Source organism: Telmatherina bonti (genome assembly GCF_933228915.1).
Source record: "Telmatherina bonti genome assembly, chromosome: 1".
Lineage (NCBI taxonomy): Eukaryota > Metazoa > Chordata > Actinopteri > Atheriniformes > Telmatherinidae > Telmatherina > Telmatherina bonti.
This window is the reverse complement of record NC_136619.1, coordinates 25456173-25600351: the sequence shown is the minus strand read 5'-3', so window position 1 is coordinate 25600351 and position 144179 is coordinate 25456173. Positions and strand designations below refer to the sequence as shown.

The 144179-nt window shown below is 37.7% G+C and overlaps 7 protein-coding genes across 13 annotated transcripts; 2 read left to right on the top strand and 5 right to left on the bottom strand.

Moving 5' to 3' along the window:
- Positions 1 to 30033: 30033 nt before the first annotated feature.
- On the bottom strand, positions 30034 to 65620 carry mical2a (microtubule associated monooxygenase, calponin and LIM domain containing 2a). Of its 4 annotated transcripts, XM_079241732.1 has the most exons (24): positions 65220 to 65620; positions 55418 to 55786; positions 49849 to 50056; positions 49384 to 49500; positions 48079 to 48180; positions 46548 to 46703; positions 45028 to 45128; positions 43644 to 43901; positions 42691 to 42806; positions 42442 to 42568; positions 42275 to 42365; positions 40328 to 40475; positions 38809 to 39008; positions 38376 to 38479; positions 38149 to 38217; positions 37925 to 38059; positions 37454 to 37558; positions 36997 to 37263; positions 34769 to 34876; positions 33659 to 33839; positions 33502 to 33578; positions 33327 to 33417; positions 31441 to 31501; positions 30034 to 31141 (listed from the first exon to the last, which is right to left on the bottom strand). In XM_079241732.1, the coding sequence occupies exons 2-23, from the start codon at positions 55676 to 55678 to the stop codon at positions 31443 to 31445; spliced, it is 3081 nt and encodes a 1026-aa protein (XP_079097858.1). In that variant the 5' UTR covers positions 55679 to 55786; positions 65220 to 65620; the 3' UTR covers positions 30034 to 31141; positions 31441 to 31442. The 4 variants fall into 4 exon arrangements, with proteins under 4 accessions (XP_079097858.1, XP_079097857.1, XP_079097856.1 ...); XM_079241731.1 differs by lacking the exons at positions 30034 to 31141; positions 31441 to 31501 and having other exon boundaries at positions 32455 to 33417; positions 55418 to 55789; XM_079241730.1 differs by lacking the exons at positions 30034 to 31141; positions 31441 to 31501 and having other exon boundaries at positions 32455 to 33417.
- A 1351-nt stretch (positions 65621 to 66971) lies between these two features.
- On the top strand, positions 66972 to 70126 carry dkk3a (dickkopf WNT signaling pathway inhibitor 3a; the record flags this gene model as incomplete). Its single annotated transcript, XM_079263402.1, has 7 exons — positions 66972 to 67154; positions 67331 to 67441; positions 67520 to 67579; positions 68522 to 68614; positions 69570 to 69714; positions 69791 to 69947; positions 70039 to 70126. The coding sequence occupies 7 exons, from the start codon at positions 66972 to 66974 to the stop codon at positions 70124 to 70126; spliced, it is 837 nt and encodes a 278-aa protein (XP_079119528.1).
- A 1713-nt stretch (positions 70127 to 71839) lies between these two features.
- usp47 (ubiquitin specific peptidase 47) lies at positions 71840 to 95225 on the bottom strand. Of its 3 annotated transcripts, none has more exons than XM_079239475.1 (29): positions 95013 to 95225; positions 89496 to 89552; positions 88439 to 88633; positions 86564 to 86680; positions 86288 to 86441; positions 86099 to 86195; positions 85871 to 86016; positions 85647 to 85726; positions 83093 to 83242; positions 82815 to 82910; positions 82567 to 82719; positions 81046 to 81204; positions 80319 to 80450; positions 80069 to 80145; positions 79892 to 79947; positions 79437 to 79549; positions 79206 to 79307; positions 78734 to 78941; positions 78136 to 78251; positions 77869 to 77988; positions 76946 to 77744; positions 76561 to 76736; positions 76375 to 76455; positions 76099 to 76214; positions 75901 to 76019; positions 75641 to 75771; positions 75136 to 75183; positions 74924 to 75054; positions 71840 to 73458 (listed from the first exon to the last, which is right to left on the bottom strand). In XM_079239475.1, the coding sequence occupies exons 1-29, from the start codon at positions 95055 to 95057 to the stop codon at positions 73284 to 73286; spliced, it is 4149 nt and encodes a 1382-aa protein (XP_079095601.1). In that variant the 5' UTR covers positions 95058 to 95225; the 3' UTR covers positions 71840 to 73283. The 3 variants fall into 3 exon arrangements, with proteins under 3 accessions (XP_079095601.1, XP_079095603.1, XP_079095602.1); XM_079239477.1 differs by having other exon boundaries at positions 94978 to 95035; XM_079239476.1 differs by lacking the exon at positions 89496 to 89552.
- A 3222-nt stretch (positions 95226 to 98447) lies between these two features.
- Positions 98448 to 99527, bottom strand: clec3a (C-type lectin domain family 3, member A; the record flags this gene model as incomplete). The annotated part of the gene is made up of 3 exons (XM_079241544.1): positions 98448 to 98881; positions 99241 to 99333; positions 99422 to 99527. The coding sequence occupies 3 exons, from the start codon at positions 99525 to 99527 to the stop codon at positions 98484 to 98486; spliced, it is 597 nt and encodes a 198-aa protein (XP_079097670.1). The 3' UTR covers positions 98448 to 98483.
- Positions 99528 to 104344: 4817 nt separating this feature from the next.
- On the bottom strand, positions 104345 to 117406 carry vat1l (vesicle amine transport 1-like; the record flags this gene model as incomplete). Its single annotated transcript, XM_079241416.1, has 9 exons — positions 104345 to 104443; positions 105462 to 105545; positions 111904 to 112098; positions 112226 to 112281; positions 112769 to 112872; positions 115708 to 115850; positions 116096 to 116311; positions 116504 to 116633; positions 117189 to 117406. 9 exons carry the CDS (start codon positions 117404 to 117406, stop codon positions 104345 to 104347), a joined length of 1245 nt encoding a protein of 414 aa, XP_079097542.1.
- Positions 117407 to 119509: 2103 nt separating this feature from the next.
- On the bottom strand, positions 119510 to 122154 carry bola3 (bolA family member 3). Of its 2 annotated transcripts, none has more exons than XM_079245960.1 (4): positions 122016 to 122154; positions 121786 to 121909; positions 120538 to 120626; positions 119510 to 120067 (listed from the first exon to the last, which is right to left on the bottom strand). In XM_079245960.1, exons 1-4 carry the CDS (start codon positions 122064 to 122066, stop codon positions 120002 to 120004), a joined length of 330 nt encoding a protein of 109 aa, XP_079102086.1. In that variant the 5' UTR covers positions 122067 to 122154; the 3' UTR covers positions 119510 to 120001. The 2 variants fall into 2 exon arrangements, with proteins under 2 accessions (XP_079102086.1, XP_079102087.1); XM_079245961.1 differs by having other exon boundaries at positions 121786 to 121905.
- Positions 122155 to 123263: 1109 nt separating this feature from the next.
- LOC306773463 (polycystin-1-like protein 2) lies at positions 123264 to 143007 on the top strand (the record flags this gene model as incomplete). Its single annotated transcript, XM_079263279.1, has 41 exons — positions 123264 to 123585; positions 124510 to 124668; positions 124756 to 124944; positions 125429 to 125539; positions 125921 to 126068; positions 126154 to 126383; positions 126492 to 126902; positions 126987 to 127114; positions 127215 to 127362; positions 127951 to 128152; positions 128274 to 128385; positions 128475 to 128616; positions 128716 to 128913; positions 129347 to 129489; positions 129593 to 129772; positions 129876 to 130013; positions 130867 to 131013; positions 131093 to 131217; positions 131303 to 131423; positions 133045 to 133173; positions 133251 to 133476; positions 133659 to 133849; positions 133925 to 134155; positions 134360 to 134461; positions 134543 to 134721; positions 134808 to 134954; positions 135047 to 135246; positions 135559 to 135785; positions 135873 to 136089; positions 137383 to 137852; positions 138284 to 138380; positions 138551 to 138691; positions 138780 to 138965; positions 139244 to 139574; positions 139659 to 139792; positions 139860 to 139987; positions 140087 to 140247; positions 142060 to 142270; positions 142407 to 142508; positions 142595 to 142726; positions 142894 to 143007. The coding sequence occupies 41 exons, from the start codon at positions 123264 to 123266 to the stop codon at positions 143005 to 143007; spliced, it is 7410 nt and encodes a 2469-aa protein (XP_079119405.1).
- Positions 143008 to 144179: the final 1172 nt, after the last annotated feature.

Sequence of the window (144179 nt, the reverse complement as noted above, 5' to 3'; positions counted from 1 at the left end):
AGTGCAGTTACCAGGCACAGGTGGACACAATGAGGAGGCGAGGAGCGCACCATCATGTGCAACCACCATGCTAAATATAGTCTTCTAGATACAACATACACTGAAAGACAAGAAGAACTTAAATTTGAAGTCTGTGTAATGTAACTTAAGAAAAAAAAATCCTAATACGACGACGACTACTACTACTACTACTACTACTACTACTACTACTAATAATAATAATAATAATTATTATTATTATTATTATTATTATAATAATAATTCAAAATAGGGCCCGAACTATACTTCGTATAGTTCGTACCCTGATAAAAAACATAATTGGGCTAAAATGTTGCATTAACATGAGCATATTGTTATATATTATGTCCATCATAACTTTGACAGGTTGTCTTCACTCAAATCCTCAGCAGTAGTCAGTGAGCTCCAATCTACATATATCATTTTAACCCAATGCAGCATGTCTGTCAGCTGGATGTGATATTTTATGGAAAACCAGCTTGTAATTGTAAGAAAAGGAAAATAAAATTACATGTTCAAAAAGGTTTCCTCAGATGAGGGAACTACATTAATAGGGGTGGGAAAATCGAATCGAAAAATCAAATATCTGGATTTTTTTTTATTCACAATTTTAAAATCAATTTTTTTGTTAAAAATCTTTTTTTTTTTTTTCAAACAAATAAAAATAATCTATTATGAAATTATTGTCATTTTTCTTGTTTTTACTGATCTTTTTACTTGTCTTCTAGGGCATTATAGCAGCAGAATGATGATCTACTGTGTTGTTTTTTACTAACTGAAGTCAAGAAAAATGACTAGCAAAATAAAGTTTTATGCATTTTTTTGTTTGTTTTTAATCCAAACAAAATCAGCAATATCAAAGAATTGTGAGAATCGCAATTCAAATCAAATCAGCACCCAAAAAATCGAATCGAGACAAAAGTGTATCGTCATAGCCCAAAACATTAATTTAACCAAGTTCCACATTGATTTTCTATAGTCAGTAAGCATTTACGTTGAGGCTGAAAGTTTAAGCGTCAAGAATCAGTACGGGAATTGGCAATGCACAGGACTGATATGCAGCATTGATAATCATATTGGAATGAACAAAAGGTCACATTGCTATTCATCACCTGTTTGATCAAAACAAACACTGTGCACTTGGTGCACCAATATGAAATATTATAATATTATAAAATGATATGATACACCTTACATTAAGTAGTTTATCCTTAGCATAGGTCCATACTGTGCGCATATTGCTAAAAATGATTTTCTGCATGTTACACAACTCCAAATTAAAGGAAGTTGGGGCACTTTAAATTGGATTTAAAGTGCCCCAACTTTTATCTACATTTGTAAACTGTAAATAAAAATGGAATACATTAATTGGTAAATCCTCCTTAATCTATATTCAATTGAATACGCTACAAATACAACATATTTAATGTTCAAACTGATTAACTTTATTGTTACTTTGCAAATATTCACTCGTTTTAATGTGTTGCCAAAAAAAAAGCTGGGACAGGGAAAACAAAAGACTGATTAGGAATGCTGAAAAAATACCTGCCAGGAATGTTCCACATGTGAACAGGTTTATTGGGAGCAGGTGAGTGTCACGATTAGCTATACAAGGAGTAACTCCGAAACGCTTGGTTGTTCACAAGCAAGAATGGGGAGAGGGTCACCACTTTGTTAACAACTGCATGCACAAACAGTCCAACAATTTAAGTACGTTTCTCAATGTACCATTGCAAGGAATTTAGTTATTTCATCATCTTACCATCAAAACATTCAGAGAATCTGAAAAAAATCTCTGCATGTAAGTGGCAAGGCTGAAAAGCAACATTAAATGTCTGTGACCTTTGATTCCTCAGGCAGCACTGCATTGAAAACCAACATCATTACGTAAAGGATATTACCACATGAGCACAGGAACACTTCAGAAAACCATTGTCTGTTACCACAGTTCATCGCTACAAGTTCAAGTTAAAACTATACTGTGCAAAACGAAAGGCAGATATGAACACCCAAAAACACAACGGGCTTCTCTGGGCCTCAGCTCATCTTAGATAGAGTGACACAAAGTGGAAAAGTGTTTTGTTAAAAGCAAAGAGGGCGTAACACAGTGGTAAACATCAGACTGTCGCAGCTTTTCTTAGAGTTTCTTGTCTTTGCAGTGTTTTCAGTTGAATATAGGTTTAAAAGTATTTGCAAATCAGTGGGTACGGTAACATGATGTTTTTTAATTCGAAATTAAATAGTTCAGAATTAACGTATTCTCCTACGAGTTTCCATGAAATTAATAATTCCGAATGAAGGTTTACATTAAACACGTCCTCACTTAATTCCTCTTTAGAGCAGTGGGTTGGAAAGGCTTTTGATTGGACAGAGGGTGCACGTTTACCAGAAATAAACTAAGTTTGCTCCCTGCTTCTTGTCTTTTCAGTCATAACTTGTAAAAACTACATAAAAAGTACCAGTTTCACTGCTTTTTTGCAGCAACTCAGAAGGAGAAAAAAGAAAGACCGCTGAACACAGGAGGCAAAACAACGCGCGTCATCGGGACACAAATTTGCATTAGGAATTAAGTGTTTACACGGTCATTTTTTCATCAATTGAAAGCGGAATTAACTTTTCTTCAGAATTAAACAAGAATTAAAACTCCCATGGAAACGTAGCAACTGTATTCTGTTTTTTATTCACATTTTGCAACTTCATTGGAAGTCATATGATTAGTTCTGATCAGGCAGCTGGCATGTCTCGCTCCGTCACTTTTACTGGCATGTCTGAAAGAAGCTATGAAGATTACTGCAAAATTAAAAGCCATCACTTTAACAGATTGATGAAGCCATTAATGTTACATATCTTCCATGTGAAAATGGCTGAAGAGCACATATGCTATGATAAAATAATAATGAATGAATAAATATAAAACCAGCAACACAAGATGGCGAAACTCAAAATCAACAGCTTTTTGTTGAAAATGTCCAGTTTTGGGACCATTTAATAGACCCAACACAGATAAATAAAGTTTGGACAACGCAGCTCTCCACTGCACTGTCCAGGCTTAGATTCCACATCAACTTACCAGGCACAGCCAGCATGTTAATATTGGTAGCTTACCCTCCACACTGTCTGTGCCTTGACTGAAACCAGGACACCTTCAGGGCAGAAAGGCCCTCCCTGATCTGACTAATCCATGATAACAATACAGCGACCATTAATGAAAGGTCCTGTGGGGATATAGTACAAGTAGTGGAATATGGAATATGGCCCCTGCGAGAATAAATCACCCACATTTGAACAAAAGCCACAAATTATACACAATTTTTATAAATGAAGTGACCATAAGCCTCAGCACCATGGATTTCCTTTCACTATTGAGTAGCTGAGCCCCACTGTTGCCTCTATGGTCAGCTCTGAGAAAGGAAGTCGTTGAAGCCCAGATTTCCTGCTTTCATTGTGGTTAAAAGCTGAAAATGTTTAAAGTGGTTTCAGAAACTGACTCATCAAACGATTCATGAAGTACACATTGCTTTTGTGTGTTACCATGAGGCAACTCATTTATGCATTTTTTTCCCCAAATAAGAATAGGAGGAAAGAAACATTTCCAAACATCTAAAAACTTATGAGGCACTACACATTCTTCCATTGGTATACAATGAGAGTGAGAGAGAGAGAGAGAGAAAGAGCGAGATGAAAAAAGGAGTGTTGCTCCAACTAAGGTGGTTGACAAGGCCAAAGTGCATTCAGTAGCTCGCAGTCATTTTATGGCTGCAGTACTGGAGCAGATTTACTTAGATGACGTCAGTGGCTTTGAGCCAGCTTTTCTTTTTTGGTGGCACTCTCCGCTGGCCTCGGTGGGCTCTGCTCATACTGCTGAGCAGCAGTGCATACTCTAAAATTCCCTTTCTTGACCAGGGTTTACCTCAGGGCACACACTATCTGTAAGCCTGTAGAAGTGTCTCCTCCTACTGCTTGATGTTCTGATGAGATTTCACCAGTAGCACACGTCACATCTGATCACACGATTAATGACTTTGCATCACAATTCACTTACGAACAATAGATCACTTTTTTACAACAAAGAAAAAAGTATGATGCAGTGTCTTTAAAATGCTAAGAAAAGAAAGTCTAAAGAAAAAGAGGCATTGCTTAACTTTCTTTTGTACACCAGTATATGTCTGTGTATGTTCATGCGTCATATGCTATAAAGTCCAAACGCTAAGGACTAAAGGTTTTAACTTTTGAAAACAGGGATATATCCATTATCTAATTTCACAATAAACCACAAAATTAAATGGCAGGACTAATTAATTGTGAAGATTCCTCCATATCGTCACTTCACATAAAAGAGCATATCTGAAGATTAACAGCGGATCAACTCAATTTATAGACAAAAACAGTTATTTGATACATAAAATTGGTCATCCTGCAGCCATCCTCAAAATGTAAGGTTTAGAAACTGCTAGCAATTTCAGCGATATGGATGATAAAGGGGTTTTAAGTAGATTCGGTTCACCACTGACAAGGCATCTGTATGCCCAAAATCAGCTTGTCTTGCTGATAATGCCAAATTCAGGTTTTTAATATTCACACCAGAAACAAACTTTGTTGTTTATGGCTTCATGCAACAGAAAAAGAAAATGTGTTCATTTTACATATTAATAGGTGCATTGATGCTGGCATTTTGACACCCTTAATTAAAACTTTAAGACCTATCGGGAATAGTTGTGTGATTTTATACATTTATACTATTCGGAAATTAATTAACAATTCATCCTCACAATAATTATAATTAAAATCGTAATTATATCTGACAATAAGCCCAAGAAAATCTGTAATCGTGGCATTTCTAGAAGTGAATGACGACTTTGATTCAATAATTTCATGATTCAGATTAAAAAAGACTAATTTAATGTTATAACCCAAAAATCCATCATGACTCTAAACATAAGTCCAATTGCATATAGTTCTCTTCACATTGGGACCTCAGTAGCTGAAAAATAATCTTTTATAATCTTTTTAAATAGAAAAGCTATTTGTAAAAAAAAATTTAAAAAAAGAAAAAAAAACCTACTGAGAAGTTTAATACTCCACTGCTCTCCTAAGAGACTGGAAGGACTGTATTTTCTTAATAAAGTAATTATCAAAACAGTCAGGGAGTATTTCAAGTCACTGGGAAATTTAGCTAATTATGATGACTGGTTGAACGTAGAGTTTATTTCCCTTCTTTTGTGATGAGTCTTGGTTTCATTCAGATTATTAGTGCTGCCTTATTATTCCAGGTAGCTGCAGTTACATCTGCAGAGTATTCCCTGTTATCATGAGTAATTATGGTCCCATTCTGCCATTACTGTATGTAAAGAATAACCAAATTACACAGATATGTGCAGCCTGTGTGCATTATGCCAGGCTTATGAAAACCCCATCACTAACAGGAGAAATCACATTCTAGCCTCACGATACCAAGAGCAATGCTTTGGCAGTTTAAAGAAAAAGCCAAATGTCTGGCCAAACTGTGGCTCTCTTAAGGTTAACAGAAAAAAAGGAGCTTCATTTGGGTCCAAGAAGTAACACAGTCCACTCTGTGTTGCACAAAAGCACATTATTCTGCCCACACTTCAGCACAGATAGACTACACTCTCTGCAGTCCTGCCCTTTGACCTCAACAAGACATAGTGAAGGGAGACAACCTGAACAAAGGGACAATAAATCCTCTTGCATGATCCTATTTCATTTATATCCACCTCCTTCTGTATGATGCAATGTGACCTCCACGATATGTCTTTAATAATAGATTTCTAATCTTAATGTACTGAAAAATGTTGGCCAACAGTCATCAAAGCTGCTCTGCGTCAAATTCTCCCCAACACTCCTCAGATAAAGCTTAATGTGCAATGCTAAGCTGCAGCCAAGACTGAAAACTTAAGAGTTTCAGAGGTGAAGTTCCACTTACTCACTCGCTTTCAATCAAACAAATACAACAAGCTATTCTTGAACAAATGTTATGCAGGCTTTGGTCCAACAGGTCCAATGGTTGCATAACCTTTTTTTTCCCTTTTTCTTTTTTGCAAGCAGATTTAAACTGTGACATGTCTGGGATCCTGCCTGATTGCAGCCACACTGTTTTCCAGGAAATAAAAACAAACTGTTTAAAATTATTTGAATTAAAAAAAATCTGCATCTTTTTCACACATTTTCACCCAAATAGAATCTGCACATTAAATGTTTCATGTCCTACAAGTCACACTAATGCACACTAGCAGTAACCGGCTGCCTTTATATTTATTTTAAAAAGAGGGTGGAGACTGTGATTGCAACTGTAGAAAAAGAACTTGTTGTGATTTAAAGTGATTATCTAAACATTTACATGTTGTTTTGTAGTCATTCGCATCAGGTTATCCCCTCAACCTGACAATGAAATACGACCGAACCCATCTTTTATCAGCTGAAAGTGATAATAATGACAAAAGTCTAAAAGCTTATAGTGAGATTATATTAAATTTTATTTTATTACTCTCACCCAAACTAATCATTTACAAAGAGACCCATCACACTATTTGTCTACATCTTGAAGTCCCATTGGGAAAAGCAAAAACTCAGTTTATTTCAAGTGTCACATAAGTCTCGGTTACATTACTCTCGTGTCACACGGTGCATCATAGTTACCTTGAGGAATGATACTTCTCAGAGCCGAGTCAGGCAGTGAGGTATGCAACTCCTGACCCTTTTTCCCCACATAGTCAGTCCTACTAAAGCTGAATGGAATACTATTTGTGTATAGCCAATGTACAGACTCACTCACATAGACCCAAAAGTAGAACAATTGTAATTGTAATCTTGCAATTTTATGAGACTAATAATGAGAAAATATCAGGTTTATAACCAAAATGTACAGTATTTAGATGTAAAGGTGAAGATCCTTTATGGCTCCAAAGTTATATATTACATGTCAAAGTGGGAAATCAGATCCAACTTTAAACTTAAATTATTTTTACTGCATACAGTGTATAGTGTGTTATTCATAAATCTAATACTTCCTACAAACTTAATAGAAAAGGAAAATATCTTGGAAAGGTTTAGAGATGGTTTATGAAGGTGTTAATATTATATTTGTTTGTGTTTGCGTGTTGATAATTAGCTTTTTCCCTTGTTTGACCTTGTGTATTCTTCTGCTTGGCGAATAAACTTGCAGCACACAGAAACAAAGAGGAGAGAAAAGTGGTACGAAAGGGAAGCCATGGTGTATAAGCTAAACTCTCTGTAGTTTATCTCCATCTCTCCTTAGTGTAAAAAGTATTGCTTTTCCTGCGACTCCACTAAACGTTATGTGAGTGAAACAATAATGAGGTGTAAAACTTTATGGCACTCAGCTTGTCTGAGTTGGGAGGGAGTTCAGTTTTAGCTGAGCAGGCATTTCCCAAAGCAGAGGAAGGAAAAGCAAAACAATGAACAAGCCCCAAATAAAACCTCAATAAACTCCGCTAAGCTACTCCAAATTCAAATAATTCGACATACTGCTTTTAATAGCTCAGTTTAATGAAGTTCAAGTTATTTTCTGAAAGCGCTAAACAGATCAAATCACCATTACTCTTTTAAAACATAACACAACTCACAATGCTTTTTAACTGCATTGCTTTGCTTTGCTTTGTTTGTTTTTGTCAAACCAGCAGTGTTTAGACAAATGGGACGACCAAAAAAACAGAGCTTTAACATCAAACAATCAAAGAGTTTCGCCAAAGCTTTCCCCGCAATTCAGCTGGTTTTCCTCGTTACAGTAAAAACATGGAGAGGGGCTGAGACGAATCACAAGCGTTCAGACACTTACTTACACACAAAACTTCGATGGCGGTTGGAAACACAGCGCCGTTAAACGTGCCGAAGCAACAAGTCTCCCCTCCGACGTCTCTTTCCTCGAGGTGGTCCGAAAAAGCTCCTGCGAAATCTCCAACAACTCCCGGCTGAGGCAACTACGGAGAGGAAAACAGCAACGTTTTCAATCGTCATCTTGTCCAAAAAACTGTAATTCGTGCTGAATGTTTTTTTTTTTTTTTTTTTTTTTTTAGTTGGTCTCGAATCCCACTTCGAGTTCCCCACAGCTTGAACGAGGGAGAAACCGCATCTGAGGCTTTTAAATGGGGGGCGTTCAACCACGCTTGGTTTTTTTTTTTTTTTTAAAATGTGAAAAATGTCAAAGATTTTCGCTGCCGTGTCAAAGCTACGGGCTACAACAGTGTGTTCAAAGTGAGCACCCTGTTGCAACAGCGGCCATCTATCCACGCGAAGGAAACAAACCACCTAACGTTACTTTTTAGAAAAATAAAGAAATATATATATATATCCTAAAGACTTAAATAAGCCACTATTTTTATACAATGTGCAGTTGTAGGATATTTCCAAAAATATCTAAACTAAACCCCCTGAACTGAAGTCTGCAATCAGTTTGAATAGCTGCAACTACAATTGAAACTTACCTCGTTATTGATATCTCATTTACAAATGGCCCCTTTCTTTTGATATTGTCATGTTACTGGGTATTTTGAATACTATGTCAAGTTATTCTGGTGTTTCTGGGCCAGCCAGGAAGGTGTAGGTGAATCGCTTCGCGCACTGACAGAGATGTGAAGAATGCACGGAATGAGAGCAGGAATGAAATGCACGCAGGGAGCGAGTTTGCGCCGGGGCGGAGCGAGAGGTGGCGTCATCCCGAACCCAGCGGCCAGCAGCCAGCCTGGGCGGCAGGAAAGCAGCGGCGCGGCGGGGACCGGCAGGGAGGGAGGAAGGAGGGCACTAAACATCCCGGGAGCTGACGCCTTCAGGGACACAACAAAACTCCGATTTTGCAGTTTCACAGCCCTGTAGTCGCAAAGTCAGGCTAATTATGGCCCAAATCCCTTTTGAAGTGGTTTACTTGTTAACTCATATTCGAGACTGCACAGTCAGATAACAATGTTTCAATAATAAACCAGATTATATTTCATAGATGTTTAGTAAGAATACAGAGCTACACCTTGAAGGTTTAACAGGTGGCATAGGGTGGCAACACAACTGCAGCATTTTCTCCCTCTTGGTTTTGTTAATGCTGTTTTGATTCAACAGTTATAAATACCAGGCTAAATATTTCATGTATACCAAAGTAAATCTATCATCTCAGTTTGTGTTTTTGATGCCGATTTTGTTTATGATGACTTAACTGATATTTGAGTTTCATTTTTAATTGTTTTCTTGATACATACGGTTTTATTCTTCCCGTGCAGAATGTCCCATGCCTAAATTTTAGCAAATAGTGAATTGAACATTATGTATAACTTAAATGTAAAAGAAAACTGTAAATATATATATATATATATATATATATATATATATATATATATATATATATATATATATATATATATATATATATATATATATATAATCAATTGTTTGCTTAGGATGACGCATTCTATGCTTCAATCACTGCTGCACAAACACTTTTACTTCACTGAGGAAAGAAATGAGGAAAGAAAACTTGCTCTGGGCCCAGTTACAAGTTTTCTCAGTGTTTCCTTTAGCTTTATTATGTATATATACACAATAATCAAATCTGCTGGTTTTATTACTTTTACATTCTCAGATTAGACAGACAAATAATATCACCTATGTAGGCCTTTGGTGGGACACTGCAATTTGAATACAATATTTTGATCAAGAACATGTCAGTGTAGATGGAGAACCTCATACAGAAATGCAGCAACATTTGCTTGCACTTGGGCATCAGAGGTTTACCGAGGTAAAACTGAATTTATCATAAATAAGTTTTAAAATTTGATTGACTTTTTGTGTATGGTGAAGCAAAAGGGTGATTTTTTTTTTTGGAAAAAAAAAACAAAACAAAACAAAACAAAAAAACAAAACAACAACAGCGGTTTCAAACAGAAATGATGGGAGAGTTTTCATTTTATAGGGTGCTCCTGCCCAAGCAGGAAACATAGCGTACCACTTCATATGCACAGAGAAACTAAGAGAGAGCTGTTTGCCAGTCATGGTCCAGGAGGTAAAGTAATCTTATGTCATGTTTTTTAGATTTTTTTTTTTATGTTGGTTGTTTGATCATTGGTTTCCTCACTCCACACACTGAGATATCCTTGAGCAAGACACAACTTTATGTACATGCGAAGCCATATTATGTATATATATTGTGATGTACTTATATACATACATTATATGTACTAATACATATATTCATAATGCATACTCACTCTGCCAAACCATGTAATGTGCATAATCATTATCATAGTTCATTTAATATCACAGATCTATAGTGCCTGTGATTAACTGGCAACCTGTCCAGGATGTCTATGGTGTACTCTGTATCTCGCCCAGATGGGATAGGCTCCAGCTTCCCCACGACCCTTAATCAAACTAAACTGTTTGGATGATAAATGAATGAATGAGATATATAAAACCTTATATATGAATTACATTTTAATATAATTTATGATTTTTATTATGATTTTGTATTTTCTTTTATGCTTTTTTTTCTGTAATGCTTTTAATGTTTCATGTAAAGCACTTTGAATTGTCTTGTACATGAAAGACACTAATAAATAAACAAATAAACTTGCCTTGCCTTGCCTTGCCTTGCCTTGCCTTGCCTTGCCTTGCCTTGCCTTGCCTTTAATTTAGTCTCATATTTACTTAATTCTCTTTGCCCAAATATTTTTGTGTGTTTTTGTTTGACATTACCTGCATACTACTGCTTACTGTATACCTATAAAAATGCTATTTCCCCACTAAGGGACTCTTACAGGTTTTTTATTATTATTTTTATTATTATTATTATTATTATTATTATTATTATTATTATTATTATTGTCACGTAAAAAAACTTTGAGCACTGCACTTTGGGCAACAGCACTAGAACAGTCCCAAATACATTTATTCTATTTACCATTTAAATATTCCCCTTGCATCAAACAGCAAAGCAAAGAAACACCATCCTGCTTGATGTACCTACTGTATGGTTGTGGCTTGTGCCCCTTCAGTTTTTGTAATGTCATAACTTCTATATCAGCTAAGTACAGCCCATAAAGGTCCTGCAGTTCTGTTTTCAAAAAGCAAAAAGGAAAGATTGCTGTAATGGTACAGAATACCACAGCAAACAATGTAAATTCACAAATAGTGTGTCATGGTTTCTTTGTCATCTGCAATGTCCCCTGGGACACACACTGCTTTTTTAATCACATCTTTTGTTCATTCCTCACCACTCAGGGATGCAGTATTTCCTACAGGATATAAAATCAGCAGCTGACTTCGCAAGACTGGCCCATTTCAAATGAAAGAAAGGAAGAACCGGGTGGAATAAAAGCCTTGATGTGGACTGGGTGTGTGGAGAAACTTGTGAAGTCAAACAAATTGTTGTTTCTAGCTCTAATCATAGCATACAGAAATGGGCAGAACCTTAATGGTTAAGATACATTCCGACCAATTATTTTTTTGTATTTTCCCTTGATAAATCTATAGGCTATTTTAATGGAAGCTTCTACTTGTAAGACTTCTTGATGCCGATTGACTCTAAAATACAATAAAAACTAATTCAGGTAAGATGCACGCATGTGTAAAGCTACTTCCATACCTGCTGTGTGCACCAAAATATAAACACATTCATCATTGTTCAGTAAAGATTGACTTTGGTCACATTCAAAAGAATGACTTCAAACACTGGTATACAAAAACCACAGGACTACAATCCTGTCTGAACAAGACAGGATTGTAGACTCCATTAGTAACCACTGTTTTGACACCAATCCCTTAAAAGAAAGGTCTGTATGAAGATGGACGGCTGCTTCTCTGAGGACATCCATCAACACCTTTTAAGATCTGTCTGTGCATGTTTAGATGGGAGAGGGAGCGATACGGAAGGTGCACAAGTTGAAAAGGGCATCGTCTTGCCATTCATTCTGCACTGCTCTGTTTTTCCTATTTCCTCCCACTTACTCACCAGTTCAGTTGCTTTATAAAATAAATAGCTCATCAGTCAATAGCATGCCAGTAACATGTGGACATGGTCACAATGTCTTACTGAAGTTCAAACCAAGCATCAGAATAACAAGGGGAGGAGGGATTTAAGTGTCTTTGAATGTGGCAGGCTTGTATGGATCTATCCTGCATGTCTCAATGGTTCACGTTGTTGGTGATGGTGTAATGGTGTGGGGAATGTTTCAAGACACATATACCTATTAAACTGGCTAAAGAGTGCATGTGCAGTGTATTGTAGTGGATTACACAGTCAATTTTATTGAAAGTCTTTTAACCATGAATAAACCTGATATTCTAAACAACTGCAGGCATACTGGTTGCCAACAAGTAGTTTTTCATGTGTAAAACAGTGACTTAATCTTAAAATGATATTTTTCTAGAAGTTACAGTATTGTGTAATGTCAGTAACTAGAACAGGATCCTGACTTTTTTTATGAATACATGAATTTGTCCACACTCAAAATCTTAGAACAGTCGAAAATGTCAGTGTAAACAACAGCAAAACCATCTTCTTAACGTAAGTGTTTTGTGTCCAGAAGAATGCACAAAATAGCTGAAATTGAAGATGTATTTGATAATATTTCATATGAGATTGGGATGACTACCATGTAAGTGACTACAGGATTACCTTTTAACTTCTCTAAATGTTTTATAGTGTGAAGCCTGACAATGAGTTGCTTCGTGGTCGCTATGGTCTTCAGAAAAAAATCCTAAAACTGTTTTTTTCATTACATAAGATATATCATTTACTTTTGTGCAACTGTGTTTAAATACTTAAATACTTAAGATTCCACAGTTCTTAGTAACAAAACAATACACACACAAACACACACACGCACACACACACACACGCACACACACACAAACACACACACATAAATATAAATATATATACATATATATAATTTATTAATGTGTGTGAAGAACTCTCACCAGCATCTCAACTATCTGTGCTACTCTCAATATTCAGACTATTTTTAGCTGATATAAAACAATTTCTAAGCCTCATTCAGAAGCCAGTTCTGGAGCTTTGCTAAACCGGAGATAATAACAGCTTAATCATAAAAAGCATGCTTCAGCGAACAGCAATCAACTGTTTTTAACCCATCAAGCTTTAATTTCTCCTCTGTGGCCCTCCTTCATGTCTCTTGGCTTGATAAGGCTGGTTTGTGTTGTGGCATTGCCTTGATTTGACCCTGCTCTCTTTAACGAGGGGTAATGGTGCAATAGAATTACTCTGGTTTGTTAAATTTTTTCCAGATCTGCCGTGCTGCTGCCACTGTCCAGCTTGGTCTGGTTCAGCCTGGCCTGCAACCTTCTCTAATCAGATAGCTGTGTAAGGCCAGGTGCTTCTGGCTCACTGGGTCGACTGCTCAGCCAGCTTCAATGACTCACATTATTCCGAGAGAGAGTAGTAAAAGCAACTTACTGATTAAATGAAAAGGAGTGGAACCCACGTCTAACCAAGAATGGTCACTGATTATAGAATGCATCTGTGCTTCATTGATTTTGTTTTTATTCATTTAATATACACACATTATAGATCTGCTGTGTTTGCTTACGTAAATATATATATATATATATATATATATATATATATATATATATATATATATATATATATATATATATATATATATATATATATATATATATATATATATGTATATATATACATATATATATATATATACATATACAATATAAACTCTCTCACCCACCCCTCCCATCTCCCCAGGGTAGGGCGGGTGGCTGTTCATCTCTCAAGCTTGGGTTCTCTACCAGAATCCTGGGAGCTTGAGGGTCCTATGCAGTATCTTAGCTTTTCCTAGGACTGCACTTTCCTAGGACTGCACTCCTCTGGACAGAGATGTCTGATGTTACCAGGTATGGAGCGACTTCTCCAGTATTTGGGGACACAGCCTCCAATGCTCCAAACATTATGGGTACCACTGTTGCTTTCACCCTCCAGGCCTGCTCCAGTTCTTCCTTGAGGCCTTGGTACTTCTCCAGTTTCTCATGCTCCTTTTTGCTGATATTTCCATCATTGGGGATGGATACATCAATCACTACTGCTTTCCTCTGCTGCTTATCCATGATCACTATGTCCGGTTGGTTGGCCACCAACATTTTATCTGTCTGGATCTGAAAGTCCCAGAGCATCTTAGCCCTCTCATTCTCCACCACCTTCTGGGGAGTATCCCACTGGGATTTAAGGGTCTCCAGTCTTTATTCTGCACAGATGTTCCTGTACACAAGGGGTGTCCAAGTCCGGCCATGGAGATCTATATGAATATATATATATATATATATATATATATATATATATATATATATATATATATATATATATATATATATATATATATATATATATATATATATATATGGATTGTCTATAACGAACACCATGTTCCAGCATAAGAGTGTCCATATGTACACCTGGCATCAGGATTCCCTGGGCCGCAGTTCAATGATCGACTTTGTAGTCGTATCGTCGGACCTGCGGCCACATGCCTTGGACACTCGGGTGAAGAGGGGGGCGGAGCTGTCAACTGATCACCACCTGGTGGTGAGTTGGCTCAGATGGTGGGGGAGGAAGCCGGTCAGAGCTGGCAGGCCCAAACGTGTTGTGAGGGTCTGCTGGGAACGTCTAGCTGAGTCCCCTGTCAGAGCGAGCTTCAACTCCCACCTTCAGCAGAGCTTCGAACATGTCCCGGGTGAGGCGGGGGACATTGAGTCCGAATGGGCTGTGTTCCGTGCCTCTATTGCTGAGGCGGCCAGCCGGAGCTGTGGCTGCAAGGTCGTTGGTGCCTGTCGTGGCGGTAATCCCAGGACTCGTTGGTGGACACCAGCAGTGAGGGATGCCGTCAAGCTGAAGAAGGAGTCCTATCGGGCCTTCTTGGCCTGTGGGACTCTGGAGGCAGCTGATGGGTACCGGCGGGCTAAGCGGCATGCGGCTTCGGCCGTTGCCGAGGCAAAAACTCGGGCATGGGAGGAGTTCGGCGAGGCCATGGAGAAAGACTTCCGGACGGCTTCGAGGAGATTCTGGTCCACCATCCGGCGGCTCAGGGGGGGAAGCAGTGCTCCATCAATACTGTGTACAGTGGAGATGGGGTGCTGCTGACCTCAACTCGGGACGTTGTGGGTCGGTGGAGGGAATACTTCGAAGACCTCCTCAATCCTACCAACACGTCTTCCCATGAGGGAGCAGAGCTGGTGGACTCAGGGGTGGACTCTCCTATCTCTGGGGCTGAAGTCGCTGAGGTGGTCAAAAAGCTCCTTGGGGGCAAGGCCCCGGGGGTGGATGAGATCCGCCCGGAGTTCCTTAAGGCTCTGGATGCTGTGGGGCTGTCCTGGCTGACACGCCTCTGCAGCATCGCGTGGACATCGGGGGCAGTACCGCTGGATTGGCAGACTGGGGTGGTGGTCCCCCTTTTTAAGAAGGGGGACCGGAGGGTGTGTTCCAATTACAGGGGAATCACACTCCTCAGCCTCCCTGGTAAGGTCTATTCAGGGGTCCTGGAGAGGAGGGTCCGCCGGATAGTCGAATCCCGGATTGAGGAGGAGCAGTGTGGTTTTCGTCCTGGTCGCGGAACAGTGGACCAGCTCTATACCCTCTCTGGGGTCCTGGGGGGGGCATGGGAGTTTGCCCAACCAGTCTACATGTGTTTTGTGGACCTGGAGAAGGCATTCGACCGTGTCCCCCGGGGGCTCCTGTGGGGGGTACTCCGGGAGTATGGGGTACCGGACCCCCTTGTATGAGCTGTCCGGTCCCTGTACGACAGGTGTCAGAGCTTGGTCCGCATTGCCGGTAGTAAGTCGGATTCGTTTCCGGTGAGGGTTGGACTCCGCCAAGGCTGCCCTTTATCACCGATTCTGTTCATAACTTATATGGACAGAATTTCTAGGCGCAGCCGAGGGGTTGAGGGGATCCGACTTGGTGGCCTCAGGATTGGGTCCCTGCTTTTTGCAGATGACGTGGTCCTGTTGGCTTCATCTGGTCGTGATCTCCAGCTCTCGCTTGAGCGATTCGCGGCCGAGTGTGAAGCGGCTGGGATGAGAATCAGCACCTCAAAATCTGAGACCATGGTCCTCAGCCGGAATAGGGTGGATTGCCCTCTCCAGGTCGGGAGTCAGGTCCTGCCTCAAGTGGAGGAGTTTAAATATCTCGGGGTCTTGTTCACGAGTGAGGGAAGGATGGAGCGTGAGATCGACAGACGGATCGGTGCGGCGTCTGAAGTAATGCGGGCTCTGCGCCGGTCTGTCGTGGTGAAGAAGGAGCTGAGCCAGAAGGCGAAGCTCTCGATTTATCAGTCGATCTACGTTCCTACCCTCACCTATGGTCATGAGCTGTGGGTCGTGACCGAAAGAACGAGATCTCGTATACAGGCGGCTGAAATGAGTTTCCTCCGCAGGGTGGCCGGGCTCTCCCTTAGAGATAGGGTGAGGAGCTCAGTCATCCGGGAGGGGCTCAGAGTAGAGCCGCTGCTCCTTCGCATCGAGAGGAACCAGTTGAGGTGGCTCGGGCATCTGGTCAGGATGCCTCCTGGACGCCTCCCTGGTGAGGTGTTCCAGGCACGTCCCTCGGGGAGGAGACCCCGGGGAAGACCCAGGACACGCTGGAGGGATTACATCTCTCGGCTGGCCGGGGAACGCCTCGGGATCCCCCCCGCAGAGTTGGCAAATGTGGCTGGGGAGAGGGAAGTCTGGGCTTCCCTGCTTAGGCTGCTGCCCCCACGACCCGACCCCGGATAAGCGGCAGAAGATGGATGGATGGATGGATGGATATATATACATATATATATATATATATATATATATATATATATATATATATATATATATATATATATATATATATATATATATATATATATATATAATTGACTAAAGTAATAATAAATAAAAATTTTAGGAAAATCATTACATTATTTTCTAATTCTGGTTTAATAGAAATATTTTTTTAAAAAGCAAACAAATATGATAATTTATTACATATTACATCACTCATCAACTAATCCTTTAATGTTTCCGCTACAGTCAGGTGTTTTCTGTTCCTCTCAGTCAGACTTATGCACCTGTTGACAGGTATTTTGTCCCCCTGATCAACAGAAAAGTACTCTAATTTGTCAATGTATGACATTTAGATTTCTGAAATTTTTTTTTATAATTTTATTTGAAAACACATTTTTACTGCTATCTACATCTACATTAAATGTAACACATTTTTAGAATTAAAAACAAAAACTAAGTTAATAAAAAATAATATGTAGTGTTATATCATGTGATCTACATTAGGACTACAAATTTCGATTGGACCATCTTTTTAAATTGGAACTGACAAAAACGGGCTTTGTTTGCAATCTTCCGGCAAATCTCCATGATTATAAATTGAAACTCAAAATGGGTAGAAGTGCAGTAAACATGGCTGGTCATCTGCGGTGAGACAGAGTTGGGAGAAGAGTTTCTATGGTGACACAACATTCTTTCTTTTTTTTTTTTTTGTCTTTTACATGGCAGTGTCCTTTATAATTTAGCTTCTGAATGACTGCTTGAAATGCTTGTGTAACGAACATTTTTTATGTTTAAGAGCAGCCTCACTCCATTGGCCAAATGGAAAAATATTTATCATCCTGACAATCTTGTGAAAAGTGTATGAGGGTGAAAACAGAAGAAAACATGAAGAAAATCCCTGTTCTTCTCTTAGACTGAAGATGCCATGTGTGCAAATAACTTTCATCACAATAGAACCTTTGGGCTGCTGCATGATGAATTAGAAAAAGCAAAACTCACATTTACAGCATTTAAAGTTCTGTTATGGACCTATATTCATCCATATGCACTTACAACTCCATTAAATTAGATTATCTTTCTATTTGGATGAAAATACATCATTTGCTGAATGAATCCCCAATCCCCTCAGGTTACCATGGTTATACACAGCGGTCACAATGAAAGTAAAACACTGCTATATTACCAATTAAAGTTTCAATCAAGAACACAAACCTAATATGGGTCACCATTTTAATGTACAGTAATTAACTGTGAGGATATAATAACAGTATATAAGAAAGACAGTTGAACCGTATTAACTGTAAATGATTACTGAGTTCCATAATAAAACAGATATAACAAAATACAGTTGATTTATTTATGTTACCTGCATTATCAATATACATATCCATATACATATTCATATACATATAGTACCACTGCAAACACAGCCTGTAACAACATCTGCTCCATTCTTGCTATAAACACAGTATCCTAATGCATTCATTGCGATATCTGGAGACATCATCCTCTCTGGAACTTTACTAACTTTCCAACAATTTATCTGCTGCTCCACCAGAGAAAGTAAGATGTTTGGTGCATTGTATGCAAAGGCTATTAGTGCACACAGCACCTCTGCCCTGCCTCTTTTAGGAAGATCAGTGGTGCTTCTGAATTTGTTCTTCTTCTGTCTGGTTCGTCTCACCTCCACCTATAAACCCATCGTTCAGCAGCAGCAAGTTATCACACAGACTATTAAAGCAGTCTGATAAAGCTGAAGATGCTCTGGGAGGCTTTGAAGATGTTTCTAGGCCACAGATTGGAACATTCTCTACAGTGGTCCATCAAGAGGTGGGTATACTCTCAATTTATTGTCCTTAAATACAAATAAAGTAGCCCAGAAAAACGCTGTTTCAGGAAAAGTGTCATGTAAGATTCAATTTAGTCTACTTAAAAAATCCATCAGTATATTTGCTCATTGTCACATAATTTCTGCTCTCTTCAGTTTCAGGGAGGAAGAGTCATGAAATGACTAAACCAGTACTGGCACACAGACAGGTGAGAGACAGGCTCAAAGACGTATATAGACATAGCTTAATTTTGTCTATGTTCAGGCTAAAGTTAATGCAACTGTTGACTGACTGCACCAGTGTAGCAAAGGTAACCTTATCTCAGCTGCTGGGCGATGTAGCTACATGTGTAGTTACGTTTGTAACTGTAAAAGCAGCATCACAGGGGATTTAGAAGTGGGCATACTCAATGCTGACTGAAAAAGCAGTAGGTATACCCTGGACTACACCACTAGTTCTCCATGGACCACGAGGAGAGGACATCATTGCCACAACTGAGTGTGTAACAGATTATATCAGGTTCTGTGTGAACAGCATCGTCCTATCAACGATAAGATGCTTTTCCAGCAACAAACCTTTAATCACTAGTGACCTAAAAAGCTCCTAAACAAAAAAACAAAAGCATTTAGGGAGGCAGACAGGGAGTTATTCAAGACAACTTGAAAACAATTTAAAATCCTGATAATAATTTAGTAGTTGAATCGTAACAACCTGAACCATATAATCAAATGAATCATGTTAGCACACCCCTATTATCAACACTGAAATGTTCATAAAATGAGCTTAAACTATTCCTCATTCAACCTCTGTAAAATACCAAAAGACACAAACTTCCCTGTAGTCTCCTTTGCAGAACTGTCAGATTTAGTATAAAGTGCACATTGAAACAAACAATATTGGTTAAAAACTTCTTTAAACACTAAATGGAGTTGAAAAAGAACATGAATAAGTAGAATAATTTGTGACATGCACATATAAGTATGTCAATGCCTAGTAAATAAAAGAGAAATAATTGAGAAATGTGTTAGTGGATGTAATCATCAGCCCCCTATTTTTATTCAGTTAAAGTCTGCATACCTTATTGTTTCCTGCAAATCTTGATCTCATTGCAAAGGTCCTGCCAGTGAGACAAAGACATTAAAGACAGGTTGCTACATTATCAAGGTTTAAAATGTGATAAAGAACAGATGTACACTCAGACTGTACCTGCTGAACAGATTTGTGATACCATGCAGATGCATGTTTTGTTTTTTAAAGCAGTTTTATGTCCTGTCTCTCATAAATACTTCTGTCATCAATTTTTCTACCATCTGGCATCAGAAAACTGTTGGATCTCAATTATGATAGAAAAACTAAATTAATCAAAACCTCTGGTTTTAGGAAAGGTGTTTTGGTAAAAAGTGTGTGTTTAACATTATTTTAAAATCCAAAAAAATGTGCATCTTCAAATACAGAAGAAGCAGTGATTGTAATGGATAGCAAAGATCCTTTTTTTCAAATTTTGTTTCTTCTGTTCGCGTCTTCAAATCAATAAAAAAAACAACACACATACAAGTTGTCAAAGCACTAAAAGACACTCGTCTCCAGTTTCAGCCCTGCCAAGCGTACCTTTCTGAGGGTGTTTTTCTTAACTGCTCTCTGAACTGCTGTTGTCCTATAAAAATGCCAGACAGGACTATGGTCTTAGTGGTGCTGAGAGGCTTATTTGATATGAATACAGTGGTATATAAAGGCAGATACAGGAGTGTAATTATATGTAATGGCTGGAAATGCTCCTGTTCAAGACATCTTGGTGTATGATGTTTGATTATGGGTGATCATCTTCTGCTTTTTAGTGAAAAAGCACAGCATCCAGGTCCTGAGCTTGACTGATTATAGTGGATCAGAACAATAGGCTATTGAAATGCATTGTCACTATCCCAGCTTAAATGTCAGAGGAGAAGGCTGGCAAGATACCCTGGACTTAATTTTTTTTAGAAGCATTCTCAAACAAAACTAAGACGAAGTGATGAACTTCTTGATGTAAACAAGAAGAAAAACAAGCTTGCGGGGGATTATCTTGCATTACAGAAAGATGTTGTTTCAAAGAATAAAAGCAAAATAGTAAAGTTACATATTATTACGATGTTTCATTTATATCAGAAATTGTATAATTTTCAAGGCGTAAGGATACTTTCACATACCACCAAATGAATTAATCCTAGGCTGCAGGACAAAAGTTTACAAAAACATACAAAAAACCAACACTCATTTTTAACATACATACTATATATTAACATACTAAGTTTTAACATACATACAAATTCTGTCGCATAATTCTTCTCAGCTGCAATTCCTAATAATTTTTATACAGTTTAACAATTATGTAAATATATAGATAAATGTGTGTGAGCAGCCAGTGACAACATGCATTTAGTGATATTTTTTTCTCTGCTTACCTTTCAGAATCACCAAGCTTAATAAAGTGACATTTTAGATTATCTTACTATGCTTATAACAATAGGTAAGATAACCACCGAGAGTCAACAGAATATAAACTCATTGCAGGGAATATTTAATGACCTGATTGTGGACTATTCTTTGAACATCTGTGGCTTATAATGTGAAGTGTACAGAATCCTTGTTGAAGAGTTGTTTTGCTCTTTCTGATCTGGAAGATTTCCAGTCGCCACCAGGTAGACAGCAGGATGCACCTTCTATACATGGAGTTTCAGCTGCTTTCCTCAAGTTACAGATACAGAAATAGAATAAATAATTTAACACAGAAAGGTTCTGTTTGAACTGAGAAACAACTTGCTTTGTAGGTGACCTTTGTAGGTGCATGCTGCCTGACAGCTTATAGTGTATAAAGCTATCTGTGTAAATGGAAATATTCAAGAAATACATATACCTGCTGTTTCTTCTTCTGTTTTTTCTTTCTGCTATATATTCTCTTAAAAAAAGTAAAACCAAACAGTTAAGTAGATTAAAAGGATTATTTTTCCTGTTAATTGTCTGTGTTTATTTGAAGTGTAATACCCTCTGTTGTATTGCTCATAAGTCAATCTGTGTGTTTCAGCTAACCATCTGTTTGAAATAAAGACTTTCAAGAGTCACAAATAAATCAAAAGTGACTTGATCATGCACAGGCTAGAACAAAATGGGACCATATCATGCTATAACATGATAGTTTTATTGTAAAATGAAAATTAAATCACATTATACTGAGATATATTTTATGAAACCGAATGTACTGCATGCAGTTGTTGTTATGACAGAGTTGAACCCTGGGGGTGCTGATGAGAAAAGATACTGGCATATCACTAACAGCCAGGTAACTGGATTAACTGGTAGAAAATCATTGGAAGAAATTGGGTTGTCAGTGAGGAAACTTGCCAAAAGATACTGCTTTAAATAAATTATTCAGACATGAGGAGTAACTAGGGAGAAATCAGGAGAATGCGAAACATTCAGCGCTGTTAGTGAAATCCCGTAATTTAACAATCATTTTAAATGTACTATTACAGATGTACTCCTCATACTACAAAAAGTCTTCAAATCTATTCAGATGTGTGCTGTAGTCATAGTTGTTTCCCTCCTTCAAATATCATTAGCTGCTTAAAATGAATTGAAACATCTTGTGCAAGCACACACATAATGTCCCCTAAAAATCCATTCACACTGTTGAATTTAAAAAAATGAATAACAATTTCATGGAGGAAGGGTACATGTGCCACCCGCTCATTTATTGTTTTCTTTTATAAGTGCATTCTCTCATTTTTCAGTCTGGTGAATCTGCTCTTGCAGAAAACATCTTTACTACAATAAATCAGTGCACATCAGTCAGCTCAAACAGCGCTATTAATCCATCACATTGGAGTGGATTTGCCGTGATGTAGCCAACACTTACTTTTATGTGGGATTTTGAGAGATATTTGTTCTAAGAGGAAAAATAAAATACCCAGAAACAGTGCAGAGCATCAGGTTTGCTACAAGAGTAAAAACTGAATGTTTCCCTTCAACCCTTTACTTTCCCTTTATACTCAGCATGACCTTTAATGTCTTAAATAACAAGATAGATAGATAGATAGATAGATAGATAGATAGATAGATAGATAGATAGATAGATAGATAGATAGATAGATAGATAGATGCATGCAGCACACATTTGATTAAAAAAAAAAAAAAAAGTTAAAAAAAAAAGGTCCAATTAGTTGAGACAAGTGAAAGCATCTCCAGAATGTGGTCTGATTTATTTTATTTCAGTTTTTAATTTCAGTGCAGAAATGTGTCATTTGTTCTAGGAAAAAAACAACTTTACCTCTGTAAATTATTAAACTGCATGTATGTGGAATGCAATTTAAGAAATAATTTTGACATCTTTTATCTAAATTGATTTGTTTCTCATGTTCTGAGCTCATATACCACAAAGGTCACGAAAGCCTTTTTTTTTTTTTTTTTTAATCTAACTGGGTTAACTACAGCTATGTTGTGCATGTCACATGCAATGCAATCATCTTCATGTGTTTTTCAATGTCAAAATATTAGCACATCCCACCTAAATTATTTTCATATGCTGCATTTTTATTTATGGACTGACTGTATAGGCTACATTTGACCAGGTTGGTAGTTTTGTTTGTGCTGTTGTTGTTGATGTATTTCTTGTTGTTTTTATTTTGTTTTGTTTTGTTTTCCTTTCCTTTTTTTACTTTCTGATAGAGAGCAAAAATTTGAAGGTTTTTGCTTGAGTTGAGGGCTGGCATGTTTCTGCTTTGTCACTGCGTGTATGGCACTCAGATTAGAAGATGCCAAAGATTTGTTCAAGGATCTTCATTAGAATTTATTTATTTACACGTGTAGATAATAAGGTGTAAAAAGGTGATATGAGCCATATGTTGTGGAAATGTCATGTTTGTAGCAATGCACTGAAGAGGGAAGAAAACATGTCGAGTAGCCGTGAAACAAAAACATAGCAAATAGTTTGAATTGACTAAAAATGTTGAGTAATACCTATTAATCCTCTATGGCATGGTGTTGCCCTCAGGCAACATACTACTATTTTGGCCCACACACCGCCCCTCTAAATTTTTTAAATCAACACATCACATAAAAAGTCTCATGATAAGTTTGAGACCAATGAAATTTGAGCTGGGTGTGGCTTTGACCTTTTGTCTTGGGGTGAAACAGTCCTTTCTGAGAACACAGTCGACTTGGACACACTGCCAGAAGAAGGTAAGATGAATCTAACTTTTTAACATCTTTAAATTTAAACAACTTTGTATAAATAATTTCTGTGATGTGCATAAATAAGTGAAGAAGCATATTTGATTCATTAAAGATACTTTTTGTCGAAATTTATTTACTAAAATGGCAGTTTTTCATTCGTTGCCTCAGAGCAACATTGTGCAGTTAGACCACTTTTGTGTGAACTATAGTTATAGTGGGATGCATAGTTATCAACATAATCAATTGTTTGCTTTACTGTCTACTATTACTCACAGGAAATGGAAGCACGAATATTTTATGGATATAAAGAACATGGTGAAGATGACTGGACTCCAGAATCAGGTTTGAGGGAGACTTAGGAAATCAGGATTCAGTCAGTAAACTAACATACTTTATGGAATGAACACGTGTCTGTATGTATGTGTGTGCATGCGTGTGTGCATCAGTGGGTGAAGAGAGGTCTATGAAATGAAAAATACTTGATTAATCCCCACAGGGAAATTCAATACACACACACACACACACACACACACACACACACATATATACATATATATATATATATATATATATATATATATATATATATATATATATATATATATATATATATATAAGTATATATATAAATATAGACAACATAGTCTGGAGCGTAAGAAAGGTCGTTCCAGTTCCACAATTGCTGCGGAGTACGAGGAAAAGAGGTGAAGAAGACCCACTACACCTATTCCGGTCCATAATGTGCGTCTGGATGCCACAGCCCACTGGATGGTAATGGATGAGAAAGGGAGATGCAAGGTACCAGGATGCATAGGTACACCTAAAGCCAAGTGCCAAAAATGTGATGGCCACCTCTGTTTCACATCCACCAGCAACTACTTCAAGAAGTTCGATACAGAGTGACACAGACTCTGCTTTGTATAAAAGAGAAACACAGTACCACACAAGAGCACACATACAGAAACATAATCACACACTGCAGATAATCTCTGATGCACTAATTGATAAATCATTTGTGGCAATTTGTTTAAATAAAACTTGTTGCAATTACTGTTGTTGAAATAAAACTTTTTCTAAAGGATTTATTACTTTTTTGTTCTTCATTCCACTAATTAAATAATATAAAAAACCTTGGTGTTTTAGTACCCTCATAGCATGTTGTTGCCCTGAGGCAACAAACCAAAATCTGGTGGGGGGGCGGGGGGGTTCTAAGGACTCCCCCAAGATCCCAAACTAGGGTGGAATTTTTTTTTTCCTCATAAAATAAAAAGTCATGCCATAGAAGGTTAATCAATATGTTATTATCACTCATAGAAATTTGAACATTTCCTCTCATTTTCTGTTTTCTTCACTTTCTAAGGTTAATCAAGTCCCACTGAAATCTCTAAAAAGAGAAAAATAATCTGTACTGCTGGGCAAAATCTCAGCATTTTGCATCAAAAATCCACAATATTAGTGCAGGGAAGTTAACGTGACAATACACAACAAGCACTAAATGAAGCAGATTACAAGTTATGCTGTTTGTCCTCTGGATTTCAGTGATGAGCTCATTTTAATATATATATATATATATATATATATATATATATATATATATATATATATATATATATATATATATATATATATATATATATTTTTTTTTTTTTTTTTTTTTTTTTTTTTTTTTTTTGGTAACATGTTTTTTTGTTTATGTATTTATTTTATTTTTTATCAAGTTTTTGACTTGTATGTTTGGCCTGTTAATTACATATTTGTTCACATGTCAGGACACACATGAATTGATCTAATTCTTCTCTCTATATTTTACCTCATAAGTGTATTGGTATCTATCTCATGACACTATGTGTTAATGGAGTTCAGCAGATTAAAGTGAGAAAAAATGTCAGTTAGATTATATGAAAGTGGAATAAATTACACACAAATCACATTGTAAAGACGAAGAAATAGTGTCTTGTTTGAGGCACAAGGATTTCATTTACCTGATTTTTATTTTTTATTTTTTTTACCAAAACCTAATAGTTAGCTATGTATCCTTCAGGATGCTGAAATTTGATTAGAAATCTAAACCTAATATTTTAGAGAAGTATAAAATATATCAGTGATCTAATACTACTACTACTACTACTACTACTACTACTAATAATAATAATAATAATAATAATAATAATAATAATAGTATTAATAATAATAATAGTATTAATAATAATTTGTCAATGTTGTTTACATTTACTTGCATTCATTTAAGTGTAAAAGTATTCATAATGACAAACTAATACTTCCAGCTTTCCTGATCAGTGTTTATACCTGTGTGACTATAAGATCAGTTTTAGTAAAACCTGTTTATTTGGAGAGTTGTATTAAGTTTTTCGGATGTGCTAAAATCTGTTTGGCCAAAGAGGCCAAAAAGTTCCTCTTTGATGAAGAGGAACTTAAAACATAAGAAGTATTGAATAAATGGTCTCAATATTGACAACTATGTGTTTGTAAAAAATAATCTAAAAAAGAATTTCCTGTTTCTTTCATTAAATGAGGTTAAAGCAGGTTTGATTTTGTTGCATTTTTCAACATGAGTGTGACAGGTTGTTCTGTGATGCTCTGCCATGTTTTTTTTTACAGGTGTTTCAATCATATTTTAACCTGTATTTAAAAGAAATAGTAATATTTTCACAAGAAGTTAACTATACAAGTTCCCATAGATGTATTAGAAATTGGGGGAAAATACACTGAATTGCCGGTTGCTTATTCTAAATTACATCATAAAAAAGATTTTCTGCTCCAAAGCTCAAATCTTTACAATGTTTATTTACTCTGGGAGTCTGGAGCAACTCTTCTGTCTGGAGAATTGTGTCTGACGGTTTAAAAAGATTATTTGCGTGAAAGTGCAAAAATAATGACATTATATTTTTAGACTCATCTTGTCCCACCTTTTCTACTTTTTCATCAACTCTCAAAGCTTCTGTAATTTCAGTGCAATTTCAGGCTCTGATTGCTCTGTTGCTTGAAAGCTAATCATTGGTACTGTATGACTTGTTTTCTGTTCTTCTCTTTATGCATTAAAGGAAAAGTCATTTAATTTAGAAAACAGGAATGAAAAATTCATGAGGGGTCAGTAAACAGGCTGCGCGCTGGAAAGATGGTAAAGTGAAAAGATGTCTGCCTCTGCTGGACTGTGAGGGAAAAACATTACTTATTTCAGTAAATCTCAGGCTAATTTATTTTCATGTTTGCTTGTTTTTACATGAAAAATATGTTCATCTAAAGTCTCTCTAAATGATTTATTTGGATAAAATGTGTGTTATTAAAGCGATTTGTATCCACAGAGCTCTTTCACATACTTTTGTCAGAGCATCACCAAGTAATTACAGGCACTCCTGCTGATCTCAAACATAAATGAGGCTTTTTATCTGGCCTTGCCTGGAAGATTTGTTATTGTCCCGTATTGAGGTATTTTATAATTAAATACTTTAAATTGTTTGTTTGTGAGGTTCAGGTCTTCCTCACATCGTAAATCTGAAGTCACATCATGTAAATGTCTCTGTCTTACGTGAAAAAGAGCAACTCCTCTTAATTTAAATAGTGTTAAAACTAATGGGTTTAAAGGTAAAACAAGTCTCTGCAAAATGAATGTAAGCCAGTATAATGTCCTCTGACATTACTAAAACAGATTCTGTGTAAGGTTTTTATCAATTATTTGTTTACAACACTTACTTTCTAAAATGTAAGCACAGTTATTGCAGCAAATAAATGAATAAATAAATAAATAATTTACAACAAAAATATTGTACTAATACATTGTTTAAATGAATAATGTCATTTTTAAGAACAAATTTATGATGCAGAGTCGAGTGTCCTAATACATTATGAAATGTTTAAAATCTGTTTGGATCCAGAGTTTATTAAACAGCAGACACACTTGTATATGAGAGAGTTGTCCAACAAGACAGCAGCTTTATCAGATATAAACATCCTGATTTTGATAAATGTAAAAGAGGTAAAATAAACATTGAATCTACAAAAGACCACCAGATGTAGATATTAAATGTGAACTTGTTAACATTCCAATTATCTGTCTCATTACATGCTTTTTTCTTGCAGTTCTCAGTAATATAACATCGGTGCTAAATCACATCACCACCGTCAGTCCCAGAAACTAAATAATAATACTCTTCATGTCTAATTATGTCTAATTATGAATTGAGTGATTTTAATGCCCTTTCAATACATGTGGGTTTGATGAAGCAACATTCAAGGAAGGAAACTGTACTTTTTTTTTTTTTCTTTTATTACACATTGTTAAAAACTGTAATTAACTATTGTGAAAACATTCAGACAGGAAATGAAGAGTCTTTAGTCTCAAGTCAAGGACTTTCTTTGGTTCACTTATACACCTACTAATAAATGTCAGGAAGCAGAGGCTCAGCTCTCAGAGCTCTTTGTGCGTTTCTGAACAGGCTAAGAAAAAGATATTCCACTTCTTTATGATATTTATAAACCAGAGTTTATTCCACACACACAAGGTGCAACGGAGAGAGACAGAAGTTAATATCCACTCACAGAAAGATTATTTCTCTGAAACCATCCATGATAAATGAACAATGTGTTTCTTTACTGATGCATCTTGTAACATCATGAATCCATGGACTAAGAAACTTTCACATGTAAAGTAAAACAACCTTAATTATTTTCTGGTTCTTCTGATGACTTGATGAAGATTATATTGTTTGGTTTGTCAAGAGTTAAAAACAATATTAATCCTACTTTTCGAGTTTAGCAATCAGAGTGAAACGGACTTGATCATTTGGATATGTATTCTGACAAAAAGGATCCATTTAAATGTAATATGTAAAGGCTAAAAGTAACACTAAAACATATAAATTTATGTGGAAATTTCTATTATAAGCATATTACTAATTTATATTATAAAGCTGTAATTCTCACTCTTGTTTCAGAAAACATACAGGACAAACTTCTTGCTTGGTATCTCAGTCCATCTTGAGCATTGTGTTGTAGGCTACATACAGATACGAAGCTCAACTTTCAAATTTTACTGAGAAAAAAAATTAAATTATTTTTGTGTTAGATGCACTTTTATTTTAATACTTTGCAAAAAGGCCCATTGTGTCCCAGGAAACAGCTTTTAGGTGCTGACAAGAAATTACATTTCTGTATTTCATTAAAATGATATGACAAAAGAGTCAAGTGAATCAAGTTTTATTTATTCAGCATTTACTTTTGTTCTCTAGCAAACATATCAGGCTAAGACAACTAAAAAAGAGATCTAGCCCACACTAATGCTGCTTTATCTACTCCACTAACCAAGCTTCTCGCTGTTTAAGCATCTTAACAATGGCAGGTTGTTGATTCATCAGTGCTATTAAACTCAATTAACCATGTCATACAAAACAGTTAAAGGGGTTTTAGAGTACGTGGTAATATGAAAGATTTTTTTTAAAAAACAACAACAATATGAAAAACATATTTACCATGTTAGTTATTTCGGATCTCTGGTTCAGTCATCTGTGTTTTTAATACAAAACTAATATACATTTAATCTTTTATAGAACCTTTGAGACAGTTCAGAGATGCATTCAGTGTTATTAAGGCTTGTTTAAGCCGCTATTTTAACAGACTTATTAAAAAGCCAATAATAGGTATTTGTTTGGAAATATTGCTTTCATCAGATCATTATGGTGATGCACTCAAAAAAGTTCAAAGGGCCACTGGTCCTTTCCTTCCATACTGAACAGCTTTGTTATTTCATATGAAACATTTCATAGCTAGAATAAAAATAAATGACTAAATGAAAATAAATTAATAATGACAGTAAGTTTCCAAGATAGGGTATAGATATGTATTTTCTTAGAGGCTGGAAAGGGTTATATGGTCCTGATTATGAGAGCTGCACATTATTGCAGCTAAAGCAACCCGAAGCCCACTTTGTGGTTACCTACTAGTGATTGGAGAGGTGCAACAGAAATGTCAAATGCGTTTTCCCAGCATTTCAGTTCTCTTTGTTTCTCTGAGAACTATAAACTTCAAAACAACAACAGTGAAAAGAGATTGAAAGAAGGAAAAATGTCTCTCAGGGGCATTAATTCTTTTACAACAGGGCAACAAACACTCTACTAACCTGTTTTCATAGGTTTCCTACTGGAAATAAAAACTAAGTCAGGCGTTTGGAAGAAAATATTTAATAAGTTGCATTCCTTTTAGGTGTAATCACCACTGGAAATAAAAGATCACAACTTCTGTGACTAAAATCACATCGTGCCATGTCAGAGAAGCATTAAGCCAATCAGGTTAAAGCTGATTGGTAACTCAGTTGGTTTCCAGCTGGTGCAAACAAAAGGAAAGAGCAGCAGAGCCTGACCTGTCCTGACTGTTGTTCTGCGCCTTACAATGCAAAATATAAAAAAAAGCATGGTTTATTTTAGGACTACCATGTAATAATAATAATAATAATAATGACAATACATTTTTATCATAATCCTTCTTCCGTTAAGAAATTTCACAGTGCTAAAGACTACAAAGCACAAAAAAAAGAAATAAAATGCGAAAAGGAAAGGGAGCATAAAATCAATCTATAAGAGAGAAGTCATGTTGAGTTAAATGAAGGGTATTCCACAAACTAGGAACAACAATACAGAAAGCCTCATTTCCCACAGTGCTCAGCTTTGTCCTGGGAAAGAAGAGGCAGTTTGAGCGAGAGGAGCAGAAGGAGTGTATTGTGGTTTGTGAGATGAGTTGTTCTTGAGGTGTGGAGGGGCGTTTCCATGTAGGCACAGGCGAATAAAGAAGACCTTATATTCAATTTTGAAGGCGATGAGAAGCCAATGATGGATCAGTATTTTCAGACTCATCAAGGTCCCTGCTGCAGAGTGCTGGATGTATTGGAGTCTCTGTAGTTCCAATAGTTGTTTGCTGGACCAACCCTCATTCAGCACCCTTACCCCCTTTCCCCCAACAAGATTTTGCATGCATTGTAGTAATAAGCAACTTCTTACACTAACTAAATACAAAAATAGGAAGAACGGACTATCTTGCCTTTTTGCAACCCGTGAGGAAATGCTGGTGATATCACTGCAGAAATATTTCAGATGAGCCTGATCTACTCGAGCTACTTGCATTTGACAGACGAGGCACAGACCGTTTTAATTCAACTCTCACTTGTTTCACCTTGTTAAATGTAGTCTTCAGATAAATCAGAAAGTGATTTGGGTATCATCATTTGAGAAAGTCTATTCCTTTGGAGCCACAAAAACATTTTCACACCATCCCAACACCTGTAAAGATACAATGATGTGAGCATCACTTTCATATGTGTGGTCATCTTTCTGAGATGCAGACAAACTGTTGAATCTTTTTGCATCTAAGGGACCACTTCATGCATGACGACATAAATTCACACCCTGTAAGTGCAGAGTGGTCACACCATGCAACATCAGCAAATTCACTCCTTAAACAGATAAAGGATCAGTGGCAAACCAAGAAGGCACACGTTAATCATGAGCTTACATAACCAGACACTTTGTATCAGTAATTTATTGATGGCACACAACCATGTGATCATGCAGGCGATCACCTTCAAATAGTCATTTGTCCTAACCATCCGTCTGTCTCACACACTTCATAAAAGGCATCAGCTACGTGAAAAGAAAAGAGAAAACAAGACTTGAAACAGAAAACTTTAAGATATAAATTAAAGCAGCAGAATGCAAACGTTCAAAATATTTATAAGAATAAATGAAAAAAATAAAAGACATTCATGATGACATTGGCATTCTGATTCATTTGCATGACTGTCAAAACAGGTTCTGCAGCTGTAAAATTACATGTCATACATGCCCAGTTGGTGTGCTAAAAAAGTTCTTTGGCATTTTAAAACAGTGAAGTTTTCCCCCTGCATTGCACAATAATCAACAAATTTAATTCATTTTGCTGATTCTGCCATTCAGCATTGAGATTTTATGAAGACAAAGAGTCTCCTAAACACTTTAAATAATGCAAACTTAAAAAAAACAAAAAACAAAATGTAAAGCTAACTCCAAAGTGCTTTATGAGCATCATTAGATTGTCTATCTAAACAGGAAGAAGCCACATGGCTTCCAGTCAAAGAGGTTTGTAGTTGATCTTCCAACAACAACAACATGCTCTGGAAATAAAAAATAAAAAAAAACATTCAAAGATATCACAGCATGCAGGATATGGCAAATATGGTCATTATATTGAGTTGTCTGCAATAGAAAACATGAGTCTGGGTGCATCTTCTTGTAATTTTCTAAGACAACAGTAGATGGCAGCAAAATAAAGCAAAATACTCTACAGTGTACTGGATAGTCCACAGTACCAGAGACTCTGGTTTTCCTGCTGGCAAAAACTCAAACAAATGAAAACAGTTCACATAAGAAAACAGAGTCCATATTAATTAAAGATATAGCAAAACAAAAAAGCTCACATGCCTGTAAAATATCAGCCAGCATGCAACTAAAAACACATGGCAGAAGCACTTATGCACAAACTCGCACGATGATGACTGTTCACAGGAGACCTGACTTTTGGCTGCTGTTGCGTTTGACCGCTACACTAACAAGGCCACTTCTAAAGATAAAGTGCATCAAATTATTCAGTTGCATCCTCATAAAAAAAATAAAATAATCATAACAATAACAATTATTGACTGAAAGACTGAATTTGTGAAACAGTTTGAAAATTGTGTGAATCCTGAAACAATGATCATAAGACAGCTCATCAGACAGACAGCTTATCAGTCTTTAATGCAGTGATGTTGCTCTATTTTGTTACATTTTCACTGTCATTTATTTTAACCTATTTGTTCAGCTCAGTGTAACGTTACTGTGCAGTTTCCTCATTAAACCCACTAAAAAACATTTCAGTGGAGCATCAGCTACATGAAAAAAACTATCCTAGATAATTGCATAGAGTTACCTGCAGAAAGCAGTGAATGCAACAGTCAGTGTCTCTGCTTTGGCATCTAACAAATCCACTTATAGTGTCATTGTAAAAAGTTGCGTAAACATCCAAAAGGTGCTTGCACACATTTATAATAATTAGATGAGAACAATCCAGCCACTGTGCACCTCATCCTAAGATTTAATGGCATCATGGAGTTAAATATTAACAGCTGAGATCTGCTGAGAAACTAAATGAACCTGTGGCTGATGTGCTCCTGCAACCAGAGCAGCGCAGGCTGTAATGAGCTTGGCTCATCCGGCACAGCCTCGGTGTACATCTGCAGCAGTACCTCTTGTAAAACAAACAGCAGTGGTAAACTCATACTCATTAGCTCATACAGTAATGTGTAGTCCAGGGCATTGTCCCTCAGGTGGCCCGTGATGGCCTGCGCTGCACTGCGCACACGGCAGGACAGATACCATGGGGCATTACACACAGCACGAGTCACACTCAAGGGCCAGCTGAGCTGTTTTCTTAAGAACGAACTGCAGGTACCTGCTGCAGGTTGACTCTGCAGCTCTGCTGTATCGCTGGAAGGGGAGCTGTCTTCATCAGCAGCATGTTGCTCCTGAACTCTGTAATGGTTCTAAGAGAGGATGACGTGAATTAGGAATTTAGACATGCTACAGATCATATCATAGTTGGATGTTTAGACATGAGGAGCACTTACTGAGCGCAGAGAGAAACTCCTCCGCACGTTCGACTTGTTGTTTCGTTGATCAAAGTGAAGTTTGCAGTACAGCTTCCCTGTAAGATTACATGTCAGGATTGAATATTTCAGCAAATTTAAACAAACGCTAATCTACAAAAATAATATATGACTCCACCTTCTTCGGAGTGGAAGGCTTGCGATCCCTGTCGAAGAGCAGTGCTGCAGGCTGAACAGCGAAAACACTCCCTGTGGAAGTACAGGCCCTCGGCACAGACCCTCTCCACCATGTAAACACGCTTCTCACATGAGTGACATTTGTCACTTGATTGAGGAAACACCCTTTGTACAGACCCACGCTAAGAAACAGAAATAAAAGAGTGAAATCATTGACAGGACATTTATTTTATTTGTTTATTTATTTATTTATTGTTTTATTTAATTATTGTTTCATTTATTTGTTGTTTTATTTTATACATTTTTAAATAAAACCTCTTGAAGGCATTTCATCTCTTAAAGGCTTTTTCAGTTCTAAATAGGCTGCTGGGGAGTTTTAATCTCTCCTGGAAGTTTCACAACAAAAAATATTGTTCAATCTTGAGACCAAAACATGTCACATGTTTGTCAAGCAGGTAAAGTCACAAGTTTCAATGACTTGCACAATGTACAGAATGGGTGGATGGATCAGTAACACATGGGAGGCTTAAACTCACCAGCAGTCGCTCAGAACAACAGTTTTTGGGATGAGAGGGCTTTTGCAAAGAGGTGCAGTTGCCTTCTAGTTCAGCGCTGTGGTTGTTGGATAGAATATAACAGTGGAGCAGTAGAAGTTGTTTTACAAGAAGCTCTAACATCTGGCTGTGCAGCCAGAGGAGGCTGCTCGGGTGGAGCAGAGAAACCCCAAAGTGCCACCACAAAAACACACACTTCTCTTCTGTGACGGCTGCTGGTGATCAAAAGCACAAGGGGCAAAAACAGAAGCTAAAGCTAAGCTTCCATGCAAAGTATGATGCTTTGGTAGAAATGCTTGAGTTATGATCAAAAAATTAATCATGACAAGAACACAAACCTCAAAAAAAGAAAAACACCCATTATCTCTATACTTCTGGAATATGAACATCTCGCAGGAACAAACATTTTCCATTAAGTAAACCAAATAAGACTAATCAACAAGAGAAAAAAAACAACTTTGTGCAAACACAACATGCTTCAACAGGCAAACAGTCTATAAGGGGGAATGAGTGCACAACACACACGTGAGCTCACAGATCCAAGTTGGGATAGTCACCTTGAACACATCAGCGCTGTCTCCTGAGAACATTTCCCTAAGGTGAACAGCTTTTTCCTTTATACTTTTTGCATGAAACTCTCTAACCTGTTGTGTCTGAGCTTTTCTCTGCAAGATGACAAAAGAAAAGCCATCAGTCTCTCTTCCTCACAACACCGAAGCACATTCACTCACAAACATGTGAAGCTTTCTGTCTGTAGACATAATCAGGAAACCTAATCACCACACCAGCACAGCATAGTTAAATGATCAAAGGCCATTTCTGTTCTACTTTATCACTGAAGTACAGCTGAAAGTGTATTGTCTAGAGAGGAAAACAATTGCTTCCCTGTGTGGAACGTCGGCTGCCTTATTACGTTAATTTCACACTCCACTTGATGTGGTTACTCATATTGCACTGGAACATAAATCTGAGACAGACACCTCTGGATGAGAAATTAAAACCAAAAATCTTGGATTGTTTAAAGTCAGATTAACATGAAAAATATACGGGTCTACAAAATAATGAAGTCAGTAATTTAAATTAAATCCTTAATTTAATCTTGTTATTTAACATTTAGAGGAGTTAACATTTCAGTGCTGCTGACATGTTGAATAATTCAGATAAGATGTTCCAAATTTCATATGCTAAATTACTACATATAAATTTTGAATTCAACTTTGCACACATATACAGTTTTCACACCACAGCAGTCACATGTTGAAACTGTTTTATTATCTTTTCCCACTGCCAGTAATAACGTGTTAACCATCAGTGCCCTGGATGCTACAATGGATTCACAACCCATGCAAAAATAACCACGACCTCCCAGAGACTGGGCTGTAAACCAAGATATTCATGACTTTCTAAGACAATAGCTGTAATTGTTTTTGACTGGACTGCAGACACAGCGGCACAGCGTGGCAGCTGTCTGACAGATGGTTAGGACTGACAGTTTCTTTTCTTTTTTATATCATTTTCAGTCTTGATGAGATGTTATGTAAAACATTTGTGTTTTTATGTAGAAAAAAAGGAAGTTATTCCCATTTTGGTGCACCAAGCGTAGAATCTTTGAGTTTTAGTGAAAACTCACATATGCACTTTACTGTTTTGCATATGTACCCAAATTTGCCGAATCATGTCTGCCAATGCCAAACCGCTAATTTGCTATTTTCTGTTGTTTTTTGTCATTTATTGGACTGAATGACTGAAATCTGTAGAAACAGGAAATACTGGCAATTTAACAATATATTCTTTTCAAAACAGGGACCTAAGGTGCATGTGGAACAACTCTGTACAGTCCCAACAGTTATTCACCTTTCTCATGCTGGCCACCAGTTTAGTCACAGACTGCTGTGGGATGGCATCCCATTCTTCAGCCAGCATTTGGCATAAATCAGCCACTGTGGTTGTGTTGGTCACTCCAGCACAAACATGATGCCCAAGCCGATCGCACAAGACTGCAGGCAACCCATAACCTGTACTACACTCCTAAATTCTGAGAGTCCCTGATGAATACAGAAGATCTGCACGAGGGACACCGAAATGTTTGCTGTGAGTTTGTTCGTATTATTTACACAGAGTGTACCTGTGTTATTCTATTAGCTGTTTATACTAAGGGTGTAACACTCTATCTACATTGACACATCGATCATATGGTCAAGCAACTGACATCGCTCCAAAATGCAAACATTGTTTAAAAATTTCAAATGCATTTTCATTGTGAAAATAGCTGTATTATCATTTGCCCTGTTTGAGACTTTTCTCATTTAAAAAAAAACAAAACAAAACAAAACATTGTTTTTAGGTTAAAAGGGGGGTAACTCTGATGGAAGTCTTGACAGAGGTAATGAGTTTAATATGTTCTTCAATAAGTTCTTTTTTTGCCTTCAGCCCAACAGATCACACACCTATAAACAATGGTGATTATGGTGATTAAATGCATTTAATAATAAGACAATAGGTCATATGTGTCTGCAGTCCAGCCAGTTTGTCCCAACAGGACTAAGATTGTACAATACTTCTGCTGTGTGTTTGTCTCCATTAGTGCCAGATTTGCAGGTCTATTCTTGCCATGAATTAATAATTGGAGACTGACCTCATCTGAATAGACATTAAATAAACCAAAATGTATCAACAGGACATAATGTTAAATTAACACTGATTCTTGGGAAACATCCGGGAAATCAGACCTGCAGCAGAGTTAAAGGTGTGAAAAAACAGAGAAGAAGCAAGAGATGCTGTTCACCTCGGACACGTGTTCGTCCACCTCCCTGAGGCGATGGAGGATTCTTGTCATGAAATGGATTGCTGACTGACGAGAGGAAGGAGAAGCAGGAGGTTCTGGACTCTCAGGCTGAGGTTGGGGCTTCATCTCAACAAATGTTTGATCAACATGTCTGAGCTTCACTACGGTAAAAGGATGCTGAGGTTGAGGCTGGAGGTGGGGTCCGGACAGAGTCTTTGGAGGAAGGTGAACTAACTGTTCAGCTGCTTTTCTGATACTGACTTCAAACTGAAAGGCATGATACACATAATAACTCCTTCTTTTTATTTTACCTACACTGATTAATAAAGTATATTTCAGAAAGCCAGAAAAAACGCACACAAATAACTTTCTATTGATGCGACATGCTTCAGACTGCTGCTGTCTAATTTAAATGTTTTTCTGACTCCTTTGTTCGATTAATGTTACTGCAGGCTACCTGCACCAGAGGAGGTGGTTTAGGTGGGACTGGAGGGCTGGGTTTAACAGGAAGACTGTCAGTCAGGTCAAGAGGAGGGAGCAGCAAGGACCTTTCACAGTCAGACTGAGATTTCACAAAGAAGTGGGGAAAGTGTTAAAAAAAAAAAAAGGAACAAAGACAAAGCAGAAAGGATAAAAGCAGGAAATAACAGACATGAAGACATTTAGCTGGATTAGAGAGTTTTGAAAGCTTCAGAACATTTTTTGATATTGCATCTGACAACAGGGGAAATGTAAAACATACTTATTAACTGTGGAAAAAAGCATGTCTGGTTTAATTTAGGAAAGATATAAAACACATTGTTTGAGAAGACAAATGTACAGCAAGATGCATAAATGCATCTCCCATTGGATTCTAAGCTAAAATGAAATTATTACAAAACACTAGTATAAAATCTGCTGACCAATATGAAACTCATTATGTTTTTACCTGTGTTTTGCGAATGGTGTAGTTTGTTTTGTTTTCAAACTTGGCCTGCAGCTGGGTTGCCATTGAGCGCACTTTATTTTCTTTGGGATCCTGTTCATCTCGCACTGATGAGCCACTACTGGGCAGATTGGTGGCCTGAAGATGGGCAAAACAAAGGAAAAATAATTAAGAATATATTAAAAGACTATTGAAGAGTTGCACTTACACACTGTATATTAACAAACCTCTTCCAAATAGCAGAACTTTCGCCTCCTTTTGTAAAATGTGTCTGTACCGTCTGACTTCTTCTCATCCTGAAAACACAATTACTCACTCATCACTGAAATAAAACCATTTTCACACTGAGATATGGTCAAATGTTTAAATACTTCAGGTATACACTGAATACAGACATCCGAAAGGTTACCTTGTGTTCAGTGGATTAAATTTAAACAGTTGAAGGTGGATTTACCTTTGGCACCCGTTTCCTGGGTAGTGTAAGGTTGAGCACATTATTATTACTTCTGACGTCCTTGGAGGGATAATCTTTATTGTTTTCATCCACTCTTCTTGATTCTGCAGTAAAACACATACCATCCAGAGTTTAAACATTTCCACTGTGTACAACCACAAATGTCTCATAACATTGACATTTGTTCTCTTTTATTCATGAAACTTTCCTTACAAGATCTTATATTACAGGCATTCTGCATTAAGCAGCTGTAGCAGTATGCGCTCAAGGATCGCCAAATAGTGGAGCACAAAGCTCCAGTATATGCAGCTATTCCTTTCTTATCTCTAAAATCGATTTACAGGATCAATTAAAGAAAATTAGAAGACCATAAATAAAGAAGTGAATAGAAAGAGTACACTATCGAGCTTTAGTAACGGAGCAATAAGTATACCTGATGCAGGTAGAGGCGTTCCACGGAAAAGCTCATAAAACTTTGATAAAAAAGTGATAATCCTTGTTTTATCAAGCTCCTCGTTGTCACTCAGCTCCTTCGCAGATGTGAACGGTTTAATCCCAAATTCACGCTCGCTGATGTCAAAAGCCAGCTGCATGTTCGCAGCGTTGTCCTCCTCATTCAGTGAGTCAAAATCTCTGATGGAGGCAGGAAATGAAAGAGGACCCAAGTTAGGTTACAACATGGCGATATACAGTATGGTTACTGTGTTAGCCTGAATGAGAGCATTGTTATTGCAATTTATTGTGAGCTGTTACAGTTATCAGATTCCCATTTCCCATGATCCCTCTGCAACAGACGTAAAACTCTCCTGTAACCCATTTACCTATGACCCACATGTCTATTTGGAATGAAGGGTAGGGCAGGAATGTGGCAGTAAGAAATTGAGTCTTTGAAGGAATTACCTTCTGCCAGAGCCTTTCATACTGTCATTTCTACGCATCAGGTGACTGGAAGTGAGCAAGTGTAAGATTAACTACACACTGATATGAACAGTCAGTTTACGCACAATGAAAACTTATCTTCCCATCAAACTTCCAGTGCTGCAGAGAAACTTGTTTTTTACATTCCAGCCCCACATGGTGGCAAATTACAACTAATGGCAGCAAAAATGGGTCTGATGTGTCTGCTTACACTGACAGTGTGCAGACACCATGAGAAATAATGTAAAGAGGAGAGCAGTATCCTAGCAGCAGCAACAGGAGCACACACAAACATTGGTATTATTCAGAAAGTGCTGAGAAACACTGTGAACCTGCTCCCCTCACGGCTCTACTGACAGGGCTGCATGCGAAGGAACCGGGGGGAAAATGCCAGCGGTTCTTGGAAACTTACAGGACCACATGAAATTGCCCTGGCATGTGCCGAAGTATGAAGGCAATAATTAAAGAGTGAGGGGATATAGTTACGCGTATAACTGTACTAATCTGCAGTCGCACTGACGGAATCCAGGCTGCTGCTAAAAACAGAAACTAAAGTAAGGTAGGTCTTATTTTTTACTTGTTCTAAAGATTTTATTTACTATTCAGGTACAGATCAGTATAGAGAAAAAACACATTTGATAAAACGCAATTTCAGAATTCATAACCTTTCTCATGAAAACACAGAAACAGGAAAAGATATTTGACAGTGTCATTTCAGAAAAGCAAGTGATAGTTTTTTTTGTTTGTTTTAGTTGTGTTTTCTGACATGTACTTATGTCCTTGTAAAAACTGATGAATTCTGTTTCGTTTTATTTCCTGAATCGGTGAACTCCATTCAAAACTTTTATTTAACTGTTGTGTTCTTTGTTTTGTTCATTGTCTAATGTGTCGTTTTTGTTGTAGTGTGTTGTGAAAGGGCTGTGCTCCTGAAAACTAAAAGGCTAGGTGTTTTTGCTTTTGCCAGTTTTTTTTAATGTGTTTTTTTAAATATTGGCATTGCATGGACACAATGTTAGTACCCACAGCTTACGTACATCAGCTGTGGTTTGAACCTGTGGATGAGAGCACAGAGGGTAATGCCGCTTCTCCAAGACGATGCCAAGTCGGTGACTGACACATTCCTGTAGCCTTCTGTCTGCTTCTGGCACCATGTAAGAAGTCTTGATGGTCTGATCACATATTCTACAAAAGAAACATGAAAGAACAGAACTTTTTTTTTTTTTCAACTTTTGTGCAATCAGATTTCTCACATTAACGTCACAAGAAGGAACAGAAAGCCAGTCATGCAGTTTCTCAAATAATTCAGAAGAAGAGGATGATGTCATAACAACACATAACAAACTGTGTGCTATTAAATAAGGTGAGAGGGTACTGGGGAACGTACACGCCTCAGTCTGGACTTGCTAGTTCCCCGTGTGGGATCACTAATGTTAACACTAACAGCATGCAGAATTTGTGTGTGGAACAAAGTGGAACAAAATAAGTGGTGGCACTCCCTCAATGACTTGCTGTCAGTTTGCCATGCAAATATGAGACAAAAACATGGGTGATACTTATATGTAGATCTATAAATTGATCTGTAGATTAATAGTTTTTTAGCACAGAAATGGCAAAAAAGAAACACAGCAAGCTCTAATTCAAAGTGACATGGAGACACTTTTATGAACTTCAAGCCTCATTGCATGGACATTAAAAATAACACTGAAAAGTAAATACATAAACTTAAAGTTCATTAACCCTTTCATGCATGAATAAATAATAAAAACAATGCAACATTTTTCACATTTTTGTAAAAAAAAAACACTGAAGTGGTTTATTAACATAAATATCCTCCACATACATGAACATGCAAGAAAAAAGCTTGTAAATAGGTGCCCACTACAGGGCCACTATGCATGAAAGGGTTAAAAACATAAAAAGTTCTACATTTAGACTTATTTAGCTTATTATCAGACTAATTTAACAGTGTATTACTTTTACACTTTTCCTCTGTGAACTATGTTTTCCCCAGCATTAGGCCTGGTCCATGCAATTTAGCAATATTATCTTATCTTTAATCTAGAAATAATCTTCAAAAACTCAAAATGCTGACCAGCCATATGCTTAGTTTGCAGCATCTGACCTTCATTGTCTGGTGTAATAAATGACTGTTAAGTAGTACTACTGTCATCACTCAACTCTGCTCCAGTTTGTAACATTACATCCGGCAAAGTTTTTTTTTTCTCCGCCTTTACTCTCATTCAAATCACATCCACTTCAATGTAAACACAGAAGCGAGTGAACAACGTGAAGTGCGGCGTGACGTTGTGGGCTACAGCAAGCGTTGTGCGTCTAAACCGGTCTTAACAGTACATTTCTTTTGATGCAACTTTTTAAAAAAGGTTTTTTATTAAAATCAACAAATATAAGTTGTAATATGTAGTGAAGTCGTAGGAGGGTATACTGATTGCTGAAGAAAGTCCCGGTATGCACTATACACTGTAAAAAATAGTCCCGGTATGTAAAGGGATAGAATTTAAAAGTGCCGTTACTGCGTACCGCTGCATACCGCTGCATACCACTGCATACCGGCCCACTTAAAGCACTGAATCTGACAAACTGCATATTGTACTAAAATTTTATCAAAAATTAAGTTAAATGTTTGGTTTTTCTCTCAAGTTTTGAATAATTTTACTTTACAAAACTAATGCCTTTTATGAGGTAATAAAATTCAACTTTAAAGTCAGAAACAGACTTTAAGATGTGATGCACCTCATTTTCAACTTGACCTCAGTTGTACAAATAAATGTTCGGTTTTTTTAATCTTTAAACTGGAATTAATGTTGGTTGCTTAACTTCATTTAAACAAGACAAAAATAAAAGTACAGATTTGGGCCACTATGTCACAGAAGGAAGAAACAGAGTCCATGGGATGACTACCTGGAATGAACTAGAGTCTGAAGCATGTTTGCTTTGACTTTGTCAACTCTTTAAACGCTTACCTTGTCTGCTGAGGTTGACAGGTCGCCGTATGGTGGCAGCACGCTCCAGAGAGCAAGAACTAAGCTCTCCAGTAACGTACAGGTGACGCACCTGGAACAGCATGAAAAAAGGGCCATGATTAAAATCATGACCCTCTGTTGTTTTTTTCATAAGAAAATTTACTCACCTGTTGAGGCCGGACACAGGAGGAATTAAGATTAGGATATCGAGAGCCAGGGTCTATAGTGTATTGTTCAAAGTTTTTAGCAATGTTTTCTGGGGTTGTTTGTGGGAGTAGTCTGTAAACACTCTCCCTAAAGAAAAACACACAGTAATTTCTTTCAATTTAATTCAAATAATGAACATCAATTATAAACAGATGATGCTGACATCAGTAAAGGGTATCAAAATGCTCTTAAGCATAATGTGTGTGTACCTCTCTGCCAGCACTTCCAGGACTGTCCGACCCTCAGCCCAGCCCTTTACCATCCAGGCTGTATCGAAAGCAGCCAAGAAACCTCTTGCACAGCCTGTTCCCATTGGCCAGAAAGGCTGCACAGGATGAATGACATTTTCAGTGTTACATAGAAAAAGACCCTTTAATAGTAAAAATTAGATTTGCAGAAACTTTTTGCAGGTTGAAGGAGAAGTCTGTCCTATGGTTTCATGATTATGAGTATTCTGGTCAAATAAAACAAAAGGAGATTTAATACAGATGAACATAATGTGATGCACTTATATTTAGGCAGGTACTACATGGAAACACCCATGGACTGCTCAGAAGTGTGTGTTATGGTTAACAAAGAAACTAAATTCCTGCTGGAGTTTGATTTTGTAAAACAACACAAATACAAAAGGAAAATAAAGGGTTTTTTTTTTTTATAAGTTATTACTGTCAGTTGTACAAGAAAACTGATCAGGCATCGTATTTTGTTTCCAGGCTTGCCTGGAATTTAATATTTGCTGCTCCGTGATTGTTCTGTTTTGCTTTGCAATGTCACATACCAAAGGTCTGATTTCAGACATTGAATCTTGTGGACATATTTCTTTTACTGCTTGTTTTTGTAACCTTTATAATCTGCTTGCATGTGTTCATACAGCCACATTTAACATTTAACCCCTCTGTGCTTTAGAATCACCAACACCGGCTATCTGTGACTCATGGCAAAATTATGACGAGTCCATGCCCAAAGAGGAAGCAGGTCAATTCACAGAAGAGGGACAACAAGACATCAACAACAGCTGCCAACATTGTAAATGACCCCACTTTCCTGTCTCTCTGACCTTCACAAGCAGCATCTGGCCAGAGGAATTTCATTATCCAAATTTTCCCAGGCAGTCAGTGCCTGAACTGAACTTATTTACCCTACTTGATCTGTCTTTCCTTACCTCCAGCAGACTGTCGCCAACCAGCGCCACCAGCAGCTGGTGTCCAAATCTCTCCCTGACCAGAGCAGCGTTTTCAGAGGCATGCATGCTTGTGAAGTCAAACATTGCCACATCTGGCTGCCCGCAGTGGTTCATGGCATATTCAAGCGTGGGAAGCTGGTAGTTGGTGCCATAGTCTGCAGCCTCTCGGGCGTAGCTCAGAAGAGCTTCCTGGTTGACGTTTTCACTGCTCAGCAGCATCTGAGTGTCAGTGTAATCCTGCTCGAACAGAAACAGATTGGAGAAGAATCACAGCGTAAGCTTAAGCTTCTTCATTAGATGATTTTTCTTTATCTGTTTTGTAGAACTGTAACACATTGAAGTTAAATATTATACATATTATTACATATAGGGATGCACCGATCCACTTTTTGGGAGTTTCTATCCGATACAGACATCTGAAATTTGAATATCTGCAGATACCAATGTTTGCCGATACCAAATCTGTTTTTTGTGAACATTATTGTGACGATGGTTATTTTTGCTGTTATAACTGTGTATGATTTTATTAGGTTGTAATAAATTACCCATCCTTTCAGAAGTTACCTCACCAATTCAAATAAAATAACATTACAGATCTAACAATTTCAACAAGTTTTATTTTGATTTGGCACATTTTACCTAAATACAACTACACATGTGTGATTTGTAAACAAAGATCTGGCTTTTAGTGTAACAAAAAGATGTCACATTTTAACATTTAAGACATTTATTTATTTTAAAACACGTCCGTAGCATATCATCAAACACACCTGCGCTAGCTTGACTAGTGTGGTATCGGGTATCGGTTGTGGTATCGGAACACTTTTATTAATACTAAATACAAGTACACACACGTTATGAGCCGATACCGATGCTTATATCAGTATCGGTGCATTCCTAATCATACATATTTCAATATTTCTTTTATTTATTACCTCATTTCACCTAGAGGCTTTGCCTTTTGCCAGGTAATTCTTAAAATGTATTTTTTTTTATTGACCTAATTAATGAGTACAGTTTTCCAGATATGATTATGAAATGTGAAACTGTAGACGCCTGACAACCTGTCCACATAACACAAATAGTGGAAAATCGGGTTAAATAACGTCAAAACTCACACAGCAAAAACACAGTTCAAACTGAAGCTAGTCCTCATTTTAAAACATGGAAGTTTCAATTGATAGTTTTTCCAAAGCAGTAAACTACAGTACAATATCTGTATAACAAAGCTTTAATCAACACTAACAGTGTTTGTCTTTTCATTCTTATAATGATTAAATTAAACATTAAACCACTTCAGAAAAAAAGCAACACACAGTTTAATGAGTATTTAGTGGCTTGTCCCATTTGATGTTTTTCTTACATTAATGACAACTCCTTTATCCAGCAGGCTTTGTTTCTTTGCCGTCATGACAAAGTAATGTGTGTTGTCCTTGTAGTACACAATGTTCTCCAGATCGATGCCTGCAAGAAATGGTACAGCTTCAGTATGGCTACAGTTCATGAAAAGAACCACAAACAATTTCTGAGTAATAAATGTAATTGTTGAAAAGTGGAGTGAGCTGGAAGTGAGTATCCCAGCTCCTTATTTTATATTGCTAGGTATTAAGAATATGACTTGAAACCAGTACAACTCTCTTAATTTTACCATTTTTAAAAAATAAAAAAATTACCTGCCACACATTTATTTTCCTCATAAATCATGGTAAGTGTCCAATGTCCAATGGCAAAATCCCAATTATTACAGCTATGGAGAATTATTTACAAGGTACAGCACCTTTTTATAGAGCATGTGGCACGGCAGTTTAATATATTTAAAAACAATAAAACACAGAAAGATGGCTATTAGAAAGTATTTATGTGGAATACAGACCTTAATAAGCCATTTTTATTCAGAGAACAACTTTAACATTTCTGACATATTTATATGCACCCGAGTATTTGGATGCAGGCTTTTTTTTCCCCATGAACACTGAGCTTTTTACATACATGTTAGGCCATACAATTCAACCTTTCTCTGTCAACAATAGTGTGATGAGCTGCCATTATATCAGTACACCTAACAATAGGGGCGGCAGTGGCTCAGTTGGTAGAGCAGGTTGTCCAGGTTTGAATCCTCCCCAAGACATCATTTGTCAGCAAGGCACTTCTCCCTCCCTGTCACTAACGCCTCCAGTGCCTCCAGTGATGTATGAATGAGTATGAATGTTTCAGGGTTTGTTGGAGAGGTCGACATTGGCCATCACACAACTCATTGCACAATGCAGTGCAGATGTAGCTAGACATGTAGCTTGCCTCTGAATGTGGAGTGGATGAAAAATAGTCAAACATAAGAGCTCTGACTGCCTTCCGCAATTAAGCGCAATATAAATCTGATTTTTAACAAGTCTGTAATAAAGCTCTGAGCTATCAGGTCATGTAGAATCTCCAGTAGTAAAGATGATCACAACATGACTGCCAACCAGATCATTTGTGGGAGGAAAGTAAAACCTAATTTGACCTTGATGTCTTTGATCAGTTTTGACTGGTGGATTAAAATGTCTGCAACAAAAATCACTTGTAACAACAGTCCCTGTGGAATACGCCTAACTCACCAGATCATAGTGAACCAAGTAAAAATCTGATGACATAAATGGACTTTCTAAAACTTTCAAATCTTTCAATAATTTTGGTTAAAACATTAAATCTAGTCCAGCCTCTGAAAAATGTGACACCCCAAAGCTTTTGACATTTATCTTGCATCTGAAAATACATAATATACAAAGAAATAACCTTTATTTGAGTAGAAAATAAAATTAACAAATGACTTTTAAAAAATTAAAGAGAAATTGCGGTTTCAAAAAACTAAGGTCTGAGTGTTGTCTCCTGGTCTTTGTTTCCCACCTGTCTCCTCCTTCAAGTCAAGAAAAAACTTCTGGTTGAAGATAAAGGCCACTCCACTGATCTCCTCTACTTTGGCTTCTGCAGTAGTGTTCCTGTTGATGAAGTTGGCCGTGATGGCAATGGCCAGTTTTCCTCTGAACTCCTTCCTTTTGAAACCTACCGGGACAAAATAAAAAGCATTGACACAAAAAGTGAAAAGGAAATACTGATCTTTCCCACAAAACCAGTCTCATAAACAAACCAAAGGAACTTTAGCTTTAAACCATAATTACAAGACAGTTATTTTAGCACAAGTATGAGTTTATCAAGGGATAAAAAGCCACCTGTAAAAAGCTGAAAGTATCAAGAGATCAAATCTGCCATACAAATCAAATATGTTTTGTTTAATTAACTTTCAGTACCAAAATAAAAAAGGAGGGATACCTGTAAAATTTTTCGACCATCTGACAGATATTCATTTTGGACCAATTTATTCATAGAAAAAACATTTAGACTTTTTAACTAGATGTTCAGTGAAATGGATAAAATGTTTAACACTTCTTTGTAACTTTTAACACCCTAGTGGAGTATTTATTCATTTATAGGTGCATATTTAATCCAAAAAAAGCTGGTGACTTTCAAACAAATCTGTCTGTTTCTAAAGCTAAAAGAAGAAAATGACGTGATTCTCGCTAAAGAAAAGTTCTACATGGGCTATTAAAAGTAAAGACGTTGAACCTGGGACTGTGCCAAAACATCTCTGGATCTGTTTAAAGTCATTGCTTGTTCCTAAAAGTAGCAACAATCAACATCTCAGGCTGCAGTTAATTGCTTTAGCAAAGCTAGGAAGCACAGAGAAGTTCAGTTCCCCCAGGCTTCTTCATAATTGGGGAATGAGCTAAACGTCTTGTTCTGCCCGAAAATTCCCTTTTAAGGAATAAGCATTTGATTGGGATTGGTGCTTCGATGACAGCATTTCTAAGGGAAAGACTGAAAACATTGGGATCTGGGCCATCATGAAAGCATCAGCTGCTGAAATGGGCCCCAGTGCTGCTCTATTTATGTGCAGCTTTTCTCCTTTGGGAGAGATCAATAACTCACATGAGTCCAAGTTAACAAAAGGTGAGTTTCAGTTGTAGTTTTAATGCCAGACAAGCAAAGCATAAAAATATATTTAAATGTAGTTGTTTTCAGGGTTTTTGAGTTGTTGTTTTTTTTTTTTTTTTGGGTGTTTTTTTTTACATTGACATAGTGTCAAACCTTTTTATGAAGCTGCTCTATGTTACGATACACATCAAAACAAAACAAAAATGAATATAGTTAGATACAGTCAGCCAAATATTGCAGGGGAACTTTTCAGTTTTCAATATATATATATATATATATATATATATATATATATATATATATATATATATATATTTACAGATACCAAACAGGCTGGGAGTGGCAGCAAGTTTTCACCCTTTGTCTTCACATGATTGTCAAATCTAAAAGTACAGAACATCCTTGAGGCATTCCATCCTATTCAATCCTTTTTTTGTCTTCTCACCTTCCAGAGTATTCCTTCGCCCATCGGCCCCCACCACGACATCAAACTCAAAGTTAGCCACAGGGTGATCAGCAGGTCGGGTTGCAGCCCTCCACCCAATCCCTGTATGACAGAGCAATAGAAAATAGTGAGGAAAATAAACGTATTGGATATAAATGAAAGAACACCCTTAAAGCGTACCCCCCTTGCCCCCCCCCCCCCCCCCCCCCCCCCCACACACACACACACACACACACAAACACACACACACACAAACACACACACACACACACACACACAAAATCACATGATGACTTTTTTTTTTTTTTTTAGAGTATTTTGCCGTATTTGTGTTGTTTTAAATCATTGCAAGTCATTGCAGAGATAAATCAGGAGAATAAACAGGTATAGCGCAGCACTGCTCCTGTTTCCTGCAGTTTTGTAATCTGGAAAAAAAATGTAATGTGGTTGTTATATAAAAAGTATTTTTTTCCTCTTTTTTCATAACTAATATTAGCCTTTTTAAGCAGGTAGTGTGTCACTGCAGGAGTTTGAGACCAGCTTTGGAGTTTGTGGCCTAATATCAGCATGTGGCCACAACATTCCACGAAGTAAAGGGCACGGCTAAAATTGTCACGGGAAGTATAAATCTGTGTTTAAATTTAGAAAGGGCTCTTGTTATTATCAGTGTATCGATATTGAAGCTGAAGCGACACACAGACAAATGTCTGCTGGTAATTTCCTCTTCTGATTTTCAAGATGGTGTGGGATGACATGAGGCACTCAAACACTCAAGTGCAATGCTGAGTAAGCTAAGATGAACTGAGGCAGTAAATGTCATTTTGTTTTAAAACCAAAGAAACTCATGTTGAGTGATTTGCATCATGATAAGTTGGTGTTGTATGCAGTAGGTCTACATCTGAGTAAGATCACTTGCACGGCAGCAAAGTATAATCTACATCTGATGAAAACAAGATCAGTGCCAGTGTTTGCTTCTTGTTTGTTGGTGGCTGTCAAGGTAATTAAATACTGCAGGATGAGAAGTTCACTGCAGCCCAACCAGCCGTAGAGTAAAGCAAAACCAGCAGAATCAGATGTTAAGCAGGTCTTCGAAGAAGCGACACATCAGTCTAAAAATACTTTAAAATTCTCGTTCCCATCGTTTTAAATGTCACAGCTTTATATCCATCTGTTTAAATTTCAAACCACACACACCTACACATGCATATTTCTAAGATAATAATCCAACCCACAATGGGGGGGTATAAATGCATTCTTATCCTCTTGTTTGGACATGTTTCTATAGAGATTGTATAAAAAAAATACCTTCATTTTCCTGATCTTCTGGAGGTTCCAACAGCTTGACAAACTCCACATTGATGTGAAACTCCACAGCAGCAATCAGGGCAACCTTCAGGAGGATCAGCTGGAGCTGCTGAATGCCTGGCAGAAACACACACTCATTCATATACATGCACATGGTGCATAGTGGTTTAGAGCTGAGCCATAACGCAGATGTAAAAACATACAAGTAGCCTCACTAGTGACCATGAACTTTGGGAAATTATAAAAAGAATAAGGAGTCCTAATTGGCTTTTTTTTTTTTTTGCTGTTTGGCTTGTCTTGTAGGAAACTCCACAGACTGTAGAAAGAAATTCCCAAAGTAGGCCCATTGCTTATACATGTTGAGGTGGGAGGACAAGGTTGGCATTTACAGAGCTTATTGGTATGATAACACTGATAACAGTGAATGAAACGCAATAACGAGTTGCTGTAAAGTGTGATACTCACTGATATGATCTATGGCACCAGCACAAAACTTTCCATGGAACTTTTTGGCCCCGAGACCTCGCAAATCATGGATGGTATAGGGCCAAAGATGGAGCACGTTGTTTCTGGAAAAAGAGTCCCTCTTTTCAATCACCACCACTTTGGCCCCCATCAAGGCAAGCTCGATGGCAGTCCGCAGGCCGCAGGGACCTCCTCCAATGATGAGGCACTAAGTAAACAACAATGACAAATTGACGTCATTACCAACACAATGTGGTTACATCATGATAACACCTCTTTCACATTATAACACGAGGCTGAGACTTTTCCTGCAGAAAATAAGGACGTCTCACTTGCTTCCAACATGCCCAGAGCTGTTTAACATCTTCATAGATCACGAGGGGAATCAGCACTTTATTCCTCTGCTGGAGCATTTATGGGCCTGAAGTGTCTCACTGGAGGACACTTCAGCAGGATAAAATCTGGGAATCCGTCCAGTCTGAGGAGGACTTCCTCAGCACACCTGATGTGTGACTTGTTAGACAAAACAGCGTGTGAGCAGGAGACTTTGAACATGCCTGAAGTGATGCATTTATTACTAAACTCCCCAGGGGAATGTAAGTAAACAGCCTCTACATATTTAAGGTGTTATTCACGCACCATCCTCGCCGAAAGAAAAGCATGAAGTCATTTCAGTGAGATTACAGCGTCTGTCTCAGCATGTGCGGTTAAAACATGAGATCATACTCTTGAATGATAAATGAAAGATTTAATGCACATGTGTTGGCAAGCTCTGCCGTTAACCTCCTTTGATCACATTAAGAAACATTACATAAAACGTGTGTGAGCGTGCTCGTTGTGCAGAGCCGTTGTGCTCAGCGAGTGGACAGTCTCCTGGATACGCTGAATCACAGCTGGAAACATCGTTGCGTCAGTTCGAGAGCTCAGTTATCACCTCCTGCCATCCTGTGTGTCGATCAACAGGATAATAAGAAACGACAAACAGGCTCCACATGCATCGGTTCACAGAGCAAAGCCACAACATCATTATACCACAATATCCATCATACCTAGAAGAACCAAAGAAAAGATTTTGCAAAGTTGTGTTTTGTGAAACTTTGCATTACTTTGTTGTTTTATTAAATGTTTTTCTTCCCATTTGCATTTAAATTGTATTTATTTTTTCTGTTTTGTGTTTTATTTTGCTGTTGTTTCTGTAGTAAACATTGCGGTTGGGTTTTTGCTGTTGGGATTTATCCATTTATCAAATGAGTTGCAGTTTCTTGTGCTTTGTTGTCTTTAGTGTTTCTTTGGCTGTTTTTTTGCTTCTCAACAAACTTTTCTTTTCATTTTTTGTGAAATCTCAAGCTTTCCATTTTGGTGTGCAGTTTCGATTATTTGTATGCTTTGTGATTTTCTTTTCTGTTTTGTTGGTTTTGGACTGCCTGACCATGCAGAGAAACACAAACGTCATCGTCGAGCTGCCTCTGGATGGCAAAACATCTGACGAAACATTGTCAGGTGTGAAGGACACACAGGTTGGTGATGTACTGCTCAGACAAGCTTGCCTGCAATTTATTGTTTGACAGGTTTTTTTTTCATTTATTTTTCTTATTTAACAAAGAAGTGCTTTAACTTTTCTAACCAAAAACAAAGACGGATGTTAACATTATTTATGTACAACTAAACAAATTCAGTTTATTCAGTTAGAGTCTCATTTTTTTCCTCCAAGCTTGTGTCACTGTTTTGACATCTTTATCAGGCACCAGCAGAGACCTGCTGTTTGTTTTAACACTTTTCATTCACTGATATGTTGTTGCAGATGAGAGGCTTTCCTGAGGGCATGTACCACATCTGCTGAGTCAGGTCACATATTTCCTTTCAGCTCACCACCTGTGGCCTCATTCTCCTCTCTGGTTGATTTCAGCATGACATCTGTCTCCCGCCCTGTTAACAAATTCTATCTGACAGACTGAACAAACTGAAATGCCTTATAAGCACACTGTGGGAAAACTAAACCAATCACACTCCTTTAAAGAAAAAAAAAGAGAGTAATTGTATTAATTGTGTCTTTTAAATGCAAATCTCTCAATTTTACCAGGCGGTCTGACCCTGCCTCTTCAAGACTGCCAAATCCGCTCTGCAGGTTCAAAGCAGAAATGAGCAGCCAGTAAAAACTGATTATTTTGCTCATGATAATAATTTATAACACACACAAAAGCTATGAGTTTGATATGAATTTATAGAATATAAAAAAACATTTTATCAAGCATGTTCCTGACCGTTTGTCTGACCTGCGTCAAACTCTGGCACTTTGCAGAGAAGCGTAAGCGCAGCGTCGAGTCTGGATGTTGGAGGATGTTCCAGATCAGGAAAGGATTCAACTTGAAGAGTTTTCTCCTGCGTTGTAACGATGGAGTTGGGCTACAGCCTGTGGCTTGTGGTGGAGTCAGACCACAGTCGTTAGGCGACATAACAGCTAAATGTTGATGACACCCCAGAAATTATGCCCTCTGAACTGTCCACAGGGAGATCCAGCAGTCCGATTCACTGGTATCAGGAGGAAGATGATGTCATGAAAGTCAGCTTTAATATTTATCAAAGGTTTCCCCACAGAGTTTATATGTGGGTCACCTTTTCTCTCTTTTTTTTAAGATAAACAGAGAGACTGAACTGTTTCATAATGGTTTTACAATGTTCCTCTCATCTCCATATAATGGTTATAACGGCAAGAAATGCCGCATTCATCCAGAAAAGGCTGAGACGACTTAAACAATGCACACAATGCATTTAGCTAAAGTAAAATTGAGAGTAAACAAAGACTCGGTTGAAAGAAAAACTCCAGAGGACACTTTTTTATATGAAACTAAAAGGATAAGTGCTACAATAGCAGAAAATGAACACTGCTTTATGAAGGTCTGGTGAAGAGCTCTGAGCGTCACTCGCACCATGCATTAAATAACTATACGCATTTTGTAGTACACAGTAAAACTTTATGAGACACATCATGGCAGCTTGTCGCTGCTGCCAGCTGTGTCAGGCCATAAAACACGGATGACATCACATCCTTTAAAAAGTTGTTGCTAAAGCAGCAATGAGATGAAGAGGCGCTGAGTGATATCGCGTCTGTAACTGGTGGAGAGCTTAGCCGTTAAAAAAACAAGTCCTAACCAAAAGAAGATGAAAAGCAGACTGCCTGTCCCATGAGCTTTAAAAGTCTCAATAATACACACAATCCATCCCTGGAAATCAAGTTCAGAAGGTTAATTTTTCTGTGCTTTCTGTGTGTTTTCAAATTCGCAAACTCTACAACCGAAACATTTCAGCTCTGAAGTGCAGTCGAGTTGAAATTTCTTTCTTCAAAACTCTTAATCTTGTACCGATTTAGGTTTTGGCTTAAATTATACAACACTTATAAAACTGAAGCTCACACTGAAGCATTTAAAACACTTTTTAATAATAAGCTGGGCTCCGCTCCAGCCTTTCAGGAGCAAAGCGCAGGTTGGGTCCAACTGGAGCCAAATAATCATTGCTGCTGAGTGATGCGTCTCTTTCTCCGTGCAATAAAAACACTCTCTCAAGCGGCCCACAGTTGATGGCTGAAAGGTAATCACACTCCTCCAGGTTTTCCAACTGTCCCTCAATACCTTTAGTCCCCCCCACCCACACAGGCACAGGATACTTTATAGTTCAGACCGAGTTGTCCTTAACTAGGGACTTCTTCATGATCCACTTCAGGAGCAACTCTTGAAAATGGGTTTTTTGGGGGAAAGTTTAATGAATCGCAAAAATAACTTTATGTACGAACTTTATGGTCCTTTGTTCAGATTTCATTGCTTGACATGTCAGGAAAGTTGGTGTGTACGGGATCAAATTAAATAAAAACATGTTTGCGAGACTTCAGCCTTGTGGACAGTTTTGCTGCGAACAAAGTGCCCAGATGGAAATTTTCGTCCATCTTTGAAAGAAAAGCTTCCAGGGATGTTAACTCTTCTGGTCAACGCCAATACACACGTTTTAACTTGGAAAAAGTGCAATTTCCGGGTAATGACCGCTTTAAATTAAAATGTCAGCTTCGATGTCTTTTGTTAAAGAAGATCCAACAAATAGACATGATCAAAATCAGACTGATTAGTCATCTCCACAGTTTTTAAAGTCTCTTGTCACCACACAAAAATAAACACACTGTGGGAGAAAGCTCAAGTCCATGTGAAATGAGACATGCCAACTTCCTAACCTCATGACTGACTTTTATTGTAAATTTAAAAGATAACAGTAGCTGAAAGTTGGAAAAAAATAACCCCAGGAAATAAATATCTGCTGCCTTTTGCCTTTATTGCACAGGTGAAGTACAGACATGCACAGGAAATGTGGACAAACTGGCTGAATGAAATACTACAGAGGTTCAGCCTCAAGCAGCAGCTCAAATGCTGCTGCTGGCATTTTTTATGTACCCTCGCCACTAAGCCATCAGCTTGAAGCAGGAAACAAATCAAAGAATTTGTTATATGGCCTGGAAAAGGGCCAGAGGAAGCTAAAATATAACAAACTAAACAAACAAAAGCTCCAGTCACTGTGTAATGCTGTTGTTCTCAATCATTTAGAGCCGCGACCCCCAAGATAACATTTGGTGGTGCAACATACGGACTTTGCCCCTGAACTATTATCACCCACTGCTTTTATCTACTGATGAGGACAGCGGCAGCAGCAGTAGTGGCAACTAAAATAGCTGCTCCAAGATGTAAAATATCTCGTGTCTCGATCCTCTCCAAAGAGGAGTCCCGCAGGATGAGGTTTTACACGAATTGCAGCTAAACACCTTTCAATGGAAATACCTGCAAATCCCAACTGTGCGTTGTTGTAAATTTAGAAATGTCGCATTTATTTTGCAAAAACTGGAATTGGAAACACAGTTCATCTGATGTTACCATAATGGCATCTTACTCTGATATTTTGGTGGCTTATGGCCAACAAAATAATAACATGTTTAGTTCTGTAATAAAAGGGGTAGGTGGAAAAATCCAAATTTTAGGCAGCAAAACTTTGTATAAATACCATCCTGTATGTCATAACCTTGGCTTTGTTTGTAAAAAAAAAAAATAAAAGAAAAAAAAAGAAAAAGAAAAGAAAATAGAAGAATGATCATTTCTTAATTTTTGTTTCTGTAAATATGTGGGCCAACAAATCTTCCATACATGAGAGCTGGTAGTATGGGGATATATTCACAACCCTGAACAGAAATAAGCGGTGGAGTAAAGAAATGAATGAAAGAATAATTATATGCTGGCAGCATTGGCTAACATGACCATGTCCTAATTGTGTGGAAACATGACATTACATTCAAAATGAGCATATGTTTGAAGAAAAAAAAAAAAAAAAAAGAAGTATCTGATATATTGTTGTGAAGTTTCAATTAACACTAAAAGATTCAAATGATTTGCAAATCACTACATAATGTCTTTATTTTTGCATTGATTGGATAATTAAAATTAACATAAAGGTAATTAAATGTTCATTCTGTTTATATTATTTTGCTTCAAGCACATCTGGTAAGCCTTAGTAACATAAAGTAGGCTATAGACACACTTACCTTGGTGCCAACGCAGGCTTGGCCTTTCCTGTACTCCTTATGGGACATCCTCTTGTCGAGCTTGCTCCACAGTGCTTGGGCTTTCCAGTAGGTGACCTTCGCCTTGAGGCTGCTGTAGAATGTGTTGTGGTCTGCAGGGTCGAGGTCCAGACGTCTGCAGAGGATACCGAAGGTTTGAAGAGTTCCTTTACAGGTCGAGGCCTGGATGAAGTTTTCAAACAGCTTTCCCACATTGTCCCTCTCCTCTTCTGTCTCTCCCATCTTCCCGACTGCAGCAGATGATCTGATGTGCTGAGGCTCTTGCTCACTTCAGCGCTCTCTGCCAGATGTGGCTACACCCCCAGCCTGGCCCGCACCATCATGCCCAGTCTGCTGAGGCAAGACACACAAGTCTGATGTCATCTTATGGCAAAAACATCCAACAGATGGCTTTAGGTAGCTCATGTTTTTTCTATATCCTACTTTTAACCTGATGAAAGTGAGCTGGTTTAATCTAAATACATTTAAATGGATTATTGGTCAGGATGCTGATGTAATTTCATGCTTTACATAGGAAGAAATTCAGCAACATTCCTTAATGCAACAAAAGAAGGCATTTTGACATTAGGTAACTTTCCGCCTACATCAACTAGAGAATATTACAAGTGCAGGCAAGGCAGAGATGTGTTAGAGAGACAACATAACACCAAAGCAGAGTGATCCCATCTGTCAACGTCGGGCAGTTGTTGAGCATATTTACTACATGTGCTTCAAAAGGGCACGGCCACGAATACATAAAAGTGGATCAACGAGGGGTTTAGGTTATACTTTCTAGTAAAAAAAAAAAACAGTCAAAGAGCTTTGGGGTTCAATGACAGCTCCACAGAGATCAAAGAACTTCAACATTTCCAGAGTGAACAAACAATCCAACACCAGCATTTTAGATGTCAAGCAATACCATTTTCCCTGATAAAATGTCAACATGGAGGACAAGCTGGTTATGGTGGGGGCTTATTAGTGAACAGTCAACCGCAGATGTCACAACAAATGCAAACACATGGAGTGGCGTGGAAAACAGTCCACATAATCGGTATTGTTTGTGAATTTGAGTTTTTCTCCAATCTGAAACTAATAACTGCCTTAAGAAGCGCCTTGTTTATGCATTTTGCTGTGATATGATATTATATATAACTGCCATATTAAACTATCTTGGCTTAACTTCAGTGTTCATAGGATCAAACATCAAGATCTCAGAGGTATTTAGAAGCTGTCTATTCTCCAAGCTTTGATGGAGGATAACCCGACACTCAGATCAGACACAATAACACTATTTCTGTATCTCTATTTAAATATCTAAACATAGTTACCTTACTATTGTGTATTTGTGTCTTGTGTTTTCTGTTTTTATCTTTCAGTGCTTTTTGTCAATGCTGTGCAGCTGAACAAATAATTTAAAAATAACAGATTTTAATCCCCAAACGAGGGGTGACTGATGGGTGATTTTACATGCAAGCTTGGGGTGTGTGCATTTATACACCCGCGTGAGAGAGACAATGCTCCTAAAGCACACACTCATGTCCAAATGAAGCTGAACTGACAGAAAAGTTCTCTCTTTACTCCAACCAACCATCAAGCATTTTCAAAACTCTCTGCCAAAGCTCAACATCAAAGCAAAATGAAGAAATGTTCTGTATCAAGCATGTGCACTTGGGTGGAGACCACAGCTTCCGGGAGTTTTTTTTAGGGGGGGAGAAGCCTGCCTTTGATATTTTAATATCCCATGGAGTAGGATGGGCTTGGTTAGAGGAGAGGTCAGAGTAGCTGAAAACCCACCCAAAGTAATCCACTGTAACGTTCACACCCACACCCCCCTGGAAACTACACGGCTAGGGCATGACATTGTTCATTTAGAGATTTCAAAAGAAAAAATAAACACTTAGCAAAAACTACTTGCTTTATCTAAAGACTATTCAGCCATGGGTCATACATTATTGATTGTACTTTCAGTGTGAGGTTTTGTGTTGTGCTTCCAAAGCAACATTAGTCCCAAAGCTAAAATTAGTTCATCAAACTGCACAACATCCTGTTTTGCTGTGTGTTTGTATCCGGCTTTGATAATGTTTTATATTTCAGAGACAAGTTTAGGCTGGGAAAAGAAGGCCAGTCAACCCACTGAAACACTGCATAGTCTGGTGAAACTTTGTACACTTTACTGCTGTCCTGTCAGCAAATCCTGCGGAGGCCTTCACAGCAAACATTCACCCTCACTTGGTGAGCTGACATTCCTTTGCCACGTGGCCGGACAAGCTCTCCATCAGCATGAGTTCAACACCAACTAGTAGCCCACAGTCACAGGACCACCTCCACACATTCTTGGAAACTTTACAGGTTCTCCCTGACTGATGCCTGCATTTCTGGATAGCTTGCATTAAACAGTATGTTCCATCAAGCCTCTACGTGGTCATTTGTTTTGACAGTTGAATCTTAAGATTATTTAGTGTGCTGACTGAGATAGACCACACATTTCTGCCAAAAAGTTAAAAAGCACATTTCCATTTTAATTACCGATGTTTGCGGCTGAACACTCCCGAGAAAGATTTCATCACAAACCTTTGGCCACAGTTCAAGAAGCTCTCGTGCTTTTAGCAAAACGCTAAAATAAAGACATGTTGATTGCGCTTATGCTTTGCATTTTAGTCCAAGTAATGCGGTAAAATAGTCACAATTATTGGAACCATCTGTTGTTCGAGTCTGTGAGGACTCACAAAAAGGTACCACTTACTGTCTTCATAGCCAAGTCGATGCTCAGCACTGTAACTACATTGTCTCTGACACAGTCGCATTACTTCACCATCTCAGTCTGACAGAATGGAAAGTCACTTGTGGGTAGACAGAATGAACCCACAGAGCTGCTGTAAAAATATAACTAATGACAGACTGAGAGGGAAGAACACACACACACACACACACAAGGATCATACAGTGCAAATGAAGCACTTAAACACAGGTTTACGTTTCCTGTACTTTAAGAAAATGATCTGAAGAATTTGAGAAGGTAATGGGAAGTGATCAATTTCTCGGTGGAATGAGGAATTCACGTGTGGTGAGATAACTTTACTTTGTTGGTTTTATTTGACAATATACACAAGTGAAAACTTTAACGGTATTTGTGCTCCAGTTTTAACGTATTGTGACGCATGACGTGAAGTGAGAATTGTGTGCACATTTAAAAGCACTGAACCAAAAGATGCTTGAGTGTGATTTTGAGAGACATAGTAAGCTACCAGTTTCTGCTTTGATAAAGGAAGAATGACAGGAATGTAAACAAAATGTAGCTGCCACAGTACACCTAAGGTGAAATATCAAACATGAACAGATATACATACATGCTCCTATATTAAAAGATGCAAGTTTTGCCTTATATACACTAACCTCAGGCACCGGAACAGAAGTTTTCTAACCAGTCTCCGCCACTTTGGTGGTGGTCTAAAATGGGTCACAAATGGATATAGACACTAAATACAACCTCATGGACCTTGTTTATTGTAATATCGGAACATGTTACGCCATACAACAGAGCAGATTTTTTGAAGCAGAGGTCAAAGAATAAATTTTATCAGAGTTTAGCGACATTGGCAAAACTTTGCCTATGCAATCACTTTATTGTTGGTTTAGTTCATCTCACTGACTTGCTGCCAACAAGTATCTTCTGATGTTATCATCCTACATGTATTTTTCTACAACACACCCCACAGCAGTGGGGTCCATTGATGTAGTTCTCATCATTTTGTGTCTTTCTTTGTATCTCAAGATTTTTTTACTTGAGGATCTTGATTTATTGAACATTGTCCTACAATGGTTTAGATGCTGGGCTGCTTCAGGGATTTTCACTGGTGTTTTTAGAAACTGTTATAATGAGTAACTATGGGAATGTTGTTTACATGTGAAAGAAGCTGATTGAGCTTTCTAAAGCTCAAGAAATGCTCAGAGTAAGACCCCAAATCGAGAGGAGCTGGTGAGAGATGTAGGATCTTGAACAGGAATAGTAAAGTCCCTTCAATGCAAAGGGAAAACTGACATAATTTGCAAATAAAATGAATCAGCGAGGAGTGCTTATAAGAAGAGAGTTGAAATATTGGGAATGCAGGGTGTTTCACACACAAGGCTGTCGAAACCCATTTCACAAGGTTTCTCCAGTCTGCTGCTACAACACCCCAATGCACTCACAGTGATTCCTGGAGGCTTCAGCCACAGCGCTCACTCTCTTTGCTGCACTCCTACATACCGCAGTTTGTCCACTTATCAGGGTTTCTTTTGGTTATTTAATTCTATTTATCTGAATTATTTATCCTGCAAGATTTTGATTCATTTTAAGAATTTAATGAAGCAAAAATCATTTCAATTAGCCAGCACATTATAAGTGTCCAGTTGATTAATGTTCATCATTTCATTATAACACAAATTTCTGCTGAAAACCTACCATTTCACCTACATAAAGACTGGTTACACACAAAGCACATCCATATATATTCATATTATAAAGCTAATTTTGCAAGAAATGGTTGTTATTCTCTGTACAGAGTATGAGAATTATCTTAGACAGCTGATCTAGTAAGATGTTTTGGGCAACTTTGTCAAATGCAGCACTAAGATTCAGTAGTAGAAGGACTGAAATGTTACCACTATCTTATCTGCTCAAGCTGATATCATTTAAGATGGTAAACTGTTATTTCATAATCATGATAGTCCTATGTAGGACCACCCAAAGGCAACTTTATACAAAACATATGGTGAAGGCTGACACAGACCCAGATAAGAAGACAGTGACCTGGGTATCAGAGAAGTGATGCAGGTTGCTCATTTGTCTCAACAGAGTACATTGGTTCAGGCGATCAGAGTACAATAGAAACGTGACGACACAAGGAAAACACTGGGAGTGCTGGGAAATTCACATAGTGTAGTATAGCCAGCGACAGTAATTACAGACTGGACTGAAGAAAACCAGGAAGGAACCCTCTGTGGACCTGATAAGCAGGCAGAGTGCCTCAGAAAACATTGCACTCGTGAAGTTTCCAGCTTCAACCGGCCCCTGAGCATTACAGTATTATCTCAGCTCTCTGAAATCTGGCTGCATGTCCGGGCAGCGGCTCCACAACAAAAGAAGAAGTGTCATGAGCAAAGTAATTCATGGACAGATAACAGTAAATATTAGTCAGTTTCAGAAGAAAAAAGACTAGTAGTACCTCACATTAAAAAGGAGTGGGCACGTGGAGCTTGTCTGCAGGCGCACCTGACCCATACAGTGTCCTCACCACACTTTGAGGAATGATTTATGTAGACAGAGTACTGTTACACCTGCACAGTTACTATAACCAACAATTCAAAGAAGCTTTATCCTGAATAACCACATTTTTAATGTATTAAAATAAAAGGATGAGTTGGATTCTTATCACTGCATATAGATTAGAGATGACCCACCAATAACAGTCTGAACCACCCCAGTGAGTGAACATGGATCCCCTGGAGTGCAAAAACGCTGAGCAAATACTAGCACGACAGACACTGAGGGTTAAAGATCCGTGCATGTCTGTCATTCATCCACACCACAGACAGGCACAGGCAAGGTTTAGTAGTATTACCACCTGGCAGGAATAGCAGATTGTGTAAGCCAACAATCAGTAAAGCCAAGCTCAGAATAGACAAGTGTCATGTTGCAAAAGGAAACAACACATGACCTGGAAATATATGAGCATGGTGACTATCTGTAAACAACTCTACAATCATCAGATGAGTGTTTTCAGTCGCCTGCCTTAATTCCCTCAAAAGTAACACAGTCTAATGATTTGGCTACTCAAAAACTACATCTTAAGAGTGACTGAATCAGATTTAGGAGACCATGAACTTCCAGCAACACTGTGGAATTAAACTGTGGTGATGTAACTCTGCAACACAGTGTGTGAGCTCCCCGAGACGCCTCATATCTAGACTCTTCCTGCAGAGCACGTCTGGTTTCCTGTCCAGATCAAAGCTCAGAAGAAGGTGGCCTCTTTTAAGTTTCACCACTGAGATTTTTATACACAGTTTAGATATATGCAGGCCTTCTCCAGAGTCTCCCACCCCCTCTCCCTATGAGAGCAGACCTGTTTAGGACAACCTGAGATGACATTTGTCCATTTATGTCACTTATGTAGCACCTTTCATTGCTCCATCTTAACTTGGGTCACATGACATATGTCATAGCAGTGCAGCATAACCAGCAACATCATTTTTTTTAAAACAAAAAAAAAAAAAAGCAGAAATGTTGATTGTTGCGGAGCCTAAAAAATATCTCCTTTTTTAATCTGACAAGGATGTGGCTAAAATAAAGTTTTACCAGAAAAAACTATTTCAGTGGCTTGGCTACTTCTTTGTATTTCTTTTAATCCTCGCTGCAAACCCAGAAAAATGTGAGACCAGGGAGAACAACATATCCCACATAACTCTGAGTTCCTATGTCTTTTGTGTAATGTTGAAGCTTGGACACGTGTCCATTTTTATCCTGTGGAACAAGGAAGGAAACATGCTGCAAAGAGGAAGGAGAAAGTTTACAACGCATCAGCGGCAATAACGAGACCGTGCTTCCACTCGGGGTCACTTCACTGGAGCAGATTTATGTTGTTTTCATTCACAGCATGGTGCACTTGCGTGTCTTTTGACTTGCTAATTCATTGATTAGACTTCCTAGAGGTTCAATCCTTGATATGACATATTTAATAATTTGATTTATGTGCTAGTATCCAGAACTGTTACCATAATCAAAATGCTATTTTAATATTTCCTTTCATTTAAACACTGAGAAAGAATGGGAGCTTCTTGACTTGGACAGTGGTCCATCACATCTGATTGTGTTTTATAATTATGTCCTTTGTCTGTCTGCAGGACTCAGCCTTTGTCTAACAGTATACAGTAAGGGAGCTTAGAGAGCTGATGGAAGGATTGCAGCAGTAAGCTCTCGCAGGTGAGTCATTTGTGTGTCATCCTGGGACTGTTTTCACAGCTACCATCAAACCCAGTTCAGATTTAAAGCATTAAATCTGTTGTTGAGATGAACCCCGGTGAAGCTGGTAATTATACACTAAAAATGAGAGGCTGGCAAATTGATTTGCACTTGTAATGCTCTGAAACTGTGCTGAAAGCTGCAGCTCACAGTCTAGTCACACTTTTTAGTTAGAAAATGAGGATGTTTGCATGTAAAAGTCGCATTATTTATTTTGTGTTGTTAAACTGGTTTCTGATTGTGTTGCAGTTAAGTTGAACATACACAGTTAAATGCTGAAAGGAGATACGCATAAACGAAGATTAATGTTGTAGTCACCAAGTACGCTCACGACATCTGCCTTGAAGCTGTTCAGCAAAAACACAAGAACTTGTTTGATGAAGTATTTATCAAAAGCCTACTTATCTTACTGAAAACACATGATTTGTATGTAGTTCAAAATATCAGAAACTGAGAATTTTTTTCCACGTGCATGTCAGGTTTTAACTTTATGCCAGCGATAATTTAAAAAAAGAAAAGTGGAAAAGTTGTGTGATTGTTAAAAAAGAAAGACAAAGGGGGGCTCTGTAAACAGAGAGATGAGTTTATGGGCAACAAGTTAGTAACATGATGAGCAACCCAGAGAAAGGCTGAGGGTTACGCTCAAATAATCAGAAAATTACCTCCAGCAGTCCTTTTCTGAGCATTTTTCCTTGACCTCGTTGGAAAACATCACAGAGTTAGCAAAAGATGGTTGGAGAAATTCTTCAGACTCAGAAAAATGCTACTTTGCTCAACAAGAATCTGACCACACAGAAACCAAGTGGTGGTATGGGGGTCTCCAGCAGAGAAACTCCAGCTGGTTACTAACTACTCCACAAAAAGCATGTTTATATAAATACAATAAATTCTAAAATATTACTTTATCATTTAGGCTTGTAAATAAAAGGGCAGAAATGCTGATGCAGGCTCATGCTCAACCTCATGTCTTCATGTGGTCTAGTTTGGACCACTGTTTGAAATAACTGAGCTCTGCTTAAAATGTTGTGAAGCGATTGTGGGAGGAAACTGCTTCCTTTCCTCTCATACGGGATGGTCCAATGCTTCTGATGATAAAGGGACTAATGAGGAAAGGCTCCTTTTCTTAGCATTAGGAGAATATAAGCTTTTTATTACAGCTGTAATTGTATGAGGAATTGTGGGAACACATGGCAAGGCTAACTTGCTCATTTATAAAGATGCGATCACTGCTACATATCAAGTCCTGCATGGCATTTGTTACCATCTAGACAGCATCGTTTTGAAGGATGGTCTTACTTATTTTAGGATTATAACCCCGTATGTCACTGGATGTTCTTCACTGAGGGCATTTAGTGCTTGAATAAATTAAATTCAAGATAAAGAAGGCCAAAAGCTAAAAGGGCAGCTCAAAGCTTTCATCAAATTTGAACAAAATTCTGTTTCAAAACTAGAATAATTTGACTCCTTGGTTTATTTATACATCGTGAACTACTACATTTGTTGTTTTGGCTTTAGGCTATTTTAAGTAAAAATAAAATAAAAATAACTATGTTCTTTTTTTTACTGAAACTTTATGCAACAGAGCTGACTCTCAGCACATGAATGACTAAAACCTTCTCGCCAACTCAGAGGGAAATTCCAGCAGGAGGAGAGTAATGTGGTAGATTGTTGATGGAGGTTGTTCGTCTCTTCACTAAGAATTACATGTTCAGCTGCTGAACGGACCAAAGAACAAGTTGATGAACCCCATTTAGATATCAGCATATTCACCAGCAAAAATAACTCTTGAGTTACTACAGCATCTTCTCTGGCGGTAAAACACAGGAAATGATTGTTCATAGAACATGTGGAAGCAGAACTACCGCAGTCTGTATGACTCTTAAGGCATCATCTTACAAACTGTTTGAATCAGACTGAGTGCTCACGCAGTACGCTCAACTCAAAACACATAAAACAGACCGATTAGTCCAGCTGAAGAGCTTTATCCTTTTTCCCTGTTTCATCTAGAAGCTTGTGTTTATCTGCAGTCCAGCTGTGTTTGGTCAGCAGCTGCACATTAACTTCCAGTCTCACCAGGAAACATGAATAAGCAGTCCCTGTCTCTCACTTAACTGCCTTTAGTAACCTCCCAGCACACCTTGTCCACACCCCACCTTTCTTTATTATGCAATTTGTGTCATGACAATCTAAAAGTCAGACTGGGAGCAATTTACAGTCTGGGAGCTGGTGAGCAGGTGGAGTCAGTGGCTGAAAGGATTTTTATGACTGCAGCCCAACTTCTTCTGACAACTACTGTCTAAATGTATGTTCATTGAAAGTTTTATAGTTGATCTGATATGAAAAGTTAGAGGGATGGATCTGATCTGAAGGTTTGAAAAAACTGGAGCTCAAAACTTATCAGCAGCATGATAAAAATGTTGCTTACGCAAGTGGTTATCAGTGAGAGGCAAGCCCAGATGTCTGGCTCCTCTCAAAAAGTGTTCAATCAGAAGCTCTTGATAACAACATGAGCTGAGAAATCACACCTTACACAGACATACTATAACTCTGTGTCAAAAAGAGGGGGAAAAAACTACTAAAATCACAGTCAGTATGGAGTCTGCTGGGCTGCTTGATTATAATATATTTATTGTTCCCAGTCGCAGGTTGTAGTTACTATACAATCAATGTCAGGAACACGTTTTAGCAACAAGTCAAACCCAGTCAGGTGTTTTAGGTCACACCAACCATAGTTTGAATTTGGCAAGAAAAAAAAAACGATAAAGTATTCAATAAATACGGTCTTACCTCATTTCTACATGTAAACTTTTCGTTCCTTCAGTTGGAACCAGGTTTGCTGTGGGGAAATGTGTCTCCTCAGTCAGTCTGACAGGCAGTAGTTCGTCCAGCTGAGTACGCTGTTTCAGGGCGGTGCTCCAAACTGGGACACTTCCCAGACTGCTACCGTGCGCAGCTGCTGTTTAATCCAGGGGAGCCCGGTTTTCTTGTCTCAAAATGACCACAACAGCTGGGAGAAATGACCAACTACAAGGGAGTTTGGCTTAAATATGGTCTGCAAGTCTTAAGTTATAAATACTGAAATGTGTAAAAAGAACTAAAGCGAGAAGTAGAGAGAGAGAAAAGCATCGAGTGTTAAAATGAAGTCAAGGCTTCCCCAGAAGTCGATCAATAATACAAAATCAAGACTTCACCCAGATACAAAGTGTACTTTTTCCTCTAGACTGCCAGGCGCCGCAGTCCCCGGACCATAGAATGACAAAAACATTAAAGCCCACGTTTTACTATGTGTCAGCAGAAAGTAATCCAGCTGCACATGGAAAAACCACTGAACAAACTGTAAAGACATGAGAAATCCGATGGCATATTCAGGCCGGCAAGACGGGAAATGTCGACATCTAGTGGCCATCTTCTGAAACTACAGAGGCGTTTGTTTCGTCTCCAGCTGGCCACATTTCTCCTCTCAGAAAAACAAAGGAATACACATTGGAGTGGTTGGTTTAACCCTCCTGTTATGTTGTTGGTCAGCTTAACCTGTTTTGAATAATAATAATAATAATAATCAGCTAAACATGTTTTTCTGGTATCCTGCTTGACTTTATTGGTGTAAACATTTAGCCCACTTTTTTTTTTTTTTTAATCTATTCTCCTGACCTCATCTGTAAAGTGCGAGAAAGCAGGTGTTGTTATGACTTTTGAAAGAACCTTTTCTGGTCCAGTGGGTAAGCTTCAACCTCATTGAGTGGACAGTCATCAGAGGAGGGCTTCAGTGTAAAGGTTTCTCTGCAAACAGAGTCATACCAACATCACATTCTGCAGCTACATGTGATATATTCTCTGTCAGAGCTTTTCAAAATGAGCAGCAGAAGGAAAGCAATGACAACCATGGAGACCCTGCTACTCATCTTTGATCGTGACAGTGAAATAGATGAGGATATGTCTGAAGATAAAAAATCATCTTGAGGAAAATTCTGATACTAAAGAGTTTGTTTTCGATGCAAATCAGAAAAGAGCTATTAACATCCTTCCAAGCATAATATTTACATAAAAAACGGGAAATGCAGTCTTAATCACCCAAAATACATCAGGAAAACTGGCAAAAAAAACAAACAAACAAACAAAAAAAATCTTAAAAGTCATTTGTCTTGATTTTAAGTCAGTTGGTTAAAATCCTGCACGGAAGAGGTGTCTCATAAGACTTTACCAGCAGTGCTTCATTTGAAAATAAATAAATAAATAAAAATTAAAATGTTGAACAAAGTAAAATAAAAATGAATAGATGTTGCATATCAAGTTAAAATAATGTAATCCGTTTAACACGTAATTATGCATATCACATCTTATACAAGTGTTTAGCTGCGCAGGGGGCGGAATGGATGTGAAAGTGAGATCTGATGACCAGACTGTGACGGACACATCAGCTTCGGTGACGCTGTTTGTCGTTCTCAGCATCTTTGCCACACCCTCCTCTTTCCTTCGGTGTGCAGCAGCAGCAGCAGCAGCAGCAGCAGCAGCCCCATAGCACAGATTATCATCAGCAGCATGATGTTATCCTCCCTGCTCATTTTGGCTCTGACAGCAGTCTGCAATGGCATTCTCCCTGATATTGCGGACTCAGGGATCAATCACATTGTGGAGGAAAGATCGGAGATGAACCGCGTGTTTGTGGAAGTAGAGCAGCTGCCGGAGGATCCGCAGCAAAAGACTGAGGACGCGCTTCCTAAAGTAGGCATCTCAGTCAGCATCTTGTTTGGTTGCATGACATGGCATCAGACTATCTCTTTGCATGTAAAGCAAATCACTGGCTGCTGTTGTAGAAGTTTTGAACAAAATATCAATTTAAGTAGGTTTAAATGCATCTGTGGGGGGAGCTGGAATATGAGTTTCCATTCTCCCTGCAGGCAAACGAGAGTGTAAGTAATCGCCACAATAACCTTCATGTGAGTCATGACAATGGATCTGCTTCTGAAAACATGATTGATGATAAATCTCTCCGCTCCTCAGCAGAGCAGGTAGGCTTGTAATATTAAGCCCAAGTTAGTTTCTTTACCTCTTGTGACTAAAAAACAACATATATCACCTTTGCACAGGAGACAAACAACATTACTACAGCTGTGCAGCCCAGTGACCTGGAGAACAATATTGATCATGTAAGTCCATTCTGTCAACTTGCTGTGTGAGATGATAAACATTCACAATCAATTTTGAGGGGAACTGTGTTTTCACATGAAAGCCAACATAACCCAGATTTAACAAAACAATGTCTAGGTTTCATGGGAACGCCATCACAGCTGCTGACTCAGCATGCTATCTTCAGATGATATAAACCAAACACCCAAACGCACACACACACACACACATGTATATATATATATATATATATATATATATATATATATATATATATATATATATATATATATATATATATATATATATATATATATGAATGAGTGAATGAATGTGGCTAATTGAATACAAATGAATAAACAAAACAATGTATTCTCTCTCTCTCTCTCTCATATATATATATATATATATTGAGAGAGAGAGAGAGAGAATACATTGTTTTGTTTATTCATTTGTATTCAATTAGCCACATTCATTCATTCATTCATTCATTTACTTTAGGCAAATTACTGTGATTTCAAATGTGTAAATGTGGGATTCAACTGTGGAGTTACAAAAATGCGACACCCAAAACGAGTAACTTCCTTTTACGTGCATGCAGCAGCTGTTGCTTTCTATATAATGATATTTACAATAAAACAATTAAATAATTTTTTAACTTGTTTAAAATTATCAAATCATAACACAGAAATGATGACACAATGGAGTAAAAAACAGAAACAGTGACTGATCAAATTAGTTACATAAAAATCATTGACAGAAATATGTAAGTTAGAAGAAAATAAAACATCAATCATTGCATACTATTAGACTGCTAGAAAGGATAAAGGACAGAATCACACAGAATGACAAGCAAGAAAAAAAGTGAAATTCTCAAATGGGATTTAAAATTGTTAATTATAGTAAAAGATTTCATATGTCAGATGAATATGTGTCATCTTTCCCTCTTCTTAACTTTAAAGGGATGCATAACTGATGATGACTGTGGAAAGGGGAAGTACTGCCTCTCTGGCACGTCTAATTCCAAGTGTCAACCATGTAAAGAAACTGATGTGGTAAGAAAAAGTTTAATTTTCATATATGGACTAATTCTTTTGCTCAGCTTTCCCTAAAACACTCTTTTTGTTGAATCTGCTGATTTTCACACAAACATGCATGTGAAAGGGCAAATTAATATGAAAAAATTGTTGATTTATCATTCAGTAATATAATTACCACAATAGCCCTGCTAATCTGACATGACATGCTTTTTGCAATCATTGCTGACTGAGCTGCTTCTGTCCTCTCAGAAGTCCTCTGCTTGGTCTTCTTTGTCTGAGGACGGTTTCTCCACACATTCACACTCCACTTGTGTTTCATGTGGACTGCATTGCAGTGTGTCTACAAGTGTAATTTGAGTGTGTTATTTGTATTGTTAGCATTCATGTCGGTGGACAGCCTGAGTCAAGGTTAAACTAGAGCTCCTCTCCTCTTTCTGCTCTCTATAAGAGCATTTACCAGAGGCGTATTAGTCTTACACCTTGATGCTTCCATTTAAGCCTGTTGTCACTGATCTGCTAGTTCTATAGTGTCTTAACTGGATGAAGCAGTCATTGCGTGGGAGAGCAAAAAGCAGCACAAACTGATGAATACAGTGGAAGCCTGCCAGTTGTGGGCGCAGTCGGTGAGGAGAATAAATACGGACGACGGGATCTGCATCTTGTCAAAAATTGCTGCACAGTAGAAATTTGCAGAATACTGCATACTCTCACCATCCTCAGGCAGCAGCTGACCTGCTGATCTCATTTCTATTTAATAATTTAAGTCTTTACTCTTCATGTTTGGAGAATCATTCCTTTCATTGATGCAGCTGAGAATTTTGAGTTTTCTTAACTTAATTCAAGTGTTCCTTTGTCATCTCTGTGACTTTTAGCCTGTGTTTTAAACACGATTCTCGGCCCACTCTTGCTGTTTGCTGAAATATTCCAAAAGAAAAAGCTGACAAAAGAAAAAGAAAACTGTCTTTTTCAGTCCTGTGTGAAGGATGTGGAGTGCTGTGGTGATCAGCTGTGTGTGTGGGGTCAGTGCAGCCACAATGCAACCAAAGGAGAGGCTGGCAGCACTTGTCAATACCAGACTGATTGCAACCCGGACCTCTGCTGTGCTTTCCATCAAGGTACAACACAGCACGTTATGTACACGTCCGCATTCTCTCAAAACATTCATGCATGCGTTTCTTTTTGTGCGTTCAGCCCTGTTCTTTGCCGTTTGTTCGGCCAAGCCCATTGAACGAGAGCGCTGCTTTGGTGCTTCCAACCACCTGATGGAGCTGTTGTCCTGGGACATGCAGGATGAGGGACCCAAAAAACACTGTCCCTGTGCAGGTGATCTCCACTGCCAGCACCTGGGGTGTGTACAAGATGTTGAATTTAAACATATCAGGAGCTGCTAAGGCTTAACATACATCTTACCTAATTTTATCCTCTTCCTTGTCTGACAGGCGAGGATCAATGTGCCTAAAAGGAGAGGACTCCAGCGAAGAGGACTTGACAGACTCTCTATACTCAGAAATAGACTACATACTTTAGGCAGACTTCAGTGGAACTGACGCTGCCTTGTTAACAGCATGAAGCGTTATCTCCACTGGACCTTGAGCTTTTTCTGCCAAGTCACTGCACTTTATTTTTTGCCAGCTTAATCCAAAATTGTAACGCTTCAGAGCATGGCAAATGAATGGAAATATGCATTTTACCTGCTTCACTGGATGTTTATATCCCTCTAAATCTTTAGATGGATTAATGCCATTATAAATGTTGAATATCTTAAACCATTTCCTTCATTGTTAACATTTCTGATCCCATTATATGTTACGTGACCTGTAGTCATAGTATTGTTTAAATATCCTGTAAGACATCTTTCTAATAAGTGCTTTCACTGTATTTAGTTAAAAATAGGATCAGGAGTGAAGTTTCTACATAAAAGAAACAATCATATGCTCAGACCTGCATTTCCCTGTAGATATGTCAATAAGATGTAGTAGACTAGTTCTGCACAAGTCTGATAATTGAGGTATAGCTTGAGTCAGGTGTGTTGCAGCAGGGAAACTTCTAAAACCAGCAGACCAGGATTTAGCAGGTTCCCTGCTTTTACTCACCTTCTCCAAATTCAAGGCTCATGCTAAACCAGAGAACAGATGAGATCTGTTTGACCTGAGTCAGGTGTGTTGAAGGGAAACTAAAACTTTCATGGAAGAGTCTCTCAGCGACCACAGCTGAGAATATAAAAACCACCATTTTTTTCACTTTTGAATTGCTGATGCTATTTCTTTTGTTTTTTGTTTTTTTTAAAACCACCGGCAACATTACGTTTCTCATCTCAATGGAGTCACCTTTTTAAACTTATGCACCGATCATTTTCTCCACAATAAATACAAGTCAGTGCTAGTTATTGTTTTCAATATAACACATTGTTTTGTTTAGTATAAACTGCTAGTATGAATTCTTCTCTTATGCATTTTGTGTAAGCCTTCTGTGATGTACCACTATATTTTAGTGGTCCATTGTCTTTTCAGCAGCACACAGAAAATATTCAGTGGACTGCAAATGATTAACCTGACGTGGAAAATGTTACTTGTGAAATGATTTGCTTTCGTATTCTGAGCCGAACAGAAAGAAACTCTTAACAAAGAAACTTGTTCTTATTCTTTCACCTTCAATCAGCACACCACCCCTTTGAAACGTGGGTCAACTAAAATGACCCACTTCTTTGTACTTTTAAGAGTCTTCAGGCAGTGGAGCAACCTGCAGACTTACACTTTTAAGTTGCTTTCACTCAATATTTGATTACATAATTCATAAACAAATGTGTGTTCCACAATTTTTCCACAAGAATTTTTCAGGTTTATGTTGTTTATCTTGATCACTGTTTTATCTTGATTAACACTCACACATTTACTCCCTCAAAGCGCATTTTGACCTCAATCCTGTTAAATCATCCCGACTGCTGCAGTTTGGTGATCCCAAACTATTGTTAAAAAGAAACAAGAAGAACTCTTCCATCAGCTCCAATAATGGTGAATTTGTTTGCAGACATTTGTATGTCTTGGAAGTACAGCAAAGGGCATGGAAACAGCCATGTTAGAAGCCACACTGATGTGTGGAAATGCTGCAGTGTACTCGTCACTCTGTATCACATCCGCAGCTTTCACAAGGGAAACAAATGTTTTCTTAGAACAAAACCATTATTTTGTGTGAGAAACTACGTTAACATACAATGGCAAAAACCAAATGTATGGAAAAAAAAAAGCACTTTTAATTTTCTAAAATCATCTTTTAACTATTTTCACACAGGATCTGAAATCTCAAATAAACAACAACAAAAAGATTTTCTTCTGATATTGGCATTTCTACAGTGAATAGCTGGTGGCAGCATCAGAAGTCCAGGGTGGCTGGGATGCTGAGCTTCAGTCTGACAGCGCTTGCTCCAGCAGACTGCGGAGTCCAGCAGGCTCTCTGCACCCTCTGGTGTCAACTTATCAAGCAGTAGCAGCAGCAGCAGGAAGAAGCGCCAAAAAAAAAAAAAAAAAAAAACAACCTCATGCTCTCTGTCAAAAACCCAGAGAGAGCTACCTCCTCCCAGTACAACACCACACAACATGTGGATGATGCTTGACATGTACAGCCAGTTACTATGGTGCAAAAACCAAAGAACAAAAATACACACTTTCTAACTGAAAGGTTAATACAGACAGCAGGTGTGTGTCTGGCGCCTCACAAGACCTAACTGAGTGATTAAACCTGAAGCAAAATGACCATTTACAACAAACAACAAAACAAGGAGATTCTCAACATAGTGTACTTGGTTTTGTTTTGTTGTACTTTATATTAAAAAGGACCAACAGCTTTATATATCACTATGTCAAATGGAAGTGATGTGACAGGAGCAGAGCTCCTACAAAACAAAGAGCAACATTAAGGACAACCTGAAACAACACATTACTTGGGGTATCATAGGAGCACAGAGGAGGTGATGAACTTTATGAGTTTAGAAAGTCTTAATTGTTGCTTTTAGATGAATAAATCTTGTAAATTAAATGTTCTGAGAAGAGCAAGGTGGAGGTGAGACTGAGAAAGGCTGCATAAAAAGTTATTGGTTGTTTGTTCTGTTGGTTTTAAAATATTTTTTTTAGGAAGGTGACAAACACAGGATGAGTGATCTCTCTAACAGACCAGAGCTCAAAATGTGCGAGAACATCAGATTTACAGACACAAATGAATCAGTTATCAACATTTAGTCAAGAACAGGAGGATGAGCACAGGGACGAGGAGTGTGAAAGAGCCTGATTTCAAAGATAAATGGAGACTTACATGAACAGGATGGATGCTTTCCAGACAAGTTTTACTGTCCTAACATCTCTTCATCCATATCTGAAGCTTTTTTCTTTCAACTGATTTGTCAATACAGTCTTTGATTCTTTTTTTTTTTTTTCTGTGTATGAGTCGCTTTTGTACTTCCCTTTAACTTTACAGTACAATACTAGTGCACAACAGGGTTTCTGAGCCAGCCCTGGGGCTCCAAGTTGAGGGTGAGAGCACATCCGCCTCACAATGCTGCTTGAGTTCAAGTCAATCTGGGGCCTGACATTCAGAGTCCCGGTGCCTGGCTGCTCTCCTGCAGCAGCCACATGAGCTTTTAAGAAAGAAAAAAAAAAGACAAAAAAAAAAAAAAAAGTGGTTTGTCAGTGCTTCAGTCCTGCCCCGGGTCTTTCACAGGGCCACCGTCCAGGTAGATCTTTAGAGCCTTTTCTTTGCGAGGAGAGTAGCTGACACGATGTCCAGTCTTTAACAGACGGCTGCTTTCCTTCTTCATCAGCTCATTACGCTCATCCTCTGACATTTCCAGAGGTTCCTCTGTGCTATCCCTGCACAGAGATTACAGTCATGTTTATGTAAAGCCACAAACATTCAGCTTATTAAGAGATGATTATTACTGTTTAGAATATTTAAAGATAGCAAAACCTAAACATAAACTGTATTAAAACTCTTCAAACAGTCATTTCAGGCTTCGTAAGCACCGTCTTCCCCACACGATGTCAAACCGCAGTAGCTCTGTAGGTCTTTTAGGTCACTATAGCGACTACAATCACAGTCTAACCTAATCACTTCATGGGCCACTGTTTTCTGCTTTACAAACTTTTTTAGTCACATCCACAAACTACCAGTAGAAGTGCCTAACATGGCAACAGCGTTGGTAAATAACATAAATGAACACAACACTTGTTGACTTTTGGAAGACGTGTTAGAGTGTAAATATTTGACTACAATCATGGTCAAGGGAATTTAGTTATTAATTCAGAAATAGTTCTTGGAATCTTGGAGTCTTTCACAAGAAAAATCCACTGAATTTCAGATCAAATAGTTTTCTGGTACATTGTGTGTATATCGTTTCACTGAACACGTGTGTACTTTCTGTCCAAATTAAATTTTACTTTTAAAGGAAACTAAGAACTGTTCAATTTGGTCCAACAAGGACTGCAGTACTGGAGGGTTTTAATGTAGCCCTGCTTCAACACATTAGACGCAAATTAAATGAATCCAACAGCCTATGAAATTCTGCACAATGACTGATTAATTTGAGTCAGGTGGGTTGGAGCAGGGATACATTGAAAACTTGCAGGACCAAACTGAGTAGACCTGTTCTAGCTTTTGTCCCTTCAACTGAATAATAATATGGAAATAAATGCTGTTGTGAGGAAACTATAGCTTGGAGATCTGTTCACACCAGGAACCAGAATGAATGCAAAGGCTGTCACCACTGGAACTGCCCAGATCACCACAGCCATAGGGACGCAATGCAGGACTCACAGCAACCCAGACAAAGACAGTCTGCATGGTATCTACCCTGAAGCCGAAGCAGGAAAAGCCCCTTATGGAAGATCCCCATGAAAACACAGCAATTAAAGATGCTGGACAATAAGACCTAATAAAAGCAACATGTTTAAAGTACAAATAAAGGAGTTCACCAAAAGAACATAAGGAAAAACAAAACACTACGCACAGAGAGCCACACAAATAGGTAATAAAAAAAAAATTAAAAAAGAAATTAAAAAATATAGAAGAGTATATTATTTAACTCTTAAAAATGAAATCTTTCAATGAATGATAATATAAATAATAAAAATAAACAAAATTAAATAAAAGTTCCAAAGCTAAGCTAAAAAGCTACTTCCTGAACCTCCTTTTTAACAACAGTTTCTGAAGCCCTGAGGTGGAACAGCCTGCAACTTCTGTGGGTATGTAATGGTATTAAATACTCAACATCACTTGACTACTTTGCTGTTTCTGCAAAATGCTTGGGCAAAGAATTGTCAGCATTGGGAAATTTACCTGTAGAAGACCACCGCTCCATCATCACAGATGTAAAGAGGCCATACATTGAGGGTTGACACCTTAGGGTTCCAGTCTAGATCCTGATGGATCTCCAACACGGATATATCACATGGAAATGTTCCCCTACCCTGCACAGGTGACAAGTAGCTGATCAACAAAGTTGCACAATACAGATAAATTAGGTCCATTCTGAGCGGAGGTGCATATACCTTTGCAAAATCCAGATTCTCCAGAGGAATACCACTGATTTCACTGAGCTGCAAACAGAAAAATAATTATTGCTGATGTGATGTTTGTGGTTGCCAAAAAGTCACATACTACAGTAGTGCATGGAAAATAACCTCACTTCTAAGCAACTTATTGCTTCATTAATAATTTTCTTTGTAAGTTTAGTGCCTGGTTTCAAGTCTTTATATATAATTAATAGTGCTTTAATTAGTAAATTATCCATTCTGAGAAATAAAGATGTTAAAGAGGATGACTTGTGACCAACTCCCCAACAAGTGTCCACACATTCTTATTCAGCAACACTGGATTAAACTCTCGAAAAAGTCAAGAGAATTTATTCAAAAATAAATAAATAAAAGTGACAGATAGTCATGATACTCGTCAAAAGACTTGAAAATAGTCATTTATGGGCAAATAGATAACATGATGGAAAAAATACTCATATTTCATAAATTTTTTGCAAATCTAACCAGGTGACAGAAATACCTTCTCCTTGAGTTCTTCTACACTGCTGCTCTCCAGAATCACTTCCTCAAAGGGTCCCAGTTTCATTGTAGCTGGACTCCACCTCCGAGTCAGAACAGCCAGCTGAGACATGGATTTCATTTTCTCGGGTTCTGAGAAATAGGACACAATGAATAAACAAAAGCAGTGAATGCATTCTCCTGCAAGTTTAGAGGCTAATTGTAAATTCATTCATTTTAATTTGTATGGACAAAAAAAAAAAACTGCAGAGCAAGTGTTACCATTAAGGACTTCAAGGAAAACTTCCCAGTTGGAGGAAATGCTGATGTCCTCCTCATAGACATGGTAATCCAGAAACACAGTGCCTGGATTCTTCCATGTCTTTTTCCTGAGACGAACCCTAAACACACACATATGAACCATTTTGTAAATGTTCTTTCCGTACAAATGTGGTCTCAGTTTGGTGTCCGTCTCATTACCTGTCGATGCTGAGGTCGAGCTTGCACTGCTCTTTCAACTGAGGAAGCAGCTCTTCTTTGGACTGTCTGACAGTCATACCCTTGGCAAACACCGTGTCCACAAGGAACTTGCAGGGCTGTGGAAGCAAAACATAGAAAGAATTTTATTTAATATAATGTTTTTACAAAAAAGAAATTGAAAACTGGATTTCTAAAAGTAACGACATTGCATCAAGTCACGCACTTGTGTGCTAATCCTGTGCAATCACAAAAGCACAAAATATGTTCCCATCTTACCTCTGGTTCGTTCACAAGTAGTTGATACACCTTAACTCTGTATTCACCCTTTTTCAGTGCTCTTCCTAGTCGAATAGTTATCTAAACAAACAAAAAAAAAAGTTCCAAGTCAAGTCACATTGCAAGGATTGCATTCATAATGCACTGCTAGCTTAAATTGATACATCCTGAACAGTTTGTCCCAACCTTGTTATCGTCGGAGAACGATGAGAGTGTTTCGTTGAGCCGTACGCTCTCAAACTCCTGGTTGTTGGCGTACACACGGAAAACCTTGAACTGGGTTGAGGTTACTCCTACATACGGTTCCAGGTTCTGTTTGAATGCTGCCAATGTTATTCTCTTGTCCACATGAACCACTAAACCTGAAGGAGATCACAACAATGTAAAAATTATACTCTGGAAGAAAGAAAAGCAGCTAAAGTTTCTGATTTCTGACTACAGCAAAAAAAAAAATGCTGTAAGAAAATAATTGCACTTGATAAGTTCATTTAAAATGCAGTTAAAACATTCTAGACACGAATAACAAATCCATTAAAATGTATTATGAATAAATAAATAAATAGCGTTATACATTTTTGTGTGTCCCATGAAGCATCATCCTGAGAATAAGGCTCTGCTCTGAAGTACAGGTACTGAGCTTCAGCCTTGCTCTTTCCATTGTCGTCATACTCGCTGTCTGTCCCAGAGTCCTCCTCAGCAGTGTCCCAGGTCTCTTTTTTGCCTTCATGGGCTTTGGATCGCCGGCTACTTGTGATGCTGTGTGAATCCAAGCCGTTGGCCAGCTGGATGGGGCCGCTGTCTGCGTTACACAGTGTGTCACTACTATGGCTGGAGCTCAAGATGTCACTGTCCACTGAGCTGGTGCTGCGGTCATTGTTCACCTCAGAGTCCGACCGCTCCTCACAGACAACTTGGTTCTCAATATCAGAGGACGCACCACCTCCGCCACCGGGTGTGGCTCTGATCCGGTTCTCCAAGTCTCTGTTGTCTGCTGCCACACAGAGGGAAGAATTTGAGTCAGCTTCTTGGGTTGGAGATTCGATATGTTCAAAGTCGCTTGCGTCAGAGCTTTTCTGGCTGTCACTAGTGCTGGAGCCCTGCTGCTGCTGCTGCAAAGACAGGTTCTTTAACTTCTCTGTGCTTTCCTCGAGGATCGCTTCGACAGATTTCCTGTTACCCTTTGACCCTTCAAAGGGTCCATCAGAGTCCTCTCCTACTTTTTGAGTTCTGTTGGCCAGGGTACCAGGAGACTGCTCTGGTAGTAAGACTAAAAGTCGGATCGTATTCCCATGACGATCCAACAGTTTCCACAGGAGTGAGTCAGTGAAAGCAACCTGATGATCCATCGATTCAGAGCTCTCTACAAAGACCTGGTGAAAAAGAGAGTGCAAAAGTTAAGCTTGTTGCTTATTTTCCAAGGTATCACTAGATTTGGACTGTCACAGACACCGTAAAAATGTGAATATGGGGGGGGGGGAAAGTCAGAATAGAAACCTTGTTACTCCTGAAGAATCCCTCGGCTTTGAGTGTTTTGTTTGGAACATACAGAAGCCTGAGGTCATTATAACATCGCTCCAAGACCACTCGCATGGTTTCCGAAGATAGCCCTGTAGCCTAGACAACATACAAGGTTTTCAGATCTGAGCCCAAATTCTTATGGACAATGTAGAGTTATTATCTAGTTTTCTGCATCAACATCCAAATTAAAACATGCAAAAACTGAGTAAATTAAGGTAAAATAGGCAAGGTAAATGAAGGTACCTGTGCAATAAGCTGTTTGAATTCAGTGATCGTCTGGTTCAAGTACGCTCGCACGCTGATTGGGGAGGCAATGGTCTCGCTCTTCAGATCAACGATGTGAACCTTCACCATCACCTCTGTAGACATCAGAAACAAACCCAATAAACCATAAAGAACAAGCAACAGATTGTATTCTGACAATTCAAGCAGTTGTTTTCACTGGTTAATCATAAGAAGCCTTTCCCATTACATTTTCTGTCCATGTACAGATGTCGTGTATGGTGAGACACGGAGTGTACTAGAGATGGGCATTTGATTAAATTCCAATGATCGATAATCTGGAGAATTACTAATCCATTTTGTATTAATCATTCATATTTTTATTATAAAATTTGAGTACTTATAGACTAAATGCAGTGAAAGTAGAAAAACAATGTTTTCTTATTTAAATCTTTATTGTGAGCACTGTTGTGACAGCTAAAGGGATTCATTCAATGTCCATCCCTTGAACGTACAACACAGATTTTAGTCATATTCATAAATGGAAATTAAATGCATACAATTCTTTCTATAACATTCACATCATTCCTAAATGTTTAAAAAGCAGTAGACTACTGACCCCCTGGTTTGTAAGGCTGGAACACTTGCTCTGGCCTTCGTGTCTCGAGCAGCAAGTCAAACATGTACGAGGACTTGACACCTCCAAGGAGGAGGCCCATCGGTGTGTCTTCCTCACCTTCGTATGATCGCTCCAGGTACTCATGGAACTCATCATACTTTACCAAGCGGCAGCAGTCTAGAGGGACGACTCCCTCAAGCTCCATCAGCTGAAGAGCAGAGTGCACAAAACATTAAGGGAAGAATCGACAGAATGGAAACCACATGAAACTTTTACTGAACAACCACTTTATAAACTAGCTTTAATTGTTGTCAAAGCTGAGTGGGGAGAAGTGGACCTGAATACATACTGTGTCAACAACTGATATTCACTAGCATGGCACTAAACTTCAAAGGTTTATTTGTTTATTCATACTCTTCCTGGGGTTTGTATAAAAGCTTGGGGAGGGATGAATAATAATAATCAGATCAACCTTGTAGGCCATTTCTGTTGCTTCTATTAGCGTTTTGTCTTTGTGCACTTCCAGCTTGCTTTCCAACATCATCTTCACAGGATGCATGCAGAAAAGTTTGATCTGGAGAGAAAGACCACATAAAATTGAGCTAAACAAAATTAGCGTTTTTATTTATAAATGAAAAGGGAACATATATGACTGTTGAAGTATTTACAACGCATTCATTGGAACAAAGGAAAAGGTGCATACCTTGCATGTGTTGCGCTCAATCTCCCTCTGGCGCTTTTCTTGCTCTTCGGATTCCTTCTCTTTCTGAACCAAACTCTTTATGTGCTGTGGAAAGTCTACCACAGCTAAAAATTCTGTAGACAGAGGAATACAAAAGCGCATATTACATCTACTAGTTTGGGAAAACCACAGGATGAGACAGGACAACTGAAAGAAGAAAAAAAAAATCCCGATATGGTACTGAATGTTTGTCAGTATCTGTTGACATGAGTTGTCTCTGATAACTAAGAAACTACAAGCACACTTTCCATATAAGCACAAGATAGGATAGTCAGTGTCCATATAAATATATTTATAATTATCACTTGGGAAATGTCTCAGAAATTTAGAAACACCCATATTATAAAGATTTATTATAACACTTGTAAACCAACAATGGACATATCATCAAAGTGTTTGTTGATATTTTTTCTTACTTGAATTCCTTGAGGTGTCTTTCAGTCTATAAATCAGCATATAAGCATTTGTAGAGCTGTCGGGGGTTGGAAAAAAGATCTCTTAATAATGAGCACAGGTAAATAAACAGAAAATACAACTCAGAGCATATTTCAGATATAACATTAAAAAAAAAAAAAGACAAAAATACGACAGACCTTGCAAAGGCACTGGAATAATAGCCTCTGCTCCCTGAGGACCCCCCATATGTCTTCCTGATATCATCCTGGGTGATCTGTCACATAGAAATAGACCAAACTTTAACAATTTAACAAACAATGAAATGGCAAGAACATAAGGTTTTATACATCGACACTGGGCATGGAGTCTAGCAGGATGAGTGTGGTGTGTCAGTCTTCCTGACTTTTTGTAAAAGGACAAAACAGGTCACTTAAAGCTGGAACTGACCTTGCTAACGTGTTGATCATTGAAACTGTACCACTGGCCATCGCTGAAGGATTTGATGCAGGCATAGTAGTGGCCACCAGCAGCACTCCCCGAATGAACCATGACAGAGAAGAGCTCAAAGGTCAGCAAGCTCTGGAGAGAATGAATAAAGAACTATTTAGAAAGACAACATTAGACTGTTGTTTTCAACGAAGAGACAAAGTGGTGGAGCTGTCTGAAATACTGGGGGGAAAAAAAGAAGAAGAAACCCGCAGTTCTTACTGTTATTACCATTGCCCTTATGCTAAGCAATGTAAATAAAACTTTTGTGTCTGTATGAAATGTTGATGCAAGACATGTCCCAAGAGGCTTGAAAGGTAAAAGCACACATTTCATCAGCTGTTATTCAGGCTGATTCATGTTTAAAGCAAATGTTGTACTATCCTTTGAGTCATTAAATGAATTTATACTGTGCATGACTGTTCAGAAACAAAAATTAATTATAATATGAAGATTATCAGATTGTCCTGCCCTATATTTAATGCTTCTCTTCCTGAAACACTAAATCACCACATATGACATTTTAGCAGTTTTTTCATTTTAGTATTTTCCATTTCTTTTGATGACAGATGTGGGCAAAAACACCTGAATCCTGATTCAGATGCTTCAGGTCACATGTCCCGGTCCCAAAACGTGTATAGTCAGAAAAAGCTATATATATTTAATGAGTGCATAGAGAGACAGCTACCTTTGGCTTCAACGTCCTCTCTGTGCTGCTGGTACTGTCCAAACAGATACCCTCGTCCACGCAGTCGTCAGTGGAAAAATCGTTACTCATTTGGTCGCTGTGGCAACTGCCTTCATTCTCCGCTCCACTATCAGTGCAGCTCTCTGTCTGAGGTGACTTCTATAGAGGGGCCGTTACACAAACAATAAAAAAGGTTTAAACACAAGACAAGAGACAGTTATCAAACATAATTTATGTCTACCTTAATGAGACAAATCTGAAAGCACAGACACAATGCTCATCGAGATAAGACAGTCACCCTGAGCAACAGTTCAGGGCTTAAAGGGAATTATCAAGGCTGCTTGCCATTTACGCTCAAAGTCCAACATACACAAATCATTGTGATATAGCTGGCGAGGGGACAAAAAAAAAAAAGCAGAAAAAAACCTTCAGAACCTTAAAAGGCCTCAGTCCCAAACATCTTCTCAGCCTGATTAAGGAACAAGTTGCATTGATTCAATCAGGCAAAAGCAGGTACTGATGCAATATCCAGCTATTAGATCTCTTAACTAGCACTACCTTGCTTGTGCAGACCTTTCACTAAGAATCTGTTGTACCAATTTTCCAACTTCAGAACTTCTTCTCTGGCCTAGTTTCATTGATAATATGGATTTAGTTATGGCAGTATCAACTAGGATACTGTAAAAGATCTCTGACAACTGGAGAGATGTTTTTTGTTCTCTGCACTCAGTGAGGCTTTGGTCAAAATAAACCAGGTGTATATTTATAGCTGAGCAGAAAGCCGCCTCTGGAACGCATTAAAATCCCTCTTTTCAATGGAATCATAATTACTGTGTTGGGAGGCAGTGATCAGTTCCAGCAGCCATGTCAAGACCAGGAGGGTGAAGTCAGACCTGGTGGAATACCGCCATAAAAGCGCCACAAAGCTCAACAATGATTGAAGGAAAATGTTTTGTGGACTGATGAAACTGACCCTCCAATTACATGGAATGAAAACATTGCACTATAAGAAGTGTAAGGGCATTGCATAAGAAAAACAGAATGTATTTCTAAAATATAACAGAGGATGTGAACATTTTGTGCCTCTGGAAAAGCTTGTTTGAAGTAGTGTGATTGAGGGTTTGAAATCCAATGGCTCTCCTTTACCCTTTTTTTCTCCAAGAACTCCAAATGTTTAATGTATTTAATTAGGAAAAAAGAAAGACGCATGAATAGCATAATCACGTTGAGTTAGTATTTCTTAAGTAGTTGTGACTAACAAAGGTGGATGAGATTACATCTTATCAAAATGAAATGTAGAAAGAGCAGGTAATTCCAAAAAGATTCACACAATTCTGTGCACACATATCAATAGAAGTTGCAGGTTGCTAAAAAAGAATCCTTTTCAAAAAATTAGTGAGGCAGCATGTTGCCATCATATTTTTACAGATAATATGAGATAAAAATCACATTAGGGTTGACCAATAAAATGTTCACAAGCGAAGGCCTTCTAATCTAAATCAGAGTGATGTCTGCTCTCACCTCATCTTCCACATCGATGAATGGGCTCATGTCAAGCTCCTCTGGGAAAGTCATGCGGTCATTAAGCTTGATGCGATGCATAGTGGTGTAATCAAAATCAAACCTTTTGAGCTGTAATGTCAGCAGGTAGGGAAAGTGCAGAAACCTCAGCCCCTGGGTATAAAAAAAGTGTTTGGAAAAGAAAGAAATTAGCTCAATAATAGAATGCTTTGTTCATTTAACTCAAGTCACATTTCCTGTATGCTCACCTTCCGGGCATCACATTTCTTCTTGCAGCGTTCACAAAAGTATTGGTTGGGTCCATCCAGAGTTTCGGGCTGAATGAATGCCTGCAAAGCCTCCTCCTGTAGCAATTAAATGATATTTGCAGCTTCATTTATATAAAATATTAAATGGCCAGGAACAGTATCAAAATGAGCTTTTAAGTAGTTGCAAATTGGCAAGACTGAATTGGGTAAGTGTTAATGGAGAACTTGATGCCAATATGTTAAATGTTTAAAGGAATTCAGTGTCAAGAAAAACACACCACACTCCCGTAGGCTTGGCTGGCTCCAAAAGGTCTGATCACAAGAGGGATGTCCAGGTAAGTATCGATTCTCCAGCTCTCATAGCCGCACTCCAAACAACGCACATAATCCTTCAGCTTCCCTTGGTACAGCTGGTTGATCAGATCAGCCTGGAGACATGAAGGCATCATAGTTAAGTCTTCTTTGTCACATTTTCCTTCAAACTAATTTTCATCAACTGCAAAAGTCTCATGCAAAAGAAACCACAAATCATGGTCACATTAATAAGTGAAATCATAATTAAATTGACTAAATTAACTAAATATAAACAATTTAAAACTTTCTTTTGGACAGAAACATCTATAAAAGGATTATCCTCATTTCCTGACCACTGTTCTGTTGGCTGATATGTGGGTGAGCGGCACACGAATTAACTTTTAGGAAGTTGTTTGAGTCTGAATTTATAAAATATTTCTAACTTCATCTTGCTTCTTATGAGTTTTGCCCACCAAAAATGCAACCCCTTAGAAACAGTAAATCCACTGCTGTCCATCATACTGCTCATATGATCTGGCTCCACTGAAACATATTGTGGCCAGTGTACAAGCATGCAACACAGTGACATGACAGAAATATTCACAGATACTACAAATTATACCCCTTTTAAACAATGGTTATGTCTTTTTGGTGAAAAAAATTATGTTAAGCTTCTACTGTTCCTCTTATGCAATTCATACAGATCAAATAGAGACGTTTCAGTGTGTGCTTACACACGCCATGCCAACACTGAGAAATCAGCTAAAGGAAAACAGCAGTCTGTTTTTAGGCAGTTCTTTTTTTTTTTTTTTTTTTTTTAAATTAAAACAAAAAGTCTGTAAAAACGATTATTAAGCTGCCAGATTTGATTTGATTTTTTCCTGAGTCAAGTAAGATCACATGGAAGTTGGTATACGTCAGAGGTTCAAGCAAAGTCATGCATTTGCAGACTGTTCTACATTTTGTTTTCTTTTTTAATCCACCCGATACTGTGTGCTTAATCAATCAGCTACATTTGTTGAATTATGAATGCTCAGATAAAATCTGATTTTGATAAAAGAAGTGGACTGAGTTCACCTACAACTACAAATCTCAGCCTGCTTCAAGCAATACAGGAAGGAAGCAGGAAGCAAGAAGCAGACTACAAAGCAAAGTGCATGGTGGGTTCAGCGCACAGGATTGTGGGTAAACACAACCAAAACATATGTGCCTGTGGAACGATAGGTGGCTCTATTCAGAGGAAATGTCTCAGTCAGATGTGGAAGAACACGATGAAAGTCCTAATAGAAATATGCTCAACCAAACACTAGGATCTGATGCAGTTTCGTGTTTTGCTGTTATGTGACAGAAGTTTTTGTGCATTAACCAACAAATTAATCAGTTTTCTTCTTCATTGCACGTTTAATCCTCTAACTCAAACAGGTCCCCAACTGTACCAATCCAGCTACTAAAAAACTTTTGTCCCCCATGCAATAAAACTGTACAACTCTAAGGAGCACGTAGAAAAAGGGGGAGGAAAACAGAAAAACTGGGCATCAAGCTTTGCTGGTGGTGTTCAAAGTGGACACCACCACCACCAGTTAGATCCTCATTTCACTTGTCCTCATGTTTAAAACAAAGATGACTGGAAATCTAAAGTTACTGGATCTAACTTCTACAAGCATAAGCTGCACTCCTAGAAGGTGAAACCACACAACTGCCACACAGTGAGGAAGTTGTTGGACAAAGTGTGTAAAAATCCTTGAACTTGACATACCTTATTAAAAACAAATACATTTAGCTAAACACACAGAGGCGTGACTGGTTTAGTATAATAATTGGACAATCAGAACAAAGTTGCATTTTTGTTTCAGAGGTATTACACTTGAGGAAAGCAGTCTGGCATGTCAATGCAACACAGAAAGCAGAGCCTTTCCCGTTTCATTTCTGGGGAGGGAGCATGCCGTGCAACAGAGAAGCTACGATTTGGGTTTTAGTAAAGGCTCTACATCAGTGTGACATTGAAGTATAACTGTAAATATCTAATGCTAATTAGTGTCCTGTGCAGCTCACCAAAAGAACGGTTTCTTCATACTCTGAACAACAATGAACCAAAAGGCCTAAAATGTTCATGGATATTATAACTATAGAATACACACAACAACAATTTACATGCAGCCTTTTTTATTTTTTATTTTAGATTGAAATTAAAATGTAAATAACTGGTTTAATGATTATGCTCTCTTTTCCTTAGTTGGAAACTAGAGAAAACAACGGGAGCATTGTGCTACAGGGGATTTAATAGGCTCCCGTGCATTATTTTTGTCTTAACGAAACTCACATGTACAAACCACAAGACTGTATGCACACACACTCAACTAAAAGTTGGTGGTGTATAAGTCAGTTTAGTGATAAGAAAAACCCTTACCCTGGGGCTTAGTGTCCCATTAAACTTTTTGCACAAGACATCTTTTGTTTCTGTTCTGGAGGGAGACCTCAGTCTGGGTTTTTTGGATTTCTAGTGCTGGAAGTCTAAGAAAACTTCTTGTTTGCTCTTACCTGCTCTGTCTGCTTCCACTTCTGCTCTAGGGCATCAAACATGACCCTGCACAGCTCCTGGACGTCATGCTGTTGCCAAGCTAAAGGGGGGAAAAAGAAAAAAAAGAAAACCCAAACCCACAAAAAGAACAATTAAGTCAACAGACGCAGAAGCACATGCTCCTTTTTCAGATTCACGCAGACAAGGCATGTGAGTTTAGTCACAGGAGAGAGCAAAACCTCACCCTCACTGCTATCCCAGCCAAAGCTCCGCGTCACATCGGTGGTCTCAATGGCCCTTTTCTTACTAGTTTGCAGAAGCACAAACAGCCTTTGCAGCTGGTAGGGAATACTGGTGACTGGATCCTCTTCTGACTCTTCAAACTCCCAGCTGAAATTGTACAGTTAGAAAAGGATTTTAATTAGTTTATAATCAACACGCTACACAAAGACATACAATCATAATTCCTTACTTGTAGAGTGCATTTCTGAATTCTGGGGTCATAAACAACGTTTGCAGCAGGCTGTTTAAATAGCAGGTCATTGCTTGGTTAACCAAACCTACGTAACCTGCACGTTGAAAAGGGAGACAAGTTATGCAAGGTCACTTGGGGTTTTATATATACCTACATTCACACATTCAGAGGGTGATGAAATCTCACCTGTCTCAGATTTGCTGAGGATGGATGAGTAGGAATACGATGGACTGCTGTAGTCACCGCTGCCACCTGCACTGCCATCTCTTGGTAGCGGCCCAATAAAGCGCTCCTGGGAACTGTCATCCAGTCCACTGCTATCTGCTGCTGCTGACTCATCCTATGTACAAAACATACCTTGAAATAACTTATATAACATTGACATAACATTTATTTATATTCTCTTGATTTATTCAATCCTTTCAAATCAGGAATTAGTTTTATTCATTCTCCATCACTCACTGATGCAATCCGGGGCTGCTCTCCATCTTTGTCGGTGAGCTGGAGGAAATTCTTCTTACCACCAGGCTCAAAGCCAGAATCAGAGAGGGACATTTCACTGTTATGTTCCAATGGTGCCTTAAAAAAAACAGATAACAGGTTTTGTACCAATGTTTGTCAATGGAAAAATAAGAAAACAGCATCAAGCATAAAAAAAAAAAAAAGACAAATGTGATCAACTCACGAAAATATTTAGATTCCTATTGAATTCATTTTCAGGAAACTTCCTGATTTGCTGTGCATGACACAAGCAGTTTGAAGCCAACATGTGAGGAATGCTACCTAGCTGTCTTTCACCAGGCAAGCTGAGGACAAGGGAGTAACTGCTGCAGTGGAAACAAGCAGCAGCTTAATCCACTGACCTACTCAGTGAGATAACTACATGCACAGCACCTGGGCTTTGGCCTGGGTCAGCAGTAGGATTAGCCTGGCCTAAGAAAAGGTAATAATATGGATACAACAGAAATAACTTGACACTGAATAATAACATTATCTATGCATCAAGCCTTCACTTTGTTAGATATCAATGTAAGAATGGTCTCTGCAGGTTAGACCATTTAAAACTTGAGTATCTTTGCAGCACAGAACAATCATATGGCTGACTGAATGTCTGTATACTGATAAACCAGCCGTCACCGTGACCAGATACTTCCATTATTAGCTTTGCTGAGGTTATGAAATACTGGCCATGTCCTTGCAACATAGCTAGTGCAGGGACCATAGTGTGTGTCATGAGTGAAGATGCGAACATGGCAAGTGCAAACACATGGCAGGAGCAATGATTATTAATCCCATCAGAGTCTACGAATGCAAACGGGTATCTTTGCAACATTATATACAGCAATGCATCTGACTCTAAATAACTGTTGTTTTTTTAATCTGTCACAGTAACAGCCAGTAGTCTTTGGAACTAAATGTATTTTTTCAGCTCTGTTAGTGAGCAGGGTGGATGATGTGAGTCATAGCCAAGCATTGGGAAGGATACCAATGTTAGGTTAGATAAGTCACAAAGTTTAAAATTGACAACCTAAATTGATGTTAATCATTTAATATAAGAAATCTAATAAAGTTTTGCCATTCAAGACTTCAGGGTCAGAGTCATGGTTAGATAAAGTGCAGAGCTCATAAATAGATCCAATGTAGTTGTAGCTAACAATGTTTTGCATGTTTTGGGTGTGGGTTAAGTTTTTTTGTCACAAAAGATGTCTACAGCAGACAGTTATTTTGTTGAACTGACATTAGTACACACAAATAGCCATCAAAAACATTTTAACTCTGATTAGAATTAGACTAAAATAATTTCATGGTGACATATTATAGCGTACATATTCAATAATGGAGTGATCGAGCAATTCAGCCTAAATGCTACGTTAGTATAACTTCCCTAATCGGATAAATGAAGTATATTTCATTTATGCAGTCTGCTGTTGTTGCAGTCTGTTGGTAGGGTCCTGTACTGTAGCCCTGGCTGTGGTGTGGACTTCTCACTGCCCTGATCTGGGTGGTTCCTATAATGACACCCTCTGTGATCCTAGATAGCTTTTTGTGTGGTTGGATCCCCAAGATATCGTTTCTTCCCCTCAGCTTTAAACCAGGTGATTTTCCAAAGATGTTTTTTCTTTAGTACTGTTTTTTATGTAGTTGTTTACATTAAAGAGACAGAAGCTACAAGTTAGAGCTTATGTTTTTGCAAAGAAGGCTGGTGGTATGACAGGGGGGTGTGCATGTTCATATGTCCTGTTTAGAAAAAAGCAGCGTCAGGTAAGTGGTATTGATCTCTGAATTTTTATACATATCCAGAATTTTTGTTTTTACGTAAAACATAAATTAACTCACCATGTCGGGAGTATTTCCCCAAGCAAGCTCAAAGGTGCCATTCACATATCCAGCTTTGTGGGCTACATCCTCATGAAGTTTGGAAAGCGTTGTGGAAGCAGGCAGGTTGAGAGTTAGCCTCTCATTGACCGTCTTCGCACTGGTGGTGTCCTGGATTATACACAGCACTCTGGGCTCTTCAGCTGCATTCTGTATCTAAAAACACAAAAAAAAACACAACAAATTGAAATAATTTGCTGCTTTTACTTTTCAAGTTGTTATGACAAACTAATCACAAGTTAATTCATGAAGCCATAATACAAACATCAACATTAGCAAACATGCTAGCACAACACTTCATCTCATCATAATATGGTAATAGATTATAGGCAGCAAATGAGCAGCAAAATCCATTTTTGTACGCTTCACCTTGTGGTGTACAAGCAGATAAATAAAGATTATTAAGAAGTTTATGTTAGCATAATCATGATTGTTTAAAATAATTGTGATTTTAAAAAAAAGTCACGGCCAAATACAACAGCCCTTCTGACATGTCAGCAAGAACCCTTTGAAGAAAGAAAAACAGGCCACGCAATTAATGGCTCTTGCTCGACTTTTGTAGAACAGTGTAATCCGTTGTTTATTTCAAGATGTAGCAATTCATGTGGTCATCTAGACACACCTGTACACTCCCGTTTGTATCATTGGAACATATAACTCTAAATTGATCTGTTACTGACCTATTTATACTACTTTGATATTATATTTTATAAAGTTAACATTTCAGTTATCAAGAGAAACATGAAAATGTTATGACTTATGAGCAAGAAGTACCAGTCCCAAAACTACAGAGTTTTAAATTCTGGCTGAGACTTAAATCATCAACATAATCATACTCTGCATGAATGGCTATTTTACCGCACACAATTTATTTGCACGTCCCTGACTTGATCACTGATAAAGTGATGCTTCCTGAAGATGGCTCCTAATTAAAAATGTCTCTGCTGTAGATTCAGTATGGCTGTCATCAAGGATGCTGCTTCATGCATGTGCATGCTTTATCACACATCACACAAACCTGAAAAATCCTCTTCATTTCATCAAACATAGTCTGTCTGCAACTCCAAAACACACCCTATATATTACACATGGAGATAGTTGAAATGAAGAACAATTAAAAAAACAACAAAAAAAAACATCCAACCATCGTTCAAAAAGAAGAATAAACAATAATATAACAAAAGAGCTGATCTTTAGACCTGTAATTATGAATGTTTGGTTGGGAAATTACCAGCTTGCATGATGAAAGGGTTATAATTATGGGAATGTATTAAAGTCTTAAATTTTCACGACCTATCTGTGGTGTTTGGGATCTTGGCAAAATGTGACTGATAGGTCCTATAAAGAAGCTGCAGCTGACAGCACACAAGTGTATTATGAGATTAAAGGTTATTTTTACCATGGATATAATCACAAGGTGCTGACATTAAGCCACAGGTTGTACAAAAGACAGCCAGTATTTCCAGATCTAAGTAATGATTAAAGCCGCAAAAATAATTACAAAAAAAGTAAGACTGTGAAATGTCAGTACCTATGAACACATACTAACCAAGAAATGTTAACTCAGCAATACACCACATACACAAAAACAACACAACGGTATGAACTTACTGAGAAAGAACAATTCATGTGTCAGATTAAATGACATTTTAAACAAATATCATCAGATTATTTTTTTTTTCCATGACATTTTCCACCATTTTTTTTGAAGAAGTATTAAAGGCAACCCTGTGAATCTGCCTGCTGAGGCAAACTGCAATTTTATCAATGTGTGTTTAGGTTTCTCATGAAACCTCAAGATGCAGCAGTTTAGAAACACAGCTGGTAATGACAATGTTCAGTTTATACTTTTCAGTGTCATATTTTTGCCTATTATGATCTCTAAATAAACATTAGCCACACTTGAAAACGCATACAAGTTCCTACTAAACAACAATATTCTGGTTTATTTCTCATTTAAAAGGAGTTTATGCATTTGGTGTCCGAGTTGTGATCAGCTAAATAATGTAAAAAATTTAATCAAATAAGACCAATATATAATATCTCTGAGATGTGTTGAGCCAGAATGACTTAAATAATGCATAAGGAACATTGGAAACTATAGTAAGAGAAATGTTGCTGCATATACCTTTTTCTGACTGCCAAAATATTATCGCATTTTCTTTTGAACAAAAAGTACAGAGTCAAGATACAGCTTAAAACAAAACTGATATATAACTTCTTCTATGACAAAGCATAAAAACATATCAATTAAGATCGCTTGAAATTTTTCCCCCCCAAATGAAAAAAAACAAACTATTTCATCAGTATCTTTCCATCCTGCTGTTCTCTCAAACAATTAAAATTCACTTGAATTGAATATTCCAGGCCTAAATCAAATCAATCAAATCAAAGATACTTTATTCATCCCTGAAGGGAAATTCAAGGTTCAAGCCAGCTCACCCAAGGTTTGACATACAGACAATTAACATTTATGACAAGTTTACAGAGCCGAAACGAAGCTTAGGCCCCGCAGCCAGTCTTACCGGCGCCGCCTTATAAATGAAGAAAAGATGACACAAGGAAGGATGGGTGGGTGTTGGAAAAAAAAAAAAAGAAGTATCTCTACACTTCACCTAAAGGAAGTGTAAAGGAGGAAGAAACCACATGGATGATAAAATGTGGGCAGTCAGGATGTAAGAAACACTTAGCACCATGTGGTTTCATTTTTCAAGATTTTTTATTGTTGACTGGCCCCGTTTCTTGTCAATCTACAGCTAATTTTTTCGCATTTCAGCTTTTAGTGTTAAATTTATTTTTACCCCCAATTTATCTAAGTTACACTGTAAAATGTGAACACCTTCATAAATAATCATTCAGGCCAAATACAGATCTAGGTAAAACAATGAAGCGTAAATATTCCCCAATCTAGGATTTAGATAAAATATGTGTAGAAATAAGATGGTGAGTTACTTGCTTGCCTAATGGCTTTAGTTAGTAACTTTCGTAGCGATACTGACTTAACATTCTAAGTGATGCAGAGTAGAGAACAAACTCAGTGGAATAAAGTAAACGCTGAGTTGCTGAAACCATGATGTCAATGGGACAGGAGCCGAATTTCCCGGGCCTCCATCACCGGATGCTGATCCTAGCCCCTGTAGCCAATACAACTGTAAGCTTTACTGTTAAATTTAACTTCCACCCTTTCCTCCTCTGCTATAGTGTTTCTCATCAGCTGCAGGTCACTTGCACGTTCACTTACACATTCAGTCATACCTAGAGCTATGCTACAGAGTTGGACTGACTAAGGGATGGATAGGTGTCTGATTAGCACTGATGTTACTGGGTGTCAGATTACACTTTGTTGCAACAGTAGCACCAGAAACACACACCCCTGCCTCCCCTTATCAGGTCCACTCTGTACGTGGGTATGAAATGAACAACAGAGCTGCAAACGGGCAGCTTAACTAATGCAATAATAACAATAATATGTATGTCAAAATTAAAACAAACAAAAGAAACAGTTGCAACTTTACAGCTTTTTTAGAATAAAGTAAAGGATAACAAATCTTTTTAGAAACTCAAATAATCTCCCAAAGAAGTTTCTTATCACTCTGGTTTGCAGAGCATTTTTGTTTAACTAGCTTTCATATTGCTAGCTAACTAGCTATTCTTGGTTAGCACTAGAGCAGGTGATCTACTTTTGTGTTGAGTTGCAGTAAATATGATACATCATGATTTAGGGTACAGTAACTTTAATATTCTAGGTGATGCAAAGAGCAGAAAACCAACTCACTAGAATAAGGCCGATCCAAGGCTAACAGTGATAAAACTGCACTGACAGACTTGTTAACTTGAAGATGTTTTTTTTAAGAAACCAGATATTTTTCAAAGAAATTAGCTAACGTGCATTTTCATGCCACAATAAAAGAAGAACCAGGTCACTTGAAGGTGTTGTCAGCTTTTCTGAAACGTTTCAATCTGAAACTCTTCCAGTTTCTGTTTGCCTTTGGTAGACCATATAAATATAGGGAAATGATAGTTGTTAATTTAAAATAAAACATGTTACTTCTGATGTACTTTTCCGTTTACCAAGTGGATTGAAAATGTGTTTTAACATGTTTTTATTGGAATGAACAGTAATCTATTGTTATTATTATTATTATTATTATAATTTTTGTTATTACTATAATTATATATTTTTTATTATTATTGCGAATCTTTGGACCAATGTGTTAATAAAGTTAGTTAAATTAAAAAAATGAACAGATAACAACAAGGTTGTGTTGAAAAAGTAATATGAAAACAAAATAAATAGAAAAACATTTTCCTATATGGTACATAAAATAAAAAAAAAAAAACCAAAAAAACCCCAACAAATTCAAAGCACTCAACAGAAGTTTACACTCAGTTCTTAAAACTTTGTTGAGGGTTTACCCTTTATATGCAAGTCAAAGTTTAAATGTTAGTTCTGGGGATAAATCCCTTTTACTGTGGTATCTGCCACAACTCTACAATAAATAATACCATTGTCTTAAATTATTATCTCTAATCATTAAAGCTCATGCTCTAGAGCAGTAGGTCTCAAACTTTTTTCAGAACTGTGCCCTGTGAACTTTTTTTCTGCAGAGTACCTTCTGACCAAAACAAAATATTTTTAGAAAAAAGATCAACATCCAATGTGACAAGAGAAACCATAAAATATTCACATATGTGCTTTATTTAGTACTTTTCTGTTGATGTTATTATTGATAACTATTTAACAACTCAACATTTCTGATATTTAATCTACATTCTTCAGTGCTGCACAGTACTTCTCATTTAGGAACTACTGCTCTATGTAGCCAGGAGGGCCTGTATTTATCTGTGGGATTGTTTTTCTTTATTTGGCTCTCTGGTGGAAGAAATATGACAAACCTAGTTAAGAAAGAGAGTTAAAAGGAAGGATCAGTCAGGTGAAGAAGGAAAAAGGTAAATCAACAGGAGCAGTTGAAAAGAGATGAACATAATTTTATATATAACTACAAATGTAACCTTCCAATACCAAAAACTAACAAAACATTAGATGTTAGATCGAACGTTTATTATGTAGGTACTCAACAGAACACTAATACATGTATTATACTCTTGTCTGATATAACCCTTCCTTATATTAAAAAAAAAAACAAACAAACCTTTTCTCATCTTTGAATTTACATCCCGTCTAGGCTTCACCCAAGATGCCTTAAAGGCTGTAGAGCCCCTGCACAGCAACACCCTTTTTCTTCTTCACAAACACAAGTCACACCTCCAATAACTATATGTTTTTAAAAAAATGAGCTAAACAAGAATGGTTTCGTCTCATGACTGGCTCTCAACAGTGAGTAGATTCAAAGAAGTATCAAAAATAGTCTGGTTCCAAATACTGGTGTTATTGTAAAAGTTGTCTACGTTAGTGTACAGCATTATGACCATGTCTGAAACATAATAAGCTTTTGAGCAACCCTTTCTAAAACGATACTAATAATTAGGTTTAACGTGTTAGTCACCCACCAAACGATCTCCTGACCCGTTAACGACGTTGACAATGCAGGTAACGATTATATTTCTCCCTTGTACAATATATGTCACTACACAAGGAGTACTACAGTCTAACATGGCGAAGATACTTTTGGTTATTACAATAACATGATCCGGCCAACAAACCCAGCATAGTAAACACTAGTTTATCTTCTTGACACCAGAGTTGAGAATGAATATGAAATTAAAACGTAGAATACATTCACACTACACTTCTATTTCACTGGATTTAATCCTATGTTACACAAGGCTGGTTCCTCACCTTTACTGCTTCGTCAGTCTGCTCACACAGGATAGGGGTGTGAATTTACCTTGCGATTATTAACATTTACAAGTGAGCGCAACTCATGCCATAAATAGCACCAAAAAAGAAATTAAGTAATAATATTTCAAAGTTAAAGATACTCCTGAGTATTTTTCAAACAGTGTGTTACGTTAATTCATTAAGCTATCTGCATTTGGTTGAACAACTTTCAAAACATCAGGATTAGCTACAGTTGTTGCCTCTGACCAGATTTAAAAAGGCTAACGACATTAGCTAGCCAAATCCTACCTGCTAATGTTATGCAAGTTAGCTAACTAATGTTGACAATTTTTTTTTACTGTCGCCTTTGATTAAAAGGAAAGCATAATGTCAACTGCAGCATTTGAAAGGGTTGTGAGATGTTTACTGTTAAAACCCTAAATCTAAATGTCAGATAACTGAATACTTATCACTCTTCTGATATACAAACAAATTTACTTCGTCTGAAATAAACCAAAACTAGCCGCTAACAGATGCTAGTAGCAGTTAGCCTTATCATGGTAGGCCGTTCAAGTCATGTTAAGCTAACTGTTAGCCGCGGAGAGTTAGCTACTACCCGATACATTAACGCGTTGCAAACTCCCCAAGTGGTGCCAAAGTTGTACCATTATTTATGTGAATGATTTGCACAGGTGACTGCTGACGCATAGATACTGACCCTCCGATCAGGGCTGGTTCATGTAATAACCTCACCTCTTTGGGCACGAACTGGTTCTCCTCGCTAGGCACCATTTCCATTTGTACGACAGTTTAGACAAGCATCTATCCGGACGAGGATGTCAGCGAAAAAACTTTGCGGCGGTAAACACAAACATGGTTTGTGTTCTGTTTGTTGTAAGTTTAGATGCTTCAACACCAAAACTAAACTTGCCAAAAGTTGTAGGCTTATCAAAGTGATCGCAACACTCTCGGTTACACTACCCAAGCACAAAGTGTCCTGCTATAAATGGAGAAAAATGGCCGGTGTTTTACTCCGCGAGACTTCACTCGAGGAGCTTTGGCGTCACATTCCATCCAAAGAAGTGTGCGTGATGTGTGCTGACATGATGACGTAGGTGAGTGTGCTTTTTGAATGATTTTGTAAATAACACAGGCTGTCGAGGACAGCGAGTTAGGAATGGTTCCAGTTTCAGCAACGCACCGTGAACCTTTCAGCTCTCTGACACAGAGGGAAGAGTTTGTCAATACAGAGTGGCCAAACAGGATTTCTTTATTACAGTTTTGTCACCCTATTTGCATTATTATTTTGGTGTTTTGTCACTCAAAATTTTAAACACAAAAATTATTTATTTTCATGTTATTGAAAATGATAATGAAATGTCAATATAATGTTGTATAACAATATCATCAAAATTATATTCGCCTTAAATGATAGCCTGGTTTTTTATACATGTTCTTTCTGTTTAGTTTGCAGATCAATTTACCGTCAAGGGGGCTGCCAGGAATTTTGGGCCCCTATGAAAGACAATGAAAGACCGTAAATTTTAGATTTTTGTTTTTGCTTCAAGCTGATAAAAAATAGCTTTTCATCGGAATAATAAAGATCTAGGATCTTGTTTAACCTTTTATGGGGCAAGTGACCATTTTTGATCACTTTGTTTCCTTTCATATTCAGCATAAAACTTTTTGTTGTTGTTGTTGGTAATGTAACAACAGAATATAGGTCTTGGTTCATACCAGAAGGATAATTTTAGATTAAAATATTTAATTTGAGGTTATTTCTTTGACTGCCCTATAAAGGGTTAAATCACAGTGCATACATGTAACTAGGTTTATCAGTTTATATTACAGCTATATGTTATTACAACCAGAATTCAGAAAGATGCTGCTGTCGGGTTAGCTGCTATCACTAGCCGCTAATGTTTTTTTTAGCATGGAGACTACTGGCCTCGCCCCCCTTCCGACTCCGGACTTCGAGCGATCAATCAGCGAGCACCTAATGAACATTATTTTAATCCATATCCAGGTTGGTGAAAATCTCGCGTGAATTTTCGCGAGAAAATGTTTATTATAAATAAAGTGTCAGAAAAAGCACTTTTATCATTTTTGTTGTTTAATAAGTTTTTAAACAGTTATTCAAAAACCATTAGAGGACAGTGGGTACATGAAAAGACCAGGTTATGACACTAATATTAATGGCTTATCAGTTTATATTACAGCTATATTTTATTACAACCTTTGAAAAAATGAAGGTTTAATGATTTTCTTATATAGTTTATACATCTTTTTGGGTCCCTATTAAGTCGTGGGGCCCTCAGAATCTTCCTAACTCCCCCCCTCCCTATATGGCGCCTCTGCTTACCGTACAGCATTCATGATGAATTGCAGTCATGGGTTTCATCACTTGCAGATGTTCATAACCATTGCATTTAAGGCATGAAATTAGTACATATGATAAACATATAATTGCACATATGATCATATATTTGTTTTTGTTTCAGTTGCACTGTGCTACACTGAAGGCAGTTTTTGGCTTTGTGTTCATTGTGCTTTCTTCTTTCCATTGCAGGTAATTGACTTGCGTAAAGTCAGGTTACATAATCTCTCTTCTACCCCTACGGTCACATTCTGGGTGTATTTAATTTTCTAATTAAGATGCAAATCATAAAACAACAATAAAGCTTGATATGAATGTTACAGATAGCATTTGCTGCTGTAAAGCTTGTAAAGCTCATATTATCATCTTTTTAATTTGATTTTTGCGGGGTCACAATCATTGTGTTTTTTATGTAGTAGTGTAATTATGAAATATAATGACAATCCAGTGGCTGTCCTTGGATTACTGCATTCAGTCCACACAGAAGGACAGCAGTTATTCATTGAATTGCAAAATACTAATTTATGCCTAAGGTCTTGTAGTAATATCTTTCAGTAATGGTAATGCTACAGATATTAACAGTAGTTTTTATAGGTTTAAGTTCAACAAAGTTTAAATTCTACAAAAAGCCCTTTGAAAACTGAATATGTTTGTGGTCTCCATATAAACCAGTTAGCCAAAGCGGCATCCAAACTGGTGTGAAAGTTTCTTCTGTTTTTAAATCAGATTAAATGATCTCTACATAAGATGATTCTGTTTCTCTGAATAACTGATTTGGCACTTGTTAAATAAGTCTGACTTAAGTTGTGGAAGTCTCAAGTGCAAGACAGGCTTCAAAAATGCTCAAGTAGACTGGTAAATGTGGGGATATTTATCTAGTTTTGTATTACTTCATGTTTTCAGTCATTCTACATTCCTGTGTTTTGTGCCGTTTGCAACAACAGATCAGAGCAAACAGGGATGCATATTTCATATTGTTGCTTTGGAGCAGAAAAAGGTCAAGGTTTGATAACAGTGTCTTGCTCCATGTGTGCTTGCCCTGTCTATGTTTGTCCGTTTATTTTTGGTGTTCTGGATTTCCTGAGACATTTCAATGAAAGGTGAAGTGGAGACTAGAAACGAATACGTTGCATTTTTATATTTACATATTTATCTTTGGAAGTATTAGTGTAAGAGCTTAAGTTTAGTCTTAATAATATATTATGTATACATCCTTTTTTTAAAAAGTATTGCAGTAATTTTATTATAGGTTTCATGTTAAGATCAGTTTAAGATTCATCTCAGATTTATTGCAGAATGAGAGTTCGCCAGGTTTCAATAAAATCAGCTCTTTGGTGGTCAGCAGTGAAGAAGTAACATGGGAATCACTGTTGTTATAAAGAATAAAAAAACATATCAAAGTTGACAGATGGTCAAGGAATTTAAAAACAGCAAGGATGAAATGAAAACAAACTCATGTGAAGTTTTAGTTTACTTTATTTGCTCTTTGCAGAATTTGTCATATCACATATAACTGTCTGGAAGTGTGCCCTGCCACTCGCCTCTCGCTGGGATAGGCTACAGCTTCCCCCTAACCCCTAATTGGACTAAGCGATTTAGAAAATGACTGACTGACTGACTTGCTGTGTTGTCATCATCTGAGACTTTGATAATTACTTAAACATGAAGCTCTGGTATATTTCATAACCAGGAAATCTAATGATAAATTATTCTTGTCTTCATCAAAGCTTATTTTAAACCTATACAGCATGTATTTCACATGCTCCCTGTCATGAATGGATAACACGTTTTTCTAGTTTTAATCCGTTCAAGCTGCATAAATGCACATCTAACAATCAGCAACCCACTCAGGGAATGACATATTCACAGACGTACTTCTTTAGGCTGCGGCACACCTCATCATACCACTTTCCTTGTGCAGCCACTGAAAGAACAACACAGCTTTCCCTCTTCGATCCTGTAGGCTGCCCCATGGAGTGATCCCAGTTTAAAAAGCTGACAGGCTGGCTGTTGACATCAACATATTGGCCTTCTTTCACAATGTCTGCTACACCAATCCAGAAATCTTTGGATCCTGGGGAACTCCTCTTTGCATAGTCTCTCAGCTCATTGTTTTCCAGCATGTCTCGTGGTGTTGCAAGAGTTCCTCCCTGAGCAATGCAGTCTTCATTTGCCTCATGGTAATGTTTAGGTTCATCAATTGTTAGATAACACTTCTTGTGAGCTTTGATGCCCCGGAGACACACTGAAAACATAAAGTATTTAATTTCACAGTTAACTATTTTTCCGTAACATAAAACTTTTCCAAAATGTGTTATAACTGTATTACTATCACCCAAGGTGCACTTCAGCCTGATAACTTAATCCAATGCATGAGTGCTGCTGCCCTCTACTGGTGACTTTTCTTACCCAAACGTTTAAAATCTGTTTATAATGGAATCAGTTATCCCCAGTCTTGGATGAGATAGCAGTGATAACAACATCAATGATTAACCAGTTTCAAGTGATTTGTTTCCTCAATCATTTTAACAAGCACACGGAAATTTGCTGCCAGAAATGTGCAGTTATCCCTTCTCTCATTAATTTATATGGTGAGGGTATTACCTGTTTGCAATGCCTGCTTCTCTTTCAGTAAGGTCACCTCCTGCCACAGCTTCTCAAGCTGGGACTTCACATCATCATCTTCTGCAGCTGCACCTCAACAAAGAGGCAAGAAAAAAATGGGTCAGATGAACATTGATAAAGAGCACATTATCCTCAAACAGCATGGGATTTGTACAGCTACCTCCTGACTGCCGAGGGGACAAGACTTTCTTATTGCTTGATGGTCGGCTGCAGCAGAGCAAGGAGAAGCTGAGAACGAGGAAAACGGGCAGGGCCAGACGAGCCATGTCGGAGAGCAGCAGATGCTACAGTCCAGGACTCTGTAGCTAGTACAACTGTGAGAGGAAGCGAAAACACTGCAGGCTATAAACTGGCCCTCTGTATGCCTGTCTGGGTCCTCTCCCAGCATTGGCTCCGAGTCTGTTTGTTTTTGTCTTAACATCAGGAGGAGGTGAGGGTGGCAAAAGGGTGGAGGAAAATAATGACTTCCTTGTGTCTAGTTTATTTTTAGACAAATATTTACTTGGAACAAGGTGCACTAAGCAGTGTTCCCTTTCATTTCACAAACTAACTGGAAATGTATTGACTGCTTCACCTATATGGCGTTCTTTATTATTTCCCCATCACATGTCAGTTCTGGACACCCTAAATCACTCAGAAGAAAATTAATTTACAAATCAATAAACATATAAAAGTTTCATTCATTATGTTGGTTCATGAAAGGAAGGAATTATTGCTAATATTTCAACACAGCATACATATGTTGATGTCACATAGTTGTAACTTGATAGTTTTGTTCATTCTTGTTCACACACATAGTTGTATAATGTTAAAAAAATTAAGCTGGTATTAGACCCATGGAATTCCAGCTCCCAGGATTGGTCTAGGCAACGTTATTTATAGAGTGAGATGTTGTATACTGACAGGAGGAGGGGAGAGCCGAATACAAAACAAAACCCCTGGGCACACGGGGCTCAATATAGCCATGTACCTTCTCAAAACCAGCTCATACATATTCTCCTATTTTTTGAGTCGGACTTAAATTGTCCTGCTTTTAATTAATACAAGATCAGAAGTTAAGTTCAAACCCTTCTGGTGCAAATGCTCCAACAAGGTCACTCAGTAACATGCCACTCAAACTAAATCAGCCTTTTTTTTTTTTTTTATTGCAGAACACACATATGATCTTTTGAAGATGTAATTTTCCAGCAAATACTAAAAAAAAAAATTCCAATATAATTTTTGTCCTGCTTTACACAGTATCTTTCTGTTCAGTCAAGACTCTGAATTGTATTAGGTCCAAATTCCACCATGAATAAAAATCTGTTTTAGCACATTCTTGTGTGCAGTTTCAGTGCAAGCTCTGTGAGTGTTGCTGTTTTTCTATTTTAAGGTAGCTGTGTTGCTGAACTAGCACCACAACCTGAACACAAGGTGAGGCAAACAACTAATTTACACTTAGTTCTGCTTTCATATATGATTCACATTGAAGACACATCAGACATAGCTGTTCAAATAAAATGCTGCTTTTAGCAGCTTTGCTAACTGGTGATACAGACTGGAAGCTTGGAAACATCATGGTGAAGGTTTATTGTTCAACAAAAGTGAGGTCTCAGTCATTTACTTTCTGTTACACAAAAACACCCAAACACATATCAGTATAATTCAAAATTATATACTTACTCTGGAACAGGATAAAGAGTTTAATAATGTCCAAACTTTGAAACTTAATATGCAGCACAATATATGGTATACAAGAGGAGGTTTTCCTGTTGTTAACTTTGATTTAAATCTTGGTAAAATCGTTATTCTCTATAAATGTGAAAGGTCAGTTTTGCTTCAGAGAGGAAATTAAAGCTGCAACGTTTTCATTGAAAATAAACAAAATCAAAAGACAATGACAGTGTAATTTGCTGATAAATTTATTCAAGTAAACTGAGCCGTGCTCAAAGAAAGTACACAACAAAAACTGTGACAAAAATATACAACCACAGGTAAACCATAGTTTGAAAGGAAGTTTGTGAATACACTACATTTTTAAACTGTTTCACACATTTTGCTTTTTCTCTTACAAGGCAACATGAATGCACACACTGAAAAACACACACATTCTCCCTCACACATTAAAACAAACCTGACATTAAAGACATCAAAATTGACATGTATGTCTTAAGCATCTATAAGTCTTTCTATTTTCCAAACCAGGAAATAAAAAACAATACTGGAACAATTAACACCATCTCCACACATTATCACTCACCTTCAATGCCTAAAGAGTTCCTTCTGTTAGTTTTGTTGTTGCAAAGGTGATATATTTATTTAGCTTGAACAGCACTGTTACAAAGCATTGACTTCTTATATTTATTCAATAAAACTGGCAAAATACGAATTGAAATCCTCTCTGTGTGTAAGTATAAATAACCCAGAGAATCTTCCAATAAAAAACAAACTAATTAAGCAAATCTGAGTGCAAGGGGAAAATTAAATATGTGCCATTAGTTTGGTCATCTGGATTTGAACACTGGCAGGCAAGTTGCCGCTTCTCCATTAATTAAAACAGTGTTCTTCAAATCTATTCTCGTGTTCCTTTACATACAAATTCACTGTAAAAATAAAACATCTCAAAGTCTTATGGCACTTTTGATGAGAGGCACCAGCAACCGAAATGACTTTGGTCTTACAAGCAAAACAGAAACTTCTCAGAAATTTAACTGCAGTCTTTCTAGCTACTAAAATTCAACAGCATCACTCTGTCTCTTACATTTAGATACTGTCTGTAATATTCAACCTTTCAGTGCTAGATTAACTAACTTAATCTAACATTGTGTTTTTCTGTATTTCCTGTGTTGTAATAGATAAAAAAGAGTGCAGGGGTCATCTGTGGTATCACAAAACCTACCTCTTACAAATTATATGATTAGTAGGGGAGAATTAGTTTAATAGCATGTGCATCAACTAAAATCTCAATCAAAAATGTATTAGTTAGATGTGGACTTTACATACATACAGAATCTGAATAATTAAACACTCATATGAAGTTGAAAAGGCACTGGTGATCCTAAAAGTCTCTTATGGGTTTTAAAATTGTATACAGGGTCTTCCTACCTCTCCTGTTTACCACGTTACTGTAACACTCCTTTACTCACTTGGTGAGAAGTATTAACACACAAACCAGGATCATTATCTTTATCAAACTTCTTTCAGTAGTTTGCTTTGTTTTCGGTGTTGTTGCAGCAGAAAGATGAAAAGTAAATTCTACTTTACTGTTAACATACATTTCTTGGCCCTGCCCAAAAAAGTCACCGCCTGGATTTAAGTAAGCAAGTTGGCTAACTGGATAATTATCGCACGGGTGATTATTTTTCTCCTGGCAACAAGTTATTTAATGCCAATGAATTCTCAGAGGGGCTGCACGGTGGCGCAGTGGTTAGCACTGTGGCCTCACAGCAAGAAGGTCGCTGGTTTGGTCAGTGGCCTTTCTGTGTGGAGTTTGCATGTTCTCCCCGTGTATGCGTGGGTTCTCTCCGGGTACTCCGGCTTCCTCCCACCTTCCAAAACACACGCATGATAGGTTAATTGGTCACTCTCAATTGCCCCTAGGAGTGAGTGTGAGCGTGAGTGGTTGTTCTTCTCTCTGTGTGGCCCTGCGATGGACTGGCGAGCTGTCCAGGGTGTACCCTGCCTGTCGCCCAAAGCCGGCTGGGATAGGCTCCAGCTTCCCCGCGACCCTGAATTGGAATAAGCGGTTCGGAAAATGAATGAATGAATGAATGAATTCTCAGAGAAGCTTCTCATTTCTTAAACAACTATGTGGAAAGACACATCCTGTGGTTGTGGAAAAGATGTTTGCCTATTTTAAGAAGGGGCAAATCATTAGTATCAAGCATAAGAAACATCTAAGGAGATCGCAGAAACTACCAAAACTGGGTTAAGAACTGTCCAATGCATTATTAAAAATTGGAAGGATAGTGTGGAAGAAATGTAGTCAGAAAAATAAAACCTGAATGATCATGATTGGCATTCATTTTAACGCTTGGTCAACTCAAATCAAAGAAAAACCACAGTAGATCTCAGGACTGTTTAATATATAAAGTAAGAACATTGCATGCACCATGCAAAATGAACAGAAGGGATTGCTACTAAACAGTGTAGCCTTAGGAAAACCACTAGTCACAGTGAGAATAACTGGAGAAAAAGGCTTCAGTTTTCTGGGGGGTATAAATATTATACTCCGGAGCAAAGGAAAAAGGTCATGTGGTTTGATTAGTCAAAATTGATCCTGATCCAAAGAGGTGGTGCTTCCTACTATACAAACCATGGAAGTAGTGCTACAATTTGGGGTTCCTGCAGTTGGTTCAGCAACATTACGTCCCCAAAGTATGAGATCAGCTGACTACCTGAACATGCTTAATGACCAGGTTATTCCATCAATGGATTTTTTTCTTCCCTAATGGCACGAGCATATTCCTAGATGGCAATGCCAGGACTTAACCTGTTAAGAATCTTTGGGATGTGCTGGAAAAGGTTTTGCACAGTGGTCAAATGCTCACATCTTCAATACAAGATCTTGGTGAAAATTTATGCAACACTGCATGGAAGTAAATCTTGTGATATTGCAGAAACTTATCAAAACAATGCCACTGCAAATGCATGCTGTAATCAAAGCTAAAGGTGGTTCAATGAGATACTGTGTGTGTAATCTTTTACTTACTGGTGACTTTTTTTGGGGGCCAGGCAGTGTATACTTGTTTAACTAAAGATAGTTATGAGTGCTTGTCATAAAGTGATCATAACAGGTCAGCAGATGCAGCTAAGTCTACAATGCACACAAACCTGTTCACATTTAATCATAATACAGAAAAGACTTTAACACTGGGCTCAAAATGGTACTTGCATGGACTGTTATTCTTAATTTCCCCTGTGTCTGATGCATCATCTGACAGGCAACAGTTAACAAACAACATACATATACTTTTTGTACATACATACATTCATGCATACACATATACAGCACATGCAGACATTCATACACACTTGTGTGGTTGTGTTCCTCTGTGGTGAATCTGTGCAGTCTCTAGATGTGTTACTGTGGTGTTTGCTGGCTCTAATGGATGAAAGGCATTCGCTCCTTGCTGTCATTATCTCCCTCGGGCTCCTCTTCTTCCTCTCCTGCTTCACTGGTCTCCGTGCTGTCGTTGGCCATCTAGTGGTAAAATAAATTTAGCAACCACTGAGCTACTCATACAGAAAAGGAGGGGTAAGAAATGTTAACTGGCATTAAGTGTCATCATCACATTTTAACCTAGTCTCAGCAGCTGTATGATGAGTCTACACTTTTCAAGCATCTGTTTCTTAAGTTAAATGTTGCGATCAACATGGAATCTACTGCTGTAAATATAAAAAAAATGATATTATCTGATTTCATAAAGCCCTGACATTACTTGAATATGTCAAATAAAACTATAATTTAAAACAGAAGTTGACATTTCTTTGGTATTGATCATTTGATTACAACCTGTTTTAATTAATAAAGTAATCGTAAACAAAATTTCCCTGAATATAACTATAGATTATGTTAACTGCAACCACAGAGCAGTAAGTTTTATATTAATATTATTTTATACATTTTGTACATACTTTCCTACACCAGTTTGAATTTGTGTTTTCTCTATGAATTTCAGCAATCTTCTGCTTTCGTAAATCAGGCAGCTGTGGTAATAAATGAACTGACTTTTGTTTATCTTATGTTGACACAAATAGTAAAATCGTACTGTAAATAGCACCTTTCTAAGCTGCTTAGTTTGGTATTGAAAGCATAAAATGATGTATTCGTGAAACATTATTTTATGCTTTAGTACAGAAGCGGGGAACTCTGGTTCTCGAGAGTTGCTGTCCTGCAGGTGTTGTGTGTTTCCTTGCTGTAACACAACTGATTCAAATCAATGGGTAATTAGCCAATTTGTGCAGAGTTTGATGTCCAGCTCTGCACAAGTCTGCTAATTAAATCTGATGGGTGTCAGGTGTGTTGCAGCCGGTAAACTCCCAACACTTGCAGGAATGTGGCTCCTGAGGACTGAAGTAAGCCAGCCCTGCTTTGTACATTAGAATATGACAAACTGCAAATTAGCATAAGTATATGAAAATGAATCCAGACAACTTTAATGTTTAAAAACATCTTAGACTGTTGCACAAGAAAAAGGAATTTGAAAATGTTCTTTTACCAGAGGGGTGGGAGACTTTTCAACATCCAAAATGAGTTTTCCCACATTGCCTCTGTCATGAATTCTCTGCATTGCTTCTTTTACCTGAAAATAAAATATAACATTTAAATTTGTTTTCAGCAACTTCTTCATTTGAATATACAAAAAATAATCAGCATGACATCTATTCTTCATTTAAAAATGAATCACTCAAAATTCACTTCTTTTTTTTGGATGATTTAGCTGCAAAATTTAGAATTTTCAAAAAATATTGTTTCATTCATACAGTAAGTGCATTTCATTCAAACCAACGCTGAGTAAAAATAGCTAAAAAAAAATGGATATTAAACTGCTTTGTGCTGCTAGGACATCTGTGTTTATCCAATATTGTTTAATAGTTTACAGCATGGTTGTAAACCATGGAGGTTTTCTAATGGTATTTCAAGAAACATACAAATTCTGTAAAACTTCATACATAAAATGTAGTAATGGAAATTTTTTACTGTCTTATGCCACAGTGCCTTTAACTTAAAACACCCAACAAAAAAACCTGTCTAGACACTTAAAAGATAGAAAAAAAATTATGTTGCTGTAAAAATTTCTCATGTTGGTTCAACACACAGAGACAGTTAAAAAATTTCCGGTTTTTGTTACTCTTTAGACAACTTTCTCAGAAAAGGTGCAACGTACCCTTTATCCTGACACTGTGTTGTAAGACTTAGTTTGTTGAACACATGCTTGTATTCATGCAGCAAGTTCTCTCTAAGCCCACCAATACATTGATTCACTATACCTTTGATCACAGGATAAATATACACTGTGCATCATAAATGTAATTTCTCTTTATTTAACATGATTGAAATCTTCCAAGCTTTTGTTTAAGATACTGTCCACTCTTATAAAGTTGTCAAGGGAGGTGGATCTTGCAAATCAAGTTAATATTCATTTTACAGAAGAGAAAAAACAAAAATCTTGTACAAAAATATTTGTCAACATCTATATTTCAGTCCTACTGAATAATAATGAATTACTTTCAATAACTGAATTCAACTCAAAATTACAAATTCAGTTCACATGGAGAACAAAATCAGCTAAAGCAGTCAAAAATGAGGAATGTAACAAGTCCAATTACCATTTACTTTAACAGCTCTAAAAGTTGAGCAAGTCCTGCAGACTTGGCACAGAGGTAATGAGTATTAATCAGTTTTAACCATTAGTCAGCACAAAACATACCTGACATCAACTTTTATAGGTGTCTATGGATGATATCCATCCAAAAAAATACTCACTTGTTCTTTAAAATGTAACTTTAACTTTGCTTTGAAACAGCATAAAAACGAACCTGGTAAATATTCTAAACAAATTCAAGCTGTATTTGAGATAAATTGCTGTGAAAACATCAAAGAACATATGCAGCAACTCAGAATGTCTGACTCCTCCATGCATGGATCATTCACTTTCCAGCCAACTCTCTGCAGGATTTATGACTAGAATTGTCCTGACTGAAAGATGGCTTTCAGTCTGCCAACGCTAAGAGGAATATTCTGGCACAATAATGATCCACAGCATTCTGAGAAACCACAAAGAACATGAAAGTGAAACCTATGACCTTGCCAAATATGCTATTTACTTTGAATCCATAAAAACACCTTTGGGGTATTTTAGAGAAAAATGCAAGATATCTGGATATGTGCAAAACAGAGAGGCTGAAAAATGAAAGGATTCTGAAGAATGGCACAATATTGTGCACGCAAACAAAGGTTTAGTTTGTCATTGAAAACAAACATGAGTATGAGAAGTTTTTTTTTTTTAGTCAAAGATAAATATGCTTTTGAAAATGCCATCTTATCTATGGAGTTTTAACTGTGAGACATGTATATGTGAAATCTTAACTGAGAACAAATACCTCACAATTATTCCTAAGATGGTAAAATTCTGAATATTTTGATATACAAGTAAATTAATACATAAAATAACACAATATTAAAAAAAGAAGAAATATATATACCCAATGAATGCCACTGTAAGGCATGCAGAATACCATCAACATACAACACATCCAACCTTGATGGACTACAGCAGCAGAAGACCACACCAAAAGCTTCTCCTGTCTGCTATTAGCAGGAAACTGAGGCTCAAGTCCACACAAGCTCACCAAAATTTGTCAATGGAAGATTAAAAAAAAAATGTTTCTGGTGTGATTAGTCTCTATTTAAGCTGCGATGTTTAGATGGTATGGAAGGAATTTAGCCAAAAGATCCTGCCTTGTATCAATGGTTCAGCCTTATGGTGGTGTGATGGTGTGGGGAGTATATTGTTTTGGTTCACTCTGGGTCAGTATGGTGCCAAATGAGCATCATTAAAACCCCACAGCATACTTTATGACCACAGTACACACATCTTATGAGGGCTGCTTCCAGCAGGATAATGTACCATGTCATAGCAGAAACAGCTAATGTCTACATTAGAGCATTAAACAGTATAAAGTAGGGTGATTGTAGAAATTCCTGCGCACAACAGCTACTAGGATTTGATATGTTTTGTTTTCAAATTCAGCAAACTTTCACTCAGTGCTTCTGCTAGCTGAAAAATACTATACGTGTCAAATCTTTTCATCCTGGGTGATCGAGCCAAGTAACTGTCAGCTTAAAAAATAAAGAATCTGAGATTTGGTCCGTATCACAAGTCAACTGTAGCCTGATTGCTAAAAGCAAAGTGGTGCAAAAAGGTCACCTACAATCAGGATTTTTCTACACATACTGTGTTCCACCATCAATCTGTTGTTATGAGCGGCATACCAAAGCATCAGTGATCATAAGACAGGGTTAAAATGGTTTACATATGTATGAAAATTTTAAAGGGGTCCTATTATGGTATTTCAAGTTTTCTGAGCTTTCTACAGTGTTACAGTGTTGAATCCTCATCAGACATGTGAACGGCACCGTTTTTTATCACCTAAACGCATGTTTGAGTTTGAGTTTGAGTTCCAGCAAGCTCTCCGTTCGGTTTCCATGGCGACGAAAAACGCGTCGTTTTAGAGAGTTTTTTCTACTTCGAAATACTTGTGATGTCCCGGGGGATAAGGTTTGGTGATTGGTTACCTTCTACTGGTTAACAAGGGCATGTACAAATACATCAGGCGGGTGGAAAACATCGGATAAAGTTATTTCCAACGATGGCTGGTGAGTTTACCAAAGAGAGACATCCTGCTGCATTCGTTGCTGTGGGTTACTGTTATCCACTTCGTTTTCAGGGTCTGATTCAGGTTCCAACATGTAGGGCTGTATGCTATGTGTTGACATTGTATTTTGTTTTTTTATTGAGTTCATATTAGTCTAATCCTTCTGTTAATGAGATGTTACAATGACGGCGAAAGCAGTTGCGGTGCGCACTCCCAATGTAGTGCAGTAGCGGGAGGCGGGGCTTAATGCGGAAGAGTCTCAATCCACTTGTTTTGCCCACAGGCTGATCTGACAGCCTACGGAGAGGGTCGGTCTGAAGTAAATAAAGCGATTTGTGACAATAACTCGATCAATCCCAGCCCTACTGGGCTCAGAAATAAAAATAAATTAGCCTAAAATGCACATAATAGTTCCACTTTAAATATCCAATCACGGGTGACAAGAATTCTGCACGCAGAATGTATCAGTATATTTTTTTCTGTGGAACACCTGTATTTGCTAACATGCCCAAAAGTTATGAAAGTTTAATCTACAAGATTATCTAACATAGGCTGTAGTAAGAAGTCAAACCTTTGCTTTATTTATGAACAATTTTCTGGTGAAATAAGTGTTTTCCTCCACATGAGCCAGAATAACAGGGAGCTTTCTGCCAATGATGATCAAATAAATCCTTTTTTTCCAGTTAGGAATTTAAAAAGCATGAAAGATTTTTTTCGGGGGGTAATTCTGGTTTAACTCTAAACATACTCTAAATGAATCTCTGCATCTAACAATAAACCTGAAGTTCAACTCTGCACATGTTAACATCCGTGCAACTCATTAAAAGAACATTTCTGACACCACAATAAAGGCCATGTTTTGTTTTCTCATTACAGTCCACACAGACATAACTGAATGTGTGCCTCTTTGTCTAAAAACCATTGTGTCACAAGCATTCGGCTGTTAAAAGAAATGGAAAACAAGCCAAGAGCAGAATTGGGTCAGAAACTTTTCCAGCACTTTGCTGCTCGGAAGCAACTTTTTCAAAGAAGGGATTAGTGCCACAAATATTTAAGGACTTACTTTTTGTCTACATTGATCACTAATCATTGATTTTGATTTGACTCACTTTTATTTTTCAGTATCAATAACAGCATTTACCTTGGGATCAAAAATAAAAGAAACTAATATTTTCAGAAAGCCTCTCACTATTCTGATCCATTCAAGCACCTAACACCCCCCCCCCATGTTTTAATCCAGAAGAAAAGTTGCCATGGTCAACCTGTAAACTAACACCCAATAAATTCTCTTTTCAGGCATATTAACAAGTGGAGGAGGACACCGCATCCCACGCCATCCTCCCCTCTAATGAGATTCTTCATGGGCAGTGGTTGCAGTGAATGGCCTGAACAACCTGCCAAAGTTGAATGACAACACCACATTGCACGTTTCCCATGAGAAAGAAAATGAGTACAGCAGATATTTCATCAACGTCTCCATCTTTTGTTTGCCCACTGATACAAAGTTCAAAATGACTTAATGAAGCTACGATTGATCTCTTGCATGTACAGCCTCTGATTATATCTTAATTTTTAAAGTACCTTTAGAAATGGACACACCTTCAATGAACACAGCTGCAACTTCTCATTTTATGTACAGTGACTGGAATGCTTTTTTTTCTGTCCAAGCAATATAGTTTAGTCCTTGCAGGCCCACACAGGTTCCTATCTTCCCCTGGTGCTCTACCTAATACTGATCCTACAAACAAACATAGGCAATCACAACAAGAGAAGCTCGGACAGGACCAGAGAGACGTGTTACACTGGTGCTGTCGAATTAATGAGCTGTGTGGGTCATGCTTGTTAATTACTTGTTCTTAATGTGTGGATGCTCATTTCTGGAATTTTCATTACAGTTTTTAGTTAAGCAAAGTATCTACAGGGAATGCAAAGAGCTTAATGCCCATGAAAGTAAAAGAAAGTTTTACTGACTGCCTCTTTGTGTGTGGATTTTAAGTAAATCTCATTTTTGAGACAATACTTCACTCAAGTGTGCTCAAACTAGTTTCATTTTTAAAAACCATAAATTTCCTATACATTATCTACCCTGGTTTTATATACATAAACATATATTAAAACATAACTTTATCACTTTAACCCTGTTCAAATTGAAAAGTTTGAAAAGACCTTCAGAAATGAGTTGGATTAGATGAGATTCAAACTTGGTTTAAATACTGCCAGAGATCTGGACATCTTAAAAATGTAATAATTTGTTTATCCTTTTTTATTGTGTTGTGGATCAACACGGTAAGCTACGAACTAGAGTGAGACTGTACTGTAAACCAGTGAGCCATTAACATTATGACCACCTGTTTAGAATTGAGTAACTCCTCTATCCTAATGCCACCAAATGAGCTCATGTCAGTCTGAACACAGACAGGAAAAATCTGTGGGTGTCCAGTGAGCTCTGAGAGTTTTTGGGTTTTTGTGGAATAAGTCTTCTTCCCACAGCGTGTTTCTGGGGACTCTGAAGACTGGCTTCAGGCTCTGCCAAACGTTTCGGTGCTTCATGAAAAAAAAGATTTTTGCAGGGATCTACTTCTATCCTGCTGAGCAAGGCTGCTACTGTGGCTAATGTAAACTTCAGTGATGCTTACTCTGAGAAGTGGCGCAGCTGAAAAAAACACAACCGCAAATACATCTATCCTACTTTTAGGTGAAGTTAATCTGAAAGATTTGACAGCATGTGCTTGTCGTTTTCTGGACAAACCTCTTGAAGAAAATGCTAATTTGATATTTTCCCTTAAATACTTAAATACTATTAATACACACTTATTTAATCTGATTTTATTGTTTTACTTGAAAAAACATCTGCAGCCAGGTTTTTTTTTGGTTTATTATTCAATTTAAGAATCACATTTATTAGTGGTTGTGTTTCCAGTTAACATGGGCCTTGCTATTGCCAGATAAATTGACACAATAAATAATGCCAGGGCCAGTAAATTCTCTTGCTTGGACATAAATGGTATTTTTCCATAGAAGCAATAAGCTTAACCAAGGCTTGTTGATAGTGTGCAATGAATACAAGACATTAAGACACAACCCACCCACCATCTGTGGGTCCAAACCCAGATGGCAGTGAGCCCCAGAAAGCAGCAGTGTCAAACAACAGGTTCTGTCCTTAAAAGGATATGTTTATATTAAATTATCTGAATTCTTTCCAAGTTTCTTGTGTCATTACATTCTAGAGGGACTTTTCTAAATTGATAATTTAATCATCTTTGATTACCCACAGTTTCTTACCTCTTCCAGAGCCCACAGGGAGTCGACTACAGGCTTTATCTTCTTTTGCTCATAGAGGCACAAGAGTTTGTCCATCACCGACTTCACAAGACCAGATCTCCCTTGTTTGAAGAGGAGGCTGAGGAGCGAAAACCCAGCTATGACTTTGTTCTCCTCATAAAGTTTAATAGGATTCACTTTCTCCACCTGCCACCACTGAAGAAAAACAAACCAGAGAGACATGTGAACACGCAGTGACTCATTTCTATATATCCTTCATGGAAATCATTGGACTGTTTTTTGTTTTTTCAAATATTGATGACAGACTGCATATCTGACTCACAGATTTTGCAAAGCTGAAGAAACTCTTTGTTTCCCCAGTTACCATATTGGATGCGCCTGAAAAAACAAAATTAAAAGGATTGCTGTATGCTGGACAGTGGCTGGTCAATAACAGGCAGTTATGGGAAAAAAGGATGATTGGTTGGCACCTCATACCCTTAGATTTGTGCAAACATGCTTTTGAACTTTATTCAGTAAAACTCTAACCAATGGATTCTACTGTTAATGCCCTTGTTTGATGCATGACACTTAAGTAATTAACAGATTTGATGAGAGTGGAAGTTGTGGATGATGTCTTTTTCATGAGAACCTTGTTACTTTGCAACCAGTTCTGCTGTAACACAGTTAATAATGCAAAAACAGTTTTAAAAAAATTTAGACTACAAAAGAAGAAACTTGCCTTCCTGTTAATAATATAGCTGTGTCTAGGAGACAGTTTAAGCAAAGAGAGGAAAGTTTGAGAATGCACTGCATATTTGGCTATTCACTAAAAAGAATGGTCGCATTGCTGTAACATCAAAATAAAGACGCATATCGTGGCTACCATAAAGGATGTAAGTTCCCAGAGGCTTCAGCAGACTCAGCCCTTTTCCTGTGTTCTCTCCACACAGGCAGTCCAGCACAATGTCCACTCCATCAGGAGAAATCCTATTGAGCAAAGAAAAAGTGACGTCAATTGTGAGACAGCTGCAAACAGTGATGAGAGTACCAAGCTGTTCTGTGTCAGTTCTGCTAAAGACTTGACAAACGTCTGTTGACTGTGTGAGCATAAATTAAATTAAGTCAAATCCAGCATGGTGGCTACAAGTCACAAGTTGTATCAGCTATGGGACCACTATGATTATCACAATAATTGTTTGTTCTCGTAAACACATCAAAAAGTGGCCCTGTGAAGAACTGCGAACCACTCCAAGGTGTACTCGCATCTCACCGGACAGCCTCACCCTGAACTGGACCAAGTGGGTATAGAAAAAGGATGCAGCTCATCATATGAAACCCAGTTGTTGCTTACTGGAGCAAAACTGTTGGGGTCATGTTTACTGGTGATTGTTTTCATGATTAAAAACATGTAGATTAACTTTTGTGAGGCTTGGTCTGAAGACTTCTGACACCAGCTTTGCTGACAATTAAAAAAAACATGTGTGGTCATTTTTGATGAAATCCAAGATGACCTGACCTTGAATCAATTTGGATCATTTTAGAAAAGCAGGCATATGACAAAAAAAAAACATAAACACAATAGCTTTACACAATGGTGATTGTGAAATGTTGCAAGTCAAGAAAATTTTCTTAAAGAATCAAGATATTCTCCAGCATATCATGTAGGTGCATAACACAGCTTTCCTACTTTGCCACAAAAATATCAAAACATGCAAAAGCATTATCTGTTTCCTGGAGATTCAGCTAATGGTCAACTAATTACAATGGAAAAATCCAACAATCTAATGTTTGTTACATTTTTCTTTATTAACTGAATACTTGTCTGATTAGTTAAAATGTCTCTATTACACACATTTCAGCTTAATTTATCTTAATATGCAAGTCCAGAAAGGCAAGAAATAATCAAGCATTTTTCATAAACTCCTTCATTCATTTTGTATTGATCCTCTCAGATCAGCCTCTGCCAGAAACAAGCGAACAGAGAAAGCTTTGTAACATGGCCTGCCGGCAGGCTGCTTCTGATTGGTCAACTGCCAGAAGATGTTATATTGAGCAATAAAGATGGGTGTGGCTTTCTTCTCGTGAATGAGCATAACCTAGAGAAGATGACCAATCACTGAGTCCCTGCCCGTCACTAAAATTTCAAAGTAGAAAAAACTCTCTAAAACCAATCGTTTCCATCACTATGGAAACCGAACATAGAGAGTGCTGGAAAACTGAAACTTGCGTTTGGGTGATATAAAACGGTGCTGCTCATATGTATGATGAGTATTCAACACTATCACACCATAGAAAGTTTAGAAAACTAGAAACAGCATAACAGACCCCTTTAAAGAAATATTTTTGGTAAAACAATTCATCACTTAACTGGCTTGCCATTTACAGGAAATTCATCAAATGAACTGTCAGTTTCAAGATAAAATAAGAAAAAGTGAAACGGTAATTCTACTTAATAGCCTCAATGTTTTTAGACTTTTGACAAACAATGAAGCAATATGAAGACTTTTTCTAATGAGTTGTAGGTTTTTGCTAATTTTTGCTTGTTTTAAAGCCATTTATTTATTTAGTGAATAACCACATGACCACAAGATTAATAAGTTAGCAGAAAAAGTACTTTATGCATTTCTGTGTTTCTAACAGTGAGCTGTAAACATAAAAAAGCTAAACAAATGGTGTGTCCATATATTAAGCTTGTGATTCATACTGTGGATCATCTCCATATTGGTCTAATAATGAATTCATATGGTATGAGCAGTCACTCTCTGGGGTACTACTGTCAGAAAAACTTGCTGTATGCAACCCGCATTTTTCTTCTGACTCTGTCTACAGATTTATTAAACAACAATTATTGGTGTTTTGCAGTGCCCACGATATTTCACACTGTGATGCAAAGTTTTTAGCCTTTGAGTTATCCCATGCTGAAGGAATCGGACAAAAATGTTTGTCATTATAAGACGCATGGAGTCTCAGGACCAGACATAAAAGAATGTAAGGCATGTTATGACTATAGCTCCTTACTTTCTGCCTTGTGAGTACCTGCTTGGCTGAACTGCCTGGTGGTCTTGTGATTCCCATGGTTTTTGCCTTTTGTAAAAAGGCTAATTTAATTGAACTTTGTGCTTGATCCTGGGAAGAATGTGTGGGCCACAGAGATGAAAAGCATAATCCACAACCGCTGCTGATATGTAGGCAGAAAGCGAGGAACATCAAATGCTAATGAGGCCTTTTGAATCTGTGAATTAGAATATGATATACCGTAATACGCCTATACATATGCTGAATCTACTTGTGCAGCAAATAATAGTAAAAGGAAAAAAGTTGGTAAAGCGGAGAAAGCCACATGATATTGGAGTCATTGTAAATATAATAAGCTTTTTTTAGGATATGATTTAAACGTAAAAGACTATCTGTAACATTTCTTTGCAGTGTAATACAGCTGACAACATGTTTGTAGACATGTAGGATATTAAGGTCTCACTGCTCAACCTTAATTGGTTCAGTTGTTCCACAAGCAGACCTCCACCCTACACAATGCTGCTGCTCTCTGAAATGAGCTGTGAGTTGCCATGGGGATCACGGCCACACAAGCCCAAATAAGGCAACCGGTAACATCTGCATCCTCCCAAAGCCCTCTGGCCTCGACAGTGTCCACGTTGTCACATCACCTAAAGTGTGAAACTGTCCACAACTACCTAGTAACGCCTTCAGCTTCACCCCTGACTAAACAAACAAACGCTGTCCAAATGCATAACAAGAAACCAAACACAGACTCCTCAACATCAAGTCATAATCGCAATACGTGATGATCCATGTCAAGCTTACTTTTTGATTTCTTGTATGTAGTCTGCATTTCTATCAAAGAGATGAGTCACAGAGTCTTTGATGGCCGCATGTTTGAAACAGGAAGCGATCCCAAACACAGTTATGTTAGGCACGGTGGAGCAGAGCTGAGCCACAGCTTGACCCTGAAAGTGATAACAGTTACAACTACTTATCAAAGTCTGAGAGCAAAGATATAAAGTCTGAATGTTTCACATCAAGCAACGGTATTACATGATAATCTTCCATTGGCTAAGAATGAGTTACAGCGGTGATTAATAGCCAGCCTGTACAGGATATCTTTCCTCTAAAAAACAATATCCACAATACAATTTGCAATTTAAATTAACTTTGCTGTGCAGTGCAGTAGTCTTACTAGAAATGTACTTACCACACCACCTCCAGCCGAATGTACCAACACTGACATCCCCTCTCGTAGATTGGCAACTTCAAAGAGCATCATGTACGCAGCCACAAAGTTCAGCGAGAATGCTGCTGCCTCTGCAAAAGTCATCTCATCTGGCATCCTGTAGACTAAATCCACTGGTGTGCAAACCACTTCTGCCCAGGCATTATAATTGACAAAAGCCATAACTCTGTCACCGATCTGAAAAAGACATATTGGGTGAGCAGGACAGCAAAGCAGACCTTCATGTGCCAAAAATCAAACATGAAGCAGAAGGGGAATGACATGAGGTAACTGCAATGTGTTTCTTATACTTACCTGAACAGTCTACATTTATCAGTGCCAGATTATGGTGTAAATTATTCACAGTTCACAATCTGTAATTTCATTTACCTCAAATCCCTTTGTGTTTTCACCCACTGACTCTACTATCCCACAGCACTCAAATCCAGGGACAACAGGGGGTTTTGGAGGATTATCAATAGTCCCCTGACGTACCATCAAATCCAGGAAATTCAACCCACTGCAACATAAAACAAAATTAACATTATAGTCAAGTGCTGAATGAAAGCATTTACCCAGTACTTTCTCTGATTACTGGTAGCTACTTAAAAGACGTGAATTTAATCTGAGCTGTTAAAAGATGTAGGGATAACCCAGTGCTATTCTTTTCATTATTATCAGCAGTGAGTCAGGCTAGTCCTCTGTGGATGCAAGGCCAGATTCTACAAATATTCTGCACTGAATAAAACAGAGTGTACTTTAATTTTACTAATGTGTTTACCAACACTGCCAAAGGCTTAGCTGCAATCTGAAATGAAACGTCATCAAACCTCGTTAAATGCTATTACAAAGCAAGTTTTTTCTTTCTTTTTTTTTTTATTTGAAATATGGTTGAAAAAGGCTAAAGGAGGTTTTTTTGTTGATTATGAACGATCTTCAGGCAGCCAAGCTTTTGCATGGAAAGGACCTGTAGCTTCATTCTCAATAAGATGCTTTTCAGTGGTCAGAGTTAGTTCAAGACAACGCAGTCGCAGTAAAGGCATAATAAACATGTCAGGGATAATCTCATACTTACCATGCTTTGACGCGGATCTTGACTTCACCATCCTGAGGCTCGGGCATTGCCTTTTTTCCTACCCTGAGTTTGTTGAGACCTCCGAAACCTGCCAGCATCACAGCTCGCATTTCTTTGGCGCTCCCAGGTGATTCCGCCGCGTTTACCTTTTCTTTCCCAGCATTTTTGTCAATCATGTATTCGGTTTCCTCGGTCATATCTGCTCCTTCTTTAGCCATGTCAGAGAGCAGCTACTCTCCGCTTCTGGTCGGGAGTGATGTGGCGTGCAGCTCGCACGCAGACAGGCGCCGTTACCCACAACAGAGTCTGCTGTCTCACTGTCTGCGGCTTGATTCAGTCAGAGGAGATTCTCACGATTAAAGTCTGAAATTAAACTTTATGTTTTTATTCAATTATTTATTAAATGGATAGATAGGATGATGAATCGTCCAAGAACTGTTTTCTATTAGAATAATGACGATAACAAAATCATTTTGTAGCTTATTAACCTGACTTGCAAGTCTGAATTAAAAAGTGTGCCATCTGCCGGCGGAAACTGTCCAAAACTTTGAAGCTGAATAATGAAACACGGCTTTTACTGTGCGAATATCCGCGACCCTCCTTAATACAAGTTAAAAAGAGAAAGTTCAAATCAGTTACTGAATGCGATTGTTGACGATGGTTAATTTATATATATAAAGAAGAAAAGCTGCGGAGTTACAAAGGAGGGGATGAACAGGAAGAGCTTTGATGTTGCCATGGATACGACGGGTTGTAGTTAAATTACTTGATATAAAATAACAGTAGCCTATATTTTTGTATGGGAATGTTGTAGTCGTACAGTTGCAAATTCATTTTCATCAATATTCATTGTTTTGTTTTGGTTTTTGGTTGTTTGTTTTAAATTAAGCTAGGGTGCATTTTTAAACAATTAAGCTAGCAGTCATCATTTGCCTTAAAATATTTCACTTTAGAAAGTTGTAATAAACTGTTTTATTATTTCATATCCAAAGCAATACATAAAGATAAGTAAACAGTAACAGTAATAAAAAAAAGGTATAAATTCTCTAAATTCTTTTTTATATCAGTTCATTTTAAAATCAAACACTTAAGAGTTTTTTTTTTTTAAATGACATTCAAAACATAGTTAAGTTTAAACTTTTTTGTAATTTATGGCAGCTGAGAGATGACAGATACTTTTGATCATCTTAGAAATGTTTGATTACCCAAGACTTAATCAAGTGTGGGTGGGGCAGTAAGTGAAGGGTATCAGACTCTCCAAAATTTGAGCTTGGGGAGATTGGAATGGTCTGCCTACATTTCTGGTCTGAACCCCACTCAACACTTCTGGGATCATCTTTGACATGCTGTTCATGCCAGCACAATCAACGCAGTCACAATGGCTGACTTGAAGTCTGGGATGTCAGCATTGCACAATGATATATAAAAATACAAGTCAAGTTTATTCATGTAGTGCATTAATATGACAAGCAAAACTCAATGTGCTTGAGCAACACAGCAATGCATCACATAAGCAACATGACTATGCTTAAAAAACACAATAAGAATAACACAAGTGGGATGTTAATATTTAGTTTTATTAAGATTTGGAATCAATTTAACAACTTCTACATGCATAGTTTTATGTGTAATAATTTTCAAATTAAGTTACTAAACTTTGATTTGGTTTTCACTGGTATGATTTTGGTCTTTATATGAGACTACCATCCTGTTGGGTAGGAATTCAGCAGCAATGCTTATGAAATAGAGTCCACAATAAGTATGATTGGTGTTCTCCACTCAGAACGGGTCTTTACCGTGTTCAGCCAAATTACATATACATTCAAACATGCCTTCTTTGTCAGGGAAATGTAAGATCCTTTGTAACCCAGAGAAATTAATAATCTGATCTATAAAACTAATCAGGTCAATTTCAGTTAGGAGTTTTAGGTGGATATTTAAAACTAATGATTCAGAAGTGAGTGGTGTCGTGAAGCCATAAAATGTGAGAAAAAAAACAAACATTGATTTTAATAGCTCTTTAATTTGAAAGATTTTATTAATTTGCCAATAATCTTTCCCCATCAAAATTTGAAATATTTTGATCGTTGTCACTAATTGAATATTGTATTTTTTTTCTCTCAACTTCCCTGTTTATTACATTTGAACATTTGTTAATTTGGACTGACAGTTTGATAAAGCAAGAATTTCGGATATCCAAGTGACACTTTCAGTATTTTCTTAATCTCAAAATAAGTTTTTGATTGGAAAAGTATTCCAACTAATAAACACCAGACTTTTTAATTCCAGTTTCTATTAAGAATGCATAAAGAACATAAAAACAAGGTTCAATGTATAATTTAATAATAGGAACCAATTTAAAACAGATGTGTAAAATAACAGAACCAAACAACTTATGGTCAAATTTTCAACAACAATGCAAACTAATGCTGTTTAAGCAGATTAATTCCCAGTTTAAAGCAAGGGTCTTTAGTTGTTCTTTCTCACTCATGAAAACTTGGTCGACTGCGCTCTAGAAAGCCTGTTTTACATTGCCATTACACCTGAGAAGACCCAAAATAGGGAAAAATCCTACAAGACTTAATGTAAAACTAACATTTTAAGTCATTTTGTGCGTATCACAGCCTTTACTGGTATTACATATTATGTAAGAGCAGAAGATATCTCGTAAGTTTGAACAAAATGAAAAAAAAAAAAAAGCTTACTGTGATGTGACATACAGTTCACATTATTTGTGCGTTAAATACTGCATTGTTGTACATTCATAATTTATCTGTGAACAACAGACCTCTTGAGGGTCAAAAGGTCTTTGTCTACTGTTTTGGGACGTCAGTAAATATTCGCAGACCATGCATTCCTTGAATCTCTTCCTTGAGTGCCTGTGGAAAACAAAACATAATAGGTACTTAATAGAAGACAGGTCCAATATAAAAGCCTCCTGAACTAGCGTCTCCATCTTCTTTAATAAATTCTATTTAATCCCTCACAAGTATGCCTCAGTGACTGATATGAACCATAGCACAACATAAGTGTAACTTTCAGAACAATTACTAGAATCTGTACATTATGTGATTATAACAATGTATTTGCATGTATAACAACACTTTATTAGCATTCTCACAGATATGCCTGGACATAGAACTTGTACAAATTTAAACTTTTATACATTTTCTTATGGAGGCACATTTGGGGAAAAAAACAAACTATATAGCTATCTTGCTAACTAAGCAATCCAAAAAGGACCCCAATCACTCTAGGAATTAAACAGTTTTGAAATTTTGAATATAATTCTACAAACATTTTTGGATTTGCAATTGTCTTGAGGTTGCACAATATAGATGAAAGTTACCTGATTTACTAGCTGATGTTGCTGAACAGTCCTTTTTCCTTTGAACTCATTGGATTCAATATGAATCTCATACATGGCCCCACAGCCACCTGAACACAGCACAGGATCACAAAACAACATTGTTAGTATATCTCAACCATCTTTTCAAACATAAATAATTTACTTTAAAATAACAAATTTGTCAGAACATAAGCAAAATGACCCCATAGATGATGAACAGACATTGAGATGGAACATGTTAGACTATAATAGTTTGATTAACTAAGAGCTGGATATATGGACATATCAGTGCCCATGGTATCCCATGGCATCAACAGGTTTCAATGCTAAATAAAATTAAAAATTTCTATTGCAGGGAAAAAAAACAAAAAAACAATTTAACTAGCTTTAGTTCAAGTTTTCTGGCACCGAGGTTGTCTGTCAGCATCCATATTGATCTTAAAATTGCTTAAATTCTTAGTAACTGAACAGCAGAGTTTCTTAAATTCAACTTTTAAATGTAAAGTCATTCACCACTTCAACAGTGAGCAACTCTGAGTTTTAATAGCTTAAAAAATTAATTAAAAACGGAAAGTAACTAAGCTTTGTAACTGGGTATGATTTACAGCAGGGCTAGTCAATTCAGTCCTGTAAGGGCCACTGTCCTGTAGGTTTTCTATGTACCCCTGCTCCAACACACCTGACTCAAATAAAATGGGCTCAAAGACTAATAAAACTCTGCACAATGACTTATCAATTTGAGTCAGGTGTACTGATGCAGGGATACATTAAAAACTTGCAGGACTGCAAGCTTGTAAGACAGAAATTATTAGCCCTGATTAACTGGCAATTTTTTTTTAATTAACTTGCTTTATAACTAATGATATAATTTGAATTTTAATTAGTTAATCTGAAACATTTTAATGATGAAAGATTAGGAAGAAAAAAAATACTTGTCTTTTTCTAATTCCTGTCATCGTAGTCCGTGATGTTATCCCAAATAACAAGTTTTACTAATCACACCAGAAGTGGCCCCTACTTAGTGGAACTCCCTTGTCTTAGCCTGAGATCAGCTGAGTCAGTGATCTCTTTTAAAAAGTAGCTTAAGACACATCTTTTTAATCTTGCTTTTATTTAGTTCTATGTTTTTTTCTTAATGTTTTATGTTGTTCTAAAGTTTTTAATGTTCTGTTGTGAAGTGCTTTGTGATTTCTATCTTGAAAGGCGCAGTATATAAACATTTACTGACTTACTTAGAACTACGTTTACCTGATATATCCACAACTTTAAGCGATGAAGCTGACGGAAACTTCTCTTTCAGGATTTTTGCAATGCGGATCTCTCCATCTGTTTGCGTGGACATGCATCTCTGCAGCGGACCAGCAAGAGCTACCTGAAGAGAGGCAGAATAGTGACAGCTTTGTACTTTAGCAAAAGGAAATCAGCACGCACCTAAGAATAACACCGAATTGCAGCATAACCGTGAAAATGATATGTACTTGATTACAGCGAAGTGCACGGAGAGCAGCGATCATAGTGTTGGTACACATGCACCTCGTAGCCTTGGAAATGAAACGTTACTTTATAGTTACAAAACCCACACTGGTCGCTTATGAAGGCATGTCCTGACAAGGGCTTCGTCTCTTTAAGATGACGTCAATCATCCGGGTTCTTAGAAACGAAAAGGGAGGGGGGAAAAAATATAAATTAAAAAAAAAAAAGAAAAGGGAGAAAAAAATGGTTTTATACACAGTCTATGATGTATACAGTCGTCCTCAAATTTGTTTATACCCTTTCCTCAAGAAAAAGGCTGAATTTATAAGTCACTCAAATAACTGGAGACTAAAAACGGAACTTTAACTAAAAAATTGCAAAAATATAATTTAGTGAAGACACTTAAGTTTTATTCAATTGGGTTGAAGAAAAAAACAAACAAACAAACGTATCGGGACTGGACCAAATACAGCACTTTTCTGATAAACAGTGGAACAAAATATCTGTCAACAGGTAAAGTAGTTTGAATGACTTGTACCTGACTGTAGTGGAAACATCAAACGATTGTTAAACAAAATATTAGTTTATTAGTGATGCAACACGTATTATTTGACCTAATTAGTTGTTTTTTGTTTTTTTAAAAAAAATATTTCTATTGAACCAGTTTTTTTTTTGTTTTTTGTTTTTTTTTTTAAATAGAGAATTTTATTAAAAAATTTTTAGTAGTACTTTTAGGACAATGCACCACCATGCTTGAAAATAAGCAGAAAGAAGACAAATTCTTATATTATCTAAAACTTTAGAAAAAAAAAAAAAAAGCACCAATAAATTGTCTTTCAATTTTCTTAACGATATTTAATAAAGAAAAAAAGAAATGGTCTTCTGCATATACATATAAATATATATATATATATATATATATATATATATATATATATATATATATATATATATATATATATATATATATATATATATATATGGTCATAATGACATAGCCTCCCAGTATTGATGGTTAGAACAAGTCTAATTTAGAAGCTTATCTCACTCTGCAGGTTTGGAGACCCTGCTGTAATGGAGGCAGGGAAACAATTAGAGGCTGTTGACAGTGAGCTGTGAACATTGTTAGCTTTGTTAGTTCCTTAAAGATTATGGGCAAATCGCAAAGCTGGGTGGCTGCTTTTGTCAGAGCTGCTGATGTCAGCACCCTTTAAAGACAAGATGCAACCAGAAAGTCTGATCAGACCACAGAGATGGACACAACTGCTTTAACCAAACTCACCTTGATAGTTCTCTCTTTCAGCTTCAGCTGTTTTGCAGATGAGGACGCAGAAGCTTTGCCTTGCCCAGATAGCCAGAAGGGCTTTGAGGGTGCCTGCTATGAGTTTGTGGGTCTACAGCTATCGTTTCTGAGAGCTCAGACATGGTGTGAGCGAGGAGGGGGACATCTTGCCTTCATTCTGAATGATGAAACACAGCAGTTTCTTCAGACCCACCTGAAACCTGAGAAGGACTGGTGGCTTGGGCTGGCACCTGCAGCTCCAAACCTCACGTTGGACCTCACTACTGGAGAGGGTAAGAGGTCACGCAAGCAGAACAAGACTGTGGAGGTTGTTTAATGTCTTGTCTTTGATTGTTAAAGAAAAGTAAGGAATTGCAAGACAAGTTTATTTGTGCAGGTCATTTCATGTACAAGGCAATTCAAAATGCTTTTCATTAATACATTAAAAGTATTACAGTGGAGTGCAGGAAGCATTAAAAAGTAAAAACATCAGCTCGAACAACTGAGTTATACATGCTCAGTGTTTCAGTATTATAACAGGTAGAACATTCTCTGAAATGTACCCTTTCAGCAGTTAACATTTATGTGAATTGTTGCCGATATGAGCAACAAATCTAACTGTAGATGTATGGTCAATGGTTATTCTTGAGAATGGAAAAAAAAAATTAAATGAAGACATTTTCCCCTCTGTTCCTCTCTTATCACGCAACTTGCATTATGCTTAAGACCCGCTATGATTTTATTGATATATACATAGGGAGACTGGATATCTCAAGCAACAGGTGGGTCTGGTTGTGGAAAATTCTTAATCTATTCAACGTCTCAAAAGAGTCACTGTCAAGTGGGCTGATTTATATATGTGCCTTTATTTCGCTTCACAAAGAACTAATCTTGGCAATTTGCTCCCTTTGTCATTATCTTATTTATTACTTTTTGGACATTAAAAATGGACTGATCTAATGGATATATTGTTTCTTTTGTTATTAGACAAATAGTACCTTTAGAAAGGAGACAGTTTCACCTTTTGACATGTTTATACTGTTACTTGAGTCTTCCTCAGAAACATTATCTGATGTCCATCTTGATGTGTCTTGGTGTATCAGCTGGTGGAACTGATAAAATAGAAGCTGATTTCACATTTGCTTGAAGTTCTCAACTCAGCACTAAAATTTAATTATTTAAAAAATATATTCTACAATTTCGTTGTTTTTTCTCAGGTTCTCTTGCATGGTTGGATGGCTCAGATGTCAGCTACAGTAACTGGGTAAACCTTCCAGAACCACAAGAAACTTGTGGACATATCCTGAGACATGCTGGTTTTCAGTGGAAAGCCACAGAAAACTGTAGCCAGGAACTCAACTTCATTTGCCAGTTTGGTACACACTCTGTTTCATAAATCTGTTCAGTATGACATGCTTGATTTCCTTCTCCTTTTTTGTTTTTGAATATTTTTTTCTTTGCAGATTCTGGAAGAGCTATTGCATGTGAAGGCCACAATGTCACATTGCAGTGTGGCTCTGGGCAAGTTATAGAGATTGAAGATGGCTTTTATGGACGAAAAACAGTCCACTACTGCAGATCCAAACTTGCGGCATCACCGGCACTCTCCCAGGAAGAGTGCAGCTGGATTAATGTGGTCGATTCTGTTACAGGTACCTTGAATTACAACATATGCTATGAAATTATTGCTTTTTCTTATTAATTTTGTGTGTAAAATTTTGAAAATAGATGATTTATTAATAGTTGTAATTTATATATTAGAACTGACTATTTTTCAGCTATGTGGCAATTTCTAAGTTTGACATAATGCTGACACACTATACTTTTAGAAAATTGTCTTCAAACGTACCTTTTATTTGTATTTAATTTGAATGGGAATATTATTGGCTATGTAAGAACTGCTTTATACAAGATGCAAGCTAAGGCATACAAAAATAATCATAAATAAGTTTTTTTCCTCAAAGATCAAATATGGTATTACCCTGGCTTTATAGAAACTCCTTGTGCACTTCCTAATAGAACTGCTTGTCGGAAATAGGAGTAAGACAGGTTGATCATTGAATGGAGGCGTGATTTTTTTTTTTTTTTTTTAAGCATTATTGTCATGCACTTAACTTGCTGCATGTGTCATTCCAGCTGACTGTCGTGGCCTGCAGGCATGCCAGTCTTCACTGGATCAGAGTTCTTTTGGTGATCCATGTCCTGTGCTGGGAAGTTATCTGTCTGTTGAATACCGCTGCAAACAAGGTCGGGCATACAATTAGTATTTTTTTTTCATTTTAGTGTTTTTATTTACTAAAGGCATGCAAGAGTGATGGTGAGTTAACTTTCTGTTAGTTATCTGTGTGTGTTTTATTGTATTTTCGAGTTTATCTCTATAGGCACTCAGTCGTTTACAGACTGTTTTAATATATGTTGTCTATCCCTGACCAAGTGCTGTATTTATAGTGTTCTTATATTTATGACCAAATTTCTTATGCTTAAATTTTCCTCTGTTTTATGTCACATCCAGCAATCTGTTCAACAATAATTAAATGAAAGCATTGATTTGGTTAACATGAGCTGTTTTTAATATTACAAGTAGCCTTCATTTCCATGAGTATGATTTAATTATACCATTCTTTGCAGGGCTTCGCCTACTGATTACTAAACTGGCGTCTGTCTTTGATAATGTAACTATCACTGTGAAGTGGCTCCTCCATCCATTTCAGGGGAACCTATCATGTGCAGTGAATGCTGGAGACGGCAACATTATTGATCCGTACAACCCAGAAGAGTGAGCAAATCCTTGCATTTAATTTGAAGAGACTATAGATCCATTCAGAATTTTATTATAATAAAAGTGAACTTTTTTGTTACAGGATGGAGAGCACAATTATACACAAATTTCAGCGACCTGGTGTTTTCAAGGTTGAGGTGGAGTGTTCCACCAGTGATTGGCACGTTACAGCACAGAAAGTGGTGACAATTCAGGAGCCTGTCGGGGAGTTTAGTGAGATCAAGTGCTATAGCAGGAATGGGTCAACAGATGGCAGTAAATGCAATGCACTTTATGGCGGTCCTGTTCAGATCCAGCTTAAGGTGGAGACAGGTGAGTTAGTCTTAAACTTAGCTGAGTCATCAACATTTATAATAAAGCCTTTGTAATAAAAGTAACATTTTTCAAGAATGTGATTCAAGTTTTTTTTTTTACAATTAGGGACAAATGTTTCCTACACAATCAGTCATGAGGCCCATGTGATTGCAAATTCCTCAGTGGACCTGGGGATCACACCCCACAACATCACATTGAATGCAACAGTGATGCAGAAGCTTGGACATGGCTGCCATGATTTGACTATAGCTGCATCTAATGGGGTGACAACTCACACTGTGTCCACTGATCTGGTATTGTGTCTCCTTGAGCTTGTTAATGGCCTGCAAGCGTCTGTGATAGCAGAAGAGGATGTTTGTCCTGACTCCACCGATCTCATTGTCGGTGTTTCATTGGAGCAAGGAGCGCCAGTGCAGCTGCTATTTAATCTCACTGGAACCACTGACACACTGACTGAAACAAGAGACATGCTGAATAACAGCCTGCAAACCTATATGTTCTCCAATCCACTTGAAGGTATTTAGCACTTAATTTGTGCTTTAATTCTGTCAAAACAGTTAATACCTAGTGTTAAAAATATGTTAAACTCTTCTGGGACAGGACCTTTAACAGTGACAGTACGAGCTATGAACGCCTTTTCAACGTCTGATGTGGATCTGAACTTGGAGAAGGTACTTCAGGCCTGCCTGAATTGTTCAGACTTCCCATCAAGCCAAGATGGAAACATGGTACCAGTATAGACATCAGTCATTTCTTTATTGTGGAAATAATTGTTGAATGTACCTGCTGGTTTCTGCTTTAACAAAACATATTTGCTTTCATCTGCAGACTGGTAACATGAGCGTCAATGGCTTCACTAAGTTGAAGATAACTGCTTCTCCTGAGACTCTGGTAGATCACACTCAGAAAGTCACACTGACGGTAGATGGAACTGAATCACTACCCAGCAAAGGACTTGCATTTGAATGGAAATGCAGTAAGATCACAACACATTCACTCATTTTTCATGATTTGCAGCTGGTAGTCATTACGATACTTACAGGTCATATGAGGGTCAACATAATTAGATAAACCTGCAAACAGTGACTTGTATAGCACCCAATATTTTTCTTTACTGCCATTGATAATATTTGTAATGCAAGACTTTGATGATATGCAGGTCTGCTTTTATCCCAACTATTCATATTGCTTAAGTACCAATAAGTAAATTAATTCTTTTATTTCTTGATCACTATATTTATATTTTTTGTTTGATCAACATCCAAAATCAAGGAAATCTACACTAACATGTTATAAAACAATAAAAAAAAAAAAAACTGGATCAGGTTTTTCCAGCAAAGCCTTGTATTCTTAGAGCAGTCCTACAGATTTCACCTGTTGATGGCTTTAATGTTAAGGCCTATTTGTGCATTTTATAGTACATCCTGAAGATAATCCAGAAATTAGTGACTTAACAAAGGAATTTTTGCAAGCTATATGTTTATGCACACACACACCTTTTATACATCAGCTGCACTGTAGTATCCTTGCTGTGTTAACTGTGTTGCTGTTTGTGTCTATGCAGAAGGAAACTGCAAATGCAGAAACATAGCAAAGGATGAAACCCACATTATTGAGAAAGACTGTCTTCCAAATCCATTTGAAATATTTAAATACACTTTAACTGTGAGGAAAAGAAGATGGTTTAGGAGATGGGTTGACATTGCTTCATCTTCTAAGTGCATCACTGTTGCTCCACCAAGGGAATTTACAGATATCACTATAAGGTAAAAAAGGTTATATCTGCAATGCAAGCTCAAATGTTTTTAAATTAGAGGTGCAGGACATGTCTTACATTTAATGCTATATCCCAAATAAATAGTCATACATTTACTTTTATTATTACAGCTGTGATAATTGTGATTCGATGAATGTGAACAATCATGTAAAGTTAAGACTCAGGTGTAAGTCAACCTGCCCAGATGTTATTTGGTTTATTCAAGACCTGAAACTTTTGACAGTAAGTCTTACACAATAAATAGATAAACAAACACATAAATGAAAGATTTTTGGATCTAAAGCAATTATTACCTGATTATCTTTTCACAGGGTGACCTTGCTGATTGTTACACAAAGGAAGGAAGCAGACCACCTATTGAGAAGCAAGATGGTGACACTGAATTTGCCGTTCATAGCCAGTATCTAAAAGCGTCCATGAGTATGCTGCAAAACATCACAGTGATTGCCTATGGTGTGATTTGATCCCTAAATCATACATAAACCTCTGTCTTTTGCAACTTCTTCAAACAATAATCAGTAAAGTTTCTTTTTTTTTTCTTTTTTCTAAAAGGCAAATCAGTGCCTGGCTTTGTCAAATACAGTCTTCCAATACCAAGGCCTGACCCAGCATCCCCAGCTGATGCACCTGCAGTCCCTACATGCAGCATCTTTCCACCGTCAGGAACTGTGCTTGATGCTTTTGACATTACATGCAAGGAAACATCCTTCTGCTCTACGGGCTGTGTATTCTGCTTCAGGACCAACACAGGTGGCAGGGTGTTGCACTGTTGTCTCTTCGCTTTTTACACTGTCGGACAAATAGGAAATATGTGTTGGAAAGTAAGCTTATGATGATCTATTGTAGCTATAAAGAAATTAGAAAGAAGTAGTTGGACAGAATTTGGTAAGTGAGCGTAGCCAAAAGACTTCTGGAGTTAAAAGCAAAGAGGTTTTTTTTTTAACTGTCTAAGTTTGGTTATTAAATTTTCTTTCTTTCTTTTTTATCCATATAACATTTATAATAAACTCAAATGTAGGTTAAAAAAACAACAACAACAAAAAACAGATTTGGAGTCTGGCGTAGCTGTGCTTAATATTAAAGTTTTGGTAATCACTATCAGTCTGAGAGTATTAGACTATTATTGACTGCTATTAGACTATTATTCCTGAGAGTTCAGTATGCAGTTTGTTCTGTCTTAAAGGCAACCTGCTTCGGTGCAGTAATGCAAATGAGGTGAAATCAGTCTTCTTGCCTCTTGGCGATGAGAACAACAACTACATTTCATCTGTGGTTGTTACTGTGAAAAATGAACATACTACCATAACTACAGTTGTTTCTACCCAGGTTTGTTGTCTTCTTCTTATTAATGCATATTGTAGAGGGAAGGAGGATTAGACAAATCAATCTTCCTGATCAGCTGATAGAGAAATCTGTTTTTTTCTGAAAGGTACGGAAAAGTGATGGCAGTGACGCCATAACAACTTTTCAGTCTGAAGTAGAAGAGACTGTGAGTCAGTTAGAGCAGCAAGGCCTGCTCTCTGCTCAGATACTCGGACAAATGTTCACTTCTGTGTCTGAAATGTTGAATTCAAAGGCTGACCAAAATGAAAAAACTGCACGATCAAAGGTAAGAGAGGCTGACATGCTGCAATTCTTGTGAAACCTTTAACATACAGTATCCTATGAAGAGACAACATCCTGATGTTAAGCAGAACTTGCTCTACTTTCAGCTCAGAGAACGAATGCTGAACAAAATCACAACAGTTCTACTGGACGTCCCGAGCAACACAACCCAGGAAGTGCAAGTGACGGCCACAGCTGTAGCAGAACTCACACAGATCTCCGATGAGCTCAGTCCTGTTGCCCAAGTACAATATTATAAAATATAATAAATATCTACAAATATTATAAATTAGGAAAATATAATTTGGAGGACCTTAGCCAAGACAGAGAGGAGCAAAATTATCAGGGTGCCAGAGAAGGTCGGACATATTCACATTATAAATAATGTGACAGCAGGGAATGAGTTACACAAAAGTAAATAAACATTTTATATATGTATATATGTATATATATATATATATATATATATATATATATATATATATATATATATATATATATATATATATATATATGAAATCACATAAACAGCAAATCATTAATATTAGGGTTCAAAACAACTTTAATTCTAATATGCAATTGTTACATATTACATTACATATAGAAAAAGCTAAACTAATACAACTAATATTTGCTATTTTTCACAAAATGCCAAAGAAAATATATCAGAATTAGCTTGTTGTAAGTGTCCCTCACTGTATGTTGTGCTGACTGTCAGTAAGAGCAGGTTATATTTAACCAATGAATCATAATTGTCTTCTCATCTAAAATATTAGGTTATGACAGATTTGACAGCAAATGTTTATCATGTTTAGCAGTGGCAGATGTAAAAGACTCTTAAGGCTGTTTGTTTTTAAAGCCATTGTAAGTGACTTGAGTTTGAATTAAAGTTAGAAGACATAAAAAATAAATTTACATAAGTACAACTTGCAAAAAAGACCAGAGTACAATATCATCAGATACCCAATTCATCTTTTATTGTTTAGTATATACAAAGTTTGCTGAACTTGGTGACATGCTGATAAGCTCAATATAAGTTGGAAACACTGACTTTGAATCTTTATGGGGGGGTTTTTTTGTCTGCATTTTCCTCACCAGGAAGAAGCAGCCACATTGTTAGTGGACCTCAGCTCCTCTCTTAACACCATCAGTGTCAATCAGCTCAGCAAGGATCACGAAGAGGTTATGCAAGCGGCTACACCAATAGTTGAAGCAGCCAGTAATATTTTGAATGTTTCATCAAATGTACGGAGAGCACTGACTGAACCAAAACACCATTCCTTTCTCTGTGACATTGCACAAAAACGATCTTGTATAATTGCAGAAAAAAGTCTCTGATTCCCTTCTGAGTGGGATAAACAACATTCAGAGTGCTTTGCTGCATCATAAAAAGTTGAATGGACACCCTGATATCATCGATTCTGGTCAGATTAGTGTGTATGTGAACAAGTAAGAGATGAATGCTGAGTATTTATCCTAATAATACGGAGTGGTTTTTTTTTTAATAAAATTTCTCTGATTCTGTTTCCCACAGAATATCTCCAGAAGACATGCAAAAGCAGAACATAAATGTCCAGAAGAACAGTTCCTCTAGATTTTCCCTTCCCTTGCTGCCTGCTGGTGTTATCTTTCCAGAAGAGACAGTGGATGTCAGAGTAAGTTTGCAAGTAAACGAGTGAGAAGGAAACAGTAAACATGCGATCACACGGTAGAGCTCTTTCTAAGACACTGCTCTGCATTGTTCCTGTGAATATGGCTTTTCCTCTTTTTTATTATTGTCAGTGACAACATCTTGTGGACATCTCTGCACTTATATTGTTAAGCTGTCTGCAAGAAAGAAAATTGGTACATGCTATTTGGTCCCTGTACAACTGATGACAGTAAGTCCGATTTGTTTCCAGTGAGGGTTGGACTCCATTAAGGCTGCCCTTTGTGACCAATTCTGTTCAAAACTTTTATGGGCAGAATTTCTAGGCAGCCAAAGTGTTGAGGAGGTCCAGTTTGGTGGAACTCAGGATTGGGTCTCTGCTCTTTGCAGATGTTATGCTGTTGGCTCCATCAAGCTGTGATTTATGAATCTGGATAGAGCAATTTGTAGCTGAGTGTGTAGAAGTTGGGAGGGGAATTAGCACCTACCCCAAATTGAAGGGTTCTGGTATCTTGGGGTCTTGTTCATGAGTATGGGAAGGATGGAGCAGGATATCAGTGCAGTGTTTGCAGTGATGTGGATTTTGCATCAGTCTGTCATGGTGAAGAAAGAGCTGAACCAAAAGGGGACGTTCTTAATTTTCTGGTTGATCTATCTTCCTACCATCACTTACTCATGAGCTGTTTGTGGGTAGAAACCCACAAAACAAAAGTGTTTCATCTGCAGGGTGGTTCGTCTCTTTCTTAGAGATAGGGTGAGAAACTCAGCCATCCAGGAGGGGCTCAGAATAAAGTCGTTTCCTCCTTCACATCAAGAGGAGGTAAAGTGGGTTGGGCATCTGGTTAGGCTGCCTCCTGGATGTGCCTCCCTTGGTGAGGTGTCCCAGGTCTTCCCAAAAGGAAGAGACTGGGAAGACTCAGGATGTGCCGGAGGGACTCTATCTGCTGGCTTCCCTTGGAATGCTCTGGGATTGTCCTGGATGAGCTGGAAGAAGTGGCATGGGAATACAAAAGGCTTGGCATCGCTTCTTAGGTAGCTGACCCCAACCCGACCCCAGATAAGCACCAAGAAAATACATGCGTGGATGGTTATTTAATTAAATTATAATTAAACTAGAAAAGCACTCAGAGAGCGTAAATCTCAGCCAAGGACAATGCTAAAGAATCCTTTAAAACATTCATTCATTCATTTTCTAAACCGCCTTATCCAATTCAGGGTCGCGGGGAAGCTGGACCCTATCCCAACTGGCTCTGGGCGAAAGGCAGGGTACACCTTGGACAGCTCGCCAGTCCATCGCAGGGCCACACAAAGACAAACATTCTTGGATCCAAACAGGGATCCGGATCACCAACAAAATTAAACCAGTTCTCCCTTTTCACATTTCCAACAACTCCTGAAAATTTCATGAAAATCCGTCCTTAACTTTTTGAGTTATCTTGAACACAAACAAACAGATAAATACTAGTAAAAACATAACCACCTTGGTGGAGGTAAATAAAGATTAAGCCATAGGAAACAGAAATTCCAGGTGAAAAAAAATCATGTTTTTCTTCTGCCTTTACAGTAGTCTGAGTCATTGTATTGCTCATATTTTGGATTTCTCCTCATAATGTGTGCGTGCCTTTCAGATGATGAGTTTTGAGAAGAATCCGTTCTCCTGGAACGGAGGAAACATCACAGGAACTGTGGGATCACTTTCTTTCACCAGAGCAGATGGCAGTGTCATACCGGTTGAGAACTTACCTAAAGAAATAGAGGTATACTTAATGCTTTTCTCAATAATCAGAATATTTATAACATTTATTGAACAAAATCTTTCCTGATTTTTTTTCAGATTCTCCTACCAAGGCTCGATGGTGGACAGGAGAACAGCACGGTCCTTGACCTTGCCAATTTCAGCACATTAATAATTGACATACCGTCACCAGACGTCACTGTAGTGCTGAAAATGGAGCCATCTGAAGATATATCATTTATGCTATTCCTGGGACATAACGATTATCCAAATGATGACAACTATGTAGCCAAGACTAAGATCCCACTTGAGAATGCAAATGAAGGTCAGTATTGAAACCAATTAATTTGCATTGTAGGACATGGAAAAATATATACAAATACATATATAAGAATATGTATCACAAGAACTTTTTATTTTTAAAATATGGATCTTTAACTATTGATTAATGTATCTTTTGTTTTCAGTTAAAATTATGCCTACTTACAATGACTGTGCTTTTTACAGAGACTAAATTTACTTGGGTGCTGAGTCCCAGAGACAGGACAGGAGGTATTGGAGCTCATTACCTTGTTATGAAGCCAATTGTAGAGCCTGGTGTTAGATCTGTCAATGCCACGGTCACTGTCATTTCCATTGCTGCTCAGTGTAAATACTGGAATGAGACTGTGTCCTCTTGGATGGAAGATGGCTGCAGGGTAGGCACAAAATAGCAAGTATCTGTGGTTATTGTATAAATGCATCTTTGATTACTGATATTCTTTTATCTACAGGTTGGTCCTCTCACCACACCTTTGGTCACTCAGTGCCTCTGTAACCACTTAACCTTCTTTGGCAGCTCTTTCTTTGTCATGCCAAACTTAGTGGATATCTCACGCACTGTTGAACTTTTTTCTACATTCACTAATAATCCAGTGGTGGTGTGTTTTGTGGCGGCCATCTTTGCTGCTTATCTGCTGGTGCTTGTATGGGCACGCAAGAAAGACATCCAGGATTCAGCAAAGGTAACTGACAGTAACGTGGCAGATTATTTATTTGGTCTTGGTTTTAATTCAGCCTTTTATCCTCTCAGGTATAATATTAAATCCTTCAAGCATTGAAAGACCATGAAAAACTTAACTGCCTTCTGTTGAACCCCCTTGTAGCCTTTGTTATTTCCCTTTATAAGCATTTAATAGTCCTTTTACTATCTTTGTGCTCACTTGCAGGTTAAGATAACAGTTCTTATGGACAATGACCCCTTAGCTGAGTATCGTTATATACTAACTATTAGCACAGGGCACCGGCGTGGTGCATCCACTTCCTCTCAGGTCAGTGAAAAGCATCTGGCGTATTATATAGTATGACTCTCTTTTATCTTTTTCCATTCTGACTGACCGCCTGTGTTTCAGGTGACTGTTACTCTCTTGGGAACAGAGGGAGAAAGCGAACCCCATCACTTGACAGATCCGAAGAAGCCAGTGTTTGAGAGGGGTGGGGTGGACATGTTTTTGCTGACCACACACTTTTCCCTTGGAGATCTCCAGAGCATTAGACTATGGCACGACAATTCAGGAGAACACCCTGCATGGTTAGTGGATGGATGAATTAGGGTAAGCATAAGTTTGCATATTACTACAACATATTTGCAGATTAATTATTCATTTTGATATGCAGGTATGTGAATAAAGTGATGGTGCAGGATCTAGAAACTGGTCAGAAATGGCACTTTCTGTGTAATTCCTGGCTGGCAGTCGATGTGGCAGAGTGCACTCTTGACAAGGTTTTCCCAGTGGCAACAGAGATGGATTTGAAGAGATTCAGGTTAGACCCCTCATCCGAGTAGCTACTTTATTATTGTTAGTTACCAATTCCAATTTAATCCTCTTTTACTGTGATTCTTCTAAACGTTTTAGTAATTTGTTCTCCATGAAGACAGCTAAGGATTTCCAAGATGGCCACATCTGGTTCTCTGTCATTAATCGACCTCCCTGCAGCACTTTCACACGTGTGCAACGAGTGTCCTGCTGTTTTTCCCTTCTTCTATGCACCATGTTGACTAGCATCATGTTCTGGGGCATCCCTACAGACCCCTCTGAGCAGACCATGGATTTGGGTAGGCTAAGATGTTTTTTAAGCTTTATGAGTCACAAACTGGATTAAGAAAATATAGATATGAAATAGGATTATTTTAAGACACAATTGTAATTCTTTTGCAAACATGCACAACAAAGGTGTTGTAATCTCAGATTTTTCAACTGTTTACATTCATACAAGCAAAAAAAATATTTCTGGAGGGTTTTACTGTTTAGCTACAATGGTAAGCTACGGTTTAGCTTCAAAACCCTGATAATAAAGTTCCAAAAAGGATATTTTTCTTATATTGCAAGTGATTAACCAAAATATAAAGCAAAACTTTACTTTCCAGGGCATATCGAGTTCACCTGGCAACAGGTTATGATTGGAATCCAAAGTTCCATCATAATGTTTCCCATCAATCTCCTTATTGTGAGTATCTTCAGAAACACTCGTCCTCGAGAGAAAACCACCAGAACAGACGAATCAAAAGAGGGAAATGCTGTGAAGGTTTCTCCCTCACAAACTCCATCCCCTCAGAAGGAGATAAAAGACATCACTCCAGACACAGTGATCAAGGTGAACCTAAACAAGTATTATGAGAATATCATGGATGCAATGATTACTCTGTCACGACTGAACAGCTTTCTGTGGTTTCCACATCAGGACATAAAGAGAATTGCACAGTCTCTTTCAAAGGCTATGAAGTGTCCACTTCCACATGTGCAGCTCCATCAGGGTCACCAGACTGACATCAACACTCTGTTGTCTCTGGTGGAGGACATTATCAGACAGCAGAATGGAGTGGCTGGAGACTTCTACACCGAGTCCACCAAGAGGGATCGTGCAATGATCCTCAGTTTAGGTTCAGTAAATCTACAAGGTAAACATCACAATAAATTTTATAGGACTTTTCATTACCTTCACAAAAGGAGGTGGCAGAGGTTATACTACTTCTTCCAATGTATATGTCTGTCTTTGTGTCCTTTAGTAACTTTACAGAAAAACTGGATTTCTATTTTTTCTCTGAGAATTGATCTTGATCTGTTATTTCATTTTGAAAGAGATCTGGATCACCATCATAATCCAGGAATATTTGAAGGATTCTTTTTTATTTTGTGGGTAATTTTCAGTATTTCTGTTTATAATTCCGCAATAAATGGTCAGGGTGTGTGGTTAAAAAAAAAAAATACAGTAGAGGTTCCCCAACAGGTTTTACAAGATATTAGAGTTAAATGTGGATCCTGGCTAAATTCTGGATACAACAATCCCAAACAGGAAAAAGTAAGGGATCTTTGGCATTTTCATCACTGCAAGAGATCAAATGACATAAACGTGCAACAATATAACCAAGACACTGGAGATTATCAGTGTATCTGGGAATGTAATAGTGTATACATATAAAGTAAATGTAGGACTATAAAATAGGGTGGAATTCACACTATTGTTTGGAACTGTACTGCTTGGCAGAGGTCTGTGCTCTCCTAGTTTTTTTACGGTTAAAGAAACCAGAACCCAAAACTCAGCCATCAAGGCACGCTTAACAGATTTATTGAAACAGAGATAGTGTTGAAGGTGGTCTTGCTTAGTCTGATTGTCAGGAGGTCTGGAACACAAAAGACAGGAGAGCCAAAAAACCAGGAGTGCCCAAAAAAATGAAGGTTTATCAGGAGATGAGGGACATAGGCAGTCTCAGAGTGGTCCTCCAGAAAGAAAGATCTTCACAATCTAGAATCACAAGCTCCAAATAAAGTCCAGGGTCCACACCAAAAGACACGAGAGAGTTGAATAAATCCAAGTAGCAAGCAAGAGGCAGGGTCAGGATCAGGCAAGGTTTAGCAACAGGTGGTCAATTCATACCAAGGATGTAGCAAAGACAGTGGTAGGGGGACAGGCAGGGTCATGACCAGGTTTTCTTTCAGAGCCAGGCACATGAACAACGCTTGAAGGCTGTGGAAAAACAGACAATCTCACACTGAACAGATCTAGGGCAGGTGGTTAAATAGAGGGCAACAGAGGCGAGGATAATCAGCAATCATGCAGGGGGAGCACGCAGCTCGTTGAAGGCAGTGCAGAAATCCTGACAAGTTTATTTTGTTTCCATTATTTATTGTGTATATATTTTAAAACTACATATACACAGTTTGTCCTCCTTACACCTGTTTATATTCTACAGAAAACAGCATGTGTGGAAGCCCAGAGAAGACATCAGATGACGTTCAGAAGAACAATAACAGCCTTTACTTATACAGGCAGCTGCGTCATGTTGAGAAGGAACTTGGTCTGTTAGGACCTTCTAGTTTCCCAAGACCCGACTGCTACAACAAGGCCATGCAGCAGGTTCAGGGCATGAAAAGTTATTTGGAGTTCCATTTGCCCTCATCCAGTCTGGATGGAGACCTGTATAATCGGAGCCCCAGTCCAGAAGACAGCATAAATGGCAGGGCTAACAAGAAGTGCTGTCAAGGAGGGCTGCCTTGGTGGTTTGTGTTTGTTGGATGGATTCTGGTGATTGCAACCAGTGGAGTGTCAGGATACTTCACTATGATGTATGGGCTGACTTATGGTAAAGAACGCTCTATAAGCTGGCTTATTTCCATGGTGGTCTCCTTCTTTGAGAGTCTCTTTATTACCCAGCCTCTGAAGGTGAGAGTAACCAAATGAGACAGCCTGTCAACAAAGTCAGTAATTAACTTCTATACCTCTTTATTTTCAGCTATTCCAACTCATTTTCGACTGGTTTTGCAATATACATATCAGTCATAGTGATTCTGTATTTATGAAAAGACTGCACTACAAAACCATTTTCTATATGCGGCTCAATATTTTTATTATCACTTTTGCTGATAGCTATTGAAACATTCCACTCTATGTCTGGAAATATTTTGTTACATGCTCTCACAGAGCCAGTAAATGTAATGAGCCTGTATCTGACACGCGTCAAAACCTCAGTTCCAAAATGCCTTATGTAAGTCTTGCTAATTAACTAGCTCCTACACTGATAAATCACTAGATTTTTACTCTGAATAGTATCATGAAGTGCTCCAGTACTGAAGTGTAAAAATCTTTTCTTACAGGTTCTTGGTTTTGCTGCTTTCTTTGCTCTTGTTTTGAAGAAAGTTGATGAGGAGGAGTTTGGAGAGCCACAGATAGACGATAATTTCAGACACCCAGGCATGATTTATTTTTTTCTTTTAAGATGAAATCATGTTGAGGATAGCAGACATCTTTCACATGTGCATAATTTTACCATAGAAATTTTGTATAAAAGCAATACAATGCAATTTTTAAAAAGTCAACAGATCAGTAAAATCCAAATAAACAGTTTAAAATTCTTCCCTTAGATATTTCAGATGCGGTGCAGGTAACAAGAAGAGACAGCACATGCAGTTTCTATAAGCCACCGCCTATTACTGACATAGAGAGGATGCGGAGCAACATGATGAAGGCCCAGAAAGTCTTCATCCTCATCAGGGAGATTCTTGGTGATGTAACATCTATGACATGCAGCAAAAAATAGAAGCAATAGGATACAAGTTGAGATGCTAATGTTAAAACTTTGTTTTAATGCAGTTTATGTGGGATTTATGTGGGTGTTGCTTCTGGTGGCATACGGTCAAAGGGACCCCAATGCTTTTTATCTGACCCAACACATTCAACAAAGCTTCAGCAAAGGCATCTCAGACTCCATGAGTATTCAGGATGTGTTCAACTGGGCAAATACAACTTTGCTGAGCAGTTTGTTTGGAAAGCACCCAGGTAAGCTCTCAGTGAATACATTTATATTTTCCTGATTTAATTGGCTGTTTTGATTGTTAAAAAATGTAATTATAACTGCAATAAGCAGAAGAAGTAATTTTATCTTAACATTGACTCTAACTGGATGTTAGCTTGTGTCATTTGACATATTTTTATTTAATGAGCTCATTTTTTTATTCTATTCCAAACAGAAAATGGAAGCTATAATAAATGTTATGAAATGGACTGTTTCATTTGCAATTATATGTCTTCACACATGTGATCTGAAAATCTTCCAGGATTCATAACAGATGGAAAATCAAAGCTGGTGGGTAATGCTCGCCTTCGCCAGGTGAGAGTGCAGAAAGACTCCTGTCGTGTTGCCCACTCCATGCAGCACTCAGTGCCAGATTGTCACGCACTGTACTCATGGGAGATGGAGGACATGGGCTCCTACGGCCCAAGATGGAGTCAATCTGTAGGTGATAACACCTCAGTAAACTCTCACAGCCCATGGATATACAAGTCTCAGAGTAAACTGAGGGCCCACCCCATCTGGGGAGGTGTGAGGCTCTACAGAGGAGGAGGGTTTGTGATGGATCTGGGGCCAGATTTACAAAATTCCACAAGGTAGATATTGTAATTCCTAATTACATTCACAAAATCTAATGTCCTAGCTTGTAATAAACATATTTGTCATCCATGAACTTATAGACTCCTACAGTACCTTTATGAAAACACCTGGTTTGATGCGTTCACTCAAGCCATCTTCATTGAGTTCACTGTGTACAACGCTAATGTCAACCTCTTCTGCATTGTCACTCTCATGCTGGAAAGCACAGCCATAGGTAAGCCATTCAGGGACAGTTGTTGTGTGAGAGCTGCACAATATGGCAACTTTTGTGTTTCTTCCAGGAGCGTTCCAGTTTCGAAGTGAGCTTCAAAGTGTTCGTCTTTACCAGTCGACCGGTGGCCTCCATATCTTTGTAATGGCCTCTGAAGTCGTCTACTTTCTTTTTATCATCTACTACATGTTTGTTCAGGTGCATAACCATTATCACTGATTTACTGCCTTTAAAGATAACAAGATACATAAAGCTGCACCTGAATATATGACAAAGGCTTCTCTTTGGTGTTTACAGATAAAGCTGATGAAGAGTCAGAAATGGACTTATTTCAAGTGCAAGTGGAATCTGCTTGAGTTGGCCATCATCATTCTCAGTTGGAGCGCGCTGTCTGTCTTCATCAAGAGGACTTTACTGGGAAAGAGGGACATAAGCTATTACCAGAACAACAAAGACCAGTAAGCAATTAACGAAATAAGGTTATAATCAAGCATTCAAACAATAAGTGAAGGAACTATTAAATCTTCATTTGCTGTATGGATTTCTGGCATAAGCCTCCCGTTGGTCTGATTTCACACACAATGGCTGTTATTTTTCATTTTCCTCCCCAAATTCATCAAACACCGTCCCTTTTTTCTCTGTTGCAGTAGTTGCAGCGAAAAGAGCATTCCTTTGTTTTCCAGAGACTAAAGGAATTGAGTTATATTCAGTAACTTTTACTTATATAATTAATATTTCAACAACAGAACCATAAAAAAACGTAAACTGCAGAGGAGAAACCCTACACCCAACTTCTGAGGTTTCAAATAGTCTTAAAATCAAACCAAAGCCCTTTTGGGTAAATAAATATAGAAATATCCATTGTCCCACAAACACCTGGCTTTTGAGTTAAATGGGAAAGTTTTAAGTAGCATTCAGTCTCATCCAACCTCTGTAGTGGTCACTGTTTCAATTCTGAGTGGCATCAGTAAGAACATAAGACCTATAGATGAGTCACAAAACTGGGTCAAGGCAGAGTATTCAAATGCATAACTCCATGGTGGACAGAAAATCAGCATTCTTTAACTCAGTCCAAAGTACAAAACAGACAGGGAAATGTATTAAAAAGAGCAAAGGCAGAATGCAAAATACACAAGGCGAACGGGATCAAGAAGTAAACAATGGGATAATAATGGAACAGTGGACACACAAGGAGCTCAGACAGGCAGGGAAGGAGACAGTATACACACACAGAAGGTGGAGAATACAACAATTTAGACACAGAAGAAACACAGATACAAAAAGGAAGTACATTGTGTGTGTGCGTGTGTGTGTGTGTGTGTGTGTGTGTGTGTGTGCGTGTGCGTGTGGGTGGGGGGTTCTGTAGCTTTCTGTACACTGGCACACTCTTATGTGTTCTGTGTTATGTTGTAGCTTTCTACACATGATGGTAAAAATGAGAAATTTTAACAGCTTATTTTAGCCAGTACCCTTTTGTTTTAAAAACAACAAAGAAAAAAAATGCATTAAGTAGTAAGTATTATTAGTTTTTTTTGCTGAGTTACATGACAAGTTTTAATGAAATCATTAAGTAACATATGCTTAAAACCTTCATTGTGTAGCCACCTCAAACAGGCTGATCGGAGAAGGCTAAAGGCCTCTCAGGAGGAAGACCTCTAATGGACAGACGTCAGCCTTCAGCATTTTACACATTGAAGGGAGAAGAGCTACTGCTGCGCAGTGTACAGAATTAGAAAAATAATGTATCCATCCCATTTGTGAATATGACTCTAGACAGGTCACCAGTTCATTGCAGGTGTGACAAACAACCATTCACACATTTGCTCTTTGGAAGAATGTAGAGTAACCAATTAATGTAACTTGCATGTCTTTGGGCTTTTCAGAGGAAGCTGCAGTACAGGAGAGAACCCACACATACATGGAGAACATGCAAACTCCCCACGGAAAGGCCACTGATTAAACCACTACGAAAATAGTTTTTTCTTTTTTTTTCAATGTAAAAAAAACATTGTCTCACTACAGGGAGAGGGGGGGGGGGCACCATGTGGCTTCTGACTTAGATTTGAACCTTGGTGTACTGCATTGACAAGCTGTGATATCTTTGCATGGGTTAGCTGCTCAACCATTTGAGCGACATGATTCTCCAGTATGTCTCACAGTTTCTGCTATTGGGTTATCAAGAAAAACACAATTAATAACTGTAAAGTACAGATGATATTTTACATTATATTGTTAAAACAAGAGTTTATTGTTTCCTTTTTTGGGTCCAGATATGCCAGTTTCCATGAGACAGCCCAGGCGGATGCAGTGCTTGGGTATCTGATTGCCTTTCTGGTACTGCTTGCAACAATCAAGCTGTGGCACCTACTGAGATTGAACCCCAAGCTGCATATGATCACAGCCACACTGCAGAGAGCTTGGACTGATATTTCGGGCTTCCTGGTGGTCATGACTGTCATGTTCCTGGCCTACTCCATTGCTGTGAGATGTTTCCCACACTTAACATCAACATGCTGCTGGAATCCCTGCATATCTTATTATATCCACATGTTGCAAAACTGACATTATTCAAACAATATTATAAATACAGAGATAAACTTTCTTCTTTTTCTTGTAGTCAAACCTGATGTATGGGTGGAAGCTGTACTCTTATCGGACACTGCTAGATGCTGCACAAACCATAGTCAGCTTGCAGCTTGGCATTTTTAACTATGAAGAGGTTAGTCTGAGGTTATAATAGTCGTGTTGTACCTGATATTGACTAGTGATTCTACTTTACTGTATTTCTTTTTTGTGCTCCCTCAGGTTCTGAATTATAACCCAGTCCTTGGAGCTTTCTTCATTGGTTCCTGCATTGTGTTCATGACCTTTGTGGTGCTGAATCTCTTCATCTCTGTCATTCTCGTGGCATTCAGTCAAGAGCAAATACATCACAAGGTAACTTATAAATGCCTACCGGAAATGTTGAATATGGTGTCCTCTTAATGTCGTAGGAAATTTTGATCACAATATTAACATTTATTAAAACGTGTAGTAAAAATACATAAACAATCTCAGGGGATTTTGTCCTTCTTGAGTATATCTAATGTCCACTGTTTTTACAGCCATCAGAGGAAGAGGAGATTGTAGACCTGATGTTGATGAAACTCTGCAGTTTGTTCGGACTCAAATGTAAGAAACAGGAAGGCGATGGTCTAACTGAGAAGAAAGCTGTTTAATCTGCCCCAAATAGCAAACTCGCAACTTTTCTAGAAATATTTATGAAGGATGATAATTTACCAAGAAGAACACCAGATTGCTTTGGTTCGGGTATCACATGCTGTAGCTGCCAAAATGTACCTATCACGTTGTTTTATTGTGACTGAATGGTAGTCCTTGCAAGTTTATCAATTTTATTTATTTGTACGACCTTATATTAGTTTCTGTTGAAGGAGAAGCAGCAACACAAACAGATAGAAACAATTACATGATGCATATGTTATGTAGTTATTGTATTTATTGTGTATTATATCATTAAAGAAAAAAATTGTGTTTTCTGTAGTACATATTGTATAGCATACTTTTTTGATTATATAAGTTAAGCTGTATATTTGCCTCATCAAAGACTGTTTTTGAATCAGTAGCAAAACAATTCATTTTTGTGTGTAATGGATAAAAGGAATAGTTATTTCTAACAAAAAGCTGCTCTCCCTAGGAGTGTCATATGAAAGCAAATGACATTGACAGTGTGGCCACATAAAATAGAACTTACAGACCTGCTGCCTATGGATGTTAACTATTAACAACATCTAATTTTACTTCATGTATGTATTAAAAATACATAGTACTGTGTAATCTGATCTGGAGATCAATAAACCATAAATATTAAGTAGTCTGCTGCCAATTCATCTGTTACATTAATGCACACTGTAATGCTGTGGGAGAATCCGTTCACAGTCATGCAGTTTGGGTTGACTAAGCGTTCTCCGTTAATGACAGATATGATGAGTAAAGCTGAATGCAAGTTGTGACTGTGAAAACACATCTACTTCTTTTGTATCAGTGACAGTAATGGCTGCCTGCAGTTGGTCTGATATTTATTTGTCACCGATCAGTTACTCCAGCATTGCACAGTTCCCATAAACTGAGCAAAAACATCACAGATTACATTTCAAAGGTAGAAGGTTCCATAGTAATTAATAATATCTATCTAGTGGCAACTCTGTGACAAGTCAAGAAGTGGACAGTCACGATAAGCTTAAAACTGTCCTGGACAGCTCACCCAAGCCACTTTATACCCTGTGACATATGACAATTTATTCTCTGGAAAGGTTTGTACTGATTTTTTAGTTACAAACAAATATATAATATTTAACAATCCATTACATAATATATAACACTGCAAAGCAAT

Bases quoted from the DNA above. Each gene is read 5' to 3' on its own strand.
- mical2a (XM_079241731.1), bottom strand. From the start codon at position 55,678: ATGGGAGAGACAGAAGAGGAGAGGGACAATGTGGGAAAGCTGTTTGAA. The intron at 42,807-43,643 runs GTAAGGAAAGAC...CATCCTGTGCAG, and splicing joins TTGGCGACAGTCTGCTGGAG to CCTTTCTGGCCAATGGGAAC. The intron at 33,579-33,658 runs GTGGAGTCATAT...GTAATCTTACAG, and splicing joins AGCCTTCCACTCCGAAGAAG to GGAAGCTGTACTGCAAACTT.
- usp47 (XM_079239475.1), bottom strand. From the start codon at position 95,057: ATGGAAATGGTGCCTAGCGAGGAGAACCAGTTCGTGCCCAAAGAG. The intron at 77,745-77,868 runs GTTTCTATTCTG...CTTTTTCACCAG, and splicing joins GATTCTTCAGGAGTAACAAG to GTCTTTGTAGAGAGCTCTGA. The intron at 76,215-76,374 runs GTAAGATGGGAA...TTGCTTCCACAG, and splicing joins TACTTGTGAACGAACCAGAG to CCCTGCAAGTTCCTTGTGGA.
- bola3 (XM_079245960.1), bottom strand. From the start codon at position 122,066: ATGTGTACCAACACTATGATCGCTGCTCTCCGTGCACTTCGCTGTAAT. The intron at 121,910-122,015 runs GTACATATCATT...GCCTCTCTTCAG, and splicing joins GTGCACTTCGCTGTAATCAA to GTAGCTCTTGCTGGTCCGCT. The intron at 120,627-121,785 runs GTAAACGTAGTT...TGCTGTGTTCAG, and splicing joins TAAAGTTGTGGATATATCAG to GTGGCTGTGGGGCCATGTAT.